Raw genomic sequence first — 123766 nt, 5'->3', positions numbered from 1 at the left:
TACTTAAACACGTCTATGTCCCTGCCCACGTGTGTCTTGGCAGCCGTAGCAATGGGCCAGTATAGCACAGCATGCCACAGTACTGGTGTTCAGACAAGGACAGCCAGGTTTGCTGCTGAGACCTGTGCACCTCTCTTTAGCCCCCTCTCTGTGAGTGTATGTGTCTGTTAGCTGTGCGTCTGGGGAGGGATGGGTGACACTAATTTCGTTCCACTTACTATGTGGTAGGCATATTTAGATAGTGTCATAACTTGATTTGAAACACTAAAATCACCACCATTAAGAAGAAATGGTCAAATATTTCATAGCTGTTTTAAAATCAGTTGTATAACTGCACTTAGATTTTCAACATGTTGGAAAGTACTTTGCAATCTTCTCTCCAGAATTGTTGTCTTTCTTGTAATGACCCCCTTTGCCCCTGCAGCTAATTTACCTAACAGATGATGTGTTCATCCTGTTTGCTTTGTTGTTAGCTGATGTACTTCTGAAAGAATGAATACTGTTTTAATCCTAACTTCAGGCCTAATCCTGGTGTTGTGAATGGGAAACCCAACAGAAGGTAACAGTGGATTTGCTTACATAGGTGTAGCTGGCAAAAAAGTGAGAACTGAAGTTTTGGAAGAGATTGTTCACCTCACAGGAGTTACCTGCACTTAGGGATTCTTGTCACGCCTGGCCCAGGACCAGTTCTTCAGCAATGTGGGAATAGCTCTTTGGACCCCAGAGGTCTTTAATGAAGCATCTAACTCGTGGGTGGACTCTGTGATCAAAACCTTCAAACTGTTCTGTGAATGAAAGCTGCAAAACTATTCTCCTGCGTTGTTGGTAAAATGCAAATTCAGAGGTTATAACTCTGTGAAATTACTAGGAACTGCAACATGTCAGTGTATATGTATGGTTCCTAACAGCTCTATGCACATGTTTACTCACTTTATGCTGAAGGTTGTTTTTTTTTTTTTTTTTTTTTTAATCTATTATCACTACTAGAGTGATTCAAATCAGAAAAAAAAAAACTGTTGTAAATGTCAACATGTCTGTAATCTATTTTTCCTTTATATTTTTAAGCCTAGAAGTCTTGACAAGGTGTTAAACTACCCATTTTATTTGAAACCATTGTTCAGATAAATTCATCAAAAATCCTGGATGTGATCATTGAGAGAAACCTTAGTAAAACTGAGTTACAAACTGAAGTGAGTATTCGTCCTGGGAGTACAGTCACTGTGTTGAGGTTAGCGTGTATGTTTGTCCAAGTGCAGTCTGCAGTTGTTTGCTTAGGTGCAAGTGCTTATGTTTGACTGCACTGGACTGTTTCAGACTTTTCTATCACCGTGTAACAACAGAAGCTACTGTATTAACATGAGCTATAGCAGGCATGCAGGAGCTTTCTCTGTATGTGCTAGTAGGGAGGTAGATTTATTTAATATTTTGCAGTAAGTTTAGAGTTTTGTATATAATTTAAGTTTGTTTGAATCACTGTCTGGAATTAGACATCTGTGTGTCAGTCAGTCCCTCACCTGATGTTAATCATTCATGAAAACCATTTCATAGCAGCACCAAGGCATTCCAGGTAGCGAATGTCAGGGTTACAATTGCTCTTGGGTGGATGAAGTCACTTCGCCTCGGGCTTCCTGCCTTACCATGCCATGCCAAGGTGCTCATCTAGCTGTCCAAAACTGCCTGTTATGTTTCACTGCAGTGCTGACCATGTGTGGTACCAGGCAGAACACAGCTTGAGTGTGCACAGGTAGAGCACGTCCGGTGGGAAGGATGCAAACAAGGCCATCCACACACGTAAAAACAGTCTTGTAGCACATTGGCCTTTATATATGTTGAAAAAAAACATGTCCAACCTTGTTTGAACTGTGACATAGTTATTGTTATTAGGTTTTGTCATAATTTTTAAGATGTATTCTTGATACTTCAATTGATTCTGCTTTAGGAGAATCAGTTAAGATTTTTACCTTGCTTTTTATATTAGAGAAAATTGTATTGCAGCAGCATTGGCACAGCAGCCTTAAGTAACCAAAAAAAAAAAAAAAAGGAGTCTTGAATCTGGGAGAAACATCTGTTGTTATCCTAGTGAGGAGGCAGCATTTTTTTAAATAAGTGACTGGAAGAATCATATCTCAAAGAAAATGATAAACTTGAACTTATCCAGTTATGTAGTAGTAAAAATACTGCTGTCTATTCCAGTTTCCACATTCTGTGAAAAAAAAAACACTGAGTTTCATGGAACCCCTCAGAAGGACAAGAATTGGGGCATAATTACATCTGGCGTCTGTGTGCAACCCGAGCTTGTTTTTCAACACAGTCACAAATCTAACTTCCTGAAAGAGTTGGGGGGATGTATTGCAAATTTTGATCTGTTTTGCTATAGATGTTGCAATTCAGTTGAAATATGTGCCTTGCAAGCTTTTATTAAACAAACAAAAAAACTCAATCTGTGTTTCTTTTTGTGAAAATTTTTTTTCTAAAAAGTTCTCATCCTAGTTTTTTAGAGTTCCATTATTTCTTAATACCCTTTTCTCCAAAGATACTCATGTAGTAAAATGATGCAGCTAGGACGTATGCCAACCATCTTATCAACAGCTGGTCACCAAGCAAAAGGAGAATTTGCATAGCAGTTTGTATTGCTGTTGTGTGATTTTGTTTCCTCCTTCACACTTAAGTTTCTGGATCATAATAAATGCAAAAAAAAAATTACTGTGAAAGAATAAGTTCTGTTCATATTATTATAAAAATACTTTTAATTTCTTCCAAACTAAATTCAGATTTTAAGTACAATTTCCTTTTCAGTGGGGACACACAAATATCTCACGAAGGGACTGAGGTTCAACGGGCATTGAGAATTCTTCAAACCATTTGTCCTGGCTGCATCACTGTTTGCTGAAAGACAGGCAATTGGGCATGAGGTTTGTGCTTGCCACCTTATTTCTGTGAGCTGTCTGTGAGGGTCCAACTCCTGTGACCCTTCATAGCCTTCCCATGCAACCCACATGAATAAGAGCTGTGAGATCAGACCCCGGGGTTTATAAATTGTCAAGGAAACACTTGCTAATGACTCTTTTTAACTGTGTCTAAAACCTTTGCTTCGACTAACAGGAGAAAGTGCAGGCTGTCTGTGTGCATGTGCAGGCACGCGGCTTTTAGTGGCATTTAGAAATGTCTGGTTTGCTACTGTGTTTTGGAGAATTTAATGAGTAGCATCTATTAATGCTAGTGGGTTTCAAATCTGTAAATCCCCTAAAATTTAGCAGCAGATGAGCTCTGGACAGCATGGTATTAATGATGAAGCAAAACCTGAGTTTATTCCAATACAAGCAATATTTCATGTGAAGTAATACCTCATTTTAAATCTGTTTAATCATGTCTTTAGTACTCTTTTTAAAACTAAAATTTAGGACAAAAGAAAAGTGAAAGTCCTGAAGTATGTAGTGCATGTTTAGTTAGTGATCATTTCTACTTTATTAGTTCAGTTAAAATATCAGCGTTCTTTCAAAATGCCTGCCTACGCCAAATACAAGGCTAGCTATGCCTAAAATTTTTCTCAGTTGTTTGGTACCTCAACCAATTGTTTAAATGTGTTTGTTAGATCTGGCAGTGTTTTAGACTGCAGCACACTTGAATGTATGTAATTCTGCCTTTCAGGTGAGGAAGGTATGTTTGAGGTTATCTATCTATTGGATGGAGAAGAGGTGGGTGCTTAATACCCTATAAAAAGTCTCAATCTTTGTACTTCAGTAATGTGGAAATATTACTGGTAATGCTTTATTTGTTACTGGTGACATTTAGTAGCAGCATATATGGCATATGAACATAATTATGTGCAAATATGTAATAACAAATCTGAGGAATTCACCTCCTTATGTCCTGTTTGTTGTCTTGGACAGATTTTTATCAAAACAGTGTAAACATGGTAAATATTTTTCTCTTGTGATATCTTTTTTTCTGTGCAAAAAATAATAAAAGCCAAGTCAAAAAAGTATTTATTGTTTAGGATACACACTGTTATGCGCTTTATTTTGGGAACTCTGACATGTTTTCAGGAAAAAAAAACACATTTATGTTAAAATAACCTCCTTCCTCTGCAGCTGTAACAAAATGCTTTTGGCCTCTCTTGTATGATTTGCATCTGCAGTTTTCATTCAGGGCTGTACAGCATGTCTCAAGTATCTGTCTCAGTTGGGCAGAATAAATAACATCTTGAGCACTAGGCAGTGCATTCATACAGAATCCATATGTCATGCTGACTGGGCCTACCTACTGAGATTGATACTGGCATGAAGAGGAGCAGCAAAATAAGAGAAGCTTTATGTAAAATTACAAAAAATTAATTTTCTTCCTAATGAACATCCTACAACAAGCATGTCCTGTGGAAAAATATATATATATATATATACAAATCAAAAATATAAATACATATATATAAATTAACATATTATCTGTCTTAAGTTTCAGGACTTTTACAGATAATTATTAGTGATTACATTGGAGCCTCCTGTGATCTTTGACGACAGACTGCTTTGCTATAACTTACCAGGTAATAGTATGAAAACTTGGAGTTTTATTTAGCAAAAGCTTCTGAAGATGATAGGAATATCTGCTGAAATGCTTCCTGAAGGAGAAGAAAAAAAAAAGGGGGGGGGGTCACATAAATAATAAACATTTAAATCTTTAGTTCTTAATTGTTCTGTGTTTGAACAGCCCATCAGACTGCTTTCCCCACTTTGGAAACTAACGTAATTTCGGAAGCGTGAAGTTGTTTGCCTCTAGGACCTAGTTTCCTAGATCTTCCAAGTTTTGCTGTGACTCAGACTAACATACTTCAGTTCCTAGATGCTTTTAAATTAATTAGGTTGCAAAGAGGAAGGTATTCTTGTAATACTAAAGAGATGGGATGAATTTAAGTGCAAATATGGAGGATACAGGTATAGAGCAACATAGAATACTACTGAGCTAGTCCATAGGTTATAGCACACCAATATATATATTCACCTATGAAACTGTGACCTGCTTAAGAACACCTTGTTCCTCTCATTTCAGAGTTTTAACTCTGTCACGCTTGACTCCTCCTAGGTTGACTTGTTATAGAAGGGCTAAAAAATATGCTAAGACTGACCTTTTGCTACACAGACGCAACAAGAACAGATTCCTATATGTCCTGAACCTTTCTGTTTCTGAAGAAAGGCTGGTAAAGGACTGACAAGAAGTTGGCAGCTTCTCTTTGCTGCATAGTAGGAGGCAGTTTGTTAGATCTTCAATACAGAAACTATTGTGCCCCTGGAATAGTTACTGCATGCCAGGAAAAGCATACAATTACCTTAAGATCTGTTTTTCTTTGTTGATCTGACTTCATATTTATACTGCATATTTCTGCAGATGTGATTGATCTGTTTACATAGTTCTAGCAAATTATATTAAAATTCAGTATTGTGTTTTCATTTAGTCATTGAAGACTTGTTCTGAAAACGCGCATGTTCTGGCAGCACAGGCTGCATTTCCCCTCAGCAGCAGCCGGATAAACGTCCAGCGCTCCAAAGGCCTTCAGGTCTGCGTGGCGGCCTCGCCGCGGCCTGGCTGCCGCCCGCGAGGCCTGTGCGGGCAACCGGGCAACCCGCCGGCTCCTCGTCCGCGGCCTCGGCCCCGTGTAGCCGCTCTTGTGGGAAGTGGTCGCAGCTCACAGTTCTCAGCTTGCCGGGTTAGGTTTGCTAGAGAACAGACCTAAAACTAATTTCCTCCGTGATCCTTCGGATACAGAAGCTGGCAGCGTCTTGAAAGCACCTAGAGAGGTTGCTAATGTCCGTTTGCTGCTTTTGTGCGCTCCTTCCTACCCAAGCCGAGGGTTTCACTGTGCCAGCTCAAGCTGCCTCCTTGGTTACGCCCCATGTCAGTTTTTCTCTGTTTTTTTTGTTTCAGTTTCAGCAGAAGATTCTGTTTTTTGGCAGTGTCCTAAGAAGGGATCGAGGTTGCAATGGTCAGTGTTGCAGTGGTTTTATATGAAGAATATTCACTTCCTTCTAAAGATCAGGAGCTAAAGATATTAAACAGTAATATTTAATTCCTAGGCAGTGGGAGAATAAGCATTAACTGGCTAACTTTGGAATAACTGTTAATATGTCTTTTCTGTCTTTCTAAAATCTGTCAAGGTAGCCATATGGTAATAGGAGCTATGACGATCTCCAACTACCAGGTTCTTATTCATCATGAATAAGATCCTACCGCAACTTCTGCATCTCCCCTGCCCTCCCAGACTCCACAGGTTTCTCTGCGCACATTCTCAGGAAGGGGTGGGGAGGGAAGGCAAGTGGCATCAACCTTTACACTTTACAACCTTTACACAAAGAATATTTCATAGCACAATACAGTATCTGTATCACATTCTTTGAGCAACTTTATCACATTTCTTAAGAAGTTGTCAGGCCATGGCACACAGCCCTAGACCACTTATATATATATATATAAATATATATATGTGTGTGTGTCTGTGTGTGTGTATGTGTGTGTGTGTGTATATATATATGGCTCAGCTGCATTACTCAGGGTGACTTTTCATTGAAAAGACTGAGAAATTTAGTGTTTTAATCAATACTTTTATTTTTTCAACACTGTAATGCTGTTTGGTCCTTATTTTTACCATGTGAAAAACTCTCTAAATAGCACATTATAAATAACTCCTACCATTTCATACACTTAATATTTACATAACTGCCTGACATCAGTAAGAGCAATGTTCCAGCTAGGCAGGTCTGTGATTCAATAACATAGCATCAGGGCTGGTAATCGCAGTCAAATGCATCCCATTTGTATTTCCATCTCTCTACATTTTAGGGTAGGATTTGTGTCCACAGTTATATTTGGCTTGTCATTGCATGGAATTTCAGCAGCTGGATGTCAAAAATGGCACAAATGTGCTAGCAAACCCCCAAGGGGACAAGCTTCTTGCTGGTTTTGTTCTGTGTGGTGTGCAATAAATTCTATCAATTGGGAAGATGTATAGCAGACACCTAAGTTTACATCACCAAAATTGTATTAGCAAATATATTAATAGTATGTAGGCTCGCATATGTGAAGGGTCACTTATCCGGGGGCTATGAATGAAATGCACAAGGACATGCTGTAGGCAAAACCTACAAAAAACTCATCTTGCAGTGTTAGTTCAAATGGACTGCTTGTTTTTCAGGAGGATTGGCTTGTTGTTCAGAACTTGTGCATCACCAGTAGGAAGCAAGGCACTCCAGAAAATGTTATGTTGCCCTGTACATCACCACAGATCCAAATGTTTCCCCAGCTGAGCAATCATCCCAGTGATCTGGCTGGCTCAAATTAAACGCTGTAAGTTCCCGATATTTCCCCCATGGCAGAAGTGCAGACCTAGCAGTTGGTTGCCATTTCTGGATGCCGCTCACAATATTTGCCTACAACTAATTGCAGTCGTTCCTGGCTCTCCTGGACAGAGTTTCATGTCCACTCTTGATGTCACCAGCCCTGCTGCGGCACAGCCAGCAGCAAACACAGCTGCCTTGCACTGCTGTCTGATAATACTGCAGCCCCGCTTCAGAGCAGCAACACGGACAATCTCTAATTAGAAAGTATTAGCACAGTTTGGCCAGCTGGATATGGGAGGCTTGTCAAAAGGGTGTTACTGATCAGCTGCTGCTGTCACTGCATGGGGGGAGATGTTGTCATGGGGGCAGAACACCCTGCCACGCTTGTGCACGAAGCAGCGAGACACGAGGCGGCTTTGCTTGGATCAGGAGGCCACTGGCACAGCAGTGATCGGGCTTGGAATTACTATTGATCGAGTTATAATTGCCCTGCCCAGGCTGTTTTAATCCAGTTTAGCAAAGCAGAGGCATTTCTGTGCTTCACTGAGAGGGAGCGCTTCAGCGTCGCCTCTCCGACACATGTGGCATCGCTGTCCTGTGTCCTCCCTGCCGTTGAATACGATGGAAGTATTTTGTCACATTCTTGAGCTATTCAAGCTAACAGATTTTCTTCTCTCCTTTAGGCAATAGCCTTTTCTCACACGTTTCTCTTACTCATTCCTTTTCCAGCGTCACTGGAGTTTTCCCTATAGATTCCAGGGCAACAGGTCTCCCCAGTGTTCCCTTCTTCCTCGGTAGCACGGCGGGGAAGGGAGCCCGAAGGAAGAGCTGTGGCCGCCTCGGAGGAATCGCGCATCCACCTCGACGGCGCTACGGAAAAGCGGGGCCCGCGCAGCCCGGGGCGGCGCCTCGCGGCGGCGCCGGCCCCACCCCCTGCACGGCGAGGCCACGCCCCCTCGTCCCTTATTGGACGAGGCTCTGTCTGCTGCCCCACCCCCTCCTCCTCATTGGCCGCGGCGGCAGGGGCGGGGCCGGCGCTGCACGTGGAGCGGGCGCGCGCGGGGCGGTGGCGGCAGAGCGCGCGGGGCGGCGGGATGGGCCGCGTGCGGAGCGGGGCGCGGCGGCTCCGGCTCCTGGCGCTGCTGCCGCTCCTGGCCCCGCTCCTGTGCGCGACGGTGATGGCACCGGGGCGCGGCGCTGCCCGCGTGCTCCGCTTCTCCGGACACGTGCCGGAGAACAGCCCGGCAGGCACCCGCGTACGGGGCCTGCGGGTGCCGCTGCGGCGGCTGCCGAGCCCTTGGGAGCTGGCGGGGCGCTGGGTGCTGGAAGGCGCCGGCTCCTCCCGCTTCTCGCTGCAGCGGCGGCGGGCGGGCGGCGGGCGCGCGGTGCTGCTGCTGCGCACGGCCGCGCGCCTGGACCGCGAGGCGCAGCCCGAGTACGGGCTCTGGCTGCGCGCGGGGCGGCGGCCGCGCGCGGCGCTGCTGCGGGTGCGCGTCCTGGACCGCAACGACCACCGGCCCCGGCTGCGGCCCGCGCTGCCGCCGCCCGTGGACGAGCTGGCGCCGCTGGGCGCGGAGGTGGCGCGGCTGCGCGCCTCGGACGGCGACGAGGGCGCCAACGCGCGCCTCACGTTCCGCGCGTGGCCGCGCGGCGCCGGCAGCCGCCTGCTCTTCGTGGTGCCCCGCAGCGGGCAGGTGCTGGCCGTGGGCTCCCTGCTGGGGCGGCGCCGCCTCAGCCTCTGGGTCTCGGCGCAGGACCACGGGTGGCCGCGCCCGCTGCGCAGCCCCGCGCGGCGCCTGCGGCTCGCGGTGCGCGGGCGGCGGGCGGCGGCCCCGCGCCGGGCGCGCTCGCTGCCGCCTGCGGAGCGCGGCCCCGGCGCCCGGGCGTACACGGCGCGGGTGCCCCCAGGGGCGCGCGCCGGCGACACGGTCTTCACGCTGCCGCCGGCGGGCGGCTGGTTCGAGCTGGCGTCGCCCGGCGCGGCGCCCGCCGTGGGCGTCGACAGGGCCTCGGGCCGCCTCTACCTGCGGCGGGAGCTGCGCGCCGGCGGCCGCGCGGAGGTGCTGGTCCGCGTGCACCGCGGCGCCGCTGCAGGTAGGAGCGTGGGGCGCGCGGCGGGGGACGGTCCGGCCCGGCGGCCGCCATTTCGCGGGGCGAGGCCGCGAGCCCCCCCAGGAGGAGCGGCGCGAAATGGCGGCGCGGGGGCTGCTGCTGGGCGCCCCGTCGGGTTTCGCTGCCCCGCGGTCCCCAGCGCCGCCTCTCCCGATGCTTCCGCGGGGATGGCTGTGGAGCGCGGCCTTGGTGCATGAGATGTGGTGGGACACGGCATCACGAGCCCTGCGGGCTTGCTGTGATGCCCAGGGCGAGCGACATGACGAGGCTCAGGGGAGAGCGTGTAGGGAGCAAAGTGAGGGAAGGTAGGATGAGAGGAGATGGCCTCAAGTTGCATTGTAGAGGGTCAGGTTGGACGTTCGGAAAAGCTTCTATGCGGAAAGAGTGGTGAAGCATTAGAACAGGTTATCCTGGGATGTGGTGGAGTCTCTATCCCAGGCAGCGTTCAAGGAACAGGTATATGAGGCACCTGGGAACATAGTTCAGCAGTCCTGGTGGTGACAGGTGTATGGTTGGACTCAGTGGTCTTGAGGGTCTTTTCCAAATATAATGATTTCAGTGAACTAATTCTTGGAAAAATTCTTGGAAACGTCACCAAAATGACACTGCGCAGCGTTCAGCACGTGGCCATGTTGTATCTACTGTGTGCTTTTCTAGCCACGTAGCACAGAAAATAACTGCACTTAATGGGTTAAACATGATGTGTGGTACGACAGAGAAAGTCATCCTCTCCATGTACTGCTTTGATCTTACTCAAGTTTTATAGTGTTTTTGTAACTTGGGTTTAGGTCTCTGGTCACATTCCCAGACCTTGTTTGCCTGTGACCCGTCAGAGATATCAAATCATTACAACTTTATTGTAATAAAGAGAATGTTCATGGCTAGAGCTGGAAAGGTGACATGTTGCTGAACTTGTTTATTTGTAACTGAAGCGAGCAACCTCGTGAGTAGGGAATTACAGATGATTAATCGTGTTGTCCTCTCTGATGTGGTGCTGCACAACGTATTTTACTGCTGTCTCTGGGCTTCGATAACATATTGACAAGAGATGAGCCTCAGGGAGAAAGGAATTCAATGATCAAGTGGGACAAGGTCATTTAGATGCTCCCTTGAGCTACTTCTAAAATCAAAGCTATCTCGTAACTTTGAACAGTCACTAACCTTTTTTTTTTTTTTTTTAATGCTTATTTTACATGAAGATGATTGAGTGCTTCGAGCAGCTGTTTTTCACTGGAAGAGACTGAAACTGTTTAAAAGTAGAGGGATTTATTTTTTCTCTGCTTTTCATTCCACTCATGCCTCTTACTAAATACAATTAACAGTGGCTGACATAGTAATCAATATTATGGAATATGTGCCAGCCTCTTTACCCTCTCTTATTAATTGAGAAACCAACCTACCAGACCTTTACTAATTGCTATCCATTATGTAAAATTTATGAATGGAAACGGACATGTTTCACAGCTATTACTTCTTTAGCAAAGGTTGCTTTTTTCATTGCTTTCATGCTAGGAAAAGTCACTTCAGTAATTCTGCTTCAGAATTACTAGATGAGGCATTAGTTAGATGAGGCACTTAGGGACATGGTTTAGCAGCCCTGCTGTTGAAGGGCTTACAGTTGGACTCGAAGATCTTGAAGGGCTTTTCCAACCATAGTGGTTCCATAAGATCCTTAGGCAAAACTAGAGCTGCTGCCCTGCTTTTATCATCCAAACCCAATGGCCCCTTGCTAGGGTGATGAGGAAGGGTTCAAAGGCCTGGAGTTTCCTTTCACCTCCAACTGTGTCTCTGCTCGTCTGTGTGTGTACATGTATGTGCACGTATGTTCTCGTATTTGGCACTTAATGGTACATGGGACTTTCACAGATGCTTCTCTTCCTTCATCACATCCATCCTGCTTGTCGGTTCTTGCTGAAGACTTTTTTACTCGTTTTCAAAAAGTGGAAGTGTGCAACTTGTCTTACAGCTTCTCTTTCACTTCGAACTTTTTGTTTTGGTGGGCTTTCTTGTTCTTCTTTACTTTCTGTTTTTTTAGGCCCACCCTTAATATCCGGTGGTCGTGAATTACGAGACTTACTCGGCGATTTTTGCCCTTCTGAAACTGAAATGAATGAAACTGCCTGCACTGATACCCCAGGTGCAGGCTGCATAGTATAGGATTAAAAATCAATGGTGAAAAGTTACTCCCTGATGCATGAAGTTTGCTCTAACAAAAAGAGAGACTCGGAAGCCCTGAGAGACAGATCACTTCAGCTGTCAATATGTCTGCAAAGTTCTGAAGCTTGAGTCTTGTAACCCTGTATATCTGGGGTGCTTCGTCACATCCAAGCTGTTTACTGCAGAAATGAATAAAACGTCTGCAGGGCCGTTCAGTGTCTTCATCTTTCTGAACTGAGATGATCTGTGGGCTACTCAGACCTTTTTAATTAATGTTAACATGTTAAATCTTTTTGCACAGTCTGTGATTTCATATTTTTAGTTTTTGCTTCATTAAAACAGCAGGAAGGCATTTACAGATCTGTTTCAGACCTTGATCAAATGCATGAGTTGTGCTAGAAATGTTCCTGTCTGTGTACCCCGGGTATTATCTTGCACCCCAAGAACAGAGGCAGGTTTTAATGACCTGAAGAGGCAGGAGGTGCTGGTCTCGGCAGGACTTCTGGAGCTTGGACCTTAGGAGGTGGCTGGATGGGCTGGGAAGGTCTGGGAGTTGTGCTGCTGTCCCCCTGCTCCCTGCACGTTGCTGAGGGAAGGTCACACACAGGGCTCTCTCCTGGATAGGTGGTGTCGGCAGAGCTGGAGTGATTTGGGAATGTGACTGTTTATGCAGCAGCTGCTTGAGCTTTACTTTGGGTGTAATAATCTGGTTTATCGTCTACTCTGTGCTGTGGTTTTGTTCCTCTGCTAAGATCCATCTTCATGTCTCTTCCCTAGTTTTGGGAGCCCTAGTTATAGCTAGTGTTTGACTTGCCCCTTTGCAGACCGTAAGAAGATTGTGTGTTACCAGACCCGTGTTTTTATTGTATCAGAAATCAGGGTGCTCTTGCTTTGTGTGTGGTGACTCTGCACGAGCGGTGTCCATGGCAAAGGACAGCGGTAACAGAGGTAACAGGGCCTAACCCCAAAACTCCCCAGATTGTCCTCGGTGATTGGGATTCCTTAACTGTTGTTTACACATTAATATATTTTGGTGGCAGAACAGGCTTCCTCACAAACTGACCTGCCTGCAAATAATTGTTTGTATTTAATAGCATCTTTTAATTGCCATTAGTAGGCTGTTAACATGGCAAACTGCAGCGCAAAACTTGTTTCATGATGAATCTTGTCATCTAGAAGCTCTTGAGGTCCTGTAATGAACTACAGAGCTTTCTCTGCGGTCCTATGGATTGTTTCTAGTCCTTGTGAGTATGTGCTAATGGGCAACTGTTAGCAAATGTAACAGGTTTTAAAGGCTGGGCAAAGACACTCCTGCAGCCCCCAGTGTGATTCCAGGGAAGCTGCTCCTGTGCGGAACCCTTATGGAATCTGGCACTTGCTGCCCAGGCCCTGGCGCTGTGTGTGCATGAGGACCAGTGGCTCCCTTGTGGTTCCAAGGGTCCTAATGGATAAATTTACAGCTGGCCTTGATTAACACGCAAGAGCCCACTTCCCAGCACGGGATAGCGGGCACGTGGGTAGAAGGCCCATCCCAAGGCTTGTCAATATTAAGAAGTACTTCATGAAAATGAAGCAAAGCGCAGGCTGGTGTGTTGTGTTTGCTGGCTGTAGTTAGCCAAGGAGGAAAAGTTGTAACCCATAGAAACAGCTTTAAATGAGGCAGCTAATATAGTATATACATAGAGAGAGAGAGAGCCAGATGTCTTGTGACTGTGGGTTTTTAATCCACAAACCAATGTAGTGGTTTGTGTGCTCTCTGGGGAGTGAATACACCTATTTCCATGACTTTGATGATGCTAAATATAACTTTGCCTACAAGATACAACCGTATCTATGCAGTCTGTAAAACTCCCATAGATGCACTAGTGGGTGGTGAGGAAGTGCTTCACACCCCTGAGCTTTGTATCAGAAGCTGAGAGCATCTTTGAGAAACCAAGTGTTAATTAACAGAAACTTCATCCTCAGGAGTCTCTTAGCTGCAGGTGGAAGGGAGCTGACCTGTCTGTCATCTTTGAGACAGCAAAGTGTACTAAAACTGCCCTGTGCACCTTGTATTAGAGACTTGTCAAGAACAGCTACTGGAAATTGAGATTTCAATTCTGGAGGGGCGACCTGCGTCTTGAAGCTCTCCCTACCATGAGAACAGCTCCTTCCCCCCATGCAGCTCCTGCCAGGGAATAGACAGCAAATTCTGCAGCTGATCCTGATGCGTGTGCAGATGTTTGCTGAGTTTGCTCATTTCTCTCTTCCTTTCCCTCGGTGGGGACACTTAACTTGGGTTCCTCTCTTGTGGCCAGCTGATGACCTTGGTAAAACCTGTAGGAACAAGGTGGCCACCAGACTCATACACCGTTTGGGTAGAGCAGAGGGCACAGACTGCAGGACATGGCTGTGCAAATACCACTTCTTTGAGCAGAAAGGTGTTTCCAAGAGTGATGATCAACACTGATTAAAGATTAATTACAGCTATGAGTCATATTATATGGAAGTTTAAATGCTCTTTAAGTAGGTTATTTGTATGTAAACTTTAGTTTGGGGAAGTTTTTTGAAGGACACAAGAATACAGATGGAAGAGATTTCTTGAGGAAGGTCCCTAAGTATTTTATGTTTTTCAGATTCAGTATTTTTCACTATTTTTAGGATACTGCATCATTGCTAAGGACTGGACTGCAGGCGCGTTGAGGTCGGGGCTGCAAGATGCCAGCACAGCAACCTGTTCTTGCCTGACACTTCAGTGGTGCTATGGAGTGCATATGACCAGTAAAACCTAAGATTAAATGCTTAAAAGCAGCTTGAATTTTAAGAACCTCTGTCTGTTACGCAATGGCATTGATTAGAAACCGGAAAAGAAGTGTGTCTGGAGCACACAGCACCTAGTCAGGGAAGAGTACTATCTGTTAGTATTTGGCTAATTCCCAGATTGGCTAGGAAGCTTTTGCTGAAGCTACCTTACTAAATCAGAGAGAAGTGAACAGTGCTGGTTGAAGGAAAAGAAGAAAAGCAAGGAGATGTTTTCATCTAATATCATGTCAGTGTTAGATGGCAGGAAGGGGAATCAGTTCTCCCACAGCTCTTGGTGGGGACACGGAAGCTGCTTCTCAGTGCTTCAGCTATCGGGCAGCTGGAGTAGCTCAGCCCGGTAGTTTCACCTTGACTCTAGCCCCGCTCCTAGGTGCAGGTCAGTGATGACCCCCAACAGTGTTTCCTCTTCTGCCACTCAATAAATAAATGCATAAAATAACCAGCTACTGTCGCTGTCTTGACCACGTGCTGTTGGGAAGGACATGTAACTTACGATATCCTTAAACTCTAAGGATTACAGTTGCCAGTTAGGCTTGTGATTTCCCTTTTCGTCCTGCACAGGTTCCCCTTGGTTTTCCTCCCTTTCGTCTTCCTGAGACGCCTCAGCTCTGTCACTCCACTGGGACAACCAAGCATGCACTGCAGGTTTTTAACCCTGGTGGTTGTAACATTAAAAATAAAATGTTTCTTGTAGTAGCAGGACAGCATGGCCTCCACTGCAGGTCTTGGAAGTGGCTAACTATTCCCCAGTCTTCCGCGAAGAGGCAGTGCTGAGCTGGGGACCTGCAGTGTTGTGTGTCTGTGTGCTAGGGCAGCCGCTGCCTCCGTAACTGCCCGCTCTGCAGTCTGGAGCCTGAAGGCAGCTTAGGCCTAAAGAAATATTTTTTTTTTCTTTTTGTTTCTGCCAATCATACTAATCTTTTCAGAGTTTTCAATATATTCAATATGTAATGCATCAATATAAATTTTTCTGAGAAGCAGAGGGCTTTACGCCCTGCCAGTGAAGGGGTGTCACGCACTGTGTTGGTGTGCAGCCTCATCTTGCAGTCCCACGTAGTGAAGCTGCTTGCTTCAGGCTAGGTATTGCAGAAGTATATTCACCTACTATGGTGTCCCTTACATTCAAATGATTCATTTTGTCAGAAGTCTTCTAAACAAAATATGTTAAGTTACCACTTTTTCCTCAGGTGCAAAGTTTATGGCCACTCTTTGCTTCTTGGCTTCCCAAGGGTTTCCTGATAGACCCTCCTCAATCAGTTCAGCTCTAAGCCTGAGCTCAGGAAAGGAAAATGACTTTTATCACTTTTCCTAATTCTGTTAAGGAAAAAAAAATGATTGATGGAAAATAAACTGATACAAGCTTGCAAAAACAACTACCTGCCCTTTAAAAATTTTGCTGGTTATTACAGATTTTTAAATGTATTCTTGTAACAAGATTGTTTTCTTCCGTGGTCTTATCCAAAGATGGCCCATGTCTATCATCTGCCCCGAACTGCTGAAACGCAGGTAGCCCTCAAACATGGGAAGGCAGCAGCTTTCTGCTGTGTGGGTGACCCTGTAGCCACTGTCCCTCCTCCCTGTGCTTCCTACTTTCCCATTGCTTTGGGGTTCCCCTGGCATTTAGGTTACTTCTATTTAGGTTCTTCTTGGCCAGGGGCTGGTTTTGTGGTTGGCCAAGATGCTTCATCCCTCCCATGCATTTCTCAGGTTTAAAGAAGGGATAAGGGAAGCCTTGGGGATGTAGTGGTCCCTCAGGAAAATCAGCTTGTGGATAGATTGATCCCACCAAGACTCCTTTTCAAATGGGCGCTACAGAGGCTGAACATTTTATCTTGGCAGTCCTGTTTCACAGGCCATAGAGGCTGGATCCCTGGTTATCTGTTTTTTTCAGAGTGATTCGTATTGACAAAATGGGTGAACTCTGTCAGCAGTGGGCAAAGTTACATTTTGATTTTATAGGATGCTGTGGTTGTGTCAGTGGAACAAAATAAAACACTGTATTGATTTCAGAGGCTTGATCTGTTAATGCTTTTGCATTTATGACAGTTGAAAAACTAATGCATTGCTGGAAAAAGAAGTCTACTTCAGTGCAACTATTTTTGTTTCACTGTTTTTTAACTCCTTAATGCAGTTATTTTATGTAAGATTTGATTGCCAGACATCTGTAACAGTCACCTAAAGCTGCTCATGTTCCTCACCCCAGTGTGTGTGCAAACAAGAGCCAGATAGCGGGACAGGGATGCAAAGACTCAAATGCTGCAGCCTGAGCAGTGCAATCCGCTTAATCTTAAAAGAACATTGATATCTAAAATACCTAACTCTTCCTTTTAGAGATTCATTCATCCTAAATAAATTCAATAACCAGCACCGCGTTTTAGTTGCTAGCTTAATAATTCCTGGAGAATTTGCAGTTTAGATAACATCGAGCTGCTTCACAGGTGTAACAATCTTCCTGAATCAGTCCTTAATTGCATTTAATACATATCCAGCTAAAAGTCCGTGTTTGTACCAAATCTTCTGTGCGTGCGGTGGGATGAGTGCGGTAGCTGCAGTTTGACAGACAGTTATGGATAAGATCTTGAATTTGTGATGCAGGTTCTTGAACAAGCCCCCGAACGCGTGCGTGTGTTTTGCAGATGCCGACGGGTACCTCTGCCGTGTGACGCTCCTGGCCGCCGAGGAGGAGCCCCTGTCCTGGGGCATGTATCCGTACCCGTACCTGGCGCGGGCCGAGCCCGGCGCCCGCAAGGGCACTCGCGTCTACCAGCTGGTCGCCCACTACAGCCACAACGAAACCACCGGAGCTGGGATAACGTATGCACTCATTGCAGGTGGGTCCCCTCTGAAACACCTCGTAAAAGTCCGGGAAGTTGCATATTTCCCTTGACGGATTTCCCATTTTGTTAATAGATTTTTATCTCTTGGAGGATCCTTTAAAATACAGCGGCTAAAAAACGAGGTGCTTTAGGTAAAACTGGTATGTGGACAGGAGTCTTGACACCACGGCCCGTGCTTTACTTCTGTTTTGAAATTAACTGCAACTCTTGTAGGTGGCTTAAGGCTCCATTTCTCACACATTCCTGTGTCCTTTACACTGCACCAAATTGAGTAGAGATGTTAAGGTGGGCATCCAGAGGAAAAAAAAGAGGGAGTGTGTACAAGGATATAGGTAGATGATTTGAGGATTGCTTACCTTTAAAAATACCAAAGAATGAAAAGTTCTTGCTGCGGGGCAGCTTTCAGACTGGATTTTCACATGTGTTGGTAGGTGGTGAAGAGCGATTTCGGGTGGACGTGGATACGGGTGCCATCATGACCACGGGATTGCCTTTGACATGGAACAAGGAGTACGTGCTCACCGTGCAAGCCATGGATGAGCACAGCAACAAAAGCCCCTATGCCTCCATCTCCATCCTGGCTGGTGCCCGTCCTCCCCAGTTCACTAACATGTCCTACAGTTTGTTCGTCCCTGAGAATACGCCAGCGGGAGAAAAGTAAGTCAGACATGCCCAGGGAAGCCCCTCACCACGGTCTGAGAGGAACTTGCCCAGCACCATCCAGTGACCTTTGCTGCTGTGTTTCACATGGTCACACATATGTGTTTGTGTGTTACAATTTAAAAACAAAAAGTGCTGCTTTTTAAAAGAAATCAGTGCTTTTTCCAGTGCTTGAGAATCTATAGCATGGCTCGTGGTGTGGTATAAGATGCTGAAAATCCACTTAAATTATCATTTTACTGCCCTGGGGCATTATACATTCACTTCATTTTCTGCCAGAGTGGGTAGCGGGCTCGGGAGAGGCCTTGTACTTCATGCTTTCCCATCCATCTCTGAAGCAGTTTCTTTTCTTGACCTAAAACTTCAAAGAAGTAGAAAAAAAATGAAAGCGTGGTAGCTCAGTTATCTAAATAACTGAACAATATATAAAACAATAGCAAATAACAAAAATGGCAAAAATAGCAATTAACAAATTTTTGTTAATTGTTGTTTTTGTTGGTAAGTGTGTTCGTATCCCAACTCTGCTCCGTCAGGGGATGGGTTTGGTGACAGGATGGGGTAGGTGGGTTCTCTGCAGCACAGGTAGTTTTGGTCTGGATGTAAAACAGAGTGTGGCCCTGAGGGAGGAATTCCCCTCTCGCACGCCCAGCCCTCCTGGGTGCTCGGGACACAGTCCTTGCTGCTGCCGTTCCACAGCGAGGGGCTGTTCCCTTGTTCCTCGCAGAGTGGCAGTGGTTGAGGCCGTCTCCTTCCAGAGCCAGCCGCTGTCGTACGCGCTGCTGCGGAATCCCGGCGGGCTCTTCCGCGTGGCACCCGAGAGCGGGGAGCTCAGCCTGAGCCGCCCCGCCGACTTCGAGAGCCAGCACCACCTCTACCACCTGCTGCTGGAAGCAGCCGAGGCCGCGAGCGCCCTGAGCAGCGTCACCGAGGTACGGGAATGCTTCCCCAGGGAGGGGAATGGTGTGCGGGAGGGAAGGTGCTGCCCTCAGGCGCCCGGCAGGGTTCTGGTTTGGATTCGCTTCTGGGCTCTGCAGGACGCTGCCCAGGTGATTTACCTGGGGATTCGCCGCCCAGCTGCTTGGAGGTGGAAGTGAATACTCCTCCGGGTTCCAGGAGCTGTGTGAGGAAAAGTTGAACTTTGGAGATGCGAGGATGGGACAGCAGCAAAAGCAGTGAATGCCCAGGCAGCGTCCAGAATGAGGTGTTGGTTGTCCTGTGGGTAGAAACTAAACTGCTCTCTCAGCATGTCCTTTTATCTCAGGTCCTGGTCCACATCACCGATGAAAACGACTGCTCTCCTGAATTCCAGCACTCCATTTACAGCAGAGACAACATTCCTGAAACAATTCCCGTGGGCACTTCTATTCTGCAAGGTGCTTTTGTAGTCTGTAATACACGGAGATATTGAACAACCTATTGCAACTTTTTAAACTGAGACTAGTAATTCTCCAAAAGCAAAGGTAGTTTTTTTCTTTTGACAATCAGCAGAACAGTATTTCACAGCTCTTTTTGAAATCTTTCTTTCCTCTCCTTTTCCATTCTGAGTTAATATTCTGATAATTATGGGTCATTGGTTTTTCTTCCACATTTTGTTTTTGCCTTTTTGAATGAAAGTGCAGGTGCCTATGAGGGTGTGCAATATGCTTGCTAGTGCTTTGGAATCGTGTTTGTGTATCACAAAGTTGAATTCTCCAGGTAGAATAAGGAGTTTGTTTAAAAAGCAGTGTTGGTATGAGGTGGAGCCTTTCTGTTTGACTGGATGGCAGGATAACTGAAGAGGTGAACTCCTGCTCTTAACATGGCTTTTGATGCAGTATGTGAGCTCTGCCGCTTTGTTCTGCTGATTTGCCGCTTCTGAGCAGATGGGAAACTGAGTGCACTGAATAAACGCTTGCTGGGAAAAGATGCTTAATTACTCTTTGTACCTTGAAGTGCCAGGTAATTAAAAAGTACTTTAGCGATGACATAGCTGGGAGCTAATTAAATTTGAACAGCATCCCTGGAGAGAGCAAGGACACAGTTTATGACTGATGATGTTCTAACAATGCACATATTGATCGTGTGGTAATTACCAGTGCCCAGTGCTCTTTGTGCAGAGCCTGGTGCCTGGTGTTGGGATCACTGGTCCCTTGCACACCCCGTGCTGTGATCAAGCTGGACTGGGGCGGGAGGACTTGTGTTGGTTTTGTTTTTCGTCCCATTCTCCTGCTGGATTGCTGGAACTCTCGTTCCAGGAAGTCTAGCCATAATACCATAAAAAATAATGCTTTAATGTATAGAACAGATTTGCATGACGGCTGTTCTCAGAAAAGTGTGTCTCAAGCTTTTTAGGTAGGAAATAATGTAACCAAATTGCTTTTGCAGCCTCGTGTTCTGTTAAATGTGTTCTCTAACAGTTCTCGCGACAGACTGCGACTCCGGCTCCAACGCTGAGATCATTTACTTCCTTCAGAGCGCTGATTTTTCCATCACACGACATGGGGTCATCAGTTCTAACCAGAGGCTGAACTTTGAGCGAGCCAACCACATGTATGAGTTTGTGGTGATAGCTGTGGACACAGGACATCCCCCTCGCACAGGAACCGCCTCTGTGCGGGTTCGAATGGCCAACGTGAACGATGAGGCTCCCGTGTTCTCCCAGGCTCTGTAAGCGGGTTTAGCACTTGCCTCTTTTCTAGAGCTAATATGTATAATCTCAATAACACTTGGATTAATGGCCACCTGTTTTTTTGTGTAATAAGTACCAGCAAAATTAAGGGCCGATTTGTGTGCGGAAAGACTTTAAAGTCTCACATCTAGATTGTATCAAAAAAAGGAATATGATGATGCTAGTGTATCAACTTGTTCGATCAGCTGTGTTATGCAGAGATAACAGAATGAATAAAGTATTTAACCCTGCTGGGAGCAGTTTTAACCACGTTGACTCCTAGATCTGAAGGTGATTTTTCCACGTAAATTATAAGACCGATGGAGATGGTAGTTAGCTAACATTAAAACTAATCTTATCGTTAGCAGATTGTATTATAAATTAATTTCATGAGACCCTGCTTGGTTAAAACTCCTCCTTCTCTTTCTTTAATGAATATAATTACTTTTTTGGCATTACAGTACATCCATTTTTAAAATAAAAAACATAAATACATGTATTTACAAAATGAAATACTGTTTTACATCCACTTTTCCAGCATCCAGTGTTTCCTGTTAATATGTAAAGACATAAGAAATACTGCATGATGGATATTAGTCCTTTTTCTCATCCTTAAAGGAGGGGATAAGTGATTGTGGTTTGTGGTGCAATGTAGTGGTACATGCATGTGGATACCTTCTGAAAGATCTTTTGAAATCCTCAGTATCAAATTGCTGCATTGCAATTCTAAAATACAGACTGTATGCCAAATTTGCATATCCAGAGCTTTTTAAAAATATGTATTCATATAAACTTGTAGTCACTGGCAGAGTGTTAACCCAGTGCTACTTACTGTGGCAGTGACTGTGCAGTAGCTCTTCCCTTATGTGCATCAGTTACAGAACTTTCCTTTCGGAAGATGCTGGTCCCGGTACCTTAGTGGCTACTGTTCGGGCAAAGGACCCTGATGGAGATGGGGTGTTGTACCTGATTACAGGAGGCAACGAGGAGGGCAACTTCGAATTGGATAGGCAAAAAGGTAAGAAAAGAGGTTAAAAAAACACTGTTGTTTACTATCTAATCTGTCTTGACTCTGCTTCGCCTTTGTGTCAAGAATTATAAAGAAAACGTTCTTTTCTGGTAATCTGCAAATGGGGCTGCTTCATATCACTGTGAACTAGTTCTCTGATATGATTCTCATTCGCCAAATATCAACAAAAATTTGAAGCCCTAGTCCAGAGTGGGGTGGTCTCAGATCACTGAATCCTGTGCTTTGCAGCCAAAATGAAAACTGATGGAACAGTATAGTGGCAGAGAAATGTAATGTTCTCTTGATTATTTTTGCTTCATTGTTTGTTTACACGGTAAAATAGAATAACTTTTTATTTTTCTAAACGTAGGTATCATTAAACTCCGCAGAAACCCGCTACCTAATCTGAAAGGCCCGCAGTACATACTGAACATCACTGCAATAGATGACAATGCCTCTGGAGGACCCACTCCCCTCAGCAGTTTTGCTGAGGTTATTGTAGGAGTTAACGATATTAATAACAACAAACCTGTCTTCAGAGAGGTAAGATACCTAAGATAAAAGGTGTCTTAGATAGATAGCTAAGATGGTCTCAGATAGATGGGCTTTTCCTGTCTGTAACTGGGGTTGCAAACTCTTTCTTGATTACTTGTGCTGACTGGCAGATATAAGGGACACTGTTTGCAAAACAGAATGGTCTGTAAGTGGAACACACAGTCAGTTTTCTTGATGCTTGAAGAGCAAAGTCTTATTTCCTACTTTCTTTTTCTCCTTTAGAACTTGATTTCTCAGTGATCATAAATACTAGAAGTGCTTTTTTTTTTTTTTCTGAATTCTTGTCGGATGTACTGTAAAAGTGTTTAAACTGGGAACCAAATCATGTAGCCCCGTGTAATAGGGCTGGGTTTTGGGTGTCTTTTCAGTGCGCTTACTACAGTGACAGCACCTGGGTTCTGGAGAATCAGCCTCCGGGCACAGCCGTGCTGCAGGTGGAAGCCTACGACGCAGATCTGGGCCTGAATGGAGAAGTGAAGTACGGGCTCATGCACCGAGATGGAGCCTCGCTGGGCTTCAGCATTGATCCAGACACAGGTCAGTAGCTTCCTGAGCTACAGTGCAAGTGTCTTTCTACTGTTATGTGAGTGTGTGGGTGTGGGAGGGGTCTTACGGTGTAATTGTTGGATTAGCTATAACAATTTATGGAGTAAGTATTGAAAGAACCTTAGAGTATGTGGATAGCCCTGCGTTTAGATTAAGATGATAATGATCTAAATGCCAAATGATGCAAGTAAATAAACCTCAGTTCATTATGAAGGTAACAGGCTATTCTGAATCTCCTACTTTCATATTGGATTGAGTGTAACTGTAAAAAATAAATAGAAAATGAACAGTAGAAAATAAACATTTAACAACTCGGGTGTGTGCTTCCCTGGTAGTTTATTATCACTTCACACACAAAGTGGCAATACATCCATACTAGGAAAGGACAGTGACAGACAGTCATGATGCATTTCAGATGAAGGAGTTGGATATTAAAAGTTGTTCGGGCTTCTGTAGTCAAAAGAGCCACATGGGATGTTTGCTCGGCAATGTGGCCTTGGGAAGGCCAGTTTAAAGTTTCACAGAGAGAAAGAAGAGCTGGGAGAGGGGAAGATTTTGTCAGTGGAGAAGAGCTTGCCTTTGGGAGGGAGTTGTGTGCTGTATTAGCTGAGCTATGTTGCTCAATCCCAGCTTAAAGTGAGGCAGCCTGCAGTCTCCACAGCAAAGACAGCTCTGGTTGCATCATTTAAGCCTGCTGTGATGCGACTTTTCCCTGGAGTAGTAACACGCTGCCTTGGACTATCTTTGGAAGGAGGAATAAAAAGTATTTCTGCACTCCAAGAGGAGTGAAATAACAAGGTATTTAGACTGACGTAAGGGGCAGTAAGGGAGAGAGCTGCTGGCAGTAAATGGGCTTGGGAGGAGCTGCTGGCTGTGAGAGGAGCCCTGGGGACAGGCAGATTGTAAGTGGCCTCGTGTGAGACAGGGGCTGCAGGTCGGTGTGGATGAGCCGAGCAGCTGCGCCGTGTGCTGGGGAAGGGCACAGCCCCGAGGCTCAGCACCCACGGGCACGGGAGGTGTGTGTGTTGCCAGGGCTCATCACAACCACGCGGAGCTTTGACCGGGAGAGGCAGCGGGAGCTCACGCTCTCCGTGACCGCCACGGACCAGGCGCAGGAGCCACTCACCGGTGTCTGCCAGGTCACCGTCCTTATTGCTGATGTCAATGACAACGATCCCAAGTTTGAAAACAGTCGCTACCAACGTGAGTGGTTTTTAATTACCTATCTCAGTGCTGCAACATGAACCTGTTTAGTAGTTCCATAACAATGATTGTTTTTTAGGTGACCAAACTTTTATTTGCTGCCAATTAACCCAGTTACTGCTTACCCCATCCTCAATGGAAACACGAGGAGTTTGTCACTGTCCTCTTTATAGCAGCATTTACACATTGTCTGCAGTCCTGCGGGCTAGGCAGGTCCGATGCCCTCATCTGCAGCTTTTCACTGTCCATTTTTTCTGCATATTGAATTTTTTATTCAGTGTCTTGAAACAAAACATGGTATTTTAGATGAGAAGCTGTCAATCCTAACTAGAAAAACTATTGTCATCCGTGTCTCTTTAACACAGCCTCTCTGTTCAGATAGGCCAGAGTGGTCTTTATCTTCTATCAAACAGCTGGAAATCTTTAGCTTGTAGCCTGTGAGTGACTGTGAGCCCCGATTGCTCCTATAACTGTGCTGCTGAGCTGGCTATCCCGTTTGTCCTAATGCACTCCCTTTTCACTCCCCTGTGGTGTAGTGTTCATCTGTCTTTGGTTCAGTCTCATTTGCTCTTTCTCCGGTTGAACCCTGCAGGTCAGTTACTTTGAACTCTCTGCATTGGATGTCATCCATAAAGGCCAGACAAGTTTCCTCATTGCTGGCCTAGGACAGACCCTTTCTTACATGATTGCCTCACCAGGGATGGTAGTAATTGGCTGATGATGCATGTGATAAATCCATTTTAGACATGTTTTTCTAGTTCTGCGGAAATACTTCGTAAGGCAAAGCAGTGACCTATGCATTATTAAAACAAAAACAGTTTGAAAGTATGTCATTTGTTATTATCACATAAACTAATAGTTAATAGGATTGGGAGAGAGGTATGGCTGTGGGTGACAGTGTTTTAATAAGGAGGAAAAGTGATCTTTCTGGATAGAATCTAAATATATATATACATATATATATTTAAGAGTTGTGTACCAGGATAGGAAGAAAAATGTTCTATACCTGTTAGAGTAACTTATATAAGTAAAGTGCCATATTAGTTGAGATGGGCTGATTAAAAATAGCAGTTTCCGCATCTCTACCAGTGGATCCTGCAAGTCTGACCAAAGCAGCACTGAGCAGCAGTGTGAATGATCTCACTGGAGAGAAAGGAATAAATATTTGGGAGCAGACAAAAGAAGCCCTTGATGTAAGGGTAGCATACGGGCAAAGTTGAACCTTTCTGCGTCCTGCAGATGGAACTACAAGTGACCTTTTCTTCTTCTTTTCCCAAAGCAGTGAAGCTGTGAGGTTGCATTTTGCATTTATGACAACTCTGGCACTTCTGAGGAAAAAATATTTTTTTCCTTTTTTTCCCCCCCTAAACATGGAAAACTAGCAAAGATCTTGTAACAAAGGCAGTCCTTTGGGATGGAAGAACTGCAGCTGAGGGCACTTTATAGATAGTACTTTTCAAGCACCTGTAGATAATAATCAATGTTTGCTTGTTACAGAATTGAAAATAGCTTCTTCCCTAACAAGATCAGATGCCATCAGTCCTCGGTTCCTGTTCTTCCTGGAAATTCCTAGATCTTTATTCCTCTGCACTAGGATGCTGGGGAAATCCCTGGGTTAAGCGTCCTGCCTGGGAGGCAGTCACTTAATGAATGCTTGGCCATACGCAGCAGGATGGTGCAGTAATTGTGTGCTACGTAGACACCGTGTACGTACAGTAATATGTGTAGGATAATGCAGGGTGTAGTAACTGCGCGTGTTCTGCGAGCAGAGCCGCGTCAGGTGGGACAGCGTGGCCCAGGTCATTGTGAGTGTTCCTTACGATGCCATCTAACAGGATTTGACTATAGCAGCATACATGTAAATACAGGGCAAAGGGTATTTTATGGTACTTCCTAACAATAAATTCCACTGTCATTTTTTTATTTCAGTGTCAGCGTCTCTCTTCTGAGAGCAACTTTGGCTGTACTGACATATCAGGGACACTAATTATAGGCCATTTAAGTGCCTGGGGGTGGAGGGAAGCTGGTCAAGCCCCAGATCCTGCTCACTGAGCAGGAAGCGGTTGGGGTGGTTCGAGATTTCATTGCCCCTGTGCCAGAGACTGGAGATACTAAAGAGGAGGAAGAGCAGATCAGAAAATATGACTATATCACTGTGTAAATGCTGTGTTCAGTTCTGTTTTTTTCATCTCAAAAGGATATAATAAAATAGAGGCATAGAAGGGAAATGAAGGGTGAGAAGTGGTTTCTGAGGAAGAAGTTGGCTGAGCATAAGAGATACAGACTTTCTACTGTGAGGACCGTTTCGGTCTAAATTGACCAAGTTTTCTCTCGGAACATGGAACGACATCAAAGGAGGATCAGGAAAACACCAGGGGCTGCTTGGAGAAGGAAGTGGGGCTGCATGGCTGAGGATGAGTGGAAGAGCAGGAGCAAACTCAGCCTGGAGCAAGGTGAAGATTTTGGTGTAGAGAAGAGACGGGCGACAGGGTGTGATAGCTTTGTGTGTACAGCAGTGCCTAGCGCCGAGGAGGGGACTGCGAAATGACTCTGCATTATTTCTCATGATTTTGTAATGCCCCTGCCAAGAAGTGAGCTTTAGGCAGACAAAACGAACGACTCTTCTTTACAATAAGTACTTCAACTGGGCAGCTTGTTACCAGGAGATGTTAACTATAAAACTGGGTTCAAAAAGGGTTCAATCCATCTAGGACTAGTGCCACAGAGACGCAGTCTCTATCTCAGGAAGTCCGTAAGCCACAGATTGCTGGGAGCAGGGAGACCTTGGGAAAGGGGCACGTAAAAAATGCTCATTATGCCTTGGCTGGAAGCAGCTTGTCCCAAGCCCTGTTTGGCTGTGGCTGCTCTGTCGGGGCGATCTTTACTAGGAGCTGAATCTTCAAGCTTTGTGGTTCCCTGCTGCCTCCCAGCGGTGCTGCTGGTCCTGCCGCTCCACTGGATTCCAGATTAATTCCCTTTGTCAGTGATTCCGCTTGGTGCCCCGCTGCTGTTGGCAGCAGTTGAGCCCCGTGGCCTGGAGCGTGGCCGGGAGCACCGGGGCGTGGGCGCGTGTGGGCTTTGCCCGCGCTGCCGCGGGGAGGAGCAGTGAGTGCCGGGAGCCGGAGCCAAGAGGAACAGCCACCACTAACGTCCTGCTCGGGGACGTGGGGACTTGCAGCCCATGTGTGTGGACTGCCTGGAAAAAAGAGAGAGGCAATTGCTGAGCAATCTCCTCTTCAGCATGATGTCTTTTGGAAAAGTTATGCTCTCTGAGGTAGCAGTCGTTCCTGCGCCTAAGAGAGGATGGGAATGGTGGGAGGCACACATTGCTATGTGGGTTAGAGCTCTGCCACACAGGCACAGTCATCCCAGCAAGGCTGTATAGCAGAAACTGTCACCAACACAAAAATCTACCTCACTAACAGCTTTCTTAAAAACCCAGCGTGTAGGGGAAGGGAAAGCTAAAAGAAAAATGTGGGTATTCTCTTAGTGACAATACTTTGTAACCTACCTCATTACAGAAACATTTAATCCCATGTGAAGGGGAACTCTAAAGTGTTACTCTGATTGGAAAAAACAGTGGTAAAATCGTTTTTTTGTTTGTTTGTTTGTTTTTTTTTTTTTTTTTTGTATCTGTGAAACCAACTGCTCTGAAACAGTAGTTTGGTGCAGTGAAGAAGTGGCTCAGACCAGCCCAGGTGTTTAAACTCTTCCAAATGATCAGTGAAACCCTTTGTGAGAGATGTCTAAAGAAAAGGCCAATGCTGTGAGCTTATCACTGACCTGTGAAGATCCCTTTCTTGTCTCTTGATTTTTATATGCAGGAGTGTTTCTGTAACACACAGCATGGTAAGTGGGAGCAATACTCTGCTGACAATACATTTATCTTCCAAAGATTTTCTCCGCGAGGACACTCCAGTGGGGACAAGTTTTCTGCGTGTTGTGGCTCATGATGACGACCACGGTGTGAATGCTGCCATCACATACTCAATGCTGGAGCACCCACTGGAATACTTCCAGATCAACCCCAGCACGGGCTGGGTGTCCTTAAACCGTCCCATCTCCCAGGTAACATGGCAGTGTGCTTGGAACAGAGCAGCCTTCAGCCTCTCAAATCCTTTGCAGCGTGTTCCTTGCAATCCCTTGATTTTACAAAATGGTTTGAAACTGCCTTGATCTTCATTTCGTAGGCGACGCGCGTTAGCTGCTACATCGTAGCAACAGATGGAGGGAACAGAAGTAGCACGGTGGAGCTGACCGTGGCTGTCACGAATGCCCTCAGTCAGCCACCTCGCTGGGAGCAGAGCCTCTACTGGGTGACAATCCCTGAGAACACTGTTCATGACACTGCAGTAGTGGTATGTTAAAAGCACGATTCCTTCCTTCCCTCTCCTTTCCACTTCATCTTCTTCCTCTCTTGCATTCTGTCTGTATTCGCATTAGGATATAGGGGCGCCCCTTCTGCAAACCGATTGCGTTGTGCTGCTGCCCCGCCAGCCTCCCTAGCTGGGTGCTCCTGGTTTGCCAGCAATATCTGTTGCAGAATACACCAGCATTTTAGCTGGCAGCATTTCTCCCAGTGATCGCTAAAATGAGCAGTGTGCAGGGTGTGCTCCCACGAGCAGCAGGTTTCAATAAAAAATGAGATCCCGGCTCTGTAAAAAATCCTGGGTGTTTGCACCAAGGGATAGCTGTCTGCTCCTGCATCCTGCTTTGGGATAGAAGAACCTGCCTGAATAAGATAAAAGAACTGCTTGAACTGTGCTGTCTGCCTGAATCTTTCCTACAGCTCTTCTCATGTGCCCTTAAGCACTGTTGCAGTTTGTCTGCTCCACTTTAGCATTAATTTGTGTTGGGAGCTTTTCTATCCCAAAACGGAATCTGTACAGACATACTCTTTAGGAATGGTCTCTTCTGTAAATTGCCTTCCTCCTCCTGCGTGTGATATCCAAGAGCTTCAAACCGTTCAGTTTTGTTTGTGTCTTGCATGAGCAAATGTACAACTCTGTGGAGAGGCAGTGTCATTTTGGTCCACTTTTGCTGTGGAAGGCAGAGAAAGGAGTGTCTTCTTTAGCCACTGATGCAGTTACTGTCCAGCACATTTACAGGCATGCTCATTGGCTGTTGATTAAAAAGCTACAGCAAGCCTAAGCAACGTCAAATTAAACTCAGCTCTGCAGGATGAAAGTAGATGGTTTCTCTTTTGTCTGTTATCCTTCTCATGCCTGCACAGTTCTCGCCATCAAATTGAACATTGCATTAACACTTGCAACCCTTCAAAGCTTGTTCATATCATGGCTTTTTCCTTTCCCCAGACTATCAAAGCCACCTCTCCCCTTGGCGACCCCAGGGTTACATATAACCTGGAGGAGGGTCAAGTTCCAGAGACTAACATGCCCGTCCGTTTCTATCTGAAGCCGAACCGAGCTGACGGGTCTGCGTCTCTTCTAGTCTCTGAACCACTTGACTTTGAGACAACTAAATCGTTCACTCTGAGAGTCCGGGCACAAAATGTAGCCCTGACTCCTTTAGCTTCCTTTGCTACTGTCTGCATCAATATAACAGGTGAGTACCACTCTTGTTACAACAGCTCATTCAGCACAATATTTTTGATGTTTTTAGTTTGAAACCATGAAATGATTTAGCATACATGAAATTCCTAGCTGCCTACAATGGCTTTGGACAGTTTTAATCCTATGAACAGAAGTGTGCTGTCATAGAAACATCTGTTTGGACACAATTTCCAAGTGGAACTATAAATTGTGGCAATATGCTAACGCAAAAACATGCTGTGTGAATGTTTACACAGCACAGTAGCACTTACCTTTATAAATGTACCTGCTGAATTTTAATAGAAAGAGAAATCTAGTAAATCTCACATTGTTAAAAGGATGCTTGTATTACTGGGAAGTTTCTGTGCTGTAGAAAGACAAAGAGTGCAGACAGATTATATTAAACACAAAACCCAACTTCTCTCTCCCCCGCTCTCCCCTTTCTCCCCCTCTCTCCCCCCTTTCTAGTTAGCATTGAGGTTTAACATTTAATTTGAAACTGTGGAAAGGAAATTGTGAAGGTGAATTTCTCCCCAGAAAGATAGCTTTCTGTCAGAGCAAGAAAAGGAGCAGTCTCACCATATGGTAATACAATCACTTCATCTGCCTGGTTGGAGGACAATCCTGTTGCTGAGAGCAGGATGGGAAGGGTGGGAGGATCAGGATCAACCCTTCAGACACCCGCCGGCAGTGAGACCAGGGGAGGCTGCTGTGCAGCAGAATCCTGAGTAATCACTGGGTCCTACAGTCTAACACAGCTCTAACTGTAATGCCCTGGAGAGCTCCTGTCAAGACCAGGACACACATTTTTCATCAACTTCAGACTTTCCAATTTGTTTTCCATTGTATGTTAATCTCCCGGTAACAACTCACTGAAATGAGCTACAGTGTGTGGTGCAGCTGTAGGCTTCAGCAGATAACCAGCTCTTTACAGACTGAGTGAAGGGCCTGCTGGTCCTGATGTTCATGGGCTTATTATAAGACTATTGGTCAAATTGTTAGCTGGTATCTTATCTGAAATTAGCCTTCTGTCTCCCAGAAGTGGCTCACTGTCTATAAAATGCCTTCTACCAGATGCCATGAAAATGGGAAGATTGAAAGCAAGACTGCTTCTTACAAAGAACAATGAGTTCTTTCTCCAGGCAAAATTTTGATAGTGAACAAAATACAGTAAATTAAATGCAGTTTAAAAAAATGTTCATACATTTTTACTGTGGTCCCAATCATCTCGTTTTGCAGATGTGAATGATAACGTTCCATTTTTCGTCTCTTCCAACTATGAGGTGTCTGTGCCGGAAGGAGCTGCTGTTGGCACACCCGTGGTGCAGGTCGTAGCTACAGACTTGGATTCTGGCCTACATGGAGAGGTTTGACATTATGTCCAGTTCTTTTCCTCCCAGCAGACAAGGTTTATGTTGCAGTCCCTGAGAGTGCCCCCAGAGCAGGTGATAGGATATGTCTAACATATGCCTGGGTCTGAAGTGCATAGTATGAGATGTAAGTGGAGAAGGTTCTGTTCACAATCTTGTGTGGTAGCAACTCATCCTGACCCAGGTTGCACAAAGTACTGATGTCTGAATCTCCAGGTTGCTCCCATGACACGAGAACTGGAGGAGGCTACAGAATGTGTCACCAAACTCTCACCTCTTTGGCTCATTATTTAATGTTTGACTGTCTTTGTCATAGTAACTCAACTCAAGGAAGAAGTAGTGTTAAGAAGGGAGCTGCTCATTTTTGCAGATTTTCCTGGGTCTTTTTGAAAAATCCTGTAAACTCTTCTGTGAGAGAACTCTGGCTAGTAAAATATTTGTTGTTTTGTAATTATTGTTTTGCAGTTTCTGAACTTATCACCTATGTAGTGGAACTGTACATGGCCATGCTTTCTGCTTGACATGTAGATAGGGGTAGAAATGTTTGTTTTTAAACAGAAGAAGCCAAAATCTTGTTAAAGTGGAAAATTTGGTCAGCTTTCATCAATGAAGACCTTCATTTATTTATGGTTATTTTTGAAAAAAAATGGAATGGGACCCAGACTTTCAGCCCAAATAGTTTTGAAATCAGGAGTGTAATGCACTGCTAGAAGCTAAGCAGGTGGCATTGGGGAAGGGTGTTGCTGCATGTCATTTCTTTGTTTTTGTTTTATTCGTGATTTTGTTTAACTGTCACAGCTGGAGATGAGACACTGGCCTGGACGGGCTTTGGTCTGATTGGTACAGCTGGTTTTCTCTTTGGGAGTTCTGATTTTTTTTTTTTTTTTCTTCCAAGTGGACAGACTTCTAAGTAAATGTACTCAAAGCATTGCTACCTTGCAGAGTCTTGGGAAGTGACTGTTGAGATGTGTGAGGTGGACACAACCCTTGGCTATACAAGTGAAAATGGAAAATGAAATCTCCCTTAACTTTTTTCTTTTAGGTTCACTACTTCATACTGAAAGATGCAAATGGGGATTACCAGTTCTTCACCATGGAGCCTGAAACAGGAATTATTTCTACCCACGCGTCTTTTGACAGAGAGAAAAGAGCCTCTTACTTGATTGAAGTTCAGTCTCAGGACTCTTCAGAATCAGCTAGACCTGGTGTTCATGGGCAACCCAACATGGGTAGGACTAGTAAGAATTATAAACAGTATTGGATAAATGATATCAGAGCTTGGGTTCCTTAACTTTTCTGTACCTGAGATGTGCATGAGACTACTGGAGTAAAGCAAGATGTTGCAGCCACCTGTGCCATTTCTCTTCTGCACATGCTTCTCACATCTCCTTTCCAGACACAGCTTATGTAAGGATTTTCGTCAGTGACGTGAACGACAATGCTCCAGCCTTCCCTCAGGCAGTGTACGAGGTCAGCGTGGACGAAGACTGGGATGTGGGAAGCCCTGTTCTGACTGCGACAGCAAATGATGAAGACGAGGGTGAGTGGGCCTGCCCGGTGCGCGTCTCTGCGTTAGACGTGTTAGTGTGACACTGTGGTGTCTGTAGGACTTCTCCCTCCTTGGGCAAACAGATCTGCTTTCAGGAGACGAATGGGCATTTCAAGCATTTGCAAAGGAGAAAAGATGAGTTCTGTCCACATGAGCTTCTTAATAAAAGGAAGTGCTTTCAAGTGTCATATATAAGGTTAGTATAGCTTGACAGTATCTTCAGGATAGAAGGAAATTGCCTAGAGTCATAACCTTGCTGTTAACTTCACGAGTACAACTCACTCCTGACCACAGGCTTATGTAGAGCTACCTCCAGTGCTTGTGGATCCCTGTGAACCAGAGTCATTGCTGCAGAACATCCCAAACTCTTTTGGTGAGTTATTCATAGAGTATGTGGAAGGATCTGACAAGCAATGGAAGATGTGGGATGACATAGGCAGACATGAAGGCAGGAATAAAGAGGAGGAGAGATTTGGATCTTCTCTCTGGGCTATCAGAATCCAGTACTCTCTAACCAGGTTATTTTAGCTATTGCACACATGGAGGATGTAATAATGTAAAAGTTTACTTATTTGAAGGCCTTTGGTGCTACGCTGGGTTTTTGATCTAGCTGAGTGAAACAGCAATATAGTGAAATTGCAATATGAGTGTTAAGTTACACTTAGAGCAATAAATGTGATTCCCATTACCAGCCTCTGTACTACATTCACTGCCCTCAGTTGACAGGGAGGAATATCTGAGAATCACAGAATGGTTGGGGTTGGAAGGGACCTCTAGAGACCATCTAGTCCAACCCCCTGCTCCAGCAGGGACACCTAGAGCACGTGGCACAGGGTCGCATCCAAGCGGGTTTGGAAGATCTCCAGAAAAGGAGACTCCACAGTTCAACCCCTAATCTGTTACTGGTGCCTGGTGCAGCAGTCTGCTCTGGGCTGGGCAGACAGGGCTGCTTTTGCATGCGTGTCCACTCTGTAGAGCTGTGCTGAGCATCCAGGGTCTGTGCAAGCAGTGATCACTTGCTTTCTCTTGCAGGTGCAAATGCCAAGCTAAGGTACCAGATCACATCGGGAAACGTGAAAGGAGTTTTTGATGTGGAACCTGAGGGTGCTACTGTCTTCATTGCTCAGACTCTGGATTATGAGCAAGAGCAACGCTACGAGCTCCAGCTCGTAGCCTCCGATGGCAAATGGGAGAACCAGACTCTCATTGTGGTCACCGTGGTGAATAAGAATGACGAAGCGCCAGTCTTCACTCAGAGCGAGTACCAGGGCAGCGTCCTGGAGGAGCTCACGGACCTGCCGGTGCTTGTCCTGAAGGTAAAGCAGTTTGCCTTTTTGGTTCAGCCCAGCCTTGTTCAAGTGCATGGATTCAGAGACGATCTTATCAGGGTAGATGAGCCCTGGCTCTTCTGCATTCAAATAGTAGTTTTCTGTAAAGAAGAGACTAGAGTGTGGTTACATCTGGGTGGTGGACATTCTCTCCTGAACAGCAGAAATGTTGGATAGTGTACCGACTTATCTCTACAAAGCAAGGAAGATGTTGCATGAGCAGATTTTGAGAGACCGTATGTACATCTCATGATTGGCACAAGCACCTCATGTTTAAGTTTGCAGACTCTTTCAGTGCATTTATACTAGCAAGCAAAAGTTGCTCAGGAATGTTCCTTGCCTCTGGAACTCGATCATCTTTACTCTTTTGTTGTGAGAGCAGTCCCTGGCAGAGGTCGCTTAGCCCAGCCAGCTCTCACAGATGAGACCTGGATGCAGATCAGGAACAGGGAGTTAGTTCTGGACAGGGCTAATGTCAGCTTGGACATATGGTTACCAGTTTTGGAGGGTAAGGGATTTATGTGGCCTCCTATCTGCTACGAGGGAGATAATCCTGACTTGCTCTTTCCTCCCATCTTCTTTTCCAAAAAGTTTGCTCAACAGATCTATTGTTATTTCCACTTGGTAGTTACTGCAGTTATTTCCTCCTTACCAGATATACTGGGAAGTAGAATATACTGGTCTCTCTAAACATGTTACTGTTTTTCTAGGCCATGCATAACATTTACTGAGAGAGAGCTTGATCTGAATGACTCAAAGCAATACATGTTGTTGAAATGCATGCTACTTATTTAACCCATGTAAAACAACTGCTTCAGTGAAAGAACAGTGATTTCCCAGTCTGTTTTGCATAGACTTACAGGCTGTGGTTTGTCCTAGGTTTCTGCAGCAGACCCTGACCAGGAGGCTGATCAAAACGCCATTATCTACTCCCTGCACGGCCAGGGGGCCAGCAGCGAGTTCAGCATCAATGAGAACACGGGCGAGATCACTGCAAATAAAAGGCTGGACCGTGAGAAGCGCTCGACGTGGCGCTTCCTTGTGCTCGCGACCGACGAGGGTGGAGAGGGACTGACTGGCTTCGCAGATGTCATCATAGAAGTGAGGGATGTGAATGACAACCTGCCCCTGTTCCTCTGTGTGTCAGATGGTTGTTTCATGGGTTATGTCCCTGAGGGTTCCCCAGCAGACACCTCTGTCATGGACATGACAGCAGTGGACCTTGATGACGCAAAGGCTGGTACAAATGCTGTCCTAACGTACAGAATCATTCAAAATGTCCAAAATGAAATAAATCTGAATTTGTTCTCAATTAACTTGGTTAGTGGCACCATCTATACCATGCTGGGGTCCCTGGACAGGGAGAAGGAAGACAGGTATCTAATAGTGGTTGAGGCTAGAGATGGAGGAGGTCTCACAGGGACAGGCACAGCTACCATTTTGGTGTCTGATGTAAACGACCACGCTCCAGTTTTCCTGCAGAGGGTCTATACAGCCTTTGTCTCTGAGAATGCAAGTATTAATACTGAGGTTGCAGTAGTGTCTGCTGTGGATAAAGATGAGGGAGAAAACGCCATGGTGACATTCAGCATCCTTGATGGGGACAACGATCACAAATTCTCCATAGAGACAGATAAAGTCAACAACTGTGGGCTTATCCGGCTGCGAAAGCAGGTTGACTTTGAGAAGCCTCATGAGAGGGTCTTCAACTTGACCGTGAAAGCAGAGGACATGGATTTCTTCAGCATCACTCACTGCGTGGTTTATGTGGAGGACTCAAATGACCACGCTCCTGTTTTCTACCCGCAGTTCTATGAAGTGGCAGCGCTGGGGGAAGATGTCCCAGTGGGCACCAAAGTCGTTCAGGTTTCTGCTGTTGACTTGGATTCTGGCCTGAATGGAAGGTTTTCCTTCCAGCTGCTGAGCAGGTCTGACCCAGGCGGCCAGTTCTCTGTGGCTGGGGACGGCTGGCTGGTAGTTGCGGGGCCGCTGGATCACGAGACGGTGACACGGTACAGCCTTGTCGTTACCGCCACCGACATGGGACAGCCCCCTCTGACTGGCAGCGCCACCGTTTCAGTGGCTCTGCAGGACGTAAACGACAACGGGCCGGAATTTGAGGCTGATTATAACCCAGTGGTTTGGGAAAACACAGCTGCTCCCCAGGTCGTCCAGATGAATGAGACCTCTACTTTGCTGTACGCTAAGGACCGCGACACGGCTGCCAACGGAGCCCCGTTCTCCTTCCGCCTGCTCGGTGATTTCAGTGCTGTGGCCAGCTTCAACTTGCAGGATCTCCGTAACGGGAGCGCGCTGCTCACGGCGCTGCGAACCTTCGACAGGGAGATGCACAAGGTGTTCTACCTGCCCATCCTCATCACGGACAGCGGGGTGCCCCCCAGGAGCTCCACCAGCACCTTGACCGTCAACATCGGCGACCAGAACGACCACCCGCATTCTCCTGGCTACATGGAATGTCTTATTTACAGCTACGATGGTAAATCACCCTCTGTTTCAAAGTACTACAGCAAGGCCAAAGGAGCTGCTTCCCTGGCTTGTTCCACCTAAGCTAACACCCTAGGAATTCCCCCAAAGTGTGCCGAGAGCTCACACAGAGTAGTGTGGTGCGAGGCATAGCACTGGACTGTCTGGTTGCAGAAGAAGCTGAACCAGGTTTGATGGAAGAGTATAGCTGCCTCCTATTCCATGCATGTTTCTGTCAGACTTGAGTCATGGTCCTTGTTTTCAGGTGCAGTTTTCCAATAGCATTAACATTTCAGGAAAACAAAATATTAATGAAGTTCATAATACTGCTGAGAAGCAACAAATCTTAATACTCAAAGAACTTTTTTCTCCTCCAGACTGAATGCAATTTTACTGAACACTGAATATTAGTATTAATGAATACTACTGAATGTTAGTTCCATGTTCAATATTAGTTCAGTTAGTTCAATTAGTTCTTAACCTGGGCCCATGTGTGAATTGCCTGAGACATTCATATAAGCCTTCAGCTGACAGCTGTTGTTATGGGAGAATTTTCTATGAATCCCAGCTTCAGGCAGTGGGACAGAGCCCACGTTCCTCTCCCTGCCTTGGAGACTGGGTTGCTCTTGTAATCTGATGTTCCTACATAATGGGCCCAAAGCCGATTAAATGATGCAGGTATAAATGATTCTGGGGACTTGCCTCCATGTGGGCCTAGGTCATTCCCTCTCCAAGGCTGGTGCGTGTCCTCTGGTTTCACACCATATTAAGTAGAGTGTCCGTTATGGACACATAACAAAATATTTCTGTAGAGATGCTACTGACCAATTAGTTATACTGAAATGTTCTGTTATTTGGGTGCTTGGTGTCAGGTTCAGCTTATTGCAAAGCTGAAACAAAGCCTGGTTGCTTTTTTGCAGAGGAACTATGGCAGATAATGAGAATCTCTGCCTCTAGCCCAGAAAAGTGGACTATCAGGTCTTTCATTATACCTAATTTTTAATTTAGATGTCTCTTTAAAGGCTAAACTCATCTGCAATGTTAATTTTTGGAAGGGACCGTTCAAGTCCTCAAAACTAATCTTAAAATATAAAGGTGAGGGCAAGATTAGAACGCTACAACTGTGTTGCCTGTTGCGTTAGTGTCTTGCATCAAACATCAGAGCATTGTTTTTGCAGTCTCCTGCAAAATCGTAAATGCACGTTGGTACAGTTGCAAGGCAGGCTTCAGGTTGCCCTTTTGAGTGCAACCTCTCAGATGGCAGGGTTTGTGCTGTTCGCTTTTACAAGGTAAAACCTCACGTTTTTTTTCCTCTCCTTTGTGGCTTTTCCATTTTTCACTCAGTGGGTGTGTGAAACTAGACACTTGCAAATCTTTCCATTATAAATGGCCTTTGTAAAACAAAACAAAACAAAATGAGCTTGTTTGTGAGCTTTTCTGAGAGGATTTAAGAACAGCAGAGTGCATGCTGCTTTGTCTCACCCAGAAGTCTCACCGCTTACACAGATTGAGCCTGCCTGCTGTATATCAGACAACCTTTCTATCTTGATGCAGTTTCCTCCAAACTGCTATTTTCTTTTCCTCTTTGCAATCCTGTCAATGTTTTGATTTTTTACCTCCTCAAACCCCAGTCTTTTGCCTATCCCTATCTAAACTGTCCTACAGTGGGACGCTGCAGCCAAAGTAGTGAAAATTAACAGTTCTGGCATGGTGGCTGAGCAACTCCTGTGTCTTTCCTTCATGGCGATGGCTTCGTTTTTCCTTCCTGACTGCTTTTTCCAGGCAGCCTCCTATTGAATTAAGCCTGGGTATCCATACAGCAAGCACCCACTAAGCAGGGCGGACTGTGGTCTTTATAAACCATTGCACAGCTCCTCCAGAGAATCATCCCAAATGTTTCTCTAGAGATTTTTAGGCTCAAGACAAATGGGTGAAACTTGAGCAGCCTGTTTGTGTGCATGCGCCTGTGTGTGTAAACGCGACAGGGTTCTGACTGCACCACTTCTGCCCTGTGTTGCTCTAGGTATCCTACCCACGACTGTGCTGGGCCAGGTTCGTGCCCCTGATGATGATGATTGGGATCACAAAATCTACCAATTTGAAGGAAAAACATCAAGGTATTTGCAAAAAAAGAAATTGGGTGAAATGAAAGAAAACCTTCTTCCCCGCACACACAAAAATGTAGACCATATTTAAACTATCTTTTTTGAAGACAAGTGTGCAAAAGCATTTGTTGATTACAAGTTTGTTTGTAGCTCTCCGAAAGCCCTCCTGGCTATGGTAGCACAATAAATGCTGCATGCCAAGCTCATCCATTCCCTGTTGCTCAGTGGGCCAGTGGTTTCTAATGAGCCTTTTCTGCTGCAGCACCACTGCAAATGCCCTGTTTACAGTCCCTTTGTGAGGGAACATATCAGCTGTCTCTGATAATTTTCACACACACAAAAAAAAAGTGGGTCAGAAAAACATGAAGGATAATTACTGCATCTCAGCTGTAACTTTTCACAGCTTTTTCCTTGCCTTAACTCCTCTTACAGGCACTTTATCCTTAATGATAACTCAGGATTGCTGACTATTAAAGAAGGAACCCCCCCAGGAGTTTACAATATGAGAGTTAGAGTCATTGATGGTGTCTGGCCAGATGTGGTCTCAACTGTAAAGGTTACAGTGAAGGAAATCAAAGGTGATGCCCTTTATAATGCTGGATCTATACAAATAAAAGGTAAGCAATGTGAAGTACATTTAGAATTGTAATGCTGAAACCTGCCTCTTTAACATTATTGCTATGTTACTGAGAAGTCTAGTGCTGCTAAACTTAGATAAGAGTTAATAGCTTTCTACATGATGGCTTGAAAATGTATCTTTGTTTGGATAGTCTTCCGATGCTTTATAGGGATGCACATCCAGGGAAGAAAAAAGACGACAGGAAATGCTGGATTGATGCAAAAGTCACAGGCGTGAGATTTCTATTCCAACCTTGCAACTAAACAGCAGTTCATATGAAGGAGAGAAAAAAAAAAAAAAAAAAAGAAATTTCTTTGAACAACTGGCCTGAAATTACTTCAATCTTTGTGGACGACTAAAATCTTCTTAAACGTGGTTCTGATTTAAAAGAATTGTCAGAAAGCTTCAAAACACAAATCTTGTGGCAGAATCCAGCAAGGAACATTTCAGAGTCTAAAAACGAATACACTGGTGGATTTGCTATTGAGTACTTTTTCTGCAATGTTAGTAGTGTGTTCTGTGGTGCCCCTCTCTTTTATTGCTTTAACAGTTGTAGCCTCCAATGTATGTGTTTGTCAGGATTTAAAATTCTATTGCAGATATCACTCCAGAGGAGTTCATATCCCAGTTCCCTGAAAAAGACAGTAAATACCACCAGATGAAGAAGCTCATTGCAGAAATTGTATCAGCCCAACTGGAAAATGTTCACATTTTCAGTGTATTAAAAAGCCCAAGTCAGACTCGAGGGATTGATGTTTGGTTTGCAGTTTATGGTCCACCCTATTACAAGGCAGAAAAACTGAATGGCAACGTCGCGGTATCCAGAGCACGGGTAAGTGTGTTTAATTTGTATGAAATCACATCATCTAGTTATTAAATCACATCATCTAGCTATTGTGTCCTTTCAAACAAGGTACGTTGCCAAGTGAATGTGCGTGTTTAGAGTGACTGATTGAACGGGTTGTGTGTAAGAAAAATGGACCACTCTATTCAGTATAATCAAACAGTTCTTTAGCACTTTGATTAAAATTTCAAATATGAATGTTTTAAAAAACAGCCTGTAAATGCATATTGAGTCACACTAACACACTGAGTTAACTTTCAGAAACGTGAACATATTTTTTTTCTGTTGACTGTAAAAACAGTTTAAAAGATGTGTTTGGCTCTTTGTTTCTACATGTCTTAAGGTTTTGATTTATATTCTTCTACACAGAAGCGAAACTCATAAATCTGGGTTCAGTCAAAAGTCCAGCTTTACGATTTAAGAAGGCAAAGTAGTAAAATAACCATTCCACAATAGCAAAACAGCTTGGAAATGTAAAATTAAAGTAAAATTCCTGCCCCTTGTGCAAAAAAAAAAAAAAAGCTGCTAATAGCTAAATTCACTCCTTGCTGTATTTGACACGTGTGCGTGGGTACACATAGATTGGAATACAGTAATGTTTGCAATCAGTCCTGCATTAATAACCGACTTGCCAGTAAAGGTATTTCTGCAATGCACAACACCTGCCTTTCTTTCCAAATCTTTTTAAGACAAAAGTCCAAATTAAAAACAGACTCCAGATACGACGTAGATAATCTCCCGAAGCTAAAAGTAATTGCGATTTATTCACTCTACTTATGATTAATTTCCCTGGATTTTTGTCCTTGAAACATTCACTCACACTATAATTGACTTAGACTAGGGCTTTTGGCATAGCAGATACCAGGCTGAACTGCCTGTGGCTGGTCAGAGCGAGGTAGATGTTGGAAACAAGTGGTGCAGCAACCAGTTTTGAGAATAAATTAAGACCATGGCTGCCACTGGTAATTTGTGTGTTTCCTCCCTATGAAGAAAATCAGATGAATACAAATAATTGTTCTCCACAGCTGGAAAGCATCTTGGATATAAATATCACCCAAGTTGGCATCGATGCGTGTGCGACTGCGAACTGCTCTCACAGCACGGGCTGCATGAGCAAGTCCGAGCAGAGCCACGTGCCCTCGGTGGCCTCGGCGGGGAGCGCTTCGCTGGTGTCGGTGACGGTCATGAGCAGCGCCCTGTGCGGCTGCGCCGCGCGGGAGGGCCCTCGTCCCTCCTGCTCCGCGCACCGGGCAAACCCGTGCCTCAACGGGGGCACGTGTGTGGACGGCGATTTGGGCTACAGGTTGGTGACGCTTGTGTGGCGTTCGGGCGAGGCGCGTCTGTGAGGATGGGAGCTCTGTGGAGGAGCTGGCCTCTCTGTGGAGACCCGGGGGTGTTGGGCTCGCAGCGTCCTGGAGGGCTGCGCTGCTTCCCCTGCTTGTGTTCCTGCAGCCTACGCAGATGTTACTCAACATGGAATCGTTAAGGTTGGAAGGGACCTCTAGAGGTCATCTAGTCCAAGCCCCCGGCACACGCAAGGTCACCTAGAGCACGTGGCACAGGACTGCGTCCAAGTGGGTTTTGAAGATCTCCAGAGAAGGAGATTCCACATCTTAACTGTGTCACTTACTTCTTCCCCATGTTCCTTGCCCCCTTTTTTTTTTCCTCAGAAAAGGGCACATCACAAGCAAAAATAGCATGAAGGTTAAACCAAGATGGGATTGTAGTAGCTATGCATGAACCTGGCACCATTTTGGAAAGCAAAACCTAAGCACATTTGCTTCAAAGAAATATCCCTACATAGGAAAGCAGAAATAACTGTCTAGCAGCTCTTATTGGGGGTGTTAGGACTCAGACTGAAGCTGCAGAAGTCCTTGATGTGGTAAAAGTCTAAATGAGTCCCAATTGCTGTTTGGATGTGACCAACCAGGGAAGTTTTGCTGCCCTGGAAATGCTTGGCAGTGTGTTCTGTCACCCATCATTTCCTCAGTTTTAAGTCTTTTGCTCTATTTTCCATCTTTTCATGAATAATCTTTTTTTTTCCCTGACTAGCTCTTCTTAGTCTGCTCTCATTAGATGCTGGCAAACTATGGGAAATAAAAAAAGGAATAGGTGCCCAGCTGTTCTCCCTTTCTATTTCCTTTGTCATTTCTGTTGCTCCTTTGGTTTCCCTCTTACAGTGCTTGTTGTTGTCCTGCTGTGCTCACTCTTTGTTCATTTTTGAGTCACTAATGTTAACAAATAAAGACTGCACCCTGGACATCAATTCTTCCTAGTATAAAGGAAATGAGCCAGTAAGTGCCTCTCATCCCTCCTCTTACTTCTTCTGGATGGGCAAAGCCAACATTTACTGGTTTCTTTTGCCTTCTTGCACCCTTCCATGGTTTCGCTGTCAAGATTATGAAGTCTTTTTAATCAAGCTGGTAATTAGGCCTAATGAAATGTTGTTTTTTAATTCTACTAAAGAGAACAGAAGTTTCCAGGTGCTTTCTGTACTCCGAAGGCTTGATTATTTATTCATGAAATTATTCATGCACAGACATAGTGTGATTTGGTGTTTGTGTACAAAGAAATCATTAGAACATTTTGTGACTGAGGTGCTTTACTAGTGCTTATTTAACTCATATTAGTGCCTGAGCCACCTGGGCTGCTGTGGCTAGAGTGGGGAGTTCTGCTGCAGGAAAGGTCCTCATGAGTTCTGCTTGGAAAGTGAAAATTATTATTATTATTATTATTTTTTCAGGTGCAAATGTCCTGCAAATTTCCATGGACCAGACTGCCAGCAGACAAAACACAGCTTCACAGGCCATGGTTATGCCTGGTTCCCTCCTCTTAAGCCTTGCTTTGAGAGCCGTATCTCCTTAGAGTTCATCACTGATGTGTCTGATGGCCTTCTGCTGTACCAGGGACCAGTGGCACGCGGACAGCCTGGAGAAAAGGAAAATTTCATTGCATTAGGTTAAAAACTTAAGAAATATTTTTCTTTGTGTTTGTGTGACTTGGAATTCTGCTTACAGTTAATAGGGTTTTTAAATAGTTTGGAAAGTTATTCTCAAAAAAACAAGGAGAATGTTGAATAATTTGCCAGGATTCCCAGGCTGTTTCTCGTCACTTACTAGAAGCTGCATTTTTTAAATTAAGTTCCTTCCCCTGTCTAAAGACCACCTCAGACTGGAATCTGGGACATGGAGTTTGCCTGGGTTGCTGTGGGGAAATGCTTATCCAAGCAGTCTTTCCTTGCAGAGCTCTCGGGGGGTGTCCCGTCGCTCACTGTGAAGCACAGCTCTGGGGACCTTCTCCTGCAGCTGTCACGAAACGTTAACGTTGCAGATCACCGCTGGCACAATATAAAAATCATACACGACGGAAAGGCAAGTGTAAACAGGGACAATCCTGTGGGAGCACTGGTCATGGATCTAGTTATCCCTTCAGAATCCTTTCTAGCTTCCTTAGAGCTCTCCAATCGCTCGTCACTGCAGCAGTGTGAATTAAAGTTTGTCTGCTCAGGCTTCCTCTTAATCTCGAGGTAGCGCATCACGACAAGGCCTTGAACAGTCACATCCAGCTCTGAAGTGAGCCCTGCTTTTTTGGTGTAATAAGTTTGTCTAGTAATCAGACCACAGACTTGTGATAGCCCAGAAAGGCAAACACAAATTTGTTTCTGGACTGATGGAGTGAAACGTCCTTTATTTCTGTGAGCAGGAAGCTCTGGCCCAGCGAATGAGTTTAGACAGATGTACTTTTGTGTAAGAGGAACTTCTTGCTTTCCTGCTGATCCAGTGCTGGTGAAGGCATCTGCTGGTTTGCTCTTTCCTCTGCCCCATGGGACAGGTTGAGGGTATGTCAGGATCTGGGATGGGGAACCGGCAGAAACCTCTAATGAAATCTTGTCTTCTTTTTAATGTCTCAGTGACTTGACCTTCTCTGGTAGGTCCCTTAGTTATATGTTATGTGCAGTAACCTGATTAGTAGCCTGGTAGTGTTTTATTATTTTAATTAACTTCCCTACGTTTTAATTTCTAGTTACTATCCTCCCTTCTGCTTCCTGAAATAAAATATGTAATTAAATGTATTGCTGTCTCCTGATGCAATTCAGTAATGCCTTTCTCCAGAAAGTGAAGCTGATTCTTGACCACTGCATAAATGTCTCAGTTAGAGACAGTAGCAGAATCACTAAGAAGATCTCCCAAATGGATCTGGCCGCCTGTGAAGCCTCTAAAGAGACTGTGGGAATTCAGAGGTAAAAATCATGAACAACATGACCTGGAAACATAAGCACTGAAGAAAAAAGGGAAGGGGAGATGAGGGAAAATAAAATCAGCCAAGTTTTGTATTTACATGTCACTAATTCTTGCTTTCACTGGCTTCCCATCAGCATGGGTGGTCTCTTCAGTGGTCAGCAGCCCCTGCAGTTGGGTGGAGTTAAGAAGACTTTTCCCTTCTCCAGTTCCCAGAAGCACTTCCGAGGCTTTGTTGGCTGCATCCGCAATGTCATTGTGGACAGCAAGGTAGGGCTGCCCGGAGCGCTCCTGGGCTTGCTGGGGCCAGCAGCGGCCACCTGACGTGGTGTTTCTATTGCCTCTTCCAGGTCTATGACCTGGAGCACCCTGCAGAGTCCCTAAACAGTGCTCCTGGGTGCGTCCTGACGGATGAAATGTGCCGGGGAGCCAGGCTGGCCTCCTGTGGTGCCCATGGCAAGTGTGTTGCTGGCTGGGATTTCTTTCACTGTGACTGTTCCCCAGGATATGCTGGACCTGCATGTGACAAAGGTACCATAAGTTAGGGGAGAGAATCAGTGGTGGGAATCTGCGGGAACAGGCATCAAAACAGACTGCTGCAAGTTTGCAGGATGTGGAACTGAGTGGCTTAGCAGTGCCATATTGCACTCTGAGTGGGATTTAGACCTGCAGCAATGTAAGGATCCTTCTGGCTCTTGCTGAATTTGGATTGCTTTGCTTTGAGGAGGAAGCAAGTGGTCAGATGGGTTGTTTTGTATTGTTCTTACATCACCTCATTTCTCAATAATGAAAGATGAAGCATTTTGCATTAGTATTCTTCCTCTGGCTGCACAGATCATAAAATGAAATTTAATGGACATGGTACTATTTGTCATCCTTGTGGTGCTGGTAAGAGTGACTAGATGCCAGCTTGGGACAGGGCAGATCCTGGTTAGTTCTCCCTGTGAAACCTGAGGATACATCCCTTAATTCCCCCAGGGACAGTTTTCCATCTATGAAAGGAGGATAATTGCATTTCCCTCTGTCCCTGCGGTGACCTTAAGCTTGTGAAACGCCTTTAGACCACAGTAATAGGTTTATGTAAGGACATATCAGACTAGTTCCAGCAAATGTGTTATCCTGTACACAAAAATCAGCAGGAAACATGCATCAGAGAACAAAAACTTGCAAGAGGGGATAATGAAAAACCTCAGAGGCATTGTTAAAAAGTGCAAAATTTTAGCAATCCAGAAATTTAATAAATACATTTGTTGATGTTTGAAGTGCTCCCAGCAGCCCAGGGCCATGTTCAGGGCACAGGGGCATGTGCTTGAAGTTGGCTTCCTAATGCAGTATGTTCAGCAGCTCTCCATGCAGACTCACAGCCACTGCTGTGAAATACATGGGAAGTCAGATGTGAATTGCAGTATTATTGGAGCTTCACCTGTCCTGTTCTCCATCTACATGCAAGGTACAAATGATGGGGCTGGTGATAACAGTCTGTAATGAACACTTGTGCCCAATAAATCTGGAGCTTTGTGCAGTGTTTGAAGAGAATTACCCCTCTCAGTTTTCACAGAATCACAGAATGGTTGAGGTGGGAAGGGACCTCTAGAGATTGCCTATTCCAACCCCCCTGCTCCAGCAGGGACACCTAGAGCACGTGGCACAGGGTGGCATCCAAGCGGGGTTTGAAGATCTTCTGGAGAAGGAAAGTGGCATTAAAGGTGCACATTTTCTAGAGTAAAGGCTATTAACCACAGACCAACTGAAGGAAACACTAGATTCTAAATCTTTTTATCTTCAGATCAAAGCCAAATACTTTACTGGAAGATATATTTCAGATTTTAAATAAATAAGGTTATTGGGTAGTATAGGAGTATTTGGGTGAATGTGCCGCCTGTGACAGGCAGAATATTGGAGACATTTCCAAATCTTTATGTATGCCCAAATTCTGTATTTTGTTTATATTTTTTTTTATTTTTTCTCTTAATTCCCTTGGGTGGAATTTCCTTTCAGAGGCAGTGGTTGCTTCCCATGACATTTCGCTATGCTGGAGTTCCTTAATAGCCAGATTTCTGCCATTCAGAATCAGTAAATCTTAAACTGTGGAGATTTCCTGAGATTTCCTGTTCGTTTGTTGTGTTTAGCACTTCCAGAATGGGCCTTTGGAAGGGATAGCTGGATCCACTACGAGCCAAGAAGCAGCCTGAGCACCCGCAGCACCCACATCCAGCTCATGGTGCGCACCCGCATCGCCCACGGCACCCTGCTCAGCCTGGCCGCTGCGCGTGGCCGTGGACACATCCGGCTGGAGGTGATCCATCCAAAAGCTGTTCTGCTTAAGCGCTCGTAATCTGCCACAACAGTAGGACAGAAGAGAAAAAGATACTTTTTTTTTTTTCTGATTAAAGACAGCCATTCCTCAATGTAATAGAGACCAAACATTTTCCACATGAGAACAACTGCTCTCGTTTGTGCTGCCCTTCTCAGAAATAAAAAGCACAGCCAGAACAGTGTTTCTTGGATGCAAGACAATATAGTAATAGCTTTTTGTAGCATGAGTGCTAGTTCCCAAAAGTGCAGGTGAGTGCATGGGATACATGTGGAAGAGTGTTTGGTCTAGCTTGCATTTTCTCTGCTTCAGTCTCTGGCTGTAAAATTTCTGCCTACATTTTTGTTTCTGTTGTGCATTATATTAGCCAAGTAGAGACTAATTATTCCAACTATAACTGGAGGGTCAGCTAAGAAGACCTAGAGATGAGAAAGGGAGGAAACTGATGATAAAACTCATTTTTCTTAGAGAGAAGCCTGTAGGGAAGAAAGCAAGTAATTCCTAGACCTGTAGTTTGTTCTTCTAACTTTTATCTTGCAGTAAAGAATCTTATGGCATGTTTAAAAACAAGAGTGCCATTTCTATTCCATTTCTTGAGTCTGTCCACTATCCCTACATTCAGATTTTCATTTCTATTGCAAGTAAAGGCCTCTATCATCTTCTTTTAGGTGGTTGGGGGTTCCTTCAGTGTAAACTTCAGCTTGGAGGACAAAAATTACTCCCTGAGGATGAGCACCTTGCGTATAAACAATGGCCAGTGGGTCCTGCTGACCATGGAGCGCTACAACAACGAATTTACCCTGCGTGTTAATGATGGTGGAGGTGATCAAGAAGTGACCTCTGTCTTGGGTACAAACAGGTGGTTTGAAATGGATTGGACAAGCATTGTGCTAGGAAACCGCCTTCCCAACCTTTCGGAGAGTGACTTCCAAGGTAAGAGATATGATGAGGGGATTAAAATGTATGAGTGGAATCTTCAGGGGTATTGGAGAGTCTAAAATGCAAGCAGGAATTCCAATGGAGACCGAATCCCATCTCCTCTACTGGGGAATTAAGAGCTAATGCTCTACTCTGTTTGACATTATGTTTAGTCCTAGTAAAGATGCGAGATTTTGTGTAAAAAAATAGCACTTCAAGTTTTAATTAATGATCCCAGGTCATGCTGGGATTTTCACTCTCTTTTTGACTGGGAAAGGCTTAAGGAGCAGACCCAACATTTTTTAGTAGGAGGGTAAAGATATGAAGGCATATTCTCCCTCCATTTTGTCCAGCGCAGGTGTTGGGACTTTATAGCTCAACAGAAGGCAGCTTTTCCATTATGTTCCTTCTCATTTAGTCCAACTTTTATGATTGTATTTTTAAAGCTAGCTTAATTTAATGAAGGTATTCTAGTGCTTAGCCCAGTTCTGCTAAATCATTGCACTGGCACAAACAAGCTGTCCTAGAGGAGCAGATCTGTCCTAGAGGAGCAGATCTGTCAAGAAATCAGGACACCAGGTGCTCTGTAGTTTTTCTAAAATAAAACAGATAAGTAGTATAAGGTGCTTTTGAAGCTGTTCAGCCCATGCAGCATTTTCAAGGGCTCCTGCTGGTTACGTGTTGGGGCAAGACGTGCAGGGGGTGTTGGGAACACGATGTCTATGTGTGTCTGTGCACTCCCCTGCTCTGGCACAGGCTGCATGCGCGACGTGCAGCTCGACGGCCGCCCGCTCCTCGTGGAAGGCCAGAGCTCGGAGCTGGCCCTCGTTCGGAGGCGACAGGGCGTCACGATGGGCTGCCACTCCACTGCCTGCAGCGGCCAGCCCTGCTACAGCCCCTTCTTCTGCGTAGACCTGTGGAGAAAGTACGAGTGCCGGTACGTGAAGCCTTTGCTTTCCCTTGGGTGCCTGGGGAGCTCTTTCTTCCCAGCCTTGGTCAGGTGAATTGCTGTTAACGGTGAAACTCCCTCCTGCTGCTGGTCAGAAGGGGCATCTCAAGGACAAATCCTGTTCTCTATCTCATCTCCTATTGCAGCCAAACTTGCAGTTTCCTCTAAGTCTGGTATGGAACCTATTTACTTCACTGTTTTCCCATGGTTAGAAGATCCACAGGCCAGGGAGGCAATGAAATACTCTTTGAGTAAAAGGAGCATTGCAAAAGCCTTAATCTGTGTTTCTGTATTTCTATACACACACACATATTCATGTGTGTCTATACATACACTCTCTAAAGAAGCTGAAATTAATAATACATTGTGTAAAATAAAGAGCTTTTCAAAATGACTGTCACAAAACTGGTTTCTAAAACTGGCTGCCCAAGATCAGAACCAGAGCCCTCCAGCCTGGTACTGTGTTCAATAAGATTCTTGCAGAAGACCCAACCTTTGATGAAAATTACCAACGTATTAAAATATGCAAATGAAAATATAGGCATTTTTCTTTAAAAGACTGGGAAGAGGTGCTTGTGCCATTTAAATTCCTCCAGGTCAGCCAAAATTAGATTAAGTTGTGTCATGGCTGGAGAGAGGAGCGTGAAAGAGGCTATGAGATAGAAGAGAGTCTTAAAGACACCTCAGGACACTCCTCTCTTGAGCTCACTTGTAAAAGAACAATTTGAAGGGATTACTCCATTTATTCCCTAGTACTGAAGTTTCTGCCCTTTGGAGAGTTGACAGCAGGTCTCGTGCTCCCTGAGTATTCCTGCAGTGCCTCTCCAAATTGCTATCAGAAGAAAATACTTCTCTGCAGGCTGAAGTCCTGGAAGACAAGATGGGTCATTCTCCACAGGACAATGACCTCTTTTTCCCAAAGCTCCACTTGAACACTGCCAAACTTGCACTAAGTGCCTGCTAGCCTGTTTCCCTTTGGCTTATTTCCTGTTAGGCCTTTCACACCCTTCTGTAAAAAGAGCTTCACTGTTAGTTTTAAAGAAATAAATGAAAGAAATAAATCTACACAAAGAAGCACACAACTCCAGGTGTTGCTCCGGCCTAAAAGGTATCCTGTGCTTTTTTGTTTGTTTTGTTCAGGTGTCCAGCTGGGAAAGTCGAAGTGACGGATAACCTTACAGGGCTCAGACACTGCACCTCCTCGCCGTGTGGACACTGGACCTGTAGGAATGGGGGCACCTGTGTGGCCCAATCCCAAGACAAGACTATCTGCCAGTGCCCCGATGGGTACAAGGGAAGGTGGTGTGAAATTAGTCAGGTGAAAGCAGGAAGACCAGTTGGACTCAGCTCTGGCTCTATTCTGGCAATCAGCATGTGCCTCCTTGTCTTTCTAGGTAGGAAGCAAATTTGCTGGATTGTTTTTGTTTGCTTGTTTTTTAGTATTATTTTCATCATGTACGTTCCTCCACTGAGTAAAGTCTGCTTTACTCCTTGGATACTGTGACCAGCACTTAATTTTTTTCCAGAGATCACCAATTGGGGTTCATTTGAGGATGCTAAGAGACAGGCAGCACATGGTTACAGTTTGCTTGCTTAAAGCAAGTTCAAGCATATTTAGAATTTCCCTTTTCCAGAATCACTTATTTTCACTCCTTCTTACATACTTTCCATCTGTGTGTGCAAATAAATGTGAATCCATTTTCTTCTGAAACAACCCTCACGTGTGTACTATGTAGCACCTACAACTGCTGTGTGCTGTTCACATGCTAGGAAGGAGGAGCACTTTCTCCAGAGATTTTATAATCTCTCTGGTCATGTGAATGAGGCAAACTTCATTAAGAATGCAGGATCAAAAAAGGAATTCTCAAAAAGTGTCCAGTTTTAGATGTACTTTGGTTGAAATAATAATATGCCACAAAATTGCCTGTTTCCCATATTGATAATGAAAAACTGCATACACATCTCAGAATAGTAAAGTTTCCAATGACTATATTACACTTGTAACCTTCATTAAAACAGTGTTTTACTTACTTTGGGTATCTTATTTACTCAGGATTGGTGAAAGGCCAGAGACTGGCCAAAATGCCTTCCATTTAAATGGATTCCTTTAGGTAAGTAAAATACCCTTTTAATGAAGTTTATGATGTAATATATATATATAAAAATAAATATAGATGATTCTTTACCTTCCTGAAAATAACTTGCATATACACTAATAATTATGCATTTCTTACGTGGGAATTTGCTTTTAAAATAATAGTTGATTTGATGATATCTCAGGAGTCATATAACTGTCTTTGTCGTATGTCGTACTTTGTCATATGTCAAAAACAAATATGTATATTCATTTTTTCTAGCTCTCCTGGTCTCCTACACAGTGTGGAGTCAGTGGGGAACCTCAGGGTTTCGGAAGGGAGGAATTTACCACATTCCTGAAGAGCGTGAAAGCTGGGAGGATGTTAGAGAAAATGTCTTCAATTATAACGAGGAAGGAGGAGGAGAGCGTGACCAGGTATGAAGAAGCTCCAGTTCAGTCTTTGCAAACCAAATGTCTCCTTTCCTTGCTTTCCTAGACCTCTATTTATTTTTTTTTATTGCCCTCACCCAATTGTTCTTTTTGTTCAACTGTTTTAACAACTTTAAAAATATATATTTTATTACAATCTGATCTGTAGTTTTCATAAGGGGAAAATGTGGTCACCTTTTAAGGGGCCACCCTGGGGACAGCGCAGTACTTTGTACTTTGTCCACAGCATCTTAGTTTAGCTGAAGTCTCAACGTTCAAAGGCAAGTGGTATGATTGGATCTAGTTCCTCTGAACTAGCCCCACTCTTCTCCTCGGGTAGTAGAAGACTCGCAGAATCTGGTTTTGTGTTACATTGAGTTTAAAATATTTTGGGGAACATGTTTTCTTTCATTTTTTTTCTGATATTTGCATCCTTTCTTTCAGGATGCATATGATATAGATGAACTGAAGAAACCTCTCCGAAACGTTCCCCACTTCTCCTTGCGGGCAGCTGCTCTGCATTCCAGGACACCCACCGGCCCAAAGAGAGACTCGCTCCCAAACCGTTCCCATCAAAAACAGCCAGAAGCTGTTACCAGCGTCCCAGATTTCAAGGAATATGTATCTCAAATTGTCTGGAAGGCAGACAATGATCTACGGAGTCTCCCAGCTGACACTCTTCATTATTACTGCTTAGAAGGGCAGTGCTCTCTAGCAGGGAGCCTTAGTTCCCTAGACTCCGTTAGTGATGATGATGATCTAAATTACGATTTCCTCCAAGAGTGGGGGCCAAAGTTTGACAGGCTTAAAGAACTCTACCAGCCCTCAGATGGATATTTGTGACAGGAGCTAAAGGAACTCAGAGCATTGCCTCGATATACGGACACTTCTTTTACATTAAAATATGTTGGTTTTTTTATATATATATATTTGAGCTAAATCAATTATTTGATGCAAACTTAGTAGCAATAGTATGAAATACTCACTTTTTCTAGAAGTAACAATCTGCACAGTCTTTTTATATGTTCTGTATAAATAGTTATTCAAAAATAGAAGTTCAAAGGCTTTTAATGTATGAGTTTTCTTGAAAACATTGAAATGTAGAATTTGTATCAAATAGTATGAAAGCAAGTATAGGATTTGTATTGAATAGTGTAGTAATAATAATAGTGTAATAATATCCCTTTTCATTTGTGGGGACCACAGTATATTACTAGAGATGGATGCAAGAACTTGAATTATCTTCTCACTAGTATAAACATGATTCCTACCATGTAGATAGCAATGGGTGGGACATTTTTTAAACTGCATTCATTTTAGATTGTGAACTCACAATTATAAATATTAAATAGAAAACATTTTAAATTTATGTTCCTCTCCTCAACTTTTGTTTTTTTAACTCTAATCTCTCCCAAAATCATACACACTTGTCCACTCTTATGGGCTATCCAACCCTGTGACTTTTCTCTACAACCCCTTTCTCTAATTACCTGTGGAATGGGGGGAAAAAATGGGTAAATCGCTTCAAAATGTTCTTTTTCATTCTGTCTCCCTCGCCCTCTCCTTCCCTCCCTTAAATAGGGACAATTCTGAGTGTCGAGGGTGATGCAAAAGTGTTAATGCTTAAAAGCCCTTACGTGTCAAGTTTTTTTTTTTAATTATCTTCTACTTAGTATTAATTAGTACTAGCATACCATGATAGTGCAAGTTTGTTTATTGTTGACAGTTCCTTTGGTTTATAAATACTGTTATAAATTTAGGCCTTTCTTTACTACTGGCCATTTTGCCTGGTTGTAAGAAATGCAAATGTATATTAGTTATGTATCTATTAGGAAGATTTTGAGGTACTGTTGGAACAAATATAATTTGCACTGACAAGTGAATACCATATGAGATGAACGTAAAAAACAAAGCAAAATAAATCATGTTGTGATTTTTTATGTGACATTAAAAGACCACTATTTATCAAAGACTTGGACCCAAAGAGGGCCTCCTTGTGCCAAATGGGCATTGAGTTGTTCTTACGAAGTGATTAAAAAAATGAATAGTGTAGCTATCTAACATCTTACTACATCTTCTTAATGAACATTTTCCTGCTTTCAAAAGATGCATGATCCTGTTAAGAAACTATAAAATCTGATACATTCTGGGACGTTATACACATTGTGCTGCACATGAAACGACTTTCCGCTTGTCTGTAAGGAAATTGTTCTTAGTCTTTTCCAGCCCTACCGAGTCTGGAACTGGCCTGCTCTGAGGTTTGCGTGAATCCCTACGGGGATTCATCATTACCCGCAATGAGCCTCCTCCCTCTTCGCCCTTTCCTTCCCTCAGCGCACGAACCCGGGAGCGGGCCCTTTCCTGCGCGAATCACCCACGCGACGCGTGAGGAAAACGCGTTTCCCAACCCCTTTCCCTCCCTGGGAGCGCTCCCGGCGCCATCTTCCCGCCCCGCCCCGCCGCGGGGAGGGGCGGTGCCTCCGCCTCGCCGTGGCCCCGCCCCCTGCGGCACGGCGCGGCCGCCATCTTGCCGCCTCGGCGGGCGGGCCGGGCCGAGGGTCGCGGGCCGGGGGCCGCTCGCGCGGTTCCTTCGCGCCGCAGCCGGGCACAGCCATGAGCGCGGAGGCGGCGGACCGCGAGGCCGCCACGTCGAGCCGGCCCTGCACGCCGCCGCAGACCTCCTGGTTCGAGTTCCTGCTGGAGGAGGCGCTGCTGGAGCAGCACCTGCGCAAACCCTCCCCCGGTGCGTGCGGCCCCTGCGCGGCCCCTCTTTTCTCTCCCCGCCCGGCCCGGCCCGTCGCAGCGGCGGCCCCCGGCGCTGCCGGGGATGTTTGGGGCTGCCGGGGAGGGAGCGCGGGCTGCGGGCTGGGGCAGGAGACGCGGCCTCCCCGTAACGCTGCAGCCCCAGGGGAAGCAGCTTCTCTGCACCAGACTTCCCATTCGAGCCTGTAATTTCTCCGCTTTTCCTGTGAGGCAGAGCATTTTCCTTTGCATACGTCTTTTTCTTTTCTTTCTTTTTTTTTTTTTTCCTTTTTTGGAGAGGGCGTGCGCGAAGTTGCCAGCGTTTCTTTGAAAACTGTTTATGAAGCGTCGCAGCTGACACCTGAGTGCCGCCCCTTGAGGCCTGCCGGCTTGGAGAGCTGGAGTTCCACCTCCGTGAAAACTGGAATGAATAAAAATACGTATCAAAAATGAATAGAAGATACTATAAGAAACTTGCTGTATTTAAAATGAGCAAATCTTTGAAGATTGTAAAGGGGAATTGGAAATTGTATTTTTTTTAGTGTCTGAAACGAGCCTAGGCAGTATTGCTTTTGCAAAATCTAAGTCCCACCTACTTCAGTGTCCTTAGTTCTTCCACTGTTACTTTCCAATTAAAAATACTGGTTAATATTAGTTATGTTTCACAAAATTCAGAGGTGAATCATTTTGATTTAAGTTCTTCAAAACAGCATGACGCAGGAGATGCATGCATCTGCTGAGATGCATCATGCTAAGATGCAGGACAGGCTGTCACTATGATAAAGATTTTTTTTCTTTCATCAGACTTCTTTTCAAATGTTGTTTTTCCCAAAGCATGTGCAAAAAACCCCAGCAGTTGCTCATAAATATAGGAAAGATTTATAAACAACTATGTATTTCTTACCTCAGATAACTTATAATTTCAGTGGGCAATACTTACTTCCCTTACATGTAAAATCTGAAATTTTGAAATTAGTTTATACGAAGTGGTGAAAATAAAGTATGAATTACTGTGGTTGAGTAAATGTAAGGGTTAAATGAAGGCATATGAGAAGTCTGACAGAATTCAGCGTAAACAAGTTGTCCCCTGGGTTTAGAGTCTGCTGGGTGAAAATGTCTGGCATTAGGTAAAAAAGCTGGGGAGATGTGTTCCCTGTTCATGGACACATTTCAGTAAGAAATGGATTTCTGGGCTTTGGTGAGATCTGAGGAGTGGCTGTCCTTTCTGCAGACCCCCCGCCCGTGCAGCTGATCGTGCAGTTCTTGGAACAAGCTTCCAAACCGTCCGTGAACGAGCAGAACCAGGTCCAGCCGCCACCCGATAACAAAAGAAACCGCATCTTGAAACTCCTCGCTCTTAAAGTGGCTGCTCACCTGAAGTGGGATTTGGATATACTGGAGAAGAGGTATGGGCTGTATGTTTCATGCTGAAGCTGTCAAACTGAGAAGTGCCATGAGTTCTTTATTCTAACAAGCAAAAATCACTCTACTCCCTATTCTCACAGTATCTTTCTAACTTTTTGTCCTGGGTCTGACAGTTGGAATCAAGTTCAATCTTCTCTGTAAGGTAGAAAAGTTTTGAGAGAAGATTCCCAAAAGCAACGTCTGTGAATAAATCAACACTGTTAATAAGTTAAAGAGGAAAAATATTGGTAATTAGACACTGTGATATGTGTGTGCCTAAACGTGGGTAAAGATGAGGTTTAGGTTTGTTTTTTTTTTTTCCTGTTGTAAAGCCAGCATAAGCTTTCCCATCCTGACGTGCTTTTTTTAATCCTTTACCAGAGTTTGCTGCTGTTCCAGTTCTGTTGACACAGAGCCCCTCTATCTAGCTATGAACTAGATCACTGAGCTCAGTAAACTTTGCTGAATGACCTTGCAAGGAGTTAGGCGCAGTGAAAGCAGAAGGTAGGAGAGTCTGGAACTTCTTTATTGAGGCAGTGCTGGGCATATTGGGGAACTGCCCTTCAGCAGTGTAAAAGCCTGAAAGGGTAAGACTTGCTCTCCTCCACCTTTTCAATCCATATTGCAGTTGTCAGACACAGGGCTGCAGGAAAATTTTATGTTCTTTATTCTGTTATACAGAATTTTCCTAACTTCCTAAATATTTTGAAAACCTTTGTTCCTTCCAGTTACTGTTAGGGTTTATCCCTTTCTAGATGCTTTTCTGTTCCCGTTCTTCTTTTTACGGGAACAATATATATATTTCTTTTCTCCAGCATGCTGTTGTGAACAGCAAAAGGATTTGGAATGAAATATCCTTGATTATTTTGTCTACCAATTTCATGTTCTTTTTTTCCTCTAATAACCCACGAGACAAAATCACTGTCACGTTTATTTATCTTATTAAAGTATTATGAGACTGAATTACTGATGGTGAAAACACCTTTGCAAGATACCACACAATGGCAGGCAATGCAGTGAACTCTTACTGTGGTTAGGTATGGAAATATTGTATGGACACATGTATTTTATATGCAGAGAGGTTTTCAGTAGATTGGAAAGTTGCTGTACAGGATTATGTAAGCGAGGTCTTAGGGCTTCTTCCGTTTTTGCAGGAATTCATATCCTTGACATATTTTATGGCAACTAAGATATTTGCTTCTTGAAATACAGGTATAATTCTGATTTGCAGTCCTACTGCATGATAATATTGGACTAATTTGGGGATTCTGTAGGATTGTTTTGTCCTCTTTTTTTCTTTTTGAGAGAGAGCAAGACGGTCTGAAATGCTTCTGATTGCCAGTTCAGCACATCTCAGTAGTAAGAGTTCTTTTGGCTAATGAAATCTAAGATTGTTTCTAAATGAGAACTATTTCTTGTCTTTTAACTTGTTATGCTCATCAAAAAAACTGAGCTCAAGGCTATTTATTTATTTATGTTTAAATAGCTTATCTGTTCCTGTATTGAACATGCTACTGAATGAGCTTCTGTGTATCAGCAAAGTTCCCCCAGGAACTAAACATGTGGATGTGGACCTGGCCAGCTTACCCCCTACCACTGCAATGGCCATACTGCTCTACAACAGATGGTAAGAAATCCTAAAGCACTAATCTTAACATTTCCATACTACTACCTTATCTTTTTTTTTTTTTTGTGCACTTTTACGTAGAGAGAGAATTTCAGGGTCTGTATTTAGTAATGATAACTTGTTATCTCTAGATATGTGACAGCAAGTGAAAGAGTCTGAAAAAAATATTTATAAAGCTCTGTTTCCCAACAAAATGTTCAAGGTAGTGCTTTGAAGTGTAACCTTTACAAAAATAAAATTTTTACTGTCTTACAACTTTTTACAGTCATAACTTTTTTTTTGTACTTTCCACTCGAGCATATCTAATATTTGTTCAAATTGAGTATGATGTCTGAAATCATGAATTGTTATTTTAAGAGGCATGTGAACTGCTTATTACACCTCTGAGGCCTAACACCACTCTTCACTTAATTTTCTCCCCTTTGTAGGGCTATAAGAACCATTGTTCAAAGTAGTTTTCCTGTAAAGCAAGTAAAACCCGGACCACCTCAGTTAAATGTGTAAGTTAGAAGTGTAATTAATTTGGATTTCACATTTGTTTTGTAATCAGAAACCACAGTTGTACTTGGATTAAAACATATTAATATGCTATGGTTGCTTGAAGTGGCTTATCGTAAATGGAAAACCTTCATTTATTTTAAGTGTATTCTTATTTTTATGTCAGATATAGTTGGTACATATCTGTATGTTTATATGCTTCCACTTGCCTAGTATATTACCTTTATCACTTCAGAGATGAGAAGAATCTTCCCAGCAGAGAATGGTGGCTCTCTCTGCTGGGAAGATACGTAGCCTCTAGTCTAGTTCAAACAAGGGGCATTTCTTGCATCCTGGCATAACTTTCAGCAGCTTGCCTAATTGTCTTACAGCAGTTCGCCAAATTATAAATCTGACAACCTGAGATAATATTCTCATCTCTTTGTTAAGCAATGACTTTTAGTATAAGGTCAAGATCCAAGTCATAGGAAAGATCCAAGTCATAGGATAGATCCAAGACGATTTCTTGGCTGTGGTTGCAACCTATGCTGATTTTTACATTATACATTTGTTTGGAAAGTGTCACTGAGGTGCTCTCAACTTTAGAATGAACATGAATTCCCGGTACACTCTAGCATTAGATGAATAGAACTCGTATCTGTTGGAAAGAGCTTATTAAGTATGTCGGTTAAAAATCATAGAATCATAGAATGCTTAAGGTTGGAAGGGACCTCTAGAGGTCATCTAGTCCAACCCCCCTGCACACGCAGGGTCACCCAGAGCACGGGACACAGGGTGACATCCAAGCGGCTTTTTGAAGATGTCCAGAGAAGGAGACTCCACAACCTCTCTGGGCAGCCTGTTCCAGGGCTCTGTCACCCTCACTGTTAAGAAATACTTACACTAATATTTTTCCTTAATATTGTAATTAAATTATATACATTGTGTACATAATACATTATTATTTATATATTATACATATAACAAATTATATAAAATATGTATTATACATATAATAAATTATATAAAATATTCTTAAATTATTATAATACAATGATAGCATTCAGTGCTTCAGTAAATTATTATAATACAGTGATAGTATTCAGATAGTATTCAGAATAATAATCTTGCATTGTCTCCTCTATATCTGAGTCTAATGCTGAATGGGAAGATATTGTGTGGGGGAACAAGTTAAATACTTCTCCTTCTCACCTGAACCCTCACACTGACAAAATGCTCATGAAGTTTGTCATGGGCAAGCTTCAAAAGAATGAGTCTGTGGAAACTCATTCCTTCCTCATAGTTTTGCTAATGTTAACATTTTGCCATGACAAGTTTGATTTAATAATTTTTTTAAAAAGGACATTGGAAACCGAAAACTCCATTTTTATCAAACCACTTTCATAGTCTAAACTCTTTCGATTATAATTCTGTATTTTATGTAAAGATAGATAAGAACATTCAATGGTCCTGCATAGGTGCTGATAAAAAGGTAGTTATGTGAAACTTGTTTGAGAATTAGTTGTGGTCTAGAACATGAAGTAAAATAATATACAAATTCGGTTTATTACTAAGATCTTGCTCTCTTCTCCTAATGTATTTTTCCAGGATGAATCAGATGCAACAAGAGAAGGAACTAACCGAAAACATTTTGAAAGTGGTGAGATTTTTTGCTTTACAGTTTCTTGATTTTCAAATATAAATATGAAAGCCCAAGAAGTCACCAGTAGCAGCACAGTATTGCTAGATACATCTCTTATTTGTGTATTCACTTTTCAGTCTTTTACAAATTGTAGCTAGTAGGCTTGTTTACCAGCGTATCTGCTCCTATTGCAGTGTATTTGTGCACTGTGTCTGCTTTGCACATTGTGATCAAAATGTTCTTTTGTCAGATTGTGCTTGAAGACACGTGAAGTGAGCAAACACCTTCACAATCAGTATATGATTAAGAATTAAGAGCATAACATATCTGAGCTTTAAAATTGTAAGGCAGCAAAATGGAGCATTTAGGACTTTTGTTAAATGATTTAGCAGCTGGATATTTTATGTTTGTAGCTTTCAACAGAATGTTAGTTGTACCTGAAGCAAGAGGAGTAAACTCCACTTCCATAAGTAGCCTGACTCAATCTCCTGCTCTGGAGCTTCTTAGCATCAGCTGGTGTGTAACTGTTCTATTGGGAGAAAATTTGCTATACATCTTTTAATTCAAACAGAAGTTGTTTTTATTTCCCCTGTGAAACAGTAACTTAGGATTTATTCCCAAAGTGTTGCAAGAACTTGCAAATGCTCAGAAAAGTGACAGCAAACTGTAGGGGTAGTTGACAAAAACTTGTCTGATTCGACTGAAATTCAGAAGTTAGAGAGTGCTTCTTGGAAAGGAAGGAGACCCGATCCTGTTTCTCTGCATAGCTGAAACTGATCTGGGAGTCACACATTCTTTATTGTACAAGAAATACAAAAGCAGATTCTACAGAGCAGTAAGATAGGCGCCTCACAGTTCAGGGCATTTCTACTATTCTTTTACTTTATCATGACATTTTTAGTGTAAATTTAAACCCAAAGCTAAACTAGAAACCAACAGATTAATTTTCTAATGCATTTGAACTATTATAGTTGAAAGAGCAGGCTGCTGATTCCATCCTGGTGCTAGAAGGAGCACTTAAATTAAACAAAGATCTTTATGTCCACACTATAAGAACTCTGGATTTATTAGCCATGGAGCCTGGTATGGTGAATGGAGAAACAGAGAGCTCCACAGCTGGACTGAAAATCAGCGCAGAGGAGATAGAGTGCCAGGTACTTCACCTTCCAAACTAAAGCTTTTCACTTATGTGTTTCTTTAGACATGGCAACAAGTAATATTTTGAGATAAAATACGATATTCATCTGTTGCTTTTTGTGACCTGTCTTTAATACAGTAAGATTGTTTTTGACTTCACTTTAAATATTAAAACTTGTTTCAACACTGCAAATACTATTGCTCACACTTTTTTCCCCCTCTCAGTGCCTCACATTTTTCTCCCTTTGCTGTAACTACTATATAGCAAGGGCTGATTGTTGCACTGTTTGTAGGATTACATGCAAGTCATAGTATGTGTCAGTAAAAAATTAATTGTACTGAGATTACAGTTGAAAAGAAAAGAGTTTGCTGAAGTATGTGAGGAATATGCAGTATATGTCAGCATACTGGATAAAACTTGCAATTGTTTAAAGTATGTGTAAGGGTTGAGCCAAAATACTTAATGTTGTGCTGAATCTATTTTTACATAAATTTAAAGATAATATATTTTATATGAATGATAATTGCAGGTGTGCTATGATTTGGGTGCAATCTACTTTCAACAAGGTTCTACAAATCCAGCTGTTCATGAAAATGCTAAAGAAAAGTTTTTCAGAACAAGGGAGTTGATTGCAAAGGTACTGAGAGTTTTATTACAATGTATATTCAACTTTTTAAAAATTGACTTGTTTTAAGAAATGTTTATTTATTTAGTAATGTGAGAACTTTCATGTTATGGTGTATTTTTAAAGTGTATTCATGGTATTTTGGCAGCAAGTTTTATTATATTCCATGCAGTGCTGTGCCTATTTAACTTGACACTTCTGTTCATCAGCTCCAATGAATTGCTGCTTTGTTCTTCCTTTTGTAATGAACATCTGGTTATGGAAATTGTATTGATACAAGAAATGTGGAAATAGTATCTCCACTGTTAGTAGCAGCCTCACTGAAGAGCATGTTCTTTGTAGTTCTTTGTAGTAACAGTGATGTTACCTTTCTGAGGAATATGAACAAGAATTGGAAGTGCTGTAAGGGTAGTTCTTCCTGGGAAGTAAGATTTTCTGAACTGACTATAAAAAACAGTGTCTTTTTATTTACTATTAAAATATGCTTCCTCTTTCATTTTGTTTCATATTTCTATTTATGAAGTTGCAAGACTTTACTTAAGACACAGCATGGTCTAACCTCCAAAAAGCATGTGTAAAACCTTGCTTTTTAATGATGCCTGAGCACACGTACACATACACATGCATCATGTTACTGTTTTGTTACTTGGACAAGTTGTGGGTTTTTATTTGCATCTTAGAAATAAGCTTATGTTTTACAACATCTTGGCCACTAAGATTTGATTGACTCTCCTTTTCAGAATGGTTCGTCATCCCTTCATTGTAGCATCGATGAGAAGCGGTTGGCTGGCTACTGTCAGGCCTGTGAAGTTCTTACCTCCTCTTCTGATGATTCATCCCAACAGGCTTCTCCTTACAGTCAAATCCACAACTGCATGAAATCTGGCAATTATCAGGTAGTGTGCTTTCAATAAATAACCTTTTTTTTTCAAGTGTTGATCTGATCTGATTTGGATTTTAAGTAATATTTAAGTGTTTGCTTACATTTATATACCCATTTGGAACAGTCTTGTCGATATTAGTTGCATTATATTCTTGAATAGTTTTGATAGTATTGAATAGTTTGATATTCTTGAATAGTCAGAATAGTATTTTGGATTTCAGGTAGTGTAAATAATTCTTACTAGTTGGTATATGAAAATTTGAGATAAACTGTAATTCTCTGAATTTCAGAGGGTGTTGTTGCTGAGATATGCAAGCCAGTTGTTTGTATTCTGTAACTCCCATTCTCTGATGCTAGCAAAAATACTTCTTTTGCTACTGTGATTTCTGAAGTGGTTCTAATGTTGTCATAAAGTTAAATATAGTTGTTTTCAATGCCTTTTTAAGATTATATGCTGGTGCAAGCTGCTTCTGTCAGTTTTATGATTTTCAGCTGCAACAAATCACTTTATCTGCACCTTTTGAATTACCTACTGAATATTGCAACTGTGTTTGTGTTATAGGATTTAGTGAAGATATTCCTTGAAGATAATCTAGCTCTCAGTTTACCTGTTCAGTTCAGGCAATCGGTGCTAAGAGAACTCTTTCAAAAAGCTCAACAAGGGTAAGACATTATTTAATGAACTTTACAATGATGGTGAAAAGCAATTCTCATTAGCTGTGGTCAGGAAGGGAATTTTCAGTCAAAAAGTGGGGTCCTAGGTAAAATCAGGTAGATCTTAAGTTTGTTTATTTTCAGATTGTGGTCTTGGACAGATTTGTATGGCCCAGAATATGTCTGGGGATTTGGCACATGGTGCTTTGTCTTGGTACCAGCTGTGTGCCTGTCAGAGGTTCTGTGATGATGTGTTTTGTTTTCCTGCAGGAATGATGCTCTGGATGAAATTTGTTTCAAAGTCTGTGCATGCAACACTGTCTGTGATGTGATGCAAGGGCGAACGATTGATATCCACTTTTGCCAGTTGTTTCTGAAGCCCAGCAAAGAGAAAATCGATTTCCTCCTTGAGGTAAGAAATTACTCTCTGGAAGGGACACAGTATTCAGTGGGATTCCCTCCCACTCCCACTTACATATATTTAGCTACACTATTGATGCAATTATCTCAAATTTCTAAAGCAGAGAGAGATCATTCATAAGGCTTTTTCTCAAACACTTCATTTTTTTTGCACTTAATACAAATACTCTACAAAATCAGTCTTGCATCTGTATTAATAGTTCGATTTCATTCTATTACTTCCGCAGTAAGTTTTGAGACTGCTGATATTCTTGATTTCATTATATTATATGTAGATACTATTGAATGTTTTCAAAGAGCAAACAAACTCTCCAAGATAGATGCTGGAAAAAAAAATCTGTCCAAGAGGATCAATTTCTCTTACCAGCCCTGTTGTAAAAGACAGTGTGTCACAAAATGGTCCTGTCTTGACTTAAGGTTCACTGAGAGGAGCAACTTTGGAAATGATTATTCCCCAAGCTAAACTTTTCACTGTTGCTTTGCTGTTATTTTCATATTTTGCCTCATTTGGGTCTTTTCCTTTGCTTGTCAGCTGTAGCTGTCCCATTTAAGAGTGTGTCAAGAATCAACTGTGTGTCCTGTATTTCAGACTCGCTGCTCACATTAGGTCTTGAACTTGTTTCTCAAGAAACAATTTGTTAATATTTTGTAAGGTGGCAATTGAAAAGAAATTATTAATTCTATAGGATCTTATGATTTTGTACTTAAATGTACTTTTCTTTTTAAATTTTATATAAAAACTTAAGGTCTGATGAAGCTGAGCAATAACTGTGACAGTTGGGTATGAAAAAGGAACGTGGAGAGTGTCTGAGGGAAGGTTAGTCTTCTGAAACAGAGTCTGTCCTTTATGTGGTTAAGGAAACTGATCAATCTGTGATGGCTACAGTGTTTATCAAATAACTTTGTTACCCCCTTGAGAAGAGAGAGTTACTACATGATGCTAACTGAGTCAGAAAATTGGAGAATCACACTGTCTGTAACTAAATATTTTAAAAGTTTTTAAGGGCTTTTTTAACTGCTTTCTTTTGCCAGGTTTGTTCAAGGTCAATAAACTTAGAAAATGCTTCGGAATCTTTGAAAAGAAAAATGGCAGCATTTCTCAAGTATGTACTGATAGTAAGATATCATGAATTCATAGCTCATAAACAGTGTAATACAACATTATAAGTGTTTTGAGTACTTGGGCTGAAAAAATGAGTCAGAAATTTGCTTTTTTAATTTTTTTTCCCTTTTTTCTTTCTTATATATGTACTCAGAAATCCCTGTCTTTGGTACATCTCCCTAAATTGTTTTTGATGTTCTGTTATTTCCACCGTCAGGATTATGACCAATTGCTTTATGACTTGCAGGACTTGACAGCATTGATAGCAAAGTATGGACTGATAGTTTTGCTTTGTTTCTCCTTCCTAATGTGTTATTTTTTTTCAGAAACTTGTGCTTGGGTTTGGAAGACCTTCAGCTTGTCTTCATGATTTCATCACATGAGCTGTTCATAAAACTATTGAAAGATGATGAACGGAAGCTGCTCATTGATCAAATGCGGAAGAGATCTCCTCGAATCAACCTGTGTACAAAACCTGTGACTTCCTTTTATGATATACCAGGTAATTTTTACGCCATTTCCATTATTTTATATGCAGGCAGTATTTATTTTCATGCCTGAAGTTACTATGTGCAGATATGTTTTCAGAAAAGGTTTAGAGATGGTATATGCTGTATTTTGGCCATAATGCAGACTTGCATTGACCTAAGTCAGTTGTGAAAAATGCTTGTTTTTTCATAAGGGGCGGGGGGAGACTTTATGGTGCTGATTTTGAACCTAACATTTTCTGTAGCAAAGATAAGGCAACACTCAGAGCTGCTGCTCTGAGAGGAAGCAGTTCTTCAGGAACGAGCAGCTGGGAAGCTGCCACAAGATGTTTCTGGGGGGCTGCAAAACGATGTATATGTCCTGTAAAAGCATCAGCATGTTTGGCATTCTAGTGTCTTATGTTTAAAATGTAATATAAGGAATGTCCTAGAAGTCTCTCTGTTTTCCTTCTAGCTTCAGCAAGTGTCAATATTGGCCAACTTGAACATCAGCTCATATTGTCAGTAGATCCTTGGAGGATTCGCCAGATTTTAATCGAATTGCATGGAATGACTTCAGAACGCCAATTCTGGACAATTTCAAATAAGGTAACTTATTTTTTATGGTCATGACATATAGTATTTTGAGGACTGGTAGATATCACGCTGTGATTAATGTTTTTTCTCCATGGATTTTAAGGTTTTTTTTTTCCTTTTTTTTTCAACCAGCTTGCCTTTTTTTTTTTTTTCCTCCTAACGAGGAAAAACTTAATCTAAACCCACTTTCCACATGAAAGGTGTTATAACAAAATATGTAACTTTTTAAAGAAATTAATGGCTGTTACACAAGCTTTACTTCTAAGAAAAATTTGTAGCTTTTGCTTTAAATATTCTACACAATCTTATCCTTTAAATTTCTGTTGTTAATAGCTGGGAGCAGAAGCAGAGAACAGTGTGGGGGTTTTATTGTTTTTGTGGAGTAAGGATTTATTTTCTTTTCCAGTTATTACATGTTCAAAGTATGAATGAATTAGAGTAGTTAGACATTTTTGATGTAACTTATACATTCTAATCCGTGCATGTTATGTGAATTCCAAAACTATGTTCTCTTGATCATATGTATTTTCCTTTCAGTGGGAGGTACCAAATGTTTATGGCAATGTTATTCTGGGAATTAAAGATAATCTGACTAGGGATTTGGTATACATCCTCATGGCAAAGGGCTTACACTGCAGTGCAATTAAGGTGAGCATGCCCTCTGAACCTACCAGTGTGTGTGTTTGGAGGTATAACAACATGAAGTATGGAATCAAGGAGTTGGGAGGTGTAGAATATCTAATAATATAACAGCTAGGTAATATAGTAGCATGTTAATAACATGATGTAATATGACGGGTTAATATTTCTGTCTTGCAAAGTTGCATGAGTAAAATGTGGATAATGGCTTTTCAGTGCATTGCATCTGGGTATAAATTTATTTATGTGAAGTTTGATTAGGACGTGCTAAATCACATTATATCTGACATTATATAGTACATTATGTCACATTATATAGTGATTTGATACATTGATATAGTTTGTTATTCTTTTGGCTAAATGTTCCCCACGTGATTTTTTGGAATGCTGTTTAATTTGCTTTGAAGTGTAGTTTAGCAAACGACCAACTAGTCAACTATAGGATAAAACTATCTCCACAATAGGCCTTTAGTTACTCTACATATGTTTTTTTCTTAAGTGTCTTATTTTGTTTGAGAGATCTGGAATGGGAGAATTGTTAATCTGACTGTTAAGTCCAAAGAAGTCCAAAATATAAAAGATACTAGTGGAGCTCATAGGTGGGACTAGCAATGCTGGTGCCAAGGCAGTTCCCACCAGGATAGCACTGTACAGCATTTCAAATCTAGTTTTCTTTTCCCTTTTGAATCCGTTAGTGCATGTTTTATGTATCTTCTTTATTGCAGGATTTTGTCCATGCAAAGCAGCTTTTTGCTGCTTGCTTGGAGCTTGTGACAGAGTTTTCTCCCAAACTACGTCAAGTGATGCTGAATGAAATGCTGCTTTTGGACATCTACACTCACGAAGCTGGAGCTGGTGTTTCTGGAGAACGTCCTCCCTCTGATCTTATAAGCAGAGTGCGAGGCTATTTGGAAATGAGAGTACCTGGTAAGGACACGTGCTGTCTTTCTGAGACATAGTAAAGCAAAAAGCCTAGAAAGAATGAGAAAGCAACAACTCTGTATTCCAAATCTGCTACTGGAGGGAAAATAGTGAAGTTTATGACATAGTTTTTGACAAGTTTTATAAGCTTGAAGTGGGAAGAGCAGCATCATGATACCCAAACGTTTCTAAACACAGTCCAGGTGCCACACTCAAATGACTTGAATAGAAAAGTGTCTACATTTTTTCGGAATGCTTTTGCTCGTTGCTAATGAAGTCCACCTAGTTTTGCACTGTGGGAATGATGTAATACTGTTGCAGTTAGAAGAAGCCTCTGTTCCTCCTAATTTATAAAAGTGGATTTTTTTCAGAGGACTAAGCATCTTTTTTTTTTTTTGCAATAGGAGATATGGAGTAGAAATGGCTAATTAGAGGGAATCATCTCTGCTTGTTTTCATACCATGCTGTTTTTCACAAATTAAAAAGAACACCGTTTCTTCCAGATATTCCTCTTCGACAAGTTATAGCTGAAGAATGTGTTGCCTTCTTGTTAAACTGGCGTGAAAATGAGTACTTGACGATGCAGGTTCCTCTGCCTCTGGTTCAAACTAATCCTTATGTGAAGGTAATGGGTGTTCAGTCTTAAGTCGTTAGCAATTGGGTTGTTAGTGACTCTTCCCTGTATGGACATTTGTGCTTTTTAAGACATGTACTTCTGTCTTTTTTTTTTTTTTTTTGTGTGTGTGTGTGTGTGTGTGGTGATGAGTGAAGTTAGTCTGGTAAATGAGGGCATACCAGGGCTAGGCACTGAGTATGTTTGACTCTTGACAAAAGATGGCACCTATGTTGCAAGAACAGTTGAAGCAAACTGCATTTTGGCACTTGTTACCTGCTGATTTTGGCCTCATAAGCATGAGGCATAAATATGGGAAAAATTGTGAACCCTAATCTGTTCAAAACACTGTAACACTCTCCTCAGTAACTTACCTTCCTCTCACCTGGAAGTTAACTTAGGTGTGGGAGATATGAGAAGTGCAGAGACCTCAGGCTTCATGTCTGCTCATCTTTCTTTTCTGATGAGACTTATATTCCAAATACATAATTTGGACTACTATAGTAATTGCACTTTTGAACCCAATAATTGTGTTTAACTTCTGGGGAAAATATACTTCTGAAATGCTTTCAAAATGGCTTTATAGGAATGTTGTTTTTACTTTGAAGTCAGGGATCAAGCTGAAGCAGAATGCAGATGTTTGCTGTCATGCTTCACAATTTCTGTCTTGAGCTCTGCATTTTTTTCTGTATAGCAGAGGATGCCAGTGCAACTGAAATTTTACTCCTAGCTCAGATTAATTGTTATGTGAAAGGTCTATACCTTTAGGTACTCTAGGGATCTAGTATGTGTAAAACTAGGTTTTATGTAATATAGGTACGTAAAGCTTGTTTTTGTGGAGTCTGTAGTACAGAAACACAACATAAGAAAACTAGTACAGAGAAAAGTGCTCTGTGATTTAATCTCTGCCTTCCAGCCCCCACTGTTACCTGTTGCAAAATTTAGTCGCTCTAATGTTTAAAACTGCTTGCTCAGCTGTTTTGAAACGTGTCAATAATTCCTTGCTCTAGTCAATATTCAGAGAAGCTCTGGCTTCTGTATTTCTGCTTTTGTATTGCCTAGCTGGGACAGCTGTTGGCAGCTACATGCAAAGAGCTTCCAGGTCCCAAAGAAAGTCGACGGACAGCTAAAGATCTCTGGGAAGTTGTTGTGCAGATCTGCAGCGTATCCAACCAGCACAAACGGGGAAACGATGGCAGAGTCAGTCTGATAAAGCACAGGGAGTCTACGCTAGGCATTATGTACAGGTGTGTCCTAGATTATTTCTAAAGGTGCCTGGAATTGTATGTTTGCCTCCATGTCCCCTTTGCGCACTGCCTGGATTGAGCTATTGGAGTGGCAGCGGTGGCAGCTCGAGATCTCCAAGTGAGAGCGCTGCACCCTGGCAAGGTTGGGTTTTAGTGGGGGTGCATGGCTGTTTGTCAGAGTGAGAGGAGCAGCCTGGCCTTGCCTCACTGCCAGCATCAGACTGATAGGAGCTGCTGCTAATGCAAATTCTGGAATACGTGGTTATGTGCAACAGCTTTCCATGCCCAAAAGGGAAGAGCTGCCCTGTCAAGCCGTGCACTGTCCTGTGCTGCTCTGGGCTCATCTGGTTAATGTGTATCGAGAGGGCAGCTGCTTTTGCTCACCCTGCTGTGGGGTGGGTGGGAGAAGGTGGGTGCTTTCTTTGTGTGTCAGTTTTACACTGCTGCCAGAAAAGGGAGGCAGTCTGGGTTCACTCTAGGATGCTGAACCTCTTCTGACCCCTCAATTCAAACAGCAACAGGCAGTGGCTCTGTTCTTACTATGGAGAAGAACTAGTGAAATCTTCTCCAAACAAGCTGTGCTTGTCTGTGTTATTTGGTGGTGACAGTTTTTGCTGTGGCATCACAGTGAACTTCATGTACATTATAAATGACTCTAGTGCACCCTCTTCTGTAAACCTGTGCTTGTCATTGTAAGCTTGGCTTGCACTGCAGTTGCTTTCACTGCCTTTCAGGTTTCCTGTAGTGTTTTCACTTACATACCCTGTGTTTGTAAGCTTAAAAAGCTAGTTCTAGGGATCTTTTGCCAGATGAAAAAATTGTTTTGCCGCCTGTTCTCATTTACAATAATTTAAGCCTGTGTATTTTTATCCCCGTGGCTGGTGACTTACCCATGTATCTGTGTCTCTAATTTAGGAGTGAATTGCTGTCGTTTTTAAAAAAGCTGCGGGTAAGTTGCAATGGACTTCACAATATGTTCATAACTATACTCTCTAGTATATTTCTTCTTCTGGACTTTTTCTATTAAATTTCAGAAAAACTAATATCTATCTGGATGTTTTGTGTGGCTGAAGCACTTCTGAATTTGTTTACCTGACATAGAGCAGCGCTTAAAAGCTTGTTTAAAATCATCCTTAATGCTGACAGTGGAGATCTGTTAATGTTAGGATTACCAAGAACGTAGCTTTTGCTAAATATACAGTTTATTAGAAAAACTTTATTCCCGTTATCATGAAGGACTGTGTTTTTGGACATTAGCAAGGTATCCCTTGTGGAGGGAGGAAGCTACTACCTGGTTCATAACTAAGATGTAAAACTGAGGAGAAAAAATGTGTGTGTGTGTGTGCGTGTGTGTGAATGCGTAGAATATATTAGTATATACTATGCTCAAGTTTAAGGTTAGGCAGTAGCAATGGAAGGAAAACAAAGATGTTCAAAGCTTATATGTATATATTTTTTCCAGGCAGTTTTTCAGGGAGGTGTGAAATAAGGATTTCTTATAGAAATTTTCTCAGTGTTTCTGTGTTGTAGGCTTCCTAGCAGAATAATGCCTTATCTAGAAAGGAAATGGTATTTTAAGTACCTTGCATAGTTTTAAAACTTAAGGAAGAAAGTAAAGTTTTACGTTATTTTGTGAAAATTTTTCTCTCCTCTCTTGTAGGAACCATTGGTTTTAACTACAATATTATCCTTGTTTGTCAAGCTTCATAACGTTCGGGTTAGTATGTACCATAAACATCGTGCTTGGAATGGTTAAGTGTGCTGAGTGGGTCCTTTGTAATTTCTTCTGCTATGTTTCTTCTCATAGGAAGACATCGTGAATGATATCGCCGCAGAGTACATTGCCATCTGGCCCTCATCCATCCCCAAGTAAGATGATAACCAACGCAGAGGGTTTACCAAATCTTTGTTGATCTAGGTGATTTGGTTGCAGTTACTCAGTGTTTCCTGCTGTGCAAGGTTGTCACTGACTCACAGGCCCATTTTCCTTCTGGGGACAGATGGGTTTGATTGCATGAACTTTTGTGCCTGATTTGATGTTTCTGAGAGAGATGCAGGTGCAAGAAATGGAAGGCTTTGTGTGCTTTATTGAGCTATATGTAACTATATAAACTAATTAGTATTTTAATACAGAATAACTACTAACTTTTGAGAGGTGTGTTTGAATAGCTGCCATATATTAAGTGGCATAAGGTATTGAATTGTCCTGCCTGGGTAGCACAATGTTCATTAATACTTTTAATTATTTCTGTACTCGCTAAGTTTAGGGACAGACTTTGTGAGACTAGAACTTCGCTGTCCCAGACTCTGACTGTGCAAAGTACTTGTGAGCATAAGGAGAGTGAGTGCAAAGTTTAATACCATAAATGTGCCTTAATTGGTCTGCTTGGATGGTTTTGTGGTTCCTGGTTTACATTTGCGTGTCTGTTGCGAACACAAGTAGAAGATGGTTTTCTATCTATTACCAGAATTTCTGAACAGGTGAGAGAGATGGTGTATTTAAAAGTGGACCTGCCCAAGCAGTGCGCCAGGCTGCTGCCAGCCTTTCCTTCCAAGTTAGTCACTGAGGTTTCCTGCCTGAAATGGTAGTCTCTGGCCATTCACGCAAATACTGTAATAAATTTCAGTTTCTAGTGTCTGTCCATGCTTGTTGAAACTGAGAGCATATATTCTTGAGAGAAATCCTTTAATGGTGGCTGCCACAGAAAAATTCTCTCTTTGCCCAAGTCCGTGAATGATACATTTCCCCTGTCATATATATCATATGAAAATTTTTCAACAGGAGGCGTATAACATTAAATCTTTACTGGAGTTATGTGTCATATATAATGCGCATATTGTTTTTTAGGTATAAAATCAAATTACTCTTTCAAAAGCTCATTTAGGAATTATTTCTCTTTTTTTCCCTCCTTTAGTCTTCAGTCAGTGGATTTCGAAGCTGTGGCTGTTACAGTAAAAGAACTAGTCAGCTATGCACTGACCATCAACTCAAACAACCACTTCTGGCTAATTATCCAGGCAGACATTTATTTTGGTAAGCAAAGCAAGCATCTGTTTTTAGCATATCTGAAGGGGCACCTTGTCTCTCTCTCAGGTTTGTGTATGCTCCTAACACTCCCTGTGTTTCCTGTACATACTATCATGCAAAGGAGCCTAAGTGGTATATGAGTTTAAAAGGTTGCTTTGGAGGCAGTAAAAGTGTAAGTGATTTTTCCCTGGGAGGAGTTTTAAGCCTAGAGATAGGCTTCTGACAGGTCGTGCAGACTTGCTTTTAGGGTAAGGGAAACTTTACAAGAAGGGTCACTATTAGCTTCACTTTTTTTAATGGGAGCGTTTGGTCCCTGACTGGAAGACTTGTGCATATGTGTAGCACTGGAGTTTCTCAGCGAGTGAAGAGTTGTGCGGGTCCTACTTGCTTTTAAAAGTGGTGGCCAGCTTCACTGGCATGGATGATGAGCAGAATTTTATATAAGGAGTGTGAATGAGGAGCGTGAGCTGGGAGGTTGTGTGGTTGGAGTGTGAATGAGGAGCTGGGACTGGGAGGTTGTCTGTCTTGTGCAGTGAGATGCAGTGCAGAAATCCTGGCTTCAAAGGGGGAGATTTATTTAGAACATGGTTCTCGGAGCAGGGAAGGAGCCTGCGCAGTTGGGTGACCAGGGCCCTCCCCTCGGATATGGGAGAGTTGATTTAAGGAGCGTGAGCTCCTGATTCAGTGCTGGCTGGCATGGGGAGCTTTTCCTGGCCTCTGAGCCCTCACCTGCGACTTGCCTGGTGCTTATCCTGGCTCATCAGCCGGGAGCAGCCAGCAGGACCTGGCTATAAAGCAGCACCAGTTCTGGGCACCACGACCCACAGCCCAAGTGTTCCGGGTGCTCACAGGAGCTTACAGAGCCGCTGTGATTCCCCTGCTCTGTTGAGCTTAATGCCCTGCCTGGGGGCACTGCCTGGGGCACTTGTCAGCACCCACCTCTCCCCACAGACTGTGGAGTGGGGTAGCTGGAAGCCAGCCAGGCAAGTGCGGTGCTCCCTGGTGCACGCGCTGAAGAGAGGGGTATGATCATTGCTGTGCTAAAGAGGGGGAGATGGTCACTGCAGTGCTCAAAAGTAGATGGGAATTTCTTGTGCTTAACGTCTGCTGAGAGTGTGCTAGAGGAATGTAGCATCCAAGCCAAATTGTTCCTTTCCAGCAATGTGCTGTCTCTCAGCCATCGGCCTGGGGGTACTCCAGTCTCTCAGAGGAGGAGCTGCACGTTTCCAGATCAGTGTTTGGGACTGGGAGGTTGTCTGTCTTGTGCAGTGAGATGCAGTGCAGAAATCCTGACTTCAAAGGGAGAGATTTATTTAGAACATGGTTCTCGGAGCAGGGAAGGAGCCTGCGCAGTTGGGTGACCAGGGCCCTCCCCTCGGATATGGGAGAGTTGATTTAAGGTCATGAATTGATGGCATTGACTTGTCCAAAGTAGAACAACCTCTAGAAGGGGAAGCTAATGCCAGAAAGTGCCACAATTGGAGCACTTGTAGCATATGGTGGGAACAGGCAGACTGCTCAAACTTTGCAGAGCCCTTGACAGCTGCCTGAAATTAAAAAAAGTGATTGTTACCCAACAATATACTTATTTCCAAACACTGACTTTTTTCATTCTAAACTACCAAGGCGGGGATGATAGCTGGTAGTGATAGACGTTCTTCAGCCAAAATTAACTAAACCTACTTGAAAATACAAATCAAAACCAAACCCGAGTGACAATTTCTGTGCTTCTACTTACAAGCAGGCAGGGAAGGCGCAGTCTGAAGTGCTGGAAAGGAGAGGACTGTGCAGTCAGAATATCTCACTTCTGAAGGGGAGCTCTCTGACCGCATCACCTCAGAGCCCCAGGACAAACAGGAGCTATGTAAAGGCATCAGGCAGTGCTCCGGCTTTAGCAGGTTAATTGGCACTTAAAGGTTTTCACAACGCTACATATGTTCCAAATTCTTCATGAAATCTTGGCAGAATAACATCTAAGATTTTTTTTTTAATGTGATTCTTAAAAGTCACAGCTTCACCTCTGTTGCTAATTTTCCCAATTGTATAGCTGAGTATGACTCTTTTACCATCTCCTGTGTGTACATTTTAAAATATACAAGTCATTTTCCAAGTAGAATTTCAACTGAGAGGTGGTTGAACTGTGGCCTGAATAATTCTGTAAGTGATTAGTCTGAATCCTAGAAATAACTGCTGTGCTTACTCTCAAGTCTCTGCTTTGTTTTTTTCCACTACAGCAACAAATCAGTATTCAGCAGCCCTTCACTACTACCTCCAGGCAGGAGCTGTGTGCTCAGATTTCTTTAATAAAATGGTACCACCAGATGTATACACAGACCAGGTGAGATCATCTGTGGAATGGGATTTAAGTATAAATGGAGGGGCCTGTGGGCCTGCAGACCCAGGGCTGCGTCCTCGGTGCCTTCTCTGAGGCTCTGTTTAAGAAGAATCTTTCTTTCAGATTCATTTCTGAGCATTCTGAAAGCATTTCTGCCGCAGCTGCAAGGGGAGGGAATTGTGGTAGGAGAGGGAGCAGGGAGGGTTTGTCCCCTTCTTTGCTCAGCAGGAACCCCCGTGTCACCTGGGGGCAGCAGAGCAGGAGGCTGTAAGAAAGAAACGGCTGCTGCCACCCAGGGAAGGAGGTTATTTTTGTGTCCTGTCATATTGTTACTTCTGCTGTTACTACCTGCTGGTGTCCCCCTGAAAAGCGAGCGCTCCAGTGACAGCGAAAGCCCTGAGGTGGCGACCATGGCAAGGCCTCCCTAGGGCTTGTTGCGTTTTCCTAAAGTGACCAAAAAAAAATCAGGCAAAAATCTGCTGGGGCTAAAAAAAAGAATTTTTTTTTTCAGTAGTTATGAGAATGTAGATTCAGTTATTTGGTCCCTTTAAAAAAAGATGAATTAAAAAAATAAATGCTGCTGTTTTGTGAGCCAGTAACAGCTTAAAAGCTTAAAACAATCTTAATCTTAATTTTTTGTTTGTTTTCCTTTTACTGCTCTACAGGTGATAAAGAGAATGATCAAGTGTTGCTCCTTACTCAACTGTCACACCCAGGTAAGAGCTGAAACAGAGTAATCTTCAAATATTTTTGACTTTAAAAAATAAAACTGACTCTATATTGTCTTCTAAATCCAATCTGCAATTACAAAATAAATTTAGTTGTTTTTGTTATTGCTTCTGTGGTTCAAATTTAACTTTATTTACCAAGGAAAAAATACTTATGCTTGGAACCATTATAAAGGAAGCAGTAGTTTGGGTTTGTTTTGTTTGTATGCGCTGGCCTCTACAAACAGAACTACAGCCTCGAAGAAGTTCATCTGTGGGGTGTTTGGGGGAAATCTGGTTCTGTTCACTTGATCATCACCTGCGCTAACTTGTTCATTCCCTAAGAGGAGCAACATGTAAATTAAACTGGAGGCTAACAAATATTGGGAAATACGGGAGCTAGATCAGTCTTTTCACATTGAAGTAAAACATCTCCCTTTTTTTTTAAAGCGCTGTTGCAAGTATTTTAGGAGTTATGTATGCGCTTGAAGTTTGGGTTTTAAAAGTTACTAAGTTTAGGGACTGAAGGTACTGATGCTCTCTGGCAAATTGAGGTTTGTGGGGAGCTAGGCCTGTGAAGTCAGCTGGAGTCTTTCCTTACAGGTAGCTATTTTATGCCAGTTCCTCAGAGAAGTGGACTATAAAACCGCATTTAAGGCACTGCAGGAACAAAACAGGTAAATACTGCAGCAAATAACAATTATACAGACGTTCATTGTCTGCATGTTATGTGCATATTATATACATAAAGCTTATGTCTTCTCTTTCAGTCATGATGCTATGGATTCTTACTACGACTACATCTGGGATGTCACAATTTTGGAATATTTGACATGTATCCTTTCATTAGCAATTACTGAAGAAACAATTTATAGGGGAGGTTCAGCTTTGGAAAGTCACTTTTAGCTGCTGGCAGCTGCGTTTCATGCTTGAGTCAGACTTCTTGCCCTGGCACCCTCCCTGCCTCCATCTCCCTGGCACCACCACCTTAAGGCAGGGTTTCTTCACCGTATTCATAAAGGGGGCAGGTGGCTCTTCTTTTCCAACACCTCTTTCCCAGCATCTCTTTTTCCTGACTTTCCATCAGATCTCCATCATAAACGAGGCGAGACAGACAAGAGACAAATAGCGGTAAGTAGGAACAGAATGTAGCAGGGAATGGTGTAGTGTTTTTTAGTTCCCTGAAGCCCATCTTTGAAAAGAATTACTACTTCCAGTTTTATATTCCTGCATAATTTTTACTACAAGGGGGAATGCTGACATAAACTTGCACCAAGAGGGTACAGGGTTAGGAAAGCATAGATATTACAGAAATAAAATCATTTCTGCTTGAACTAGTGCTGGAAACAAGCCTTGAAGGAGCTAGCTTAACTAATTGTCTTCTGCTAGTGCTAATACCTTTTTTTCTCTTTCCAGATTAAAGCTATTGGCCAGACTGAGCTTAATGCCAGTAACCCTGAGGAAGTGCTGCAACTTGCTGCCCAGAGAAGAAAAAAGAAATTTCTTCAAGCAATGGCAAAACTTTACTTTTAAGCTAATGGTGGAAAATCCTTATAAAAGGGGCAGAAATGGGAAAAAGGAAATCTTTCAATGCTTTTTATTTTTTAAATTCATTTAAATTTTTGTACAACATTTACAGTGTATCTTTTAGAAATAGATGAAATATTATAATAAACCCCCTTATTTTTACAAACTGTACAGAAGGCCTGAAACAACTTCAGCTAGTTCACAATGCATTGTTCATAGAAGCAATGAATTCAAGTTTGCTAAATTAAAGAGCTCAAGTTTAATACAACATGTATAAAAAAAAAAAAGAGACACGAGTGTCATGTGAAGCTCAAGTGCAGTTTCACAAACTGCTCAAGGTCATACAAAACTGCTACTGCTAGAAGGAGCATCTTGAACAAGGGAGAAGGAAGAGAATGACTGTCCCCTTCAGCAGAAGTTAAGCACCTCAGTGGTAGAGGTAGTAAATATTCCAAGGAAAACAGTAGTTAATGCTGCTTATAAACACTGATAAAGTACAGCTCCACAGTTGCTTTTAAAAATACTGCTCACACTAGTTGAGTGGTTGTGTAAAGTACCAGCACTCCGATTTTTCCCCATACCCTTTCCAGTTCTGGCTCTTTCGGTCTTTTGAAGGTTGAGGGCTGGCTCTTACACCCTGGGACTCCTTCCTTGCAGGACTGCACTTATTCCAGTTAAGTTACTGCAGCAGCACATTGTCTACTTGTACTCATTACCTGAGGTCAGCGTTATTCTTAAATGAATTCTTAACATGTGAGTTCAGAGCAGCCCTAAAGCTATCTTAAATTCATCAGCCTCGGGTAGAGCTAGAGTGTGACCCAGGGCTGGCTCAACCTTAATGCAGTGGCAGAGTGGTTTTAGAGTAAACTGCTTAACCACTGACCTCTCTAATCCTCCACCTGGGCTCATAGGGCAGTTAAGTTATAGACATTAAGATCTGCCTATACCAAGAAAAGAAAAGAGTCAAGAAATATGTACAAACTGTCATCAAGCTCCTGTATGGCTATCCCAAATTAAAGCAAGTTTGCCAGGTGAGTTGAGTGGACGAGCTCAGCCACTCAGCCATTTCAAAACAAGTTCTTGAAATCTGTAATTCATAATTTAAATTAGGAATGTTCAGAGTTAACTAGTCCTGTTTGAGAAGGGACCAGAGTAGTCCAACCTCTTGCATTAACACAGAAAAGGACACTTGGCCTAAAAAAGTCCTTTGTCACATCTGTAGGAGGAGGTCTTAGCTTCCATCCATTGCTCCGTACAGTGTCTTACTGCCCAGGCCTTGCAGAGCAGCACAGAGCCTTGGAGTCAACTTGAGCACAGTCTTGTTTTGAAGCACCAAATCCTGTTTCTGGAACTCTTCGGGACAGTTGTTGGCCACATTTCATTTCTTCTCAGTACTTTTGGGAGGTGTTATGATTCCTCCTGTAGACATTGGAGATAACTGACCTGGGGCTGTAGCTGCTGCTCCACTGTTAACTTCTTCCTGTGAAGAGGAGTAAGACACATTAAGCCACAGGGCAGCAGTTTCCAGTTTTACAAACCCATCAGAAGCTTCTGTCAATTCAAGCCAAGAAACTGACTACACAACTAGAAGGGTTGTTACCAGACAACATTACCAGCTTTTAAACCCTCCCCTGTAATTCTTATCCAAGTCTGTAGGGCTTGGGAGCAGCATAGGGGAGCACGTCCTCTGTCCCCAGACCCGGGCACGCTGCTGCTGCCAGCACCTGGGCCACCCAGCCAAGCTCACCGCGCTCAGCAGCCTCCCACCTCCTGCTTGGTGGTGATAAATGAGGTGCATGAAGCACCACCAATAGCCTGAACTGCAAATACACAAACCACATACCAGCATGTCCAAGTAACTTGTGTGTGTTTGAATATTGTGTCGATCCTCTACTGCAACCTTTTTAAAATTCTTCAGTTTCACAGGGATTTTTCTCGTCACGTTTGCAAAAGGCACCATCCATTCCACACACTCGGAAATGCTGTCCCAGTCTAAGCCTGAAGGATGAATCACAAAGGCACATTTATAGATCCCAAGAGAGCTGTACAGTCTTTGTTTGCCAGAATTCCGATAGGGTCATAAAATAGAGAAAAAGAGCCCAATAACAGACTGCTCCTGATCCCTAACCCAGCTGGATCTCACAGGGCAGCAGTGTCATCCCCAGAGAAGAACATGCCCAGTTCCCCTGGACAAGGCTGGGCTTCTGAAAGCGTTTCCTTCTTTTTCAAGCCTTCGCAATGTGTGAAACAGTGGTAGGAAGGAAGTGAAACCAGGAAAACCCACAAACCCAAAGAACAACTTAATGCCCATTAGTTTTTGTTCTTTTTCTGCCTGATAAACGCAAATGCTCTGGGCAGTTTCAGGCCTGTAAGAGCCTTCAAGAAGCTGCTGCCTGCGGGTGCCGAGGCCACCGCAGCGCCTTGTCTCACCTGAGGCTTTCTGAACGACGTCGATTGAGGTATAGTGGCAGAGCGCAGCAGCAGCCAGCGTCCTGTACTGGAAGTCCAAAGAATTCACATCCAGAATGCACAGGTCCAAGAGCTGGGGAAACAAGAGTTACAAACTTAATATCAAGAAGATACTTTAGTACAAGCTTGCCTGCAAAACTGCCATGTGTGCACTAGATCCTACACTCTCGTCGGTAGCACGTAAGTGGCTGTACTTTTTAGAACCAGTCACATGCATCTGGGTTTAGCTTTGGCACCAATTTCAGTTAAAGCCGCTCTCTCAGAATTAGAATGCAAGAAAATTTGCTCTTCTACCAATAACACAGAACACACCATTTGTACAAATCTAAGGACACCTTTAAGCTCTTGGCAGAGCTCCAGGAAGGTCTAATTCACTGAGCTCCTAAGTGCTTTTGCTTATGAGACCCATCTTCTCTGTCCTGAGACTCTGCAATGGTGGAGACACCTGCAAAAATTGGACAACCCTTCTCAGACTCTGTTCTGGACAAAGGCACAGAAACACTGTTGCTGATGATGCAGCCAGATGCCACTACCTGTCCATAAAGAGTCCTGTATTATCCCCCTGCTCTCAAGGGCTGTTGCTATTGCCTGTTGTTTGCGGAACTACAGCACGTAGCAACTGCATTTGTGCTTCTTCCAATGTAGAGTCTTAAAATAGAGGAGGGCAGAGAAACAAAACACACATGGGCAGCTTCTCCTTGAGGCTCCAGTATAAAGAGCTCCAAAAGGAGAAAATTTGCATGTTTCTTTACAAAGCAGTACATGAGGTGAAATAAGGAAAAATTTAAAATCTTTAAAGCCTTTCCAAGCACACTGTGTAGTGGTGCTTATATTACTCCAAAATGGCATGTTCCTATATGGCTTACCACCTACCTGTGCGATCTGGATGAATTTTTCCTGAGAATACTGAGGTAGCAGCACTTTGGGAACATCCTTCAGAGCATCCACTTGAAGATAAAGGTTCAGCCAAGAGATGATTGTCACCGGACAGAGTTCCCACTTTAAAGCCTGTAAATATTAAACATTTAAGTACTTGTACTATTCAACATTTAAGTTCTTACTACTTTCTGAAAAGGCTGGGTTGCAATCAGCAAAAAGCACGTTCATCTCAATCCTTTCACAATACTCAATGCAGTTGGATTTAACTTCTCTGTCCCACTCGGAAATTGGGGCAGTGCCTCAAAATGCCTCAGCCTGCAGCCAGCATCTACTGCTAAGGGTGAGTAAGGGCCTAGGAAATTCTGCAGCAGTAAAAAAGGATCCTCTCCAATACAAAGAGCACAGAGCTGCGTGCGCCAATTCTTTAATGCTAGAGATGTCCCTCAGATACTAGAGGCATTAAAACAGAAGGCTCAACGCACACCCCTTCAGCCAGTTCTTACAAGCACAGTGCAGTGATTACCTTTAACATAATAAGTTCCATTCTTATTATATCATCTTCACTGCAAGCACCATCAGTGACATAAGCAAATTCTTGAATTTTAGGAGCGTAGATTTCCTTTCAAGAGAGAAGCAGAAAAAAAATGTCAAGATCAGAGTGGCTTAGGGTTCCTGGAGAGCTTGAGAAGGTCCCAGCAAACATTTCTACTGTGTAACACTTCTTAGGCTAGAACAGCATATTCCTGGTTTCATGTAATGACTTAAACTTACAGGATAAGGAGATATTGAAAATACATAGTCTGTATGTTGCCTGCTGTATAATGTGATTTTTTGCAACCCATTTAGCTTTGGGGGAAATAAATGCTGACCAAACAATCAGAACAAACTTTCACTTATTTTGCCTTCTTTTGGGCTGTTGTATTTGAGGTAAAAGCGCAGACCGACCTGTTCTTGGCGCATGCTGCTGTACTGCAGAAGGCTGCCTGATACCAACCAAGGCAGAGCGTTAGTGCTGGCACAGTCACATTGACAAAAATACCCAGGAAAATATGGGAGAAAAATCCCGCCGTCTCCAGCAAGGCCGTGGCGCAGGGACAGGTGACGAGGAGGTTGTGCTGACCCTGGCCCCGGGCTCAGGCCCTGCCACGCGGGCCCCTCAGCACCAAGGCCCAGCTGCCGGTGGCGCCTCTGCCCAGGGGCTCCCCGTGCTCCTGGGCTCAGTTGGGGCTCCAGAGCAGCCCACGTAAGTCCCAGATTTTCATCTCAGACCCCAGGACCCCAAACCTTCGTCTCAGCCCAGCCTACCAGGCACTGCAGTGTGTTCAGAGGAGATGCAGGAAAACACCCTGATGGACTATGGAATAACAAGGGGGCAACGTAATGCACCACCACCAGTGCAAGGACTTCACCACAAAGGAAACAGCTCCATGAAACTGGCTCAGAGGGCTCTCAGTTCCCTGCGCAGGCAGTTTGGGGCCTGTGTTTGCTTCTCCTCAAGTCTCACCCCCCCTGCCCTTTCCTGGGAGCGTTTGCCAACTGCTCTGTGTTTGGAAAAGCACAAAGCTACTCCTGGCACCTTAGCTTAACTTGTAAGTTCAAGTGGTCTCCTTTTCTGCAGCTGAGGAAAAGGAGGACAGCTTCCAGAGCCTGATATATTAACAGCTGTTTTGCTGAAGGAAAAGATAAAAGTTTCCTCCTCAGTGTACACCGCTGGTGTACATCAAAAGATTCCTACAGAAGAAATAGGATCATTGTCTTTTTAGATAATCCAAACTTCACCACCCTTCCCCTCTAACAGGGCTTCTCACCTCAAGCTTGGAGGCAATGAACAGCGAGGTGATTCCTATGAGCTGCAGCATGCTCTTGTTGATGTTCTTCTGTGTCAGCATGAACCTATCAAAGAAGTCTTGAGCGAGGTAGAAGGTCTCCCTGTGCAGTGCGTACACCTCGCACACCTACAACAGGAGCAAAAATCATTTGATGCTGCACTGCATTCCATTATAAAACCTGATACACCCGTGTCAGGACATTCGTGATAACAGCAAATCATTGGATACTCGCAATTCGCCTTATCTTTTGCGCAGATATTATCACATAACTAAGTGTGTTCGGTAGCACTGAAGAGTAGGAAGCTGAGAAAAGTATTTCCCACTTCCCATCATTTATCCATGGCACAGTAACCTACTTCCAAGTGCACAGAGCACCTAAGTATCACCTAGTTTACTTTGACAGGAGAACAAGAGTTACCAGCAGCTCTCCAGCAAAAGAAGCCTCGTGAAGGTGAGAACAAGCCCTATCTAGTGTCAGCTAACACGATTCCCCAATGTGGTCAACTCCAGAGTCAGGACTAGAAAGGTAGGGGCCAGACTTGCCCATGAATAAGTGAGCACCGTTTCTATAAAAGTAAATGTGCCAAATATGAGTTATGATGCTTGGTCGCATTTAGCAAAACGTTAGTTATGAAGTCAACATAAGAGAAAAATAAGAACTACTGGAGGATTACCCAGGTTACCAGGATTTTATTCCACTGTGACATATAGTGTTACTGAACCAGACTGTGATAATGAAGCCCCTTCTGATGGGTTTGTCTGGAGGATGGACGACTCCCCAGCACCTCTACAGATCAAAATATATATATACGTTTATATGTGTGCATGGCCAATTCAAAGTTAGTGAGGAAGTCAGGTGTTAAGAGAATTGGCGAAGTGTCACTATTTGGATCACTTCAAGATCAGGACTGTTAAAACCAGAACGAGGCCAACACTTTGGGGTGAAGCTCCCTGCTCCAGCTTCCCCGCAGCAGCACCAGGGAGTTCTCTGCACAGAACCCATGAGCTTTGCTAGATCCTCTCTGCAGATGGGCAAAGCCTTCACAAGTCAAAGGCTGCTTTTGGCAACAGCAGCAAATAAATATCCTCAATACAAAGTTCTTGAAAATGCCTCTAGGACACAGCTCTCCTTTTCCAGCACCGATATCCCTTCACACAGGGTGGCTGCCAGACTGAAAACTGGGAAGAGCTGGAAGTTCTCAAATGTAACCAAAGCACAGTGACAAGGAGTATGGGTGTAGTTTGCTTGTAATCCTTTCCAAACAAGGACCTGTTTACATCAACAGCCTTTAGATGCCTGCCACTAAAGCACTGCTCTCTTCACAAGATACAAGTGAAATATCTAATATCCAGTCAGGAACGAGTAGCGTCAGTGGTGACATCTAAGGGCTCTCGACACAGACAAGGCCAGGGTGGTAGCAGAGGTCCTCAAACGAGGTGCAGTTGTCTCAAGGCTAGGATACACTCTAATGTGGCTAAAGCTCCATGAATAATCTCACTTTAGCAGTTTCAGCACTTTGCCTTGAAATTACTTTCAGATTTTTCCTCCTCCCCAAAACAGATCTTAAAGAGAGTTTAGAATTATTGTTTTCTTCCCTGCCTGGAAGGTTCAACATCTCCTGCCAGGAAAGGCCAAATGTAACTCACTAAGTCACCAAGAGGAGCAAGAGCAGTAACTTGTAACCCTTTTGTTGCAAACTGTTTTTGTCATTTACCACTACAGTACATTTTGCTATTACATCTTTTATGTAAAAGCTCTACTTTTATCCGCCTCCTTCACAGGCGTAACACATGGTAAAGTAAGTTTGGAGACAGACCTCCAGGAGCCAGTCGAGCAGGATGGACCTCATGTGGGGCTGCAGGCTGGCGTGTAGCGATGTGAAGTGCTTGCAGTGAGCGTATCTGCTCTCCTTCTTGAGGATGTTGAGCCAGACATCTTTGGAATTTCCCCAGCTACGGAATGAAGTTGCACACAGCAGTGTGAGCACAGAGACACCTTCACAAAGGGTATATGAACCTTTTCCATTGTCTACAGATACTCAAAAAAATCTGCCCACTGGGAGATCCCTTTGGCAACCAGGAAACTGCAGAGCTGCCTGGAGTGGCTCCCGCCAGCGCAGCAGCCCCTGGCCACGGTCCAGGCGTTACAGGGGCACCGGTACCACCTGGTACCGCCCGGCCGGGCCCTCACAGGGGCACCAGGACCACCCGGAGCCGGTCAGGGCTCCCGCTCCACCACTGTGTGGACACCGACCCACACGGGGCAGGCAGCCATTTTATAGCTCGGCTTTCCAGGCGTGAGGTGAAGAACAAGGCGCCTCCAGCTGCCCCCAAACACAGCCCGGGTCAGTGTGAAAAGGGTTGCGGTCGGTGCTGGAAATTCACTTGCCCTGTCTAATCCACCTGAAGGTTCAGCTACTTGGGCAGAAATGGAATTCTTGGTTACTGCTACCCTTATTAGCACTTAAACCTACCAGGAAAAAACTAAGCGGGTGCCTGCGTCACTACTATGGTTTGGTTTTAATTTGGAATGATTATTATGGATTGATGGAGGGTTTTTTTCTTAAATATATTTCTCATACTATAGTTACTAAGGAGGGCAGCATGCTAATGCAATGCTGATTTCCTACTGCTATTCTTGGACTTAAATATTTACTTTTCCCCCAAGTCAAAGCAGAGAGAAATTAACAGAGCTCGTCACCTTGTCCCACAAGCTCTAACTTAAATCAACGCTACTCTACAGCCCTTGTAAACAAAAACACAAGAAGCTGAAAAAAATATGTTCCTGTGTAACACACAAGCCAAAGCAGGCATGAAGAAATCCCTTGTCAGTATTTTTCTGCAGCAACTAGAAGTCACCAATGACTCCCTAGTTTGGCTATTGGAAAGGATGAAGCCCATCAACAAGAGGCAAGCATGGAGGGGACATGCCCAGGCATGGAGCTCCACATCCAAATGAGTCTTTGGGATCCAGCAGTTCATAGCAGCTTCCTAAAGCAATACAGGAGATGCTCCTACCTTGGAATAAGCTTCCAAACAAACAAACAAAAAGGGGGAGTGGGGTTGGGGGCGGAGCAATTTGCTGGGTATAAAGAAGAACATTCTGTGCTTCAAAGCACAGGTCAGCAACCTACAGCAGGCTGGGCAGTAACACTGAGGGCAGCTGAGTTTGGAGCTCACTGAAAGAGAGAAGGGACCTGTTGCTTTGCACCAAGGCAAAGAGTCACCAACAACATGGCCTCATGTTCTGGTTCTTTTCCTGTTCACCTCAGCAGTTCTCCGTAAAGTCTCCACAACTTTATACCCACAACCATTTCATTAAATATTTGTCTGGAACAAAGAGCAACCAAGCGCTTATTAATGCGCCTGAATGTCCAAGGCCTTTCAGGATCCTATTTAGTCATCCTGTCTACCCCTCTCCAGGAGGGAAACTGCTTCCATCAATATATTTAGATTTGCAAGAGAAGTCTGGTCTACAGCATGGCCACCCTCTCCTCTCCAGCAAAAACCTTCATAAAACACGTCGTGTCTGCAGTCCTGTCTGCTGGACTAAAGACCAGGTCTGCAACTGGACGTGTTGCCTTCAGAAGCCACCTGCAAAGGGACAGCGCCACAAAGGTGTCTGTGTGTTTAAGTGTTCAAGTTCTGAAAGAAAACCTGATCTGCTACTTTGGCAAGTTGTTTTTTGGTCACTCAGTTTCAATAACACTGAAAGAAGTTTAGTTTTAACCTCCATGTTCATGAATCTTAAGGCCAGCCCTCAGTGCTAAGCTCCAAAGGAGGGCTGTGAAGGAGGAAAGTTCTCTCTCCATTCTCACTGTATTTAGAAGAGCATTGAGAAAGTAAAATTTTTATATTTTTCCAGACAAGCATCAGATTGTTCATGAGATAAGGAGACAAAGCAGAGGGATGGGCTGGTTACTGCTGCTATATGAACACTTTACAACAGATTCTCCTATGGCAGCTCAACATACTTGAAAAAGCATCAACAACTGCAGCATCTGGAAAACTTACTTGAGCTCAGGCAAAGGTGATGGATTTATGAAGAGGTTTCTGAATCTGTATTTTTTGAATCTGGAGAAGTCAGTGGTTCCTGATTCCTTATGAGGTGTTTCAATAATTATGCAAGGTGAGATGCCTCCTGTTATCGTGGGCGGCCAACAACTCTACAACATAAAAAAAAAAAGACATATTTTAAATGTTGAATTTGCAATGGTAGCAAGAGGGGTGAAATCTAGATTAACTTTATATGTCGCATGCATTTCTGGACTTCAGCAGTGATTTAGAAGCATAGGTAAAGTGAAGGATTAAACACCAGCAAAGCCTTTCAAGAGCAAACAGGCATTTCCGACAAGCTCAGGGAACTCAGTTTTGAGGAGAAAAATTGCCTCAGGTTTGTGAGCCCGGCGTAATCAGATCCATGGCTAGGGCTGTCCAGCTATGGCACATAAAGAAAGGGCGCTCACTGCCTCCAGGGAACGGGACCCTGGGTTCCTTAGGCTGCTGGTCCTGCTATCTGCTTATTTACTGAGCAGGAAAAGAAAGCAGCGGGTGGAGGTCCTACGGGTGGAAATTCAGCAGCTCATTATCTTCCAATTAGGGAGCCCAGGGAGGAACCACCCAGCGCAGCTCAGGGCAGCTCCCGCACCAGATACCCCGGGCGGGTGGGCAGCAGCGGGGCTGCCCCGGCCTGCCAGGATGCAGCGGCTCCAAAGGAGAGCGGCCACGGTCACCCAGGCAGAAAACTTCCCGAATTTGGAATTCCCTCCTTGCTCCCTTGTATTGGTCATGCGCAGCCAGCAAGTCAAGAGACACCAAGGGCACGGAGCGGTGTCAGTCTGAAAGGGCTGCCAGCCTTTACGATGGTGACGCAGGACACAAGTCACGTTCTGGAGAATGAGGTGGGACCAAGTTCCCAAAGCAGCAGAACCCCTGGACACAGGGCCTTTCCCTGTAGAGCCATTTTTGCAAAGAAGTAAACCTGGCATTATGTCCTTAGCATATCCAAACCTATTTAGCCAGACTAAAGTACCCAGGATGAAATTGCATAGCCCCACAGAGCTGATCTAACATTATACAGCCCCCACAAAGTGGAGATCCTGCTTCTGCCCTGTCCCACTCCTTCCTTTTTATCATCCTTGATGTTTGCTAGAGCCTCTGCTGGGTTGATGCAACTCACTAACCTGGCAGGGCAGTACTCACTTCTTGGAGCCAAATTATCAAGTTGCACCAAATTAACAAGTGAAAGGTGAAGAACAGGGGCAAGCCAGGCAGAGGAGTGAACGGCTGGACATCAGGAATGGAAGAAAAGGGGAGCAGGACTTCCCCCTTCCAACAAAGGTGAGTTGTGACATGATTTCATACCAAGATCAATCTATGAACTAGAGGAGTGTTCTCCCACACAAAGTTTTCACGGAAAACTGCAGTTGGAAGAGCTTAACTGCACAGACTTCCTCCACCAGTGAGCTGGTAGCCTCATTTGGTGTAAGAGCAGATCAATGGCATAACTGCAGATGAGATTGTCTGCAAGAAGAAACTATATTGCTAATTTATTTTATAGTGCTGGAGCCCCCCTCATTTAATTTAAGAGTGATCTATTTCATTTATAGACAGTTCCCAAGGTGATTGAAGTCATTTTGATAATTCTTAAGCGAAAGAGCACCCATGTGGTTGTGAATATCAAGGTGGGGCTTCGAGCTCATTTAGGCAAGTTAAACAAGTGCAACGGTCCTGTTCAGACCTGCCTCTGGGCCTTACCCACTTTGCATATGGTGATATGAGGGAATATCTGCTTTTATTCTGATTTTAAACCTAGCCTTACTCTGCAGTGGCTTCCACATTGAAGGACTCTCTATCTACAGAGAAAGTAGGCATAAAGAAAAGCAGAAACACCTAAAGAGAAAGAGGAGAGCACCTACACCTTCCACCTCTGAAGGGGGCAACTTGCCCTGTCCGACACTTTCTGGGGTGGAACGGGCGACTTCACACTCACCAGCCACTCCAGAGGGGACCCCTCACCCAGCACTGAGTTACCTTAATCTCGTATTGATGTTTCTTAGCGATTTTCCCATCTTCTCTTTTCCTTATCTCCTGCTGAGAGAGGAGAGGCAGGTCAGCGCACAGACACACGGATCAGCACCCACCTCCGCGCACCCGGGAGCCACCAGAGCCCCGGCCCTGTCCCCGCAGAGGGAGGACCCCTTCCCCCGGGATTACTGCGTTTTTGGAGTCTCCCAGCGCGGTCACCTCTGCTGTCCGGCGCTTGCGGCTCTGGAGCTGCTCGGGGGCCTGCAGCTCTTGGGGAGTCTCCTCTTGGCAGGGCTGCGGCTGCTGCTTCGCTTGCAGGCGGCTGCTGCGGGGCAGGGCAGGAGGAGGATGAGGAAGGGCTGTGAGGAGGAGGAAGGGAGGCGGGGGGGCAGCGCGGGGTGTCTTACCTGCGCCGTGACATCTTCCTGGGCTCCCGGGACGCCACCTGGATGGGGAAGGGACACGGGTTCAGCGGGGCCGGCGAGCGGGAAGGGGCACGGAGCGCCCGGCCCGTGTGGGGCAGCTCCCGCGGAGGCGGCACCGGGCACCCCCTCCGGGACACCCCCCCTCCCCGGGGGGGCCGCCAGGCGGGTCCCGCCGCACCCCGGGCACCGGGATGGGGGGGTCCCCGCCGGGGCCGCGTGGTCCCCCCCGGGGCGCCCTCCCGCTTGGCCGCGGCCGCCGCCCGCGCTGCGCGGCCGCGCTCGGCCGGTTCCGCGCCAAATTGCAGCGCGCGGGAGGCGGCGCCCGCCGCGCCCGGGCCGAGCCCAGGGGCTGCCGGGGGCCGCGGGGGGCGAGAGGGGACGGGATGGGGGGCACCCCCCGGCCCCCACCATGGGGCGCGGGCAGCACCCGCGGCCGGACCCCCCATCCGCCCCCCAGCCCTGAGGCACCGGTGGCTCCGCGCTATGGAGGGGGTGGGGGGGGGGGGGCATAGAAGGGGGATCCCCCCAGGTCTCCCCCCAACCCCGGGGTGCCACACGGGCCCGAGGGGGCCCCGCCGCCCCCATCCCCCCGGGGCAGCCGGGCCGGGCGGCGGCCGCGGCTCGTCCCGCCAAGGGCCGGCGCCCCCGCCCCCACCGCCCCGCGCTCCCTCCAAAACCCGCCGTGGGGAGCGGGAGGGGAGGGGGGGAGACGGGGGGATGGCCCGGGCCCCCGCCGCGACCCCCTCTCCCTTCCCCCCATCCAGCGGCTCCATGGCGGGATCCGGGATCCCGCTCCCGCCGCCGGGCAGCGCCGCCCCCCCGGTCTCCCCGGGGCGCCCCCCGCGCTGTCCTGCGCGGGCAGGAGGGTCCCGCAGGCCCGGATGGGCTCCCGCGCTCCCCGGCCGCGCTCCCTCCAAAAAGGCGCGGGGCGCATCCCGCCTCGCCGCTCCCGCCCCGGCACCGGCACCCGCGCTGCCGCCCCCGGCACCCGAGCGCCCCAAGGCTCCCGCGCCGCCAGCGCCCGTCCCGTCCCGCCGCCAGCAGCGCCGCGCGCCCCGGGGCGCGGGGGACGGGGCTGCCCCCCGCCGCCCGCCTCACCTCGCCGCGCTGCCCGCGCTGCTCAGCTGGCGCCGGCGCCAAGCGCCTTTATAGCGCGGGCCGGGCGCGCCGCTGCGCATGTGCGAGCGCCGCCGGCAGCTCCCGCCCGCCATCCGCCGCGCGCGCCCCCGGCGCCGCCCCCCGCGCGGCGGGCCCCGCCCCGCGCCGGAGCCGCCCCCGCGCCCCGCGCCCGCCGCGCGGCCCCGCCGCCCCCGGGCGCCGCCGTCCCGCGCCGCTCCCGGCCGCGAGGGGCCCCGGTGCCGCCGCCGCCGCGTGGGCTCTGCCGCGGCCGCCCCCACGCGCCGCGGGTCCCGGCGGCGGCGGCCGCTCCGCCCCGGGGCGGGGCCTCGGCCCGCGCCGGCCAATGGGCGCCGCGCGCCCCGGCACAACGTGGAGCGGCGGCAGAATGTAAACAGAGCGCGCCCGCCCCGCCCCCGCGCGCGCCCGTCCCGCGTGGGGCCGCCCCGCGCCCCCACGTCCTCGCGGGAGCGGCTCGCGGGTCCCCAGCGCCCCCGCCGTGTCCCGCAGCCACGTCCCCTCCCGTGGCGCCGCGGAGCAGCCCCAAGGAGACCCGCGGGAGGGCCCCCCCTTCAGCACCGAGGTCTCCTCCACGCCACAGCAGGACCGGGAGGTCGTTCCCTCCTTTCCTGGCGGTTCAAGGCCCAAAGCCAGGGGCCCTGGAGCGCTTTGGCAGCCGCTCTTCATGGAGGGGCTGCAGGACCAGGCCCCGCGGCATCTGCGCACTCAAACACCTCCTACCCGACAGGCCACCCCTGCCCTCCGCACACCTGCGTGCCAGGCCCCTTCACACGCATCCCAAATCCACTTGAAACTGCTCAGAAATAAGGTGAGCTGGGAATCTAGAGGGTATTAAAACAAGGAGCACCCTCTACTCATGCCCATGGACATTTGGAAACCATCTCTGCCAACTCTCTATATTGCACAAAACAAAATGCATCTTAATAAAAAATGGAATTTCTTGTCACCATCCATTATTTCCTTAGTTATTTACAGAATACCCCAGTCTCTGTAACCCTTTCCCATCGTTGGCACAGACACATCACATATGCAGGAACACACTGTGATGTTTGTGATTAACTACCAAGCTCTATCTGTGCATCAAGACAGCCGCTCCACGGTTCATGCATCTGGTCTACAGTCAGCTTTTAAAATACCACCCAGCAGTCAGCAGCCTTGAAGAGCTACCCTGAGCTACCCCATGAAGAAAGTTCATCTAAGGCATAGCCAGCACGCAGGTTCATCCCGCCCCACGCTACCCGCCTTCACAACGCCAGGAGCAGACGCAGCTTCCAGCAGGCAGCTCTGCTGATTGATTTCCAACGAGCTCCGAAAACAAGGTAGGAACCGTCATCTAGAAGGGTGTTTCTCAGAATGTACCTGCCTAAGACTTTGATCAATCTTAACCTAAATCTTCCCTTGGACCTTCAGCTGCCTTGTTGAAGTTCAAACCATGCCACATGCAACTATATGAACCCAGCCAACAAGGGAATAAGAGTGACAAATCCTCATCTTCCTCCCAGATAAGTAAATTAATAATAAAGAATCATAGAATAATAAAATCACTGTGGTTGGAAAAGACCTTCAAGATTGAGTCCAACCATAAACCCTTCAACACCATACTTACTAAACCATGTCCCCAAGTGCCTCATCTACCCGTTTCTTGAACACTGCCAGGGACAGGCACTTCACCCCTTCCCTGGGCAGCCTGTTCCAATGCCTCACCACTCTTTCCATGTGGAAATTCTTCCTGATGTCTAACCTGAACCTCCTCTCACACAACTTGAGGCCATTTCCTCTTATCCTATTGGTAGTTATTCTGGAGAAGAGATTGACCCCTGCCTCACTGCAGCCTTCTTTCGGGTAGTTGTAGAGAGCCGTAAGATCTCCCCTGAGGCTGAATAACCCCAGCTCCCTCAGCTGCTCCTCATAAGGTCTGGCCTCCAGCCCCTTCCGCAGTTCGTTGCCCTCCTTTGGGCACACTGCAGTGCCTCAATGTCCTTCTGGCAGTGAGGGGCCCAAAACTGAACACAGCATTCGAGGTGTGGCCTCACTAGCACCGAGTACAGGGGGACCCTGGTCCTGCTGGCCACTCTGTTCCTGATACAAGCCAGGAGGCCGCTGGCCTCCTTGGGCACCGCTTGGGCACACTGCTGGCTCAGTTCCTCACGAGTGTCAAATCAAGGCGTCCTCCCAGCCAGCCTCAAGTCAGAGCATCAGTTTTGACATGTCAGAAACAAATTCTGTGGCATACCATGAGAGAGAACTTCAGGAATACAGCAAAAGGAGTATTATTTTTAAATTAATCAGATTTACTGGGCATCGGTCACAGCACAAAGATCAAATGACTACACTTCTCATTTTTTTTCCCCTCACATTTTACTGTAAATTTTGTGCCAGTGAATTTGGGACTTTGCTTCAGGAATGGAAATTGCACCAGTCGCCGTAAGTACCCTTGGCATGCCAGCAATTTCTCCCACAAATATTGGTCAGCAGAAGAAAAAGCAGATGCTAACATGCAATAAAAATCATACTGTAGACACTGGAATTATAATTTCAATGGAAGCTAACGGGCTGACCTTTGGATATGGCAATAAAGCTAAAGTGAGTGAATCCATACTAGGACATTTTCAAATCAGTCAACATCCTCTTTCACTGTGTGGATGTGTCCTTAGGGGGATGAGTTCAAAAGAGAGAAGGATTTTTAGATTGCTTGAAATACGCTGTTTACTAAATAGCATCTGCTCTTGGATCCTCTAAATCCCTTTAGATTAGTCTAGGGCTTTTCAAGTTTTTCAAATCACCACTTCTACAATTTTTCCATTGGAGGTGTGAACATCATTGGAGAGGAGGGAAAATACAGGGCCTCCCTCACAAGTTTATACAGCTGAAGTTGCTTTCCTTAGTTATCTTTTATGGACCTCTTGGAAGGAGGCTACAGCCTACTATGGATGTATAAAGCACATATTGAAAACCCTGCCGATCAATCCAGTTTCTAAGCGTATTTAATACTGTTCTTCTCCCAGAGACCCTTGGTACTTTCCAAAGGAAGCAACATGTCATCAGAGATAGAGCTCACTTCATCACCTGGACACACCTAAGATTCCAATGAAGGCACAAATTTACACAGGATATTGGCCCCCTATTCCTATTTTGTGACAGTAAATGTTTAATGCGGTCATTTTTGGGGGCTGCTGTATTTTGCCTTTCAGTCACATCTTTGGAAAGCATTGGCTAGGTTGTCAAGCAAAGGAAAACACCATTAAATGCTCATGTCATTCCTAAAGAGGAATCTTTTAACAGGAAATTTTATCCTTCCCAAGCTGTACGTTTTATTCTTCCTATGTTGAAGAGCTTGGAATTTCTCAAATTCCTGAAAAGGACTTTGTTTTCTACAAATTCTATAGATTTCTATAAATTCCACTACTTCCATACTCACTTCATTACAGCATGGCCCAGTTTAACATGCATTAAGACCTGACAAAATTGGCTGACTTGGGTTTTTATGTTATGTTTTCCTGATATTAATAATCTACTAGTTAAAAGCAAAATATGACAAGAAGCAATCCTTTCAGTTATAAGCATATTAACCTGCCTTTCTAAGTTCAAGCACCAGCACGACAGAGCTTGGGCATTAACTGGTTATTCATAACCAGCCTATGCGACAATCAGACCAGCCTAGCACAATCAGTGGTAGCAGTTTTTGATAAAAAGATGAAACTCTAGAAAAGGTCAAGAATAAACTAGCAGTTCCCTTACTGGTTGCAGATCGGTAACAGCATACCACCCTATAATACTGCATTTCCTTCGTGGTTTGATGTCAATGCACACTTTTTAAAGAGATAAAGGGAGAGAAGAGTCAAAGTTACCAACCTCTTAAACCTACATTTAGAAGTAGATGCCACCTTTTTTTTTCTAGCAGCCATAAACCAGACTTACAGGCTATGTCCTTCCGGTTCTTGTTAGCAGCCTCTTTCCCTCTCCTGGGGATGATGTATCTTTTGTAGCAGCAAGAAATCCAGAACAAACATGAAGCAGAAGTAAACCTTTTTTTTTTTTTTTTTTTTAGTCAAGTTATACTCTATCCGTATCCTATTGGAAGGTCATATTTTAATGTGCCCAAACACTTGAACTCCCACTTTCAACACACACACACAGAAGAACATCCTTCCAAAACAACATTTCTTATACTCACCAGCTGAGCTCCTGACCAAATCCCACAGTCAGGCCCCTGGGCCACCATCACCATGTCAAGAGGCAACACCTGTAACAAGTAGCCCATCTGCCTCCACCTACCCATGCGCCCATAGATTATCGACTTGCAGCTCAAGGAAATAACAAGGCCCTTTTCCTTATCATTTCCAAGATAGCTTCATCACTAAGCTGTAAATAAGGCACCTTGTAGACCACGAGTAAGTTCAGGGGAAAAGAATGAATATCTCAAGAAAAGCACTAGATAATACAAATAATAGACAGTACTTTTTTTACCAAAAACTCATCTTCACCATGCCCTCCATGCCCTCAGGTGGGCAGCACATTAACAACCACCTTTTCACTGATGCACTGCAGCAAAAACCCTTTAGATACCCAGGGAACAAGAGGTCACTTATGATTCTCCGTTGGGCTGATCATAGATCTCTCCAAAGGGAGAGATGATTTGCAGTGGACAATCCCCCATGCTAAACTGCCTGCAGTCAATAGATAATTGGTAATGATGAACTAATTCAGCTGTTGACTGGTTTGTCATGAGCCACAGAAGCCAAATTTCCCTCTCTCTCCTCATTTAATACCAGACTTACCCTCTCCTCTTACTCCATTTCATGCCACAGATGGATCTCTGCAGGTTGCCCAGAGAGCTCATCCTGCCAGCTGTCTTCATTTGACTTTTTCCCCCTACGTTTGGCAGAGCAACATATGGTCAGGAAGGAAGTGGAGATGAGATCTCAGGTTCTGCAGGTGAGATGCCAATTCAGTAATTACCCATGGATTTGTTTATATGGGCCCTGAGAGGGTGCATGTAAACTAAAGGCAGGCATGCTCTTCCCATGGGCAATCTGACTTTTTTTTTTTTTTTTTTTTTTTTTTTTTTTTTTGTTGTTTCTTTGCAGCAATGATTACACTTCACAGCCAAGAACGCATGGATGCCATGAGGTGGTGTCAGCAGCAGTTTTTCAGCTACAGTTGTAATTCTCTGCTGGATATAAACATGGAGGTACCTCTGACTGTATCAGTCCTCTCTAGTCATGATCTTAGCTTTCTTCTTTCTTTAGCAGAAATTGATCACAGAACGGTGGGGGTTGGAAGGGACCTCTAGAGATCATCTAGCCCAACCCCCCTGCTCCAACAGGGACACCCAGAGCACGTGGCACAGGGCGGCATCCAGGCAGGGTTTGAAGATCTCCAGAGAAGGAGACTCCACAACCTCTCTGGGCAGCCTGTTCTAGGGCTCTGTCACCCTCCCAGGAAAGAAGTTCTTCCTCACATGGAGATGGAACTGCCTGTGTTTCAACTTGTACCCATTACCCATTGTCCTGTCACTGGTCACCACCAAGAAGAGTTTGGCCCCATCCTCTCTACATTCTCCTCTCAGGTATTTATACATATTGATCAGATCCCCTCTTGGTCTTCTCCAGGCTAAACAGGCCCAGCTTAGTCTTTCCTCATAAAATAGACACTCCAGTCCCTTAATCATCTTTGTCGCTCTCCACTGGACCCTCTCTAGAAGCTCCACGTCCCTCTTGTACTGGGGAGCCCAGAACTGCACCCAATATTCCAGGTGCGGCCTCACCAGAGCTGAGCAGAGGGGCAGGATCCCCTCCCTTGACCTGCTGGCAATGCTCCTCCTCATGCAGCCAGGATCCCATTGGCCTTCTTGGCCCCAAGGGCACATCGCTGCCTCACGGTTAACCTGTTGTCAACCAGGACTCCCAAACTTCCCAACTATCCAACTTGATATTTGATAGTCATTGCTCACATGCCCCAAATGGGCACATTGGATCCACCATTGCCTATTCTCTGTGTGCCAGTGCTGAAACAGTGGTTTCAGCACTCAGGAGGCTGATTTTTGAGCATGTTATTCTTATTATAGTGTCTGACAGGGTCAACTTTTGCTTGTATACAGCAATATGAAGGCCGCACATCAGAAGGAAGTGGGTGTTTACAGCAAGGCTCATGTTTGTGAGTTGAAAACTGAAGTCTTCTCTGGGCTTCTTGACTGGTTTTGTTACTCTTCTCTATTTTTTGCTCTTTTTTTTTTTTTTCTTCCTTTGCTCCTCTGTGAAATTACAATACAGTAATCTAACTCACAAAGGTGTTGGAAGGTTCAGTTATCTGCATGCCAAACCTTGGGACAGACAAGAGTTTCAATTTGTGATGTTTTAGCCTTATCATGGTAGCTCCAGGACAGGCAGAGACCATTTTCTTGCTAAGCCTCACTTGAGGCCTCTTTATTCTACAAAAATTAATCTATGGTGACTACATCATGGGAACAACTGTGCTGTGGCAGCATGAGTCTGCTCTTCTGATGAGTCATTTATGTATGTGTTAAAAAGACTGAAACCTGCATACATCCGTGTCACTGAACGAGGGAGGTGAGAGCGTTCTGTGGTTATAAACACGCACCCAAAGTCAGCAAGGCAAAGAAAGCCAATACTGAACAGTGTGTCAAAGAAATGGTGCTTCCAGCACAGGTATAGGTCTCTAAGAATGGCAGTTATCAGGCTAGTTTCATCAGAGATGCCCAAGGATTTGCATAAACAGGAAATCTAGTAGGGGAGGTGAGAATTTTAGTTAATGTATTTATTGATGTGACTCTTTACATGAGCATTTTGCTTTGCCACAAACTGCTTTGGAAACATTCAGGATATTTAAAAAAACATGCAAAATAAATTTAAAAAGCTGGAGTCAGAACCCACAACAGCAGGAACACGATCAATAGCGGGGCTTAGCCACATGGTTATGACCATGAAAGTGTAACAGGTCAAGCTTTCTTGTATAGAGAACTGGAGCTCTTGGTATAAACTCTGCTTGTGCAAGCATACAAATCACATTACCATTAGGAAATGTGGATGATACCAAACTGGGAGGAGTGGCCGACATTCCAGAGGGCTGTGCTGCCATTCAGAGAGGCCTGGACAGGATGGAGACTTGGGCAGAGAGGAACTTCATGAGGTTGAACAAGGACAAGAGCAGGGCCCTGCACCTGGGAAGGAATAACCCCAGACACCAGGACAGATTAGAGGTTGACCTGCTGGAAAGCAGCTCCGCAGAGAGGGATTTGGGAGTCCTGGTTGACAACAAGTTAACCATGAGGCAGCAGTGTGCCCTCATGGCCAAGAAGGCCAATGGGATCCTGGCCTGCATGAGGAGGAGTGTTGCCAGCAGGTGGAGGGAGGGGATCCTGCCCCTCTCCTCAGATCTGGTGAGGCCGCACCTGGAATATTGGGTGCAGTTCTGGGCTCCTCAGGACAAGAGGGATGTGGAGCTTCTAGAGAGGGTCTAGCAGAGAGCGACAAACATGATTAAGGGACTGGAGCGTCTATTTTATGAGGAAAGACTAAGCGAGCTGGGCCTGTTTAGCCTGGAGAAGACTGAGAGGGGATCTGATCAATATGTGTAAATACCTGAGGGGAGAATGTAAAGAAGATGGGCCAAACTCTTCTTGGTGGTGACCAGTGACAGGACAACGGGTAATGGGTACAAGTTGAAACACAGGAAGTTCCACCTCCATGTGAGGAAGAACTTCTTTACTGTGAGGGTGACAGAGCCCTGGAACAGGCTGCCCAGAGAGATTGTGGAATCTCCTTCTCTGGAGATCTTCAAACCCTGCCTGGATGCCGCCCTGTGCCACGTGCTCTGGGTGTCCCTGCTGAAGCAGGGGAGGTGGACTAGATGATCTCTAGAGGTCCCTTCCAACCCCGATCATTCTGTCATTTGATGAAAATCAAAGTTTTTACTCAGTGGGAGCTCTGGGAAGGGAAATGTTCTGTTCTTTAAATTCAGTGTTATCAGTTAATCATGTAATTGTTTCCTAGGCTGTTCAAATTTTAGAATTTGACAAATGACATATTCAACACAAATGGAAAAAACTTTAACTATGAGGAAAGATCCCCTGGAACCTTCTCTTCTTCCTCTCAGAGGTAGTGAAAAGCACAGAAAAATTCTGTGAATTACAAGTTTCCCTTGTAAAAGATGGACTCGGGACAAACACCTACCTACTGATAATAAAAAATGACTAAGTGAGAGCAGTCAAAGAAATAGAGTGGTTTGTTCATACTGCCTATTGCTTCCACTTACATGTGAATATGATCCATGAGCAGATGTCTGTACCAAAGTGTCTGGAGGGCACTGGCTGATGTCCTTGCAAGGTCAGTCTCACCTATGGGAAGCTGTGGAGATCAGGGATTCCCAACAGCTGAGGAACGCAAAATCAGTCACCTTCAAAAAAGAAAGAACAGTCCAGACAACTAAAGGAGGCTGTTTTTATGAAAGCACTTCTTATCTTCAAGTAGAACTTCCAAGAACCTCCCCTGGCCATTGTTACAAGAGTAGCTCTGCAGTGACATCAGCCACCGAACAGCCACAAATGGATCCCATGAGGTCCTCTGGGCTTCTGTATGTCCACTTTCTCCTGTACTCCTTAACTCGCTCCTCCTTTGCTCCATGAGTCCAGGCCTGAGGATTTCTGAAGGCTGGTCTTATCAGAGAAGACTGAGACAGAGACAACATGCAGTACCTCAGATCTCACTAGATCCTCTGCCCCATTCAGCAGCAGCCCCTTGGCTTTTTTTTTTTTTTTTTTTTCCCTCCAGCTGATAAACCTTCAGAAATCCCTGTTGCCCTCTTGCCTGCTTAAATTCCAGGCAGGCTTTGGCTTTCCTAACCCCATCCCCACATCCTCAAAGAGGGATGTGCACTCCCTCCAGCTCCTCCGACCCTTTCCATCGCTCACATGCCTCACAGCAGCCTTCAAATACTCATGAGAGGCTGCTCAGATGGAGACAGAGCCTTCAGCGGTGCCCAGGAGGATGAAGGGCAATGGGTGTCAGTTGAAGCAAGAGGTTGGTCTAGAGCCCCCAATATTCTGATTCACAAACTACTTTTAAAGCAGTAACTCCATTACCTGAGTTGGATTTTTGTATACATGGACGGTGGCAGAGTTTGTAGCAACAGGCTGCACATTCCACTCAGTATGTCAAGCAAGAGCAAGTCCATGTGGGCAACAGCAACCCCAGGGCAGCGTGAGACTGACCCTCACTGCCACGTACCCCTGTCAGCAACAGCCACTGGGGACAAGGTCTCAACGGGGGGCAGCCAAGGACTCTGAACAGAGGGCGACAGCAGCAAACGTAGCCCAGCAGCCACCACGTCTTCTTTGTGCCATACCCAGGGTGTGCTCGGACCCTCTGAATTTAACAAGCCCATAATATAAAAGACCAGATTGAGTTTTTAATAGGCCATTTTTATTGAGAGTTAGGATCATAATGATTCCCCATGGTGTGCGTGATGCACCATGAAAACAAAGAAAGAAGATTGCTTTAGTAAATACACACTGGTTAAGCAATGCTACTTTTTGGCAAAGTGCTATATTTTGTCATTTTTCAGCTTGTATTAAACTATTAAAAGAACCAGACATTCTTCAGTATCAAAAGAACTGCTACAAATAGAGAAGTGGCTCTGGAAAGAAGCTGCCATATATGCATAGTCTGAATGTACAGTATTAATCATAACTGAAATGTCCCTTTTGGATCTTCAAGTTTGTTGTGTAAAGTTATACCTAGAAGGCACAGTTTTGTTTAAAATGCAAGTCTGTCCATTGACCAACATGTATGAAAATACAGTTTCAGCAAGATTCATGAGTATCAATCAGCATCTGAGACAGTGCAAGGCCTCCACTTTTACAAGAGAAAAAAGTCCAAACACATCATAATATAATTCAAAACCATATAAAAAGCCACACAGTTCACTATCAAAACAGAAAACCAAAACAAATCTAACTGCCCAACAGCTCCAGGCACAAAATGGGGCTAGATCAACATAAATAGGCAAAACAAATTAACAAAAAGCCATTGATGCAGTACTCTATCTCACATAGTAATACAGCTTCCAATATTACAAATTGAGAAGCACAGCTTTGTGCAACAAAACAGTTTATATCCTGAAAGATATAGGCTTTCATCACCAGAAAGTTATCTAGTAATGTAGTATAAAAAGATCAGTATCTCCCAATTCTAGGAGCAGTCTAAAGTTGCATTTACTTGCCTACTTAAAAATAATAATAATAAAAAACAAACCCAACACACAGACCAAGACTCTCATTCTACTACCTGGGAGACTTTATACTCTTGACTCCATCTCTCCATTAAAAGAGAAAGGATTTTTTGCTCCTTCCAATACAGCGCAGTAGAAAGTCCTTCTTCCTTCATTTAATTTTAAGAAAATTAAAGCTGAAGGAGAGTAGTTGCTTAGATATAAAAAGAGAAAACAGCATTTTTCCTGAGCTAGAAAGCTGGCAGTGAGGAGAAGGAAATATAAATTAGACAAAGAGTTGGAGTGATACAGGTAGATAATCTGAGGCAAGTAAGAGTATTTTTGTCAGTGACTGGACAAGCGGCTGGTGAAGCTACAGCTGTTGGCAGAGTATTTGGACCGTGGCCCTGCTGTATGAACACAGGCACTGCTGACAAGTGGATTAACAAACCTCAGCATAACTGGCTGGGTTTTCTCTCACTGTCCACACGCAAGTCTATGATCAGCATGGAGCCAGGAAGGCTCTGCTTGGTCTTGCAACGCACCCTGACAGGAGTCAAGTGGGTAACAATCCCCTCTAGCCCAGAAGGGCACCACTTCTGCAGCGGAACGAAGGTTCCAAGTGCCATTCTCTGTACACCACATATGTGCCACAGTGATGCCATGTGCACTATGTTCCAAGCTGACTGTGGGAACCGCACCTGAATTGCTCAAATTTTGCTTCTGTGAAGTCAAAACATTTGGCCAAATTGAGAAACATACAGTAGGTCTAGAACAATTCACATTAACCATCTTACCTAATTTCAAAGGCTTCCCACCTGACCTCCTACACCAGCTTCTGTGTAAGAGCTACTGGAAGACATGGCTGAATATAGTATTAATGCATTAGCACTCTAGGAACTAAATGCAGGAAAATAGTGAGTCACGTGAAGCACAGAGAGGGGAATAAGAGCAAATGTTCCATTTTTTTTCCCCCTTTCTTCTGTGACTGCTTCCTCTCTTCTATAATCATTTAACCCAAACCCTGAGTTGATCTGTCAGGGTCCAATGTATCATGTGGCTGCATTAAACACTACAACTTTACCTTCTGAGCCTACCTCAAGAAACATGTGGAGAAAATATTTGATAGTTTTGAATAGCTCTTCCTTCCTATTGGCCTACAGCACTTGTATCCAGTCTGCCTCTCCAGATGCCTGAGATTGAATAGGAAAATCACCATGCTGATATACCTGAGGTTTCTATATACCCTGCTGCTGCTGCTGCAGATAGTCCTCTAGGGCTGGTTTTCAGAGTGCTTTTCCCTGCCACAGGCTGCCCAGGAGCTGTTAACTCAGCATTATTTTAGCTGAGAGAATTAGGAGAACTTCTGATAAATTCTTTCTTCTAGTGATTTTTGATTAACTCTCAACCTGTAAGTAAGAGACAGCCTAACAGCAGTTAGCAGCTCAGAAGTAGCCATCCATCAGCTTAACTTCTTTAAGAAGGAACAGCTGACCCATCCATTTTTCCCTTAGATAGACTACAGATTGACCACAACAGGTTAGTTTGTTCTTTTTTTTTTTCCTAAATCTTTTTCCAAGGATAGAATAGAGTGGAAAAAAAATAACAAGACATTAAAGAAAAAAAAGAGAACTCAAACTACTGGATAAAATTTGGCTCTACATTATATGTCTACACTTACCCCATAGGTCTACTTCTCCTTTCACTCCACTGTGAGGTACTACATCTGTAACACCAGTGTCATGCTGTACTGCAGAAATATTGGGGGCATTTAACCCTTTTCTGATACCCAGATAAAGTATCTGACACCTACTGACTCCGCTCTTAGCGCAAGCAGGTACCAGGCCACGTAGATCAGATGTTCTTCTTGCAAGAGTGCAGCACAGCAAGGTAATATCCATTGGCAGCTATGGTTTTTTGTTAGAGTGTAATCATGTATGCTGAATGTAAATATGCAAGCTGTCAAGTTCTGGTCATTAAAGCATACAGCTAACCTCAAATTTTCTAACTCCATTTTGATTAATGCAAAAGTGTAACCGATTTTTCCACCAGTTAAAAGTTTCTTTAGAATACCAACTAAAAATCCGTCTACACATCATAGTTTATAAAAACATAACACAAACTATTGTACTGATAGGCTTCCAGGACACTGATACTTAACATCACCATTTAGGACTCACATGTTTGGAGATGCACGTGTCATTTCAAACAGGCATAATGCTAGTAATGATGGTGGCTGAGGAACTGATGATCAGCTTCAGATTGACCACACTTATTATCTATGCATGGAAACAAGAGCAACCTAATAAAAACACAAAAATAGATTAAAACCATGAGAGCCCTCAGTAATTGAACTGGCGCTGGCAAGGCTGGTGAACGAAGAGTCCGTGGTGCCGGAGCCGCCGGGAGGCGCCGTCCCTGGCGAGGTTCTGGCGCCGGAGACCGTTCCTGGTGGGACAGAGTCTTTCATTACGTTCCTTTATCCAGCAGGTAGGGCGAAAGCTCTTGTTTTTTTCCAGAAAAATTGAACGAGTAGTAAGAGTTGCCACGTAGCAGTGAACATGCTGTCCCATTTCATTTCGGGCCTCCATTCTAAAACATAGTAAGCATAAATCAGTCTTTTTGGAAGAGATATCAAAGTTATAAAGAGGGCATGAGAACATTAATGGTGACATTCAGCATTTCAAAAGGGAACCCTTATGCTACTACACTGGACAAAGATTTGGGCTGAATGTTAAGCCAAATTAAAAAAAACAAAAACAAAAAACACACACATGCTGATGAGCAATGCTTGTGTTTGCTAACTCACCTTTTCCTCTCAAGGGCAATGCAGTAACCCATGCTATGCCCATGAGCCCATACTATGCTACTGTGCCCTTTCATTTGCCACCCCTCCAGCCCCAAAGTGCAACACGCACAAGTCAGAGGCAGTATCACACTGACGGGTCCTTGGAACACCTGAATTTATTCACTATACAATGTCTGGTTTAAAAGATCACCTTGGACATAAGTTACTCAGACTGAAAACAGGAAAGGAGCTAGCAAAGATACTTGTTTGGATTGGTAGCCATGCAAGTAAATCCAAATCACATTCATATGCGAGTAGGAGAGACAAAGCAGTTATGACACCCTGGAAATAGCTTAGAAGGAACTTTCCTCAACCAGACCTCTGATTTCATGAGCAAAGAGTCAGCAGATTTGGTAAATCCCTACTCCATCATGCACTAGTCAAGAGGGCAGCCAATGCAAGCAGGGACTGACACGTTGAGAAAGGATGTCCCTACTTCACTGAACAATCACTGGTGCTTCCTGAAGCTTCCAAAGTGAAGATAAAAATAGCTTGGCAGATTTAAAAATAAAGCAAACCCCAAGTGTGTGTGCCACATTAATCATGTGGCAGAGAAGTTATTTCTTCCTCTCCCCAACCACCAGGGGACAGCTACTAGTCTGCACCTGATGCCAAGAAAGGAGGGCGGCGAGAGCTGGAGCTTGCTCAAGCATGAGCAAGAGCCCTCTTGGGAAGTCTGTTCTTCAGCACTAAGGTAACTGCTACCAAAGGACAGCAGCTTTTGCCTGGTTTAACTTGCATTTGTTGTTTAAGGTGTCTGTGCTCTAGTGGAAAGGGCATGAGAGGAGCCTGGCCTGTCATGGCCCTGTCCATTCCCTCAATCTTGCTCCCAAGAAGGGGTCGGGAGCAAGGTCCTCTGCCCCCCACTCTGGGCCATGCTGCAGGGGACACTCCTTCTCAGTAGGAAGCTTTGCTCCTAGAAAATGCTGCTCCTTTCCCTCTTTGCGTCCCCCATCTTTCAAATATCAAAATTGTTTTTACTGCCCTGGGTGGCTGCAGTTGAAAGGACCAAGATGTACAGGACGAGAGGAGCCATGCATGACACACTAGCTTTCCTGTTTGTTCAGACAGTGGCTTAGACTTAACATGGGAAATATGAAACAAGAAACAGAGGGGAACAAGTTAGCCCAAATCAATTTGCAAGCGGTCTTTTCCTACACAAATTACAGTAGTTCAGCTTACATGGAGCTTACATTGTCTCTACAGATATAGAGCTACTGTTTTCTAGATATGGCAATTACTATTTAATACACTCAGCTGGAGCTCCCACTGAGGCATTACTAAGGAATTCTGTAAAGCGCTAGGAAGCCTCAACATCTCCTGCTGTTAGGATGGGCATTTCCTGAACATGCCTTTGCTTCATGTCATTAAGCTCATGAGGATCAAGTGCCAATACAGCACTGTGGTTTGTTACGGAACAAACACGGCTAACTGGAGGAGAGGGGAAGTTTAAGCAACATCCTTTTGCTCTGAAAGGGGTTTTACAGGGAGCAAATAGAGACTTCTTCCATAAAAGACGAAAAATTAGTTGATCCAGGATACTTCAGCCTTTTCCCTTTGCTATGAAATATTCATCCAGCACTTGCCTGTAAACCAATACTTTTTACTTGCCATCTCTAACATGAAAGCTGGGACAGCAGAGAAGTTGCTAGAAGGCTGCGGACTCCTCTGAAACACAGCATCTGGTACCCTAGTTGTTGCTCCTGGGGGCCTGGCACTAGTGAACCCCAGGCACTGGAGAGCAGGCTGATTAGCCTTTATCAATGCGGTCAAAATGACCCTTTAGAGGGGCTAGGTCTAAAGCTGTTGCTATTATGCACTGACATGCCCCCAGCATCTACTTTGCTAAAAAGCAGTGGCAGTGCCCTGCTAGTTGAAGAGACTGCAAGAAAAATTAAAGGATTCAGATATCCCATTTAATTTTAAGCAATTCTCCTGCATTTAGCATTTTTGGTTTGTTAAAGCAGACATAGTTAGGCTTGATATAGTAACATCATTTGGCACAAAGGTTAGTCCTAAAACCAGTATTGTTTTGGCATAGAAGGCTCTAAAGGAAGCAGTATCGCTAGCAGACTAATCAAACAGGTCCCAAAACAGTAGTACTTACTGTGCCAGTGTGCCTTAAGCAGCTTTTCTTGGCCCTACAATGTTAAATGGCCAACCATTAAACCACTAGAGATTTTATACAGCTTTAGAAACTTTATGCATTATCAGTGTCATTTATTTTCCCTGTTTCTCTACTTTACAGCAGCTTTAGACTTAAAACTATACCCACTTTTGCCACCCAAATCAACTCTCACACAGAAAGCTAGAACCCCGGAGAAGCAACACCACCACCAAACTCAGCAGGAAGACTTGACCCCACTCCTGAGGATCACACCTTTAGCTTCCCAGCACATTCCAGTGCCTTAGCTGCTTAACATGATGCAAGATTAGCCCCTAGAATAATTTATACCTTCATCCCTGGTTCACAAGTCACTAAAAAAAGTCAGTAAATGACTTGCTTGTTACCATCCACTGGATATTACTAGTGTAGATAAACTGGCCTATCTTTGGACTAGACTGTCATACCTAACAGGACATAGTTATTTTGCATATTCCCTCAGACCCTACTTTTAAGGATGCTGTGTACTCAGAGCTTTCAACTGATTTAAGCTAATCCAGATCTTTGATACTCAAAACTGCAAGCTATTCTTCCCAAATAATCAGATCCTTAACCTTGGGGAACAAGAAATTTTTATCAGTGCTATGCTTCAATATTATACAGCAGTATATATCTTCTCATAACAAAATCACCCATCCATCTGAACCAGCAGTTTCAAATATAGCAAGGACCTATTTGTGAGTTAACGGGTACAGAAAAACTTCAGTCCCTGGACTAACTTCACCACTATATTGTCACTGTTTTCCATCTGATAAAGCTCACTATGCTAAAACTTTTTTTTTCTAAGGGTAAACACCCCAAAGAAAAATCAACCTTTGTTGCTAACCAGCATTCACAAAAGTATGCATGGGCAAGAGTGGAGTCTTGATGCTCCCCCCGCAAATACTGTATTTATACATGTATGTATTATGTTTGTATAAAGGTATACACTACATGTCTGACACCAAAAAAATAACAAGCACAGGTCTGTAGTCATTCTCTACAATTGGCTCTTAATAATATAAAACCTAGCAGCAAAATTTCTAACCTCTCTAAAGGTTTACAAAATTTTTTACCCTGTAAGCAACAAGTTTCATGAAAATTCAGTTTGTTTGTGAAACAAACCAAACCCGCCAAACCCTGACTTACCACTGAATCAGTTTGTGTCCAAGACTGCCACCCTCAATCAAAATGAGGGCAAGATCTTTCACCTTAATGTGACTAAAGGGGTACTAACGGTTATGAAAACTAAAATAGAGACTATGGAGGGGCCAAAGCGCTTTCAAGCTTCCATCATCAGCTCCATAATTTATTGCCACCAATTTCGGTGGGACTGGAGTGTGTTTTATGAGGAAATAGTTAGGCCCCAAACATCCATTTTAGTGTCTAACTAGCCAGTCTGATGGCTCAAAATATCCAACTGTTTTCTGACACGGTCATCTTGGGTAATGTTTCTCTAAGCAGGCACGAAGCTCTCACCACCTTACCCCAACTTACGTAGTATTCATGCTTTATTCACTTGCTCTAAAATAAGCTGGAAAATTCAGTATTAAGTATCCGAGCTAAACAAGTAGAAACCAGACATATTTAGTGTCAGAGGTGCTTGGCAAGCAGTTTTTGTTTGGCAAGAGAAGTTGGACATACCTGGGACTACCTGGGCTGTGAAACTCCTCCTTTCCACAGCTACTCTCATTGAGGCTGTGGCAAGTATTATGGACAGCATACACAGACATGCTGGGATGCTCTATCAGGAGGTTCTCCATAGGACTGGTTTCCACTTTTATAGTGGTTAATCCACCTGCAGTAAAACACGGGGGAGGGGTAATAAACCAGCTCTCCTCCATGGGGCACGAATCAAACTGGATGAAACAGGACTCGGTAGCCTCCGGCAAGTGTTCCAAGGGAGCGGGCAAACAAGGGAAGACGGGCGAGCTGTCCGCAGCCGAGGGCTTGGGGATGTCCTCCTCCTCTGTGGAGCAGCTAGTGCAAGTGTCCGCTGGAGGCAGGCGGCAGGACGCGGAGGAGAATCCATGAACGATGGTGGTTGCAGAAGATTGAAAACAGCAAGGTCAAACGTAGTCAGAAACAGGATACAAAAAACAAAGAAACAGAAATAAGCCACTATCAGCATGTACACAAAAACTTTTACAAGCAAGGGGAGGGGAAAGGGAGTTCCCTGACAACTCATGTTAGACACGCAAGACAACTGTTATCAATAAAGCAATACAATTGTGTAATAAGTCAAATATTTTATCTGTACAAATGGTTCTGCTGAAGCCCGAGTGTGTCAAGCTTATAAACATGACATCACTTTCTCATCAGTTTACATAGTATGTTTGGTTGGTTTGTTTGGAAAGCACCCCACACTTAACCTAAGCTGAAACAGTGGGGAATGAAGTTCCTTCTGAGTCACTGGTATCTTTCTCTGGAAGTACAACAAACAACTACAGCAGGAAGGAGGCAGAACTTGTTTTTGACAGACATCTTACCTATAAAATCAACCAGAATCCATTCTTCATCTTCTTTCTCACTGAACTCAGGCTCCTGGCTGGACAAGCTATCAATCTCTCCCATGAGCATGTTATTTAACCGACGGAACATTACTGAGGCAGGAAAGAGACTTTGGTTTGTAGGTCCTTATGTCCAAGGTTCAAGGCACAGCTCAGACTCTATCAGCAGAGTGGCACAGACTTGACAGCAAAGTGCGTAGATGCTTTATCAGCTTAGGTACGGGACATGCAGAATCATGACGGGCAAACAGCTCATGTGAGACCTGCAAAGCGATGACAAAACACCCCTATGGAACAAAGGGTAAGAAAAAAAAAAAAAAAAAGCCCACCAAATACAAGCACCAAAAACTCCAGACAACCTATTATTAGTACAGTTTGAGGCAGCAGAGAAAGTATTTCCTAGCAGGAAACACAGCCTCGCTAGCACTCCTCATTCCCTCCCAGCCACATAGCACAGGAAGCCCTCAGTCTCCTCACAGGGCTGCTGGCCTTCCTCCCCGACCCTCCTCCCACGCAGGGGCCTGTTTGGCTCCGGACCCTCGCTCTCCCGTGCCAACGGCACACAAGGACACTCATGCAGAGATGCTGCATCTGAGGCCTTCCTCTCTCCCATCGTCCTCCTGCGCAGAGGGAAAGGCCTGAAGGGCAAATGCACAGACTGAAGCAGCAAACGGCATCTTTTCTGTTTGGAGAACCTCACACCTCAGCACACACAAACGCACCCCTGAGACTCCCAAAGGCTCCCCATGGTGCCCACAGAAGCGTTTTTCCCTTCTCTCTCCTCATCATGCATGACTCAGGGCCACTGCCTACAAGTTAGTAGGAAAGAACAAACTCTCTTCAGGTTCAAAGTGCACTCACTGCCTAGCTACCAGGGGAGTTTTTCCACAGCAGTTATGTAATCCTATGGGAAAAGAGTAGCTTCAGTATATTTTAATTAAAAGCAACAGTTCCTCAGTAGCGTATTTCCCTAAATCTACATTTAGGAACAATCGCTGTAGGCCTGAACTCTATTTAGATTTGGAAATTAAGACCAAAAATCCTTTAACTACTGACAAGTTGAACATTCAGCCTTCTCAGATCACCATAATGGCACTCAAAATATTTATGTATTGAGCAAATAAACAGAAACCATGAAATAGCTAAGTAACTTAAACGCAATGTAGGAGTAACATCTAGTCATTTAACTAGAAATTAGAGTTTCACCAAAATTGTATTGGAATTACCATAGCATCTTTGGACAACTAGAGATTAAATATCCATTTTAACAATTAAATAGAGGAAAAGATATTCATGTGAGGGTAAGAATGTCTCCACAGACACAGAAAGCAAGTCATGAAAGACAGACTTCCAAACACAATCAGCCATTTATACATATATATAGTATACATATATATGTATACATATATACATATATATATTTATATATATATATAAAAATGCACAAAGTGTTACTGAACTCCATTATACCCTGCTCAGCCCATACTAAAGGGTCATTTTTGCCTCCTATGCAGTCTTAGCCCAGACTTACATGGGGTCTTATCCCAGACTCCATCACCTACTTGTTAAGTGTAGCAATGAGCAACTGCTTCCTGCAACACTGACCCTTGCACACAGGCATTAATGGAGCTACCTCCTTCCTGGAAACGCACAGGAAGATAGAAGTCAAAACTGTCTTCTCAAGTCAAAAGCAACATGGTGAGGTGTAGTGTAATTTAAGAAATTAGGCACTTGGTAATTCTTAGACAGGAACAAGTGACCAGCTACATTTATGATAAAAGCGTACTACAGATAACACATTGAATGCATGTCAACAATATTGTATTGTTGCATAAAAAGGTTAAATGCCAGAACAGGCTATATGTTGCAGTCAAACTCTTGTACTAGGGGCTAACCAATTAGCCCCCTTCAGCACTGCTAAGCTGAGCCCTTAAGTCTGTATCTAGTTCTTAGTACCACACTTGCAGAAGTCCAACATCGAAACAAATCTAGACTTGAACTAAAGGAATGATCAGAAGTGTAAGACTGTATGAGAAGAGATTAGAAAAAAAAAATGGAAAAAAGCAAGATGACAAGTGTAGTCATGTAGTGGGAAAGCAGGCAAACAACCAGCTACCCTTGTCTCTTAAATGTGCAGCAGGGAGATACAGCAGCAGAGGCTTTTATTTGCAGTTAGATTCTGTTTTCAATGATTAGCAGGGAAGTTTTTTAACCACAGACATTACAAAACCCAGGCAGATTTTCTACGGAAACAGAGAACTTCCACAGAGAGTTGTTGCTAAACATCTATCTCCTCAATAAAGGTTTAAATACTTAAAACAAAGACAGAACTTGCCATGGGTGAGTAAACAGCACTCTAGGGCAGAGCCTGCAGCTTTCCAGTTATCTTCTGCATCTATCCATAACACTTCTGGCACAAAGCCTGGGCAGGAGGAGAAAAAAAAAAGTTAGATTTTTCTTTACATTAGCTAGCACTACACAGCACATCCGCAGCTGTGCCCACAGCGAGGACCTCCGGGGGCTCTGCCCTGCGCCCCCGGCACCTCCCTAGGATCGCGGCCGCCCTTGATCCCACACAGGGAGCCGCGGAGGAGCGCAGCGAGCTCCCGCTGCCGGGACACGGCAGCGACACGGCGCTACGAACCCCAACGGGCCGGGGCCTCGACCCCGGCGCCAAGGAGCCACCCGAGCCGCCGGCTCCCGTTCCCGGCGGCGGCCGCCAGGCGGCCCCGCAGCGCCGCTCCCCGCGCCCGCCGAGGCACCTCCGCCCGCAGCAGCAGCGGGACGGGGCCGGGGCAGCCGCTGCCCGGCGCCACCGCGGCTGGAGGGCCAGGAGCGCCGCGGAGGGCTGCGCCGCCGCCTCCGCGCGGGGACCGGGCAGCACCGCGACGCCCGGCGGGAGGGACGAGGGGGCGCCCGGGCAGCTGCCAGGTGGCCTCCTCCGCAGCCGCCGCCCGTTCCGCCCCGCGGGGACCGGCGCGCTGCCCCGCGACGCGCAGGAACCCCCGTCCCGTGCCCCGTGTCCCCCAGCCGCCCTCACCGCCGCACGGCACCACCCGCCCCGCCGCGGCAGTCCTTTGTTGTTATAGCGCGGCGCGCAGCTGACGGCCGCGCCCGCCCCGCCCCGCGGCCGCGCCGCCAATAGGCGCCGCGAGGGCGGCGGCGCCGCATCGCCATTGGCTGTCGCTAACGCACGTGACCGCCCGGCGGCGCGGGGCGGCGCTGAGCTGCAACGGCCGCTGAGGCGGCGCCCGGGGGCGGGAGTGGCCGCTTGGGGCTCGGGGCTCCCGCAGCCGCGGGGGAACGAGCAGGGACGGCCCGTTCCTCTGGCAGGGGCTGCGTCCTGCAGCCTTCCTGCTGCAGCGTTCCTGACCTCAGGGTCTAATAACTGCTTTTTCTACACTTTTTTTTTTCTCTTGTAAGGACAAACAAAACTTTTCCACGTAAAACGTACAAACTGGGGAAAGTGTATTTTGTAAAAAGCCTCAAATGCGTCTACTTGCAGCTGGGAATCAGCTTGAAATGCGTGATTTGACTGAAAAACTGCACAGCTGTTACGATGCAAAATATTTTTGCATGAACTTCAAATGTGCTGTGCTTTAAGATTTTCTGGGCTGAACTCCTAGCGAGGCGAGGGTGGATCTCTTCTCCAGAATAACTCCCGGTAGGACAAGAGGAAATGGCTTCAAGTCACACCAGGGGAGGTTCAGGTTAGACATCAGGAAGAATTCCTACATGGAAAGAGTGGTGAACATTGGAACAGGCTGCCCAGGGAAGGGGTGGAGTGCCCGTCCCTGGCAGTGTTCAAGAAACGGGTAGATGAGACACTTGGGGACATGGTTTAGTAGGGTTGAAGGGTTTATGGTTGGACTCAATCTTGAAGGTCTTTTCCAACCATAATGCTTGTTTGATTCCTGAATTCTGAGATCAACTTCGGTTTTCTAAAACGGAACATGATCAAGAAGCAAAAACTCATGGTATGTTCCATTGAACATCCAATCTTTACGTTTAAAAACCTTCTGAAAAAGATGACTTGGTCTCTCTGACTTCCAGCAGTGATGGCTCCAAGGCTGAGGGTAGCGGAGGGGGAGGTTGGAGACAAAGCGTGTCTTGTGAATTAAAGATAGGTGAGACAGAAAATTAAATGTAGAGAATAAATGCCCTGAAGGATTTTATCTGTACTGCAAAATTACATAGTGCTAGAACATGCTAATTAAGGCCATACAAAGCACTTAGTGTAGACAAGAGCTGTCATGTTTAGCACCTAGGTTACCCCGGGTCAACAATAACCACCAATGTTAAACATAGTAGTCTTTGTTTATATTGACTGTTGTATTACGAATTACACGCTAATCAACTCACATAATGTGTTCTTCCAGTGTAGGCAAGCCCTAGGAAGGCTTGGGTTTCATCTGTGATACAGATGCATAATGAAGTTAAAAGGCAATTAAAAGGTGTTTATTTTTTCAAGCTCCCCTGAGAAGTAATTATAGGGGTAGAAACTCTCCTACTTCTGTAGAGTTGCTCTCAGTTTCTTTCCTATTATCCCTTATTTCTCCTAATTCCCTCTCAGAGCGGAATGGTGGAAACAGTGGAATTCCCTATTCTTACTCTTTCCTCTGGATGTTGGAAGGAGAGAGGTGGATCTGACAGCAACTTCTCAACCTGGCACCCAGGTGCCAGGTGCTTTTGTTCCAGATCAGATTTGGGCATGTGAATGGCTGCAAATAAAATAAATTATATGTGTGAACCTAAATACCTGCTGATGAAGAGTCTCGGCATTTCATCCTACACTCATCGAAGTCAGTGACAAATTGTTCGTGATTTCAGTGGTGCAGGTTGTGGCCTTAGATGCTTTATTCAACATATTTAGTAGTACGTAGTAGGCACACTGTGTGTCTAGCCATGGAGCACTGGAATAGTGACAGGATCTGCACGTTACAATGCGATGCTTTGAGCTTGTAACAAAGAACTGCCTCTCCGAGAGGCCCTGCTCCTCAGTCCTGCCCTTTAATCGGGAGGTGGGAATGCACTTGGCTCCACATTTCAAATGTTGAAGGGAGAACAACTATACATAGAGAGTGCACATAAAAAAGGCAAAACATAACAAAAAGACTCCTAACCTTTGCTTTGGAGATGATAGCATTTCCTCCAGACAGAGATAAATAAACCCCCTTTGCAAACAACACCTAACAAACCACTAAATATCATTCTGGTTTGCGTGACCAAGTCGATCATTCACAGGCAACCTGGGCCTGGCCTCTGTATCCCGGAGCCTCCAAAACATTAATCTTTTCTGTCATTGCTTCAAGGACAGCACAGTGCAGCTGCCAAACCATTGCTTCAGTTTAATGTTCAGTTAAAAACTGTGCTCTAAACCTAAGGCACGAGCTTAACACCGGGCTGCGCCTTCTCCCGTACGGAAGGGTTTGCATCGCACCATGACAGCAAGTGCGGTGCTTTATAAAAGGATTCTGTATGATCCCTGCCAACCTGCAGGTCTCGGTCTATCCTGCTGAATACCATACGCAAAATAGCTTTAAAAAATAGCTGAAGTTTATGATTAACCATAATTGAGTATTTTTTTCTATGAAAAATACACAAGCTACTGTTGAAAAGATTGCAGGCCTTTCTGTCACATACTTAGGAATATAAACATCAAATCTTTCATTTAAAGAACTACCAGTGTGCACAGGTCCCAACTTAAAAGCACAGCATTTCATATTTGTGTCCGCATACAAAAGTCAATTCCCTTTGTGAAACTGGACATTTGGATTTCATCATCAAGCTCAATTTAAATGGCCACTTCCTTTTCTGCTTTCCTTCTTTTGACTTTGGTTAGTGCTTCAAAGTGCAGGTTTCTGCAGTATTAGCTTAAAGATACCAGATTATCTGTTCCTGTTTTAAGTCATGAAATTGTAACTTTTTGTTTGTTTGTTTGTTTCCAAATATTCATTTAAAGTTTTGGGTAAGATCAGGGCTTTTTTTTTTTAATGCAAAACAGGTGTTAGGGACTGTATTTCTAGAACACGAACTCAGCAAATACCTGGCAGTTTCCATAATCCAATTTTGACATGAGTGGGAGCCTTTTAAAATTTGGCAGACCGAGTCCTGAACAGGCAGAAATTTCTGGATGTGATCCTCCAAGCCATACTGAAAAAGCTGGGGGATCATTTTTCTACGGAATAACTTAAAATGTCTAAACCAAAATATATTTCCTGTCGTCCTTTTCAGAGGAGAGTTCTTGGTGAGACAGCACAAACCTCTTCTGCCTTAGAAAGTGCCAAAGTGCAATTCCTCCTCTTCAAAACCAGGTATAATTTTGTCTTCAAATTTTCATTGGCAGGTTGCCGTTAAAAATCACAGCCGGATTATAAAAATAATGGTAAGTTCTAGCCATACTTTGGGCTCTTTTCATCCACCTTGTCAAAATAAAAATCCCCCCTGAGGTGGCAGTGCAGAGTTTCGAGGGGATGTTTTTTCTCCTGAGCCCCGAGGCGCTCATTGAACTCCTTCCATTGGAATTCTCTCTGCTCTTTCGGATTTGCCTTGTCCTAGGAAATGGCCAGTGCAGTCGCACTGCTCTTGCCTGAGCCTGTCCTCCCCTTCAGTGCGCTGTATTGAAGGACCCTGTTCGTGACTCTGGGTACAACCAAGAGTCGTTCCCGCTTCGTATTTCCATCTTTTCCCTGTGATCTAAGAAGTTTTCCAGCAACATGACTCCTGTCTCGGGCACTGAAGTGGATTTACTCTCCAAGGGAGAAATGACTCTTGTAATTTCTGACTTCGGCTTTGAACTTATGTTTGTTAACTTGTAAAATTCCTACATATTGCAGATATTTAAGGGCTTATTAGGCCTATGGTTATTAAGCCTTCAATTTTTTGTTATTTCAGTGGTGATCACAGGATGATGTGAATCTCACACTGGGGAATCACACACCTTCATGCTCAGCAAAAAGCTGCCAGTTGGTCTTTGGAGGAACTTACTTTGGTGCCATGATTTTTTCTCCTCTGCTGCATTTATCTCTCTTAACAACTGTCCATGTTCAGGCCTGGGTAGATTTGTCTGTGGCAAATCTGTGTTTTCAATCGTGTGGCAACAACAAACACCGATGAAGCAAGAGGAGCACGCGGAGAGCTTCCTCCTTATCCTCCCTAACCTGCCAGCTCCAAGCAGGTTGTGTGGCCAGCCGTACCCGAAACCCTGCTTTGAATTTTTGTGCCTGACCGCAGAGTCTGCAGCCACACACTGTGTGTGTCTGCAGGGCATTTTAGTGATCCACGCTTCCTTTTGGGTCCCCACTGACTCACATGCTTCCTAAAATAGCGTGCACGAGCTTTGCTCCGTTGTGACAAGTTACGAAAGAATTAGCAGTATCAGCTTAGCACCAGGTAATGCAATTTAGATTATTTTAAAATGTGCTTGGATTTCAGTGGTTAGCCTCCACCCAAGCACAAATTACCATTATTTCTGAAAGCTCTCAGCCTTCCCCAGTTTACACAGCCAAGCATCACGATTCTGAGACGTGGGTTTTTTTCAGTCATGGGTGTTTCTTGCAAATTCTGAGCCCAGCAGTTCTCAACACAGCTCAGACCAGCCCCAGGAAATAAAAAACGTTAAAAACAAAAAAACAAAAAACAACCCAAGTACTGAAAGAAGATAAAATCATGTCTATTCCAACAGAGCCTGAGGTAATGATAGTGGATGAAAAAGACTTGATCTTTCCTGCTTCCAGCTCTCGCACACTAATAAAGCCAATGAATGCTTCATAATGTCCCTTGGCTGAGATGCTCAGAACCAATCTTCACACTTTATATGTATAAACATATTACGTATGTGCACAAGTGTATTGTATAAATATATATGCTTGCTATGCCATATGTAGTTTATCCGCAGAAGATGTGACTCGGGATCCCAAGCATTTCTTGCCACATTCCCTGTCTTGCTCAGCTCCCGTGCACGAAGGCCAGCGCTCCGTGCCAGCTGAGCTTTGCTGAATGAATAAATCCCGTGGGAGGCCCGGCCTGTTGTTCTAAGCCAGGTGCAGGAGTCATCGCTGCAGACGGAGTCACCATGGCCGGGAATGTGGCGTTTCATTCCTCCGGAGAGCTCCCTTCACTTCACATCTGAGAACTGGTTATGCACAACAGCAAACTAATGAGGTCTCCCTGCCTGTGAGATTAGTGCTAATGAAGCGTCTAGGCAAGACACGGACCCTGCAGTCTGGAAAAGTTAAGTTTTCACAGCGAGTTATAGCTCCCCTACACAGCTATAACCCCAGGTGGCAGCCAAATTTTTAGCAAAATTTGTCAGCCAGGCAGTGCTGTCCAGGCAGCACAGCAGGAGACCTGCGGCCCGGGTTAGCTGTTAACCTGGTGCCTGGCTCCGGGCGAGCTGCACAACCCTGCTATGTAGGATGTGGTCAGATGGGCAGGCGCTCCACGGGATGATGCAAGAGAGTTGTTTGTGATTAACCCTGCCTAAGACAGGCTCTCTGGGGACCATTCAAAGCACTGTAAATTGCTGGAAAAGTTCCTTGACAAAGCAAAGTGGGGCTGTTCTTCCAGATGCAGGTTTGGCTTGTGTTATCCCGGAGAAGGTTAAAGGAATGAGTCAGCTCTTAAGTACGTACATCAAAGTGGCACTTTTTGGCTAGGAGTGACAGTGGGAGAGAACGTGAAGGTGGCGGCACCCTCTGATTCCAAGCACCTGCTGGCCCTGAGGGCTCGGGCTGAACAGCTAATACGTTAAGATGGGTTTGTCTCCCCGTACCAGTATTTCAAAACATGCTACCTAATGTATTTTAAAAAATGTATCTTTCACACTGCTGTAGTAAAAATACTCAAGTATTAGCAGATTTTTTTTTTGTTTTTGTTTTGAAAAATGACAGAAACAGGGCTTTAGAGCGTCTTCCAAGGTTTTTGGAAAAACATCATGGCTGCGGTTGTGACAGAGCAAGAAATGTGTTTTTGGAAAAGTTCAAGATAAGAGCTATATAAATGACACGTAAGTCGAAAGAGCTCTTTGTGACTGAATTTATAAACATGATCACTCAAATGTCAGTGCTTGAATATTTATGGTGGTGTAATGAGATGTAATTGCCAGAGCTGCAAGGACAGCAAACATAACTGTACCATTATCAGGACAAGTTGAGATTCTGATGGTGCAACAGGTCAAGCGGCTCCAATGGCACCACCCTACCTAGAATGGGTAAGGGAAGGGTCCACGTGCAGACTGAACGTGAACATGTTGTACCTGAACTCTGCGACTGTAATTAGAACAAGGCTGAAGACTTACAGATCCTAGGCACAAAACTGTGTGATAAAGAATATCACACAGTGTAAATACCTTTGAAAGAAGCTCAGAGTAAATATGAGTTTAATATTCCAATGAACAAGGTTGCCTTAAGTAACTAAATATCTGGTATTACTAGTGAAAAAGTAAGATTCTGTAAAGAATACAAAGTGCAAGATTTTAGGTGCAGATCAAGGAACAGATGAATAGGGAGCAGCCCTGCAGAAATGTTCCAGAGGTTGCATACTGTCTCAGAAAAACTCAGCTTCATACAGGATGCACAGATAAAAATAGAGACTACAAAATACACAAAGTAAGTCTTCTACTAGTCTCAATATTGGCAAAACTCAGGTGGAGCTCAGTGAGCCTGGCCTGCGGCACCAGGCTGGAGAGAGATACAACAAGCTGTAGAGCAGAGCCACAGGAATGGTCAAAGCTCTAGAAAAACGGGACTAATGAGGAAAGATTGGAAAATGGAGGTGCTTGTTCTAGTGAAAAGAAACCTAACAGAGATACAAGAATAGTCTTGAAAATTAAAGAGATTTTAGTTTAATAAGACATTGCTGCACAATTAGATTGTGGTTAGACGTTATGAACAACTTTCTAAAAATAAGGATAATGAGCTATATTGCTTGGGGATTGTAAATCTTTTTAGAAAGAGATCAGAGAAAATTTAGTCAGGAGTGACACAGATACTCACCCATCTCTAGAGAGTGGGATGATATAGATGACTTCTTGATGACTTCTTAAGATCCCTTTTCATCTTTTTTTTAAGTTCACAAGACGAGTGGTTAATGCATTTTTAAAATGCATTTTTTTAATTCATGCTATTCATTTACTTTTTATCTTGGAAATGGAAATCAGTCTGTTCACTCTCAGTCAGCACTGATTTCAGGTTTTTCCTGTACTCCATAGCAGCAAAATGCGCCTGTTTTCAAGTTGCAAAGATGTCAAGACAAAGCTTAAAAAGATGTTAAAATAAGAGGTTTGAAGGAACAATCATACTAGCCAAAATAATTATTACTGGCTCTAAAGAAAAAGACCTCATTAATACAAGTCCTTCGTGCTGGGTCTCAGGTAATCTGTGTGATCCTTTAAACACTTGAGACTGTTTGGACAAACTGTACAACTTAACTGGGAAAAGAGGAGTTTAATATAAAGCCATTTGGATCCATTGTGTGAAGCGGTTGTTCCTGTTCTGGTTTGCTGCCAGGGAAATGGAAGAGCTTCCACTGTTTTACCACTCTGGCAGTGCCTTTGGACACTTGATCTCGTGCGCATGTCCAGCACCAATGGCCCAGAGCCGTTGGAGTCCACCCAAAACACAGGAAGCCACGTAGGGACTGCCTAGTCCTCCCGTAGGGATCTGACTGGGCAGTCGGGCCCTTAGGTAAGACAAGCCTCAGACGGGCTCAGCAACTGAGCTCTCATTCTGCTCCCACTGATGCCTTCTTTGATACATATATATATGTATATATATATATTTTTCCCATTGCAGTATTCTTGTGGCAGCAGGAAAACTAACCCTTGTAAAACTAACCCTACTGCCTAAATCCTTGGAGCTTTAGCAACATTTGAAAATGTTTCTGACTTCACCTAGTTTTGTTTATTACTCTTCAGAGGATTCTAACTCACCTTCAAATTATTCGGCCTCCACTACAGTGATCCTTCTTGCAACACGCTACCGCATTTGTTTCCTATATAATATCTTATAAAAAGGATAAAATGCCTCTACCTATTATGATTTATAACTTTTGCTATATATGGAGGGCTTGGGCTTCTCCCTCCCCAGACTGCGACAGCAACACACATGGGTAAGGAGTCGTTCTTTGCATTGTGCCCATTTTAACCTTATATGAGAATATTGCCGTGATCTAAACGTCATGTGAAGCCCAGTGTGAGACCTGGCTGAAGATGAACCTCACTCTCCAAACACTGACAAGGCTTTTTTGAGCTCCCCTCTGCTGGGATTGCCACGCTGTGCAAGCACCAGCCACGGTGGTGCTGGAGGAAGCGCTGCAGTGAAGTGCCCAGGCCTGCTTAGTTCGCGGAGAGCAGGAAGCACCATCGGCGGCTCCTCCAATGCTCCTCTGCAACGGAAGCAGCAACAAGTGATCCTGCATTGTGTTTGCTAAACATTATCTTCCAAAAAAATACAAATCAAATTAGGGGGCAAGCCCAGCATGTAATGGTGCCAGATTAACCATATTTTACAGTGAAATGGGGCCAAATAATGACTAGGACTTTACACTGCTTTTCAAATAGAGCCCACCTGTGAAATACATATAGATGTACAATTCAACATGAGTGAAAGCACAACAGACCTCTCACTGACACCTTTGATTGGAGCAACGTGAAAGCTGCAGGAGCATGTGGAAACTTTCCAGACAACAGCAGTGCCTTTCTCTTGTGGGAAAACTATGCTTCTTTCCGCACAATAAAATTAAACAAAGAAGTTTGCACTAACTAGCTGCTTATTTTATGAGCTCTATCCTCCAAGGATGTTTTTTTGCAACCCAGATCATTATGTGTGAATAACAAACACTTTCTCGAAACTTGGTCTGCTTTAGTTAGTTGTCATTAAAATATTAGAACAAGACAGTGACTGGATACTACATGACGCTACTCTGCCACCCTTGCCATGCTCCTGCTGATGTGACTCATCCAAGAGGTTTGCTAGAGCCTGGCCTGGAAGTGCCCTCCCGTTACAGTAATTGCTGGCTGAAGCCTCCTGGAACAAAGAAAACGGGATCTTTACACTCAGACGTCTAATTACAGCCTGTGGGAGTCATATAATAACATAACTGTCCAAATATAACAGCATGATTGCCCAAATATGTAATTCTGTCCATCCAAAATAAATGTGAAAGTTTTAAGAATTAATCTGTGAGCTCCACAGAGGTTCTTGTCCGCCCTTGCAGGGGAGCTGCAGTGTCGGTGCCCCACGGTGTACCGTGTAGATTATGGAGTGATGGTCTTGTCAGGACAATGCTTCCAGATTACAGAAAAGTGCAAAAATGATACACTGAATAAAAGCATCTCTTCACCCTATTTGTAACACAGTTACTGGGGGGCACAGAGTAACTCACAGTTGTGCATGAGTTCCTTGAATGGACTAACTCTGAATATTTTTATGGTAAAAGAATACAATGTCTTATACAGGATAAAAGGTGAGAAGTGAAGCCTTACACTCACATATGCCAAGCACTAGTGACAGCCGTATTTAGCAACTAACTTTAGGATAAAGTAAGAGTCACTGTACTCAGAGTAGCTTATTTTACCTCTGCAGGCTGGGAATGGGCCTGTGCAGCTGAATGCTTAATATGGGAAAGGCCCACGCTGAAACGCTCTGGCTGCCTTTGGTTAGAGAGAGGGCAGGAGGCAACAAGAAGCTCCCCGGTTTAGCATTTCTAGTCCAAGCGCTGACCTGCATTGACCTGCCTCCCAGAACTGAAACTCTGCCATACTGGAGCAGAAGGGATTACTTCCCCATGGTTTTTAGTCGTCAATCTTCCAACCTAAAGCTCCTTTCTCCTTTAAGGTTCTCAATAATTCCTCTGTTTCAGCAACCAGAGAATCACCATAAATCACCTTCCTACATCAGCACTTTTTTTCCCCTTCTGTGCTCTCTAAGGGTATTTTGTCATTGATCTCATTTGTCGTGAAAGTCTTTTCTGTATTTTAGCTGCATCTAATTAACGGGACCATTTATAATGCTCAGAATTGAGCTCTGGATTGTTTGCAGATTTGAAAACGCTCAGTTTTGAAAGGTGTTTCAGAAATGCTTCAGGATGCCACATCGCCAGGCAAATTGGGTAAGTGGAAAGCAGAGACATCTCGTTTTTCTATCAAAGGCTACACATGCCGGAAAACTGAAACATCAAATTCCATAACCAGTTATGGTTGGCTTATAGGAGGCATTTTCGGGGTGGAATGTTTCTACCTGCCACAGCAGACTTCAGAGTTAAACTTCCTCTGTGCGCTCGTACCCTGAAGTCCTGTGCATAAGATCCTTCCATTTCCTGCCCAATTCTGTCCCCTCTCTCAGGGCCCCTGGCTTTGACAAATTGCTTCGGCCAAGCAGAGCTGGGAGGGATTTGCTTCCAGAAATAATGGCATTTGCAACTCAGACTTTTTACTGCATACATAAACACCACAGACGCTTACTCTGATACTCAAGGTACTGCGGAACATAGTATGGAACATAGTATAGACACTGCGGCACTTGCCCTGGTCATGCGCGCGTTAAAAACATTGTTGAGAGGCCAGGGGGCTTCCTGGGGCTGGTGCTTGGGGTCGGCAGGGGCTACTGATGTGTGGGAGATGCTTCCAGCTGCACCAAGATAACAGCACCTACAGCCATGCCCAGAAGCAGCATCTGGGGTGTAATTTTCCTCACAAAATTTTGGGCACACAGATCTGCTGATCAGGGCCTAGCCGTCACGTTAAACTTGGCTGCCTGTTTTCCTGCCCAGTCTTTGCTTGAGACAATGCTTTTGTTTTTGGCTCCGTTCCTTGCAGGTCACACAAGGCCTTTCACACGGGCCTGCCCTGTTCCACACCGTGCTCCTGTTCCTGCAGCAATACCCTCTGGGCACTCATGCTGCATCTGCTATCCCGCTGCGCGAGGAAAGGAAGCCCGAGCACAGCGCAGAGAACAGCACGTCCTCTTGCCTTGTCCCTACATTGTTCCCGGTCCGAACTGTACCAAATGGTCCATGCCTTCAAGGTCATTCCAGCTGCGTTGGCCGCCTTGTGCCCTCTTCACCTCCCCAGTTCCCAGCACTCACACCTCCCACCCCTGGCAGCAGTGAGTCCCCAGACACTTCCAAGAACTGCCTGCCTTGCTGTCTTGGCATGGATGATGCTTCTTGAGGCAACTCGGGGTGGACTTGGTTAAGCAGGAGACCCAGGAAAGGGAGCTGGACACACTGCTACTCAGGGAAAGCTTTTTTTTTCCCCTCTGCAAGCTATACTACATGGGAGCACAAGAGAAAGTCTGAAGTACCTTAGCTCCTGCCAAGACCAGCCAGTGGGATAAGCCTTTCATATATATGTAGATGGATATGCGACTATTTATATTTATGCATATAAACAAAAATGTATGATGTATGATTTTTTTAGGCTTTTGTTTGAAAAATAGAAAAGGTGTGGGAAGTTGCAGTGCTGATCTCTCTTTGAGAAAGAAACTTGCAGGGTTTGGGGCACTCCTGCCAAGCAGCTGACTAAGACCTGCTCTGCCTGGGCTCACCCAGTGCTCGCATGAGGCGGTGGGATGGAGCAGGAGAAGGGCTCTGTGCCATGAGCAGGGAAAGGGGCAGCCACTGAGAGCCAAACAGCAAAAGACAGGGTGGAATCCAGGTGCCCTTGCACATCTATGGCTTTTGAACAGGTTGCTGCTAGCCTTTGATTACATATGAGCTTCCAAGGTCTTGTCTCATCCCAAAGTCTGGCACGCAGCCTGGCTGTGGGAAGGTGGTGGCAACACCCAAGGAATCCCCACTGTACAAGGAAATATTTTTCCGAGCCTTTTTACAGGCTGTTGAAGGGCCTTGGAGGCAGCAGTGGTGCCGGGGCGCTGCGCTCCTGCCAGCAAATCCGCCGTGTTGTGGTCGGCTGCCTGGCAGCGCACCCAGCCCCGAGGAGTTTGGAGCCCAGGCCCAGCTCCTGGGCAGGTCAGGGGCCCTGCTGCAGTGACCATAATGACAAGGGATCCCCTCAGGCCACCCCTTCTTTAGAAGAAGGAGGTTCTTGGCCTGTGTCTAGTGAAAGTGCTGAAAAACACAGTCATCATGGACTCTAGCAGAGCAACCAGTTAGGGATTATCCTCAGTTCCTGACATGGCCCAAGCAGATCAGGGTGCTGTATCTCTCTCAGCATTTACAGATATAAAGCCCATAAATGGCACAAAACATGCGGGAAAACGTGTCTCTGTCTGTGTCTCTTGCTTTGGCTCTGGGTGGATTCTCTTACAACTCAAGCTCCAGGCCAAGGGAGAGATTCTGATGCCAAGCTCTACCCCTACCTTGCTCTGAGGCCCAAGGCAGCAAGCGGGAGCGTGTCCGTGCAGGGAGTGTGACAGCACAGGCAGGGCCGCTGCCCAGCAGTCCTGAGAACTGATGGTCTCATCCCCACCAATGGCGCAAAGAGGCCTCGTGGGACAGGTCTCACCCCTCTCTGTGTCCTCAGTAATATTCAGTATTGATGCTCACTCCAACCTGCCTTGAGGTTTTAACACTTGCAGATCCAAATCAGGCAGAATCACTTGGCCCAGGGACCACGAAGTGTCAGTCACTCTCTGGTGCGGCTGTCATGGGCACTACGTGTTGCCACAAGGACCAAGTGCCATGGACTCTGGAATCCGAGCTCCCGCGTTCTGCTATGATCATGCAATAGTTCTCCCTCTTGCAAGTTCCTAAAAAGGCATGGGAAGGTGTAGAGATCCCAGGAAAACATAACAAGCTCCTGGAACAAGTTGTTCTCCCTCGCTGTTGACTTTCAGCCGAAAAGCCTCACCTTGCCATAGGTGCTACGTTCCTTCTTTCCAGACTTCGCATGGACCCTTCGGAGTGGTGAAACTTCCCATTTTTCGCCTTTCTCTCTCTCCAGCTAGTACCAGCCTGGTGTGCAAAGGTCCAGGCAGAAACAGGTACACAGAGCAGCGTTCACTGCAAATGCATCTGCCTCCAACACAGCGGTCACAACATTTATCTCTAGTTTGGCTCTGGTAAAAAAACATTCACTTTGTGGATTCCATTGAAATGCTCACCGTATTTGCAACAGACTTCATCTGCATGCCAAAACCGAGTTTGTACACCCCCAGCTTCCTCCCTCTCCCATCTCCCTCCCAACAACTTCACAAGAATTTCAAACAGGAAAAGGTTGGCACCATGCTCAAAGAACACAAAGCCCTTGTCCTTGCTGGCCCGAGAGGCAGCGCTGCTACCTGTCCGTCAGGAACTTGTGGCTTTTCCGTTTGCATGCTCCTTTCTAGCTGTATTTATCCAGGTAGCGCAGGTGGGGCGTATCACTTGGCAAACTCCCCTGCAAGCTTTTTACAACAAAGATGATAACAGGTGCAAGATAAGGGACACATAAAAAACAGAGTTCATTACAAATACATTTGCATCCAAAGCAGCAGCAGCAGCAGGCCTTGGCTCTGCTTTATCTTAAAGCAAATGCTTTCTGAATTCCATTCAAATACTCAGGTATTTGCATACGATACTGCATGTGTGTCACCCCAGGCAACAAAATGGAACCGAAATGGCGTTTGCGTGGGCCCCTGCTCCTGCGCAAGGGCAGGCAGATAAGCAACCCCCTCTCATGACAACACATGCTTCTTAGGGTGGCTCTTGACAAACTAGGGCCAAAATTTTGCAGCAAGTTTTTTATCTCCACAGATATTTTTTTTTCAAATAAAATTATTTAGAGGGGGCTTTTTAATTCTTAAAATCTCATTCTGTCAAAGTGAAAGCTGGGCAGTTATGATGGTTAAGCCCTTGAAAGTCCTTGAAAATTTTGGCCCCAAATCTGCTTCTGGCTGTGCCTGTGTTCAAGGAACATGGCGAAGCTGCGGAGAGGCGCCCAGCCAGAGAGGGTCAGTAATCTCCAAGGTGCAGAGGGAGGTTACATAGGGTGAACCAGGAGTTGACATTACATCTTTACCTTGATTTGCTCTCCGAATAAGGCCTATTTTACTCCATTAGCTATGAAGAAATAAAAGATCACCTAAAACATTAGGTGACAAACGCTGCATACCCACCATTTCACTAACAAGTTTCCAGTTTGCACCAGGAATGACTGAAAGTGGATCACATCTGGCCTTTACTTGATGGCCTATGCAAAGGGAGATGACAGACTCACCCAAATGGCTCACTGGAGGCGAGGGACCAGCTTACATAAAATCACTGGAGGCCTCAGAGCACCTGAAGAGCAGCAATTGCTGTTGAGTGCAGTGGAGGATGTTCACAGTTGGAAAAGGTGTTGGTGGATATGGAAAAAAGAGCTGTATCCTTCCACTCCGAGGGCAGTCACTGCAGCTGCAGCACAGCCAAGGAAGGGCATTGAGGTCCTCGTGCTTCACAAACCACTGAGAGCTTTGCTTGCTATTGCCACCAGGCCTTTTACAACTACGTGTGCTTGAAACGGGGGAGTGAGAGAGCAAAATGGTAATAAGAAATAAAGAAAAGTGTCTGATCACCTGTTTATAGGCAAAACTACAAAACAAAAGCAACAAATGCAGCAGCAACAACCTTGAAACCTCTTTACTGCAACATCCTTTTGGAATTTTCTATCTGCTTTTTGATTAAAGACCCAGATCCTTGTAAAATGGGAAAAGTGTGCTTTGAAGTATCCCAGTGCTTGTTACCACATGCATTAATGTATTATTTGTGGCAGGAGTGAAGCTACTGCAGCTAGTCATGCTTTGTTAGCGTACTCCTTTTAACCAAAAATTTTGATTTAATATTTTTGGTAGCCCAGGTGAAAATAACCATGTATGCCTCCATACTTTGGCATGGAACTGGTCAGGAAATACCTACAGGGTATTTCTTA

At 44.5% G+C, this 123766-nt stretch overlaps 4 protein-coding genes across 4 annotated transcripts; 2 read left to right on the top strand and 2 right to left on the bottom strand.

Annotated features, from left to right (window-relative positions):
- Nucleotides 1–17074: 17074 nt before the first annotated feature.
- On the top strand, nucleotides 17075–51541 carry LOC104581239 (neural-cadherin). Its single transcript, XM_088533583.1, has 32 exons — nucleotides 17075–17227; nucleotides 17665–17890; nucleotides 18618–18822; nucleotides 19155–19266; nucleotides 20290–20539; nucleotides 21416–21558; nucleotides 21920–22092; nucleotides 22473–22641; nucleotides 23683–23853; nucleotides 27749–27921; nucleotides 28044–28211; nucleotides 29169–29418; nucleotides 30645–30772; nucleotides 31818–32004; nucleotides 32172–32315; nucleotides 33357–33640; nucleotides 34532–36149; nucleotides 38160–38253; nucleotides 38674–38858; nucleotides 39460–39692; nucleotides 40730–41007; nucleotides 42448–42662; nucleotides 42948–43075; nucleotides 43817–43944; nucleotides 44080–44212; nucleotides 44293–44473; nucleotides 46072–46238; nucleotides 46925–47189; nucleotides 47931–48111; nucleotides 49264–49517; nucleotides 50481–50635; nucleotides 51074–51541. Exons 1-32 carry the CDS (start codon nucleotides 17098–17100, stop codon nucleotides 51470–51472), a joined length of 7527 nt encoding a protein of 2508 aa, XP_088389709.1. The 5' UTR covers nucleotides 17075–17097; the 3' UTR covers nucleotides 51473–51541.
- A 1695-nt stretch (nucleotides 51542–53236) lies between these two features.
- On the top strand, nucleotides 53237–75480 carry INTS8 (integrator complex subunit 8). Its single transcript, XM_088533641.1, has 27 exons — nucleotides 53237–53372; nucleotides 54603–54777; nucleotides 56262–56402; nucleotides 56831–56902; nucleotides 58488–58539; nucleotides 59493–59675; nucleotides 60189–60296; nucleotides 61025–61180; nucleotides 61730–61830; nucleotides 62092–62233; nucleotides 63274–63344; nucleotides 63670–63845; nucleotides 64286–64419; nucleotides 64945–65055; nucleotides 65772–65973; nucleotides 66471–66592; nucleotides 67643–67827; nucleotides 68743–68776; nucleotides 69488–69544; nucleotides 69635–69696; nucleotides 70743–70861; nucleotides 73090–73193; nucleotides 73856–73906; nucleotides 74501–74574; nucleotides 74668–74732; nucleotides 74985–75028; nucleotides 75314–75480. Exons 1-27 carry the CDS (start codon nucleotides 53243–53245, stop codon nucleotides 75428–75430), a joined length of 2988 nt encoding a protein of 995 aa, XP_088389767.1. The 5' UTR covers nucleotides 53237–53242; the 3' UTR covers nucleotides 75431–75480.
- Nucleotides 75481–76441: 961 nt separating this feature from the next.
- Nucleotides 76442–87053, bottom strand: CCNE2 (cyclin E2). The gene is made up of 11 exons (XM_088533647.1): nucleotides 87036–87053; nucleotides 86848–86953; nucleotides 86635–86694; nucleotides 84616–84767; nucleotides 82419–82554; nucleotides 80581–80727; nucleotides 79296–79391; nucleotides 78767–78901; nucleotides 77855–77966; nucleotides 77268–77422; nucleotides 76442–76904 (listed from the first exon to the last, which is right to left on the bottom strand). Exons 1-11 carry the CDS (start codon nucleotides 87047–87049, stop codon nucleotides 76803–76805), a joined length of 1215 nt encoding a protein of 404 aa, XP_088389773.1. The 5' UTR covers nucleotides 87050–87053; the 3' UTR covers nucleotides 76442–76802.
- Nucleotides 87054–100106: 13053 nt separating this feature from the next.
- TP53INP1 (tumor protein p53 inducible nuclear protein 1) lies at nucleotides 100107–106177 on the bottom strand. The gene is made up of 3 exons (XM_010228805.2): nucleotides 105898–106177; nucleotides 105053–105404; nucleotides 100107–101009 (listed from the first exon to the last, which is right to left on the bottom strand). The coding sequence occupies exons 1-3, from the start codon at nucleotides 106007–106009 to the stop codon at nucleotides 100760–100762; spliced, it is 714 nt and encodes a 237-aa protein (XP_010227107.2). The 5' UTR covers nucleotides 106010–106177; the 3' UTR covers nucleotides 100107–100759.
- Nucleotides 106178–123766: the final 17589 nt, after the last annotated feature.

This window comes from Tinamus guttatus, unplaced genomic scaffold (assembly GCF_059628265.1).
Source record: "Tinamus guttatus ecotype Peru unplaced genomic scaffold, ASM5962826v1 Tinamus_guttatus_pri_ptg000510l, whole genome shotgun sequence".
Classification (NCBI taxonomy): domain Eukaryota; kingdom Metazoa; phylum Chordata; class Aves; order Tinamiformes; family Tinamidae; genus Tinamus; species Tinamus guttatus.
Note: the sequence above shows the minus strand (reverse complement) of the source record. Positions and strands in the feature narration are given on the sequence as shown.

Excerpts from the sequence above, each read along its gene's own strand:
- LOC104581239 (XM_088533583.1), top strand. The coding sequence starts at position 17,098 with ATGTATCCGTACCCGTACCTGGCGCGGGCCGAGCCCGGCGCCCGCAAG. Across the intron at positions 29,419-30,644 it reads TGTCTGCATCAATATAACAG|ATGTGAATGATAACGTTCCA; the intron begins GTGAGTACCACT and ends CTCGTTTTGCAG. Across the intron at positions 46,239-46,924 it reads GTGGACACATCCGGCTGGAG|GTGGTTGGGGGTTCCTTCAG; the intron begins GTGATCCATCCA and ends ATCTTCTTTTAG.
- INTS8 (XM_088533641.1), top strand. The coding sequence starts at position 53,243 with ATGAGCGCGGAGGCGGCGGACCGCGAGGCCGCCACGTCGAGCCGGCCC. Across the intron at positions 61,181-61,729 it reads TGAAATCTGGCAATTATCAG|GATTTAGTGAAGATATTCCT; the intron begins GTAGTGTGCTTT and ends TTTGTGTTATAG. Across the intron at positions 73,907-74,500 it reads TACTCAACTGTCACACCCAG|GTAGCTATTTTATGCCAGTT; the intron begins GTAAGAGCTGAA and ends CTTTCCTTACAG.
- CCNE2 (XM_088533647.1), bottom strand. Across the intron at positions 82,555-84,615 it reads TCACCTTTGCCTGAGCTCAA|CTGGGGAAATTCCAAAGATG; the intron begins GTAAGTTTTCCA and ends TTCATTCCGTAG. Across the intron at positions 79,392-80,580 it reads TCATTGCCTCCAAGCTTGAG|GAAATCTACGCTCCTAAAAT; the intron begins GTGAGAAGCCCT and ends CTCTCTTGAAAG.
- TP53INP1 (XM_010228805.2), bottom strand. The coding sequence starts at position 106,009 with ATGTTCCGTCGGTTAAATAACATGCTCATGGGAGAGATTGATAGCTTG. Across the intron at positions 105,405-105,897 it reads GATTCTGGTTGATTTTATAG|CGGACACTTGCACTAGCTGC; the intron begins GTAAGATGTCTG and ends GCCTGCCTCCAG. Across the intron at positions 101,010-105,052 it reads CACAGCCCAGGTAGTCCCAG|AATGGAGGCCCGAAATGAAA; the intron begins GTATGTCCAACT and ends ACTATGTTTTAG.